Source organism: Chrysemys picta, chromosome 3 (assembly GCF_011386835.1).
Source record: "Chrysemys picta bellii isolate R12L10 chromosome 3, ASM1138683v2, whole genome shotgun sequence".
NCBI classification, from domain to species: domain Eukaryota; kingdom Metazoa; phylum Chordata; order Testudines; family Emydidae; genus Chrysemys; species Chrysemys picta.
The window spans coordinates 182,689,747-182,811,642 of record NC_088793.1 but is presented as its reverse complement, the minus strand read 5'-3'; the positions used below and the strand labels follow the sequence as shown (position 1 = coordinate 182,811,642).

The 121,896-nt window shown below is 44.9% G+C and overlaps 2 protein-coding genes across 19 annotated transcripts; both read left to right on the top strand.

The window, feature by feature from the left end:
- The first annotated feature begins 383 nt into the window (after nucleotides 1-383).
- PPP1R21 (protein phosphatase 1 regulatory subunit 21) lies at nucleotides 384-98,178 on the top strand. Of its 18 annotated transcripts, none has more exons than XR_010600241.1 (24): nucleotides 778-1,051; nucleotides 18,958-19,026; nucleotides 19,491-19,637; nucleotides 22,981-23,082; nucleotides 26,558-26,722; nucleotides 26,831-26,889; nucleotides 28,153-28,247; nucleotides 34,159-34,211; nucleotides 36,054-36,203; nucleotides 41,482-41,583; nucleotides 41,670-41,758; nucleotides 44,805-44,941; nucleotides 45,853-45,945; nucleotides 48,664-48,791; nucleotides 56,519-56,671; nucleotides 57,794-57,886; nucleotides 60,283-60,519; nucleotides 66,416-67,015; nucleotides 67,940-68,479; nucleotides 72,311-72,346; nucleotides 74,090-74,206; nucleotides 75,562-75,660; nucleotides 91,586-91,711; nucleotides 97,548-98,178. XR_010600241.1 is itself a non-coding variant. In XM_065590733.1 (22 exons), the coding sequence occupies exons 1-22, from the start codon at nucleotides 989-991 to the stop codon at nucleotides 97,575-97,577; spliced, it is 2,343 nt and encodes a 780-aa protein (XP_065446805.1). In that variant the 5' UTR covers nucleotides 384-988; the 3' UTR covers nucleotides 97,578-98,178. The 18 variants fall into 18 exon arrangements, 12 of the variants coding, with proteins under 12 accessions (XP_065446805.1, XP_065446809.1, XP_065446806.1 ...); XR_010600238.1 differs by lacking the exon at nucleotides 778-1,051 and adding an exon at nucleotides 11,305-11,935; XR_010600239.1 differs by lacking the exons at nucleotides 66,416-67,015; nucleotides 67,940-68,479 and adding an exon at nucleotides 90,280-90,526 and having other exon boundaries at nucleotides 764-1,290.
- On the top strand, nucleotides 49,541-51,823 carry LOC135982697 (uncharacterized). The gene is made up of 2 exons (XM_065590747.1): nucleotides 49,541-50,259; nucleotides 51,254-51,823. Exons 1-2 carry the CDS (start codon nucleotides 49,683-49,685, stop codon nucleotides 51,727-51,729), a joined length of 1,053 nt encoding a protein of 350 aa, XP_065446819.1. The 5' UTR covers nucleotides 49,541-49,682; the 3' UTR covers nucleotides 51,730-51,823.
- Nucleotides 98,179-121,896: the final 23,718 nt, after the last annotated feature.

Below are 121,896 nucleotides of genomic sequence, written 5' to 3'. Positions count from 1 at the left end.
AGATGAGATAAGGCAAGGCTGGCTCTCTGCAGGCCAGAAGCATAGACAGCTTTTAATGCTCCCTCCCCAGGCTAGGACACCTGGGGACAGCCAGGAGCCCTTGGCTCCAACCGTGGCCGTATGCCAGGTAAGAGAATGAGCCTCGCCTACCCACCCTGATTTTGGACGTTTTAAAGTAGTGTCTAGCTAGCAGGTCCCACGCTTCCAATTTCACCATGTGACAAACCTGCGGTCTTCTGAACTTGGTGCCCTGGTACAACTGCCCCCCTCCTCTCGTCAACCCGGTATATTTGCCCCCCTTCCTGCGGTGGCTGAGACAATGCTGCTGCCCAGGTCACGGGGACTGTGCACACGCACCTGAGGCGCTGCCTACAGGCCCGTTCATTAAGGGTTGGGGGCGGCGGGGCTCGACTACACCCAGCACCCGCCCCTCTCCGGTTTTATCAATGGGAGCGGGTCGTCTAGATACCAGTGAGAATTCCCCACAACCCTCTCAAGTCATGCTCGCAGGCTCGCTTCAGCTCAACGTTGGGAGGGAATGCGCGCCCCTAGAGCTCTGGGGTCCCGCAACTCCGTACTTCATTGGCCTTGGCCGGGCTCCGTAGCCCCGTTGCGCGTTACGCAGGGCCGCTCCTGGAGCGCTTGTGAGGCTGTTGCCATGGTAACAACAGCTCGCTCGCGCCTTCCCGTGTCACGTGACCGTACTCCGGCTTTTCACGTCTGTTGCGCCCAAGGTGCGGGTGGAGAGGGTAGCTTGTGACCCGCCTTCGATCTGCCATCTTGGATTTTGCGTCAAGATGATGGTGCCGAAGAGTGAAGTCAACCCACCTCGTAGACTAGCGTGAGATTCTGCGTTGACGTTAGCGCGTTCTCACGTCCGGAAGTGTGTCGGTAGGGACGGGGCGTGGTTGGATTGAGCCGCGGCGGCGGCCCTGGGCAGTGGGTTCTCCGACGTGGACAGCGGTAGCTACCGAGGAGCCGTGGGGCGATGGCGGCGGCTAGCGCGGAGCTGCAGGGGAAGTACCAGAAACTGGCTCAGGAGTATTCGAAGGTACCGGGACTGAGACGCCATGATGCCGATACTCTTCCTCTAGCGCGATACTTTCCAGTTACTAGCACCGATCCCGATCCTGGGACCGTAGTGCGAGAAACTGTTACCTGTAGGAATTTGCTACCTGTCGCAGTTATTCGTATGTAAGGGATTGTGGAAAAAAAAAAAACCCTGCTATCTGATGTAATTTTCTACTAGTAGCTGCTAATTGTTACCATTAGCAGTTACTGATACCTAAGGTGATTCTTATTTGCTGACTTATCCTAATTTGCTAAACCTTGACAGTAGAGTGGGATGGAAGCATAAAATCTTTGGCTTCCAAATGACCCTGCCTGGTGTACATATCAATTACCGCTTAATAGAGGATTGTAAAAAATAGTGAGGTCATTTAAACATAATTTATTTTGCAGCTTCATTTACTGTGCTGATAATGTAGCATTCGGACATTGATACTTGTGCCCAAGTGACCTGTGGGTTCTATTCATTTTAGTGGGATGTGGGACATGTGGTGGAGAATTTAAACTCTGAATTTCCTTGTGTTAATTATACTTCTATGCTGGTGTGATCTCTGACCATTACAGTTAATCAACTCAGCAGGCAGGCACAGGCAGCAATGCACTTGTCTTGTTGCCTTGACTGAGAGAGGTTTCTGATCAAATGGAGTGTAGATTCCAGGAAGCTCCTGGGGTAATATCTCGTTGGAGATGAAAGGGCTTGTTCAAAAGAGATAATAGAGTTTGTAGTGTAAAGATGAGCCAGATGGGTTTGTCTCCATTCTGGTATATTTAGTCTCTGGGGACTGGGTAGAAAGGAGAGAGAAGTATTTTGGATTTCCTGTTTCCCTTACTGAGGGCCATCTATACTCACCTGAAATTTTTCCTGGCAGAAGCAGTTCCTATCTATTTATTATAGGGTCAAAATATGGCTGCCATCACACAGAGGCATTACTGGTGGTGGAGATGAGAAGAGGGACAAGAAGTCCTTTCCCTTCCCCACCCACTCCCATGTATGTGGAAGCCATACTGTTGTTGCTGCCTAAATATCCTGATGGCAAATGGGTGGGGGGGCAGAAGGCACTGCCAGCTATACTGAGCACCTCAGAGGAGCCATGAACTGTGTGGAGTTGTGATGCTCTGTACCTCAGGTGGACACCCTACACCCCCATTTTCAACTTTATAAAATGATTGTATGGTATCCAGTGCAAAGTTTATCATGTTGGATGTCTTCGGAAGGCTCATGATGCACTGAGCATGGTTGTTACAGTGATTGTTATAGTAATATTATAAGTTATAATTTCATGTATATAGTTATGAGGCTGAAAATGTATCCTCATGGCTTAAAGCAAGCCCATGCAAAAATTCTCCAAGAACAGGGAGGCAGTTCACACCTTGTCAGGGCATGGATGGGACAAGCCCAGCACAGCCTCACAGGAGCAATGGACGCTGGCTTAGGCAGCAACAAAAGAATCTGTTAGGCCCTCGAAGGAGTCACCCCTTTCCTTTAGGCAGTTCAGGACTGTGATGAGGTAATGCTCACCTGACTCTGAGGGCAGGGGGGCAAAGCCAAGAGGAAAGAAAGGACAAGATAAAAGGGAGAGACATTTTGCCATGCTCTCTCTCTCTCCCACCTACATCTACAGACACCTCCACCACCAAGGGACTGAAATGCTGATCAAAGGGGAGAGCCTGACTAAAAAGCCTCTATGTTTTTAAGGACATTGAAAGTTTTAAGATCAGCTTAGAATGCGTTTCGCTTTTATTTCATTTGACCAAATCTGACTTGTTATGCTTTGACTTATAATCACATAAATCTATCTTTATAGTTAATAAATCTGTTTGTTTATTCTACGTGAAGCAGTGCATTTGGTTTGTGGTGTGTCAGAAACGCCCCTTGGGAGAACAACCCTGGTACATATCAATGTCTTGGTTAAATTGACAAACTTATATAAGCTTGCAGCGTCCAGCAGGCATAACTGGGCACTGCAAGACGGAGGTTCCCAGGGTTGTGTCTGGGACCGGAGATATTGGCTACAGTCATTTGCTTGCAAGTAGCTGGGAGCAGCTTACATGCCAGAGGCTGTGCGTGAACAGCTCAGGAGTGGGGGTTCTCTCAGCAGAGCACGGTAAGGCTGGCTCCCAGAGCCAAGGATTGGAGAGGTCTAGCAGATCACTGGTCTAGATAACACCAGAGGGGAATGTCACAGGAGTGTATTCATAGAAACATAGAATATCAGGGTTGGAAGGGACCTCAGGAGGTCATCTAGTCCAACCCCCTGCTCAAAGCAGGACCAATTCCCAACTAAATCATCCCAGCCAGGGCTTTGTCAAGCCTGAACTTAAAAACCTCTAAGGAAGGAGATTCCACCACCTCCCTAGGTAACCCATTCCAGTGCTTCACCACCCTCCTAGTGAAAAAGTTTTTCCTAATATCCAACCTAAACCTCCCCCACTGCAACTTGAGACCATTACTCCTTGTTCTGTCATCAGGGACCATTGAGAACAGTCTAGATCCATCCTCTTTGGAACCCTCTTTCAGGTAGTTGAAAGCAGCTATCAAATCCCCCCTCATTCTTCTCTTCTGCAGACTAAACAATCCCAGATCCCTCAGCTTCTCCTCAGAAGTCATGTGCTCCAGCCCCCTAATCATTTTTGTTGCCCTCCGCTGGACTCTTTCCAATTTTTCCACATACTTCTTGTGGGTCCCAAAACAGGACACAGTACTCCAGATGAGACCTCACCAATGTCGAATAGAGGGGAATGATCACGTCCCTCGATCTGCTGGCAATGCCTCTACTTATACAGCCCAAAATGCCATTAGACTTCTTGGCAACAAGGGCACACTGTCGACTCATATCCAGCTTCTTGTCCACTGTTACCCCTAGGTCCTTTTCTGCCGAACTGCTTCCTAGCCATTTGGTCCCTAGTCTGTAACAGTGCTTGGGATTCTTCCGTCCTAAGTACAGGACTCTGCACTTGTCCTTGTTGAACCTCATCAGGTTTCTTTTGACCCAATCCTCTAATTTGTCTAGGTCCCTCTGTATCCTATCCTTACCCTCCAGCGTATCTACCACTCCTCCCAGTTTAGTGTCATCTGCAAACTTGCTGAGAGTGCAGTTCACGCCATCCTCCAGATCATTAATGAAGATACTGAACAAAACCGGCCCTAGGACCGACCCTTGGGGCACTCCGCTTGAAACTGGCTGCCAACTAGACATGGAGCTGTTGATCACTACCTGTTGAACCCGACAATCTAACCAGCTTTCTATCCAACTTATAATCCATTCATCCAGCCCATACTTCTTTAACTTGCTGGCAAGAATACTGTGGGAGACTGTATCAAAAGCTTGCTAAAGTCAAGGAATAACACATCCACTGCTTTCCCCTCATCCACAGACCCAGTTATCTCCTCATAGAAGGCAATTAGGTTAGTCAGGCATGACTTGCCCTTGGTGAATCCATGCTGATTGTTCCTGATCACTTTCCTCTCCTCTAAGAGCTTCAGAATTGATTCCTTGAGGACCTGCTCCATGATTTTTCCAGGGACTGAGGTGAGGCTGACTGGCCTGTAGTTCCCCAGATCCTCCTCCGTCCCTTTTTCAAAGATGGGCACTACATTAGCCTTTTTCCATTCATCCGGGACCTCCCCCGATCACCATGAGTTTTCAGAGATAATGGCCAATGGTTCTGCAATCACATCCACCAACTCCTTTAGCACCCTCGGATGCAGCGCATCCAGCCTCATGGACTTGTGCACGTCCAGTTTTTCTAAATAGTCCCGAACCACTTCTTTTTCCACAGAGGGCTGGTCACCTTCTCCCCATATTGTGCTGCCCAGTGCAGCAGTCTGGGAGCTGACCTTGTTCGTGAAGACAGAGGCAAAAAAAGCTTCGAGTACATTAGCTTTTTCCACATCCTCGGTCACTAGGTTGCCTCCCTCATTCAGTAAGGGGCCCACGCTTTCCTTGACTTTCTTCTTGTTGCTAACATACCTGAAGAAACCTTTCTTGTTACTCTTAACATCTCTTGGTAGCTGCAACTCCAAGTGTGATTTGGCCTTCCTGATTTCACTCTTGCATGCCTGAGCAATATTTTTATACTCCTCCTTGGTCATTTGTTCAGTCTTCCACTTCTTGTAAGCTTCTTTTTGCGTCTAAGATCAGCAAGGATTTCACTGTTAAGCCAGGCTGCTCGCCTGCCATATTTACTGTTCTTTCTACACATCGGGATGTTTTTTTCCTGCAACCTCAATAAGGATTCTTTACAATACAGCCAGCTCTCCTAGACTCCTTTCCCCCTCATGTTATTCTCCCAGGGGATCCTGTACATCAGTTTCCTGAGGGAGTCAGTCTGCTTTTCTGAAGTCCAGGGTCCGTATTCTGCTGCTCTCCTTTCTTCCTTGTGTCAGGATCCTGAACTCGACCATCTCATGGTCAGTGCCTCCCAGGTTCCCATCCACTTTTGCTTCCCCTACTAATTCTTCACGGTTTGTGAGCAGCAGGTCTAGAAGAGCTCTGCCCCTAGTTGGTTCCTCCAGCACTTGCACTAGGAAATTGTCCCCTAGCACCAGGAAATTGTCCCCTACATTGTATTCTGCTACACCTATTCTGTACTAGTGAGGGAAGCCCTCATTCCCCAGTGCTCCTGGTGCCCCAGCGCTCAAGAAATCATAAATAACACTTTAGCTGTATGACAAATGCTTAGGCAACATCCTCACAGTACCTATTAGATAACACTCGATACCAAACAAATTTTGGGAGTAGAGAGAACCAAGCCCACATTTCTATCTTTACAGGACTGTTTTTAAAAAGCATTTTACAAGTTGAATTTTAGGGCTATAACATGAAAAACCCTTAATGAAAGTCTAAGCATTTAAAAATACATCTTTTAGTCCCTTTACACTGCATAGAAAGTCATACGGTCTACTAGTAAAGAACCATTGAATGCGCACACAACATTGAGTAGTGCAAAGCATTATAAATAGTATTTTAAATACTTATGAATTCCTTTTGAAAACAAACTCATAGGCAGAAAATCTACCATTGTGCTTTATACAGACTTCCACTTTTGTCACTGTTACATATATCAAGCAACAAGGTACCACCACAAAAATTACACCCAGAACTGTGGTACTCACGTCACCTTATTGTTCTCTGATTTAATTTTTGAGACATTTTCTTGAGCGTTTTCCCTCACTGTTAAAACTTAACTTGTTTTGTCTTGATAGCATTGTCACTTCTCAACAGCTCAATCACTCTTATTACTGCAAGGTGATTTAAAAAAAAACAACTTTTTTTTTTTTTTAAGCAGCATGGTGGATTTGATTTAAATCATGATTTAAATCACTAGTCAGGAAGACTCGATTTACAACTCAGAGATAGATGTAGGTTTCATTTTTAGACGGTACACACTATACATTTTTAAAGTGAGTTATGTTGATAACTTTTCAGATTAGTTTTACAGCTATATCAGGAAATGAATGATTGTTTGGTCATTTCATTTACCAAAGGTAAATGAAGTAGATATTTATGAAGTCACTGGGAGGTGAACTATCTCCAATTCAACAGGTTAATCATTAACATTTGGAGGATTTTCTTGCCATGCTGTATTAGGAGGAGAACATCGCCAGACAGACATTTAAATTGTTTTATTTAACTAAAACAACAATGTTCTGGATTTTTTTCTTCAACAGCAAACATAATATTTTAACAAAACAAGCATATGAATTTTTGAATTTAGTTAAACATTCAAGTTTTTTAAAATTAGGTTTGTTTTTGTTAAAATTGTTTTTAAGAGTTAAATGAAATATTTAAAAACAAAACAAAACAAAAATTAAATTGACTGTCAGTCAGGTCAACATGAGAAACATATTGGCTTTTGCAGCTAACTCAGTTGTCTTTACCTTCATTTTTCTGTTTGTTCATAATCTGGAAAAGAAAAACAAGCTTTCCTGCTTTTTCAGGTCCCAAACGATTTATCAATTTGGAATGAATTCGTCCAAAGGAAGAAAATATTCTTTCTACACCGGCAGAAGAAGTTATTGCTGTTAAGTGGTGATATCACTTCAACAGTCTCTGAATCCAAGTGCTTGAGTCACTTCCACCAGTTCACTGGTGTGCCTTTCTTTAAAACAACATCAGCAAACATATATTTCTTGAATGGTTCTTATTCCCAAACTGGGTCTCTTTTATGGCCTGCTGCCATTACAGGTTTTCTCTTCTAGTGAGAGAATGGTATGGTAGATCTCAAATCAATGAAGGCTACGCTCAGAGTATGCTGCTCAAACAGTTTCACTTCTGTTTCTACTCCCTGTCCCTACCTTTTCACGTTTATCTCCAGACTTCTTCTCCTTGTCCAGATCTATTCCGCCCCCAACAATCTTCTATTTATTGAACTTTTTGAATCTTTGCCCTTTTAGAGAGAGGTAAGGGATTGTCCCTCTGCAAATTTGTGTACACAGAGTCAATAGGGTTGAGGTCTGTTATTTCTCACCTCTATTTATTAGTTATTTTAAAACATTGTTGCTGTTAACAAGCATGTTATCTCTGGAGACACAAATCCACAGTTTGAGAACTGCAAAACTAAGCATCTCTGATGGTATCTTCTAGACTGAGCACTGAGTCCCATTGGGTAGATAGAAAGATTAACCTAAATAATCTATACAGAAGCCCCTGGAATCCCATAAAATTGGGTCCCTAATCCATGAACTATTGGAACTCATTTACAAAACTTTTCTTAAACATTGCATGAATATATTGTCTCATACTATAAAATTAGAATTTACAATCCCTATTCCATCATGAGATACATTATAGCTCAAGGATATCTTAGTTTGTTAGTCTTAAAGTTGCCACAGGACTCTGTGTTGCTTTTTACAGATCCAGACTAACACGGCTACCCCTCTGATACTTGATACCCTTGTAGTGTAGATATGGCCTTAGATATATGAAATGTTTGGGACAGATAACAGGAATTTCCTAAGTATGAGGGTAGACCAAGATTCATTCAGGTGTTTAGGCTCCAGCTTTTGTGGAACTGGCCTTATTGCACGCTAAAAGCTCAGGAACAAAGAGGCACATAAGAACAAAATATCATGTATTTATTAAAAAATTTTGATGTCAGGGTATATAACTCATGTTTTTAGAATTCTTGTGGTTGTCAAGCTATCTTGGGGTTGTAGACGTGTATTCATTATGTTTTGAAGGCCAAAATTATAAATGGGTTCAACAAAGAATTAGATCAGTTCCTTAGCTGAGATAATCAGGGATGCATCCCCATGCTCTGGGTGTCCCTAAACATCTGACTTCCAGGTGCTGGGAGTGGACAATGGGATAGTTCACTCAGTGAGTACCTGTTCTGTTCATTCCCTCTGAAGCACCTGGCACTGGCTGCTGTCAGAAGAGAGGATACTGAACTAGACAGACTATTGGTCTGTTCCACTACGGCAGTTCTAATGTATAGCAAAAATTACAATAGATTTTTGCCTTTGAGAAAGATGTTACATGAGATAGTATACTGCCTTTATTGAATATTTGAGAATCAAGTTCTACACACAAGCAATGGCATGTGGGAAAACGCTAACGGCTGGATTGAAAGGCAAAATAACAGTTACAAAAGGAAATCCTCATTGGTGGATTAAATGAAAACAAAGTTTTGAGACCAGGCCAGAAATTCAGTCAGACTGGAAGTCAGATGATCCAACAGAATAAACATCTCTAAAAATAAGAAGAAAAAGTTAGACTTAAAAATTCAAAATTTGAAATCACAGTAAAAAACATAGCAAGTACAATAATAGAAACACAGATGTCATTGCTAAAACTACTGCAAGTACTTACACATATTTTCAATAAGTATTTGTTGTTAAAATATAAATTGAATAGCCCAATGACATGCATCTGCACAATAACAAAGCTAAATGATGAAGTGCTAAGAGTAATTCAGGGAATCCCAGCAGCAGATAAGACAAATTTGTGAACTGCTATGATACTTTATGCAATCAGATACGCTGATATGGGATTCTTTGTTTCTGAGGGGGTATATGTAAAATGTTTCACTGAATTGAGTCTCCTGCAGCACTTCAGTAGGTTACATTAGACAGGGAGCAGCTGCAGTGACTAGGCATTGCCTGTGCCTTTAAGAAAAGCCATTTGGATGCCTGTGCCTGTAAGCATGGGCTTCCCAGGGCTGGGTTCTAAGAGGTCCTGTCTGTGGGTGGGGAAATAAAAAAGTCCCTCTGCGCCCCTTCCCCCCCGCCCTATTTTTTTTTGCAAACACTGATGTCTCAGTCCACCAGGGTAACTGTTACCGCCTGTGCCATGGTTTTGCCCTCTGGCAGCGCCTCACCCCTGTGCTTAACCCTGGCTCCTCTCCCCTCATCCCTGATTTTGCCCTTCAGCCCCTCTCCTAACTCTGCCTGTAGCTGCTTGACCCCCCCCCCCCCGACCAGTCAATTTCCACCCCCTGCTCAGATCCTGGCTACCCCTCTCCTCCGATTTGCCCCCTTTGCCCCTTTTTTAACTCCTTTAAAAAGCAGTCTGCAGAATCCTATGCCAAGTAAGAGTAGGGTGAAGGGCCAGTGGCTTCAGCAGATGTTACTGAGCATACTCAGTGCACCCTAAGTAGCAAATTCCTAAAGATAGCCATTTCTCACACTACACCATTGCTGTTGTAAAGTGCTGATCTGAAAGTGCCATGCGAGAGCTCCATATTAGATTGTCACATTTTCTAGTATTGATACTGTGGCTTGTGCTCCATCACTGGCGCACTCATCATCTTCCTGGCCCTTCCTGATGCCTTGGAGCATGAGGGAAAGTAACACTGCAGTCAAGGATTGAAAAATGTATTGCTGTGATATGGATGTTTCTCGTTTAGCATCTATGAGTTTGCCTTCCTTGAAGGAGAGGAAAAGCTTGAGAGGGCTGGGAAGACACTGTCCCTGTTTTCTCTCAATTTCTCAAAGGGCTGACCTGCTTTCTGGAGAGAGAAGCTAGGGAGACTTGCCTGCAGCAGAAGGGAATGGTAGAGCAAAGCCCAGGCTGCTGGTTATCAATGGCAATGAAACTGGTTGTAGCACTCCCTGCTTCTCCGTTCCCCACCAATTCACCTGTCATAGGTATCTATTTGATGGGGGTGTGCTTGTCTTCAATTCCTACCCCCCATACTTACCCCTGGTTGGATGGACTGAGGGTTTGCTTCCTTTCTGCTCAGGCTGGCAGTGGTGGGCATTCACCACTAGTGTTTGTTCTGCCCCACCTTTTCGCAGTACTTTGGAGGTAACTTTACTTGATCCCACCCCTACTCCAAGGTGGATATAAGGGTGCCCTTAGTGTTTTCTTCTGCCTTACAGCTGCCCAAGTAGCTACTCCCTGTTACCTCTTTTCACCTTCTCACTGCTGCTGCTAACCTGAGGGAACTCTAGGAAGCTCTTTTAGACATCCTAGGGGGGGGTATGGTACTCATTTTCTAAGTGCATGCAGATTCTCCAGTTAGATGAAAAATCCCATATTGGGTTAACAACACTGAGTGTCCATTCAGTTTAAGAAAGGACAATCGGTGGAAAGTGAATGCTGCAGATCACATGCAGGTTCTGGTAACATCTCTATAGGAAGAGGCAGTGCTCAGATATTGTGCTTCTTAGCAATAGAAGCATTTGGCAACATATTCTGACCAGGTTTGGCGGTTTGTCCCTAGATTCTGTTGCTACTGTCCTCCTGAAATTACACAGCTTTAGTGGCTGCTGTCAGCAACCATGAGCTGCAAAGAGTCTAAACCAGTCACAGACAATGTTCCCTCTAATTTTTTATGTCCTCATGCAGAATGAGTTTTGTTATGTGCACCAATATTGAGGTGATGTGTGGCAGGGGTGGGGATGAGGAGTTTGGGGTATGGGAGGGGGCTGGGGCAGAGGGTTGGGTGCAGGAGGTGAGGGCTCTGGCTAGGGGTGAAGGTTCTGGGGTGGGGCTGCGGATGAGGGATTCGGGGTGCAGGGGGAGCAGAGGGTTGTGGTGCATTGTCATTCATAGTGGCAATTCATAGTCATTTTAGTGTACTATTTAGGCCACTCACTTAGGATGTGGGAGACCCAAGTTCAAGTCTCTGGTCCAAAGACTATTTGGACCTTGTCTATATACAGAGTTTTGTTGACGCAAGCTACACTGATCAAAAACCGGTATAATCACATGGTTTGTGCATGTTCACACAACTCTTCTTCTGTCGGCGGAGCGCGTTCACAGTTGGTGCTCTAGCATTAACAGTGAGAACAGTGCACTGTGGGTAGCTATCCTACTCTGCTACTCGCCACCTTCTGCACCTAGGAGTTGTGAGAAGGCAAAATGGATTGCAGTGCATCATGGGTGTGGGTTCAACGTCCCATGATGCAGTTTTTTGTGTCCCATCATTCCACGGGCTTCCAACTGTGTTGCATGGTATTTTTCAACAGCCCCAGTTTACTCTGTACCTGACAACTCTGTCAGAAAGGATGGATCCTGTGCTGCTCTCTACTGTTGTTTTCATTGTTATGAATGCAACGCAGCTGGTTATGAAGTATATCATGAGCACCCACTCTCAACAGGAATTAGAGGTGCGTGACCTGCTGTGTGCCATGGGAAGAAACAACACCAGATTACTTTTGGCATTCATGGAGCAACTGCACACTGTGTACTGTCTCTTTTGGGCTTGGGAAGCAGCACTGAGTGGTGGGATCCCATTGTTATGCTGGTCTGGGATGACGAGTAGAGGCTGCAGAACTTTTGGATGCAGAAAGCCACTTTCCTGGAACTGTGCTCACCCCAGCACTGCAGCCCAAGGACACCAAAATGAGAGATGCCCTCTCGGTAGAGAAGCATGTGGCAATCGGTGTGTGGAAGCTGGCAACTCCAGACTGCTACTGGTGAGTTGCTGTCCCTAACTGCAGCAGGGCAATAGATGGCACATAATTCTCAATTTTGGCCCTGGACCAGCTTTCGACAGAGTACATCAATAAAAAGGGTTGCTTCTCTTTGGTAGTGCAGGCACTTATGGATCACAGTGGGCGTTTCACTGATATCAACGCAGGGTGGTCCGGAAAGATGCATGATGCACACATCTTCAGGAACGCTGGCCTGTACAGAATGCTGCAAGCAGTAACTCTCTTTCCAGAGCAGAAGATTCTAATGCGGGTGGGGGGGGGGGGGTGTTGAAAAGTCCATAGTGATCCTGGGAGACCTAGTGTACCCCTTACTCCCATGGCTCATGAAGCCTTATACGGGAAACCTGGACAGAAGCAAGGAGTGCTTCAACAATAGGCTGAGCAGGTGCAGGATGACTATAGAATGTGCCTTTGGCAGATTAAAAGCATGCTAGTTTTGCCTTTATGGCAGGTTAGACCTAAATGAGGAAAATATTCCCATGGTCATAGTCGCCTGCTGTGCGCGCCATAATATTTGAGAGGCTAAGGGTGATAAGTTTCCCCAGGAGTGGAGCATGGAGGCTGATTTTGAGCAGCCAGATACCAGGGCTATTAGAGAGGCACAATGGGGAGCTATTTGAATCAGGGAGGCTTTGAGGCACCATTTTGACAAATGAGCACTAGCAGTGTGTCGTTCTGTACAGCATTCTGCCATGCTTTGTTAACTTGTTGCCTTGCATGAAAATTTTGATGATTCCTGGCCGGGATTTGTAGTCAGCAAATGATCATATTCCCACTGTGTATTAATTCCACCAGCAACCACTGTGTGTAGGAGACAAAGATTGGGGTTTTCTTTCAGAGTGTTTTTATTAAATACCAATTAACACCACTCACAAAAGGCTTGATGGGAAGGGTGATAATAATGAAGGGCAGTGTAGGCTCTAATAGCTGTGTGCATCATTTTGGAAACTGTCCAAAGGGGTGGAGTGAACAGGATACCGAGATGGGCTGAGAAGTTTCAAGGAATGTGTGGGAGGAGTTTGGGGAGGACATGGAAAGCAGTTCTGCACAGGGGGCCGAACACAAATGTATTATGCCTGCTGCGTGATTAGGAACTTAAACATCTCCGTTTGCTCCTCTATCACTTTTATCATCTGCTCCTTGCCCATTAAAATTCAATTCTGGCTTTCCATTCTGTTCTGTCTATTTTATAATTTTCTTTTAAAGTCTCTCTCCCTGTTCTGCATTCTTGTTTTTTGGTCTCTGGGGATTGGAACACCTCCTCCTTTCTCCTCCTTGTTTGCTTCCTTATATGATGGAGGTGCTCCGCCAGTGTGTAGGGCGTTCCCCTCAAGGCCGCTTCTTCGGAAGCACAATAAACAGAAGCATGACTGTTATGCATGCACAGCATTGAATCATTATAGTAAGATGCACCTCTTTTTAAATATGAATAAGTTTCTCACTGTCCCTTGGCAAGCACACAGCTCAGTGAACATCCTAAACATGGTGAGTTTGGCCTGAGGGAGGGGGAAGGGCGCTCAAGATGAGGCAAAGGGTCTAAGTGTTTTTTTTTTTTTTTTTTTTTTTTAAGGGGATCAGTGCAGGTGACTAGGGAGAATACTGTAAATTCTGCCACCGTTTTCCACAGGTTGGGGTCATTGAAGCCGATATCTCACTTCTGAGAGATGCAAGGGTGCATCTTCTGCATACGTGTGGCTTCAGACCAGTTACCTATGCTTCTCACCTGTGTGCTGCTTTGGTCCCTGCACAAGTGATTGCAGATTGGCGCAGGAAACTTTCCTACAATGAGGGAAGGAACAAAGCATCTCTCGCCAACAAATCTTCAGCATAGGATTGGCGAGTACCTCCAGAAAAGTTTCCCAGAGATCTCTCTGGAGGATTCCTGTGAAATCTCGGTGTGCATTAACACACTGTTCCACAGGGCCCCCACTGTGTAGCTGTACATGAGAATGTGAATCATACCCAAACACAGCTAGTTTTGTACATGTCTATTCCGTCTGCAAGAATATACAAAAAAGATAGCTCTACCTCATATAATCAAGCAGCATGAACTAAAAAAGAACATTTACCAGAGCTCTCCTCTCCTGCATCATGCGTGCCAGAGACGGACTGCCGGATTTGGCTAGAACCCTCCAGAATGGAAAAGATGTCTTCACTCACCATGCCACCAGACGACCCTGCCGCATGCTCCACGTCGTCCTCCAACTCAATCTTCTCGTCCACCACTTTGTCCTCTGTGTTGAGACCACTGTCTCCAGCCCCACCAAAATATCTACGGGGCTCTTCGCAGTGAAAGTGGGGTCGCCATGGAGGATGGCATTCAGCTACTTATAGAAGTGGCAGGTCTTTGACGTAGCACCAGAGCGACGGTCTGACTCGCTTGCCTTCTGGTACACCTGCTTCAGTTCCTTTATCTTTGCACAGCACTGGTGTGTGTCCTGTTCATAGCCCTTACCCAACATGCCATGAGAAATCTGACCATAGATACTGAAGTTCCTATGGCTGGAGCGGAGCTGAAACTGCACAACCTCCTCTCCCCACAGTGCCAGCAGATCCAACAACTCAGGTGTGTTCCAAGCAGGAGAGTGTTTGCTGTGTGGAGCTACTGTGATCAGCTGGGAAGATGTGATACGAGCTGTCCACACGAAGCAAATAGGAAGTGGAATTTCAAAAATTCCCAGGCTTTTTAAGGGGGCAGGGTGGATGCCTATGTACCTGGATGCAAGGTAGTGGAGTTCAAACCACTGACCAGAGCGGTCAAGATGAGCATTGTGGGACACCTCCTAGAGGCCATTTACAGTGACCTAACTAAGCACCGTGTCTACGCTGATACTTTGTCAATACAACTTTTGCCGCAAAAAGCTCCACACCTCTTGTCAAGGTGGTTTTATTTAGTGGGCAAAGCAGGAGAGTGTTTTGTCTGTGGAAGGAGCTTTGTAGTTTGTACACCTCCACTGTTTTGTCAATGAAAGCAGACTTTTGTTGACAAAACTCTGCAGTGTAGACAAGGCCTTATTTATAAAAAGTGGAACACCATTAAGAGGAGTGATTGACGGCTTGTCTTCACTATGACTATGTAAATTACGCTGCTTCAGTTAAGTAAACTACGTAACTGAAGTTGACGTAACCTACATCGACTTACAGCAGTGTCAACACTGCTCTCCCATTGACATCGCTTCTGCCACGCATTGAGGTGGATTACAGAAGTTGATGGGAGAGCGCTCTCCTATCGACTTAGCATGTCTTAACCAGACTCGCTAAATTGATTCTGCTGCATTGATCGAAGCAGCACCAATTTAGCCTGTAATGAAGACAAGCTCCAGAATATCCCATAGATCAGTGGCTAGGGTATTGCTTGAAAATGTCCGAGACTCAAATTCAAATCCATTCTCCACATCAGGCAGAGGAGGGAATTGAATGCACAGTTCCCACATCCCAGGTGAGTGCCCTAATCACTGGGCTAAAGATTATAAAGAGACTACCGTCTACAGCTATTTTGTGACTCTAGTGACCTATTAAAAATGCTGGAGATAACATTTTGGGTAGAACATTTAAGCAGAAATGGATTTCTTCAATTCGCTAAATTTTTTTTGTAGCTTTCAGAATTGGTTCAACTCAAACCGAATATTTGCTGAGCACTGTGAGGGGACATAGGCTTTGGCTTTCTGGATTAATTCTACTCAAATAACTTTATGCTTGGGAAACCAATGGTCTGTTGCTTATCCTGATTTGAAACTTTAGGAAGAGAAATACAAGCTCTTGTCACTTGGGTATTTTCTAAACGAAGCACAAGCTTATTAGCGTAAAGCTAATCGATGAAATGAGCTTGATTTCTGGTGTCTATGAAATATGATTCTTGCTTCTTAGTTTGGTGTCTGTCTATTTTGACACTTCTGTATATTACTCCTGGGGCAATTTTGCGCTAATAACTTCAGAATGTGTAAAGCCAGAACGCTTCACTAGATCCTCTAATCTGGTCTCCAGTACATCATAGGCCCTTAAATTTCACCTGGTTACCCCTGTATTGAGCCCTATAACTTATATTTAACTAAAGCACAACTTCTATCAGCTGGCAACAGACCCTAGTGGATCATACGCCAATTAAGGATAGTAGACATGCTCCCTGTGCCAGTAGCTGTGAGGAGGGAGGCATAGGAACCTGTTATATTGGCCCTACCCCTGCTGGGACTCCCTATCCTTGGAAGTTCCCAGTAAGCAACTTGCAGGTGGCTTCCCCTCCTTTTTGGCCCCCTAAGCAATTCAAAGGGAGCATAATAGGCCCACAGTATTAATTGTTGTCTCTTGATCTTTTGAAATGTTCGGCTCTCAGACAAAATTTTAGACATCAGCATTGCTTTACGTGAATTCACCCCCTTTGTGCTTCGGCCAGTGGCATTCCCAAGTGCAGTGCAAACCATTTTAATTCATGACTGCAGCTGCTGGACTCAGCCATGTCAAATTAATACAAACTACTGGTGAAGAAACCTGAATCAGAGCCATTATCAAGGAATGGGAAGATGGAACGATCAATGCCTTTATTATTAATGCTTGAGAGGTGATACTCTGAAAAGTGAATAGAAAAATGTCATTGTGGAGCTCCATCTTTGTCTCAATGATTTCCAGCTCAAACTAGCCAAAATCATAGTAAAAAGATTGGTGTTTTTTTGGCAGTCTGCAAACTCATCCTGAGATGTTAAGTCAGGCTATGTTCTCTCTGGTTTGTGACACTGGTAACGAAGCATAAGTTTTGTAATCAGAATGTAGTTAACAATTCTGTGGAAACATGAGGTGGCACAGAATCCTGTTGACTCTGTTAGTTGTGTTGGTTCTGTAGTGTGAACAAAAATAAAAGGTATCAGAGGGGTAGCCGTGTTAGTCTGGATCTGTAAAAAGCAACAAAGAGTCCTGTGGCATCTTCTAGACTAACGACGAATTGGAGCATAAGCTTTCGTGGGTGAATACTCACTTCGTCAGATGCATGTGGTGGAAATTTCCCTATGTAAAAGATAAATGGACACAAGTCAGATATTAGGAATGGCAATATACAAAAACCTGTAGGAGAACACTTCAATCTCCCTGGACACACAATTTTAAGCAGATTTAACGGTAGCCATCCTGGAGCAAAGGAACTTCAGGATCAGACTTCAAAGAGAAACTGCTGAGCTTCAGTTCATTTGCAAATTTGACACCATCAGCTCAGGATTAAACAAAGACTGTGAATGGCTAGCCAACTACAAAAGCAGTTTCTCCTCCCTTGGTGTTCATGCCTCACCCTCCCTGATTGAATTAACCTCATTATCTCTAGACTGATTCTTGCCTGCATATTTGTACCTACCTCTGGAAATTTCCACTACATGCATCTGACAAAGTGAGTATTCACCCACAAAAGCTTATGCTCCAATATGTCTGTTAGTTTATAAGGCGCCACAGGACTCTTTGTCAAAAATAAAAAGGTTATTTAAAAAATTTTTGTCTGAAAAGGAGAAATATACACAGGGGGTAGGTTTCTTTAGTAAATAGGTGCCCTTTTTGTGTAGGTGCTCTTCAGACCATAACCACACTTTAAAATTGTCTTGTTACTAAGATGTACATGATGAGCTGGATCACAGAAACCCCCTTGGGAACTGCCATCTGATGTGCCAAGACTACTACTGCCCCTGCTTTCCCTGCCAGCCTGGGAGTCCAGCACCCTGTCTTGTTGAGCCAGACATGCCTGTCTGCTCCAACACAGACCCAGGGTCTGAACCACGTGCCCCAAAGTGCAGACTTAACTGAAAGCAACTTACAGAAGTGTTCCTGTCTTTAACACTAAGATGCCCAAGTCCCAGTGCGGTCTAAACCCCAAATAAATCTCATAAATTGTTAGCCCTCTATAACACTGATGGAGAGATGCACAGTTGTTTGCCCCCCCCCCCCCCCAGGTATTAATACATACTCTGGGTTAATAAGTAAAAAGTGATTTTATTAAATACAGAAAGTAGGATTTAAGTGGTTCCAAGTAATAACAGACAGAACAAAGTGAATTACCAAGTAAAATTAAAATAAAACACGCAAATCTAAGACTAATACAGTAATAAAACTGAATACAGATAAAATCTCACCCTCCAAGATGTTTCAATAAGTTTCTTTCACAGACTGGATGCCTACCTAGTCTGGGCACAATCCTTTCCCCTGGTACAGCCCTTGTTCCAGCTGAGGTGGTAGCTAGGGGATTTCTCATGATGGCTGCCCCTTTTTCTCTGTTCCACCCACTTTTATATCTTTTGCATAAGGCGGGAATCCTTTGTCCCTTTGGGTCATCCCTCCCCCCCAATGGAAAAGCACCAGGTTAAAGATGGATTCCAGTTCAGATGACATGATCACATGTCACTGTAAGACGTCATTACCCACTTGGCCGCAGACAAGTATACAGGAAGACTCACAAGTAAAACAGAGCTATCCACAGACAATTGTCCTGGTTAATGGGAGCCATCAAGATTCCAAACCACCGTTAATGGCCCACATTTTGCATAAATTACAATAGGCGCTCAGTTATATTTTATATTTCTAGTTTCAGATACAAAAGTCATAATTTATACAAATAGGATGACCACACTCAGTAGATTATAAGCTTTGTAATGATACCTTACAAGAGACCTTTTGCATGAAGCATATTCCAGTTACGTGTTATTCATACTCATCAGCATACTTTCATAAAATCATATAGAGTGCAACATCACAGTATATTTCTTGTTTAAGAACAATTTGTTTGAGAGTGAAGTTCATAGAAGGTAAAATGACTTGTTTTCCAAAATGTAAAACAATGGAATTGGGTTATGCTGGTCTTATACTTTTTTCAATATTATTACAACAGTATATCTGTAACAGAACTAATACGGCCTGATTTAAAATGCACATATTTTCTATTTTCCTAAACAAAGATGTGTACTCTTGCAGATTGTTAATGAACACTTTGTATGTTTGTTGAATCCTGGCTGGATTAATAATTTGCACCTCGTTTTCAGCTTCGAGCTCAGAATCAGGTGCTGAAAAAAGGTGTCATGGATGAGCAAGCAAATTCTGCTTCTCTAAAGGTACAAGTTAAAAAGTCTTCTATTTAATTGCACTCAGTCTTGTCAAACTGTGATCAGATGGTGAAGTTTTCCGGATCTGCTTTGTGGTTAAGTGGATGTAGCTAGTTGTAACCAAGGATTGATTCAGTAAGAATTTCCCATCTGCAACTATTCTGTTCCTGATACGGTGTGGTGGGCATTTACAAACAGTCACCAGGAAGTGTCCATCTGACTGTGTAAAAGGAAGAAGTATGCACTCACAGCATGCTTTGTGTAGACTTAAGGAAGCTAAATTCTTTTGCTAAAAACAATCCATATGTGCCTTTAGGTTGTCTACAAACGAACAAAGCAATGTGTGTTGAATTGTTTTAGATTTTGTATAATTACTATTATTCCTTTGTGATTTTTTTTTAAATATTAGTCACTTTTTTATAACGCTTGTGCTGAAATCATAGTGGATTGATGAAACTTTTATGCTAATTCAGGAACAACTGAAGATGAGGGACCAATCATTGAGAAAACTGCAACAAGAAATGGACAGTTTGACATTTCGAAATCAACAGCTTGCAAAGAGGGTGGAACTGCTTCAGGATGAACTTGCCTTAAGTGAAGCCAAGGGCAAGAAGAACAAGGTAGGTTTCAAATTAAAACAATTTACTTAAAGAAAAATGTCCTGGCTTTCCATCAATGGTCTTGTTTTTATCAGCATCCCAGTAAGAGACATAAAACAAAGTCCTTCACTTCTTTTCTACCTTTCTATCCCCATGTATATTTTTGTGCCAAACTTCATAGCAGTAACAAATTGGTAGAGCCAATTTCACCACTTGATAGTATCTAATAATAAAGAAATTTAATTTAAAATAAATGAACATACGTTCTAAAACAAGCAATAGAGAATGCTCTGCATTTAGTGCGTATACAATACAAACCTAATGTTTAACTATATAAACTTAGACTTTTGTCTATCAACTTGTACCACACACTTTGTGGTCCCTTCTAACCCTGTGATTCTATGCAAATCTGTAAACTGTGTGGACCATGGTTTCCCATGATTTGATGAGTAGGAATATAGGAATTTATACTGGATCAAACTGGAGTCCATCTGGTCCACTATCCTGTCTTTGACAGTGGCCAATACCAGATGCTTCAGAAGAAAGTGTAAAAGAACCCTGAAATAGATACATGGCGTGGGAATCGGCCCCCTCTGCAGGTTAAATCTCTGACTGATTTTTTAATAGATTTACTTAATCCCTGAAGCATGAGGTAAATATCCTTTCCAAAATTTTTATCATTAATTGATAATTCTGTATGGGTATCAAGAATATTCAAGTTGATATCTTGAGTTGATACAGTTTACTTAGAATTCTGTAAGGTGTATGAATATTTAATTTGTTCTCCTCTAGTGTGCATTAGTGTACATTTATCAACATTAAATTTCACTTACTTATTTCCTTTCCACATCTTTAATAAGTATATTAAACAACATGGAACCTAGTACAGAACCTTGAGTCACCCCACTCTGAACCTTTTGCATAACTGACCTTTTATTCCTATTTGTATCTTTCTATCTCCTAGCCAGTTTTTGATTGAAAACAGTAATTTGACTCTAACCCCATGACTATTTAGGTTCTTTGGTAGCCTCTTCTGCCAGGATGGATTGACTGAAATCATGTGTTTTGTATTTGTCCTTTTTTTAGTTTATTTTCTAAACAAAATTCTCATTAGTTGGTAACCATTAAAACATGTTGATTTGCACCTGAATATAGCCTTTTCACTAAACTTGGTGCTTCTTTTTACTAACCAGGATACACTATATTATGCAAATTTATTTAAGCAATTATATAGCTTAATTTACATTAATTCAGAGTGTTAACAGTTGCATTTTTTAAAATGGTGAATGATGCATTTCTTATTTACTAGATGATTCTTGTTTGAGTCGGGACTTGTGTCAAAGCCTGTTTGGATGAAAATTCAGATTCAATTACAAATGCACAAAACCAGCATTTTAATTTTTGTATTGAATAAAACTTCTTAAGTGCTGAAAACATAAGAATTTTTTTAAAACATGCTTTTTAAACAAAGGAAATATCAGTAGCTAATGAATTGAAGTGATTGTTTCTGGTCAACATGTTCTTCAAGATTTTACAAATCATAGAGCTCGCCCTCTCACAAGTAGTTTTATTCATAGATTGAAAGAGGAAAACAAGCTTTTCTGCTTTTTCAACTGATTTCTTAATGCTGACTGAACTAGTCATTTGAGCTGAACTAGTTAAATAAACTCAAATGAAGATATTTTCTCTGCACTTGTAAAACTTCCTGTAAAACTTCACAGCAAACATTGCTTAGTATTTTTTTTTAATTTACATAATCTTAATAGATTATAATAAATTTAGGCTTTAATTTATGCTGTCAGTTTCATCAAAGGCCTTTTAAAGTCTAAATGAACTACATCAGCTAGTTTTCCTTCATCTATTACTTTATAGACACTTTCAATGAAGTCTAAAAGTTTAGTGAGACACGATTTTCCTTTGCTAAAACCATATTGCTTAGACCTATCATACCATAATCTTCCAGATGTTCTGTTCTGCTTATAATTATAATTTCAACCAGTTGGACAAGTACAGATGTAAGGCTTTACTGGCCTCTAGTTCCTCAGATCTCTCCAAGAGCCTTTTAAAAATATAGGTACAACCTTTCCTATCCTCCAGTCCTCTGGAACAGTGGCTATTTTTTAATAGGAGCGTAGCCATTTCATCCTTAAGCACCTTTTTATCTTTTGGATGTATACAATCTGCCTGTTGGCTTATCACCTTTCAAATTATTATTTTGCTGCAGTACCACCTCTTCTGAAACCTGAATTTCTGAGAGTAGCTGATCTTCATTATCAGAAAAGAGCAGGTCTGGGGTAGGTGTTTTCTCAGTGGTGAAATCTGATACAGAGAAATCACTTAGCTTCTCATTAGTGTCCTTATCGTCCATAATTGCTCCATTTAGCTCCGGTGATTCAACAGACACACCAATTCTTTCACAAGTTTCATGCTTCTGATTTACTTAAATAATCTGTTTTTACATCTTTTGTTATTTGCTCCTCAAAATACATTTTGGCCCTTCTAATTTCCCTTTTACTTATTGCCAGGTGTGATTTATGGCTTCTGTCAGTTCAGACTTCCAAATTTTGAAGGATTGCAGTTTGGTTCTAATAGCCTCTCAGACCTTACCGTTTACGTTGCGTTCCAGGTTTCCTGTTGTTGAACAAAAAAGGGATGTATTATGACACTCCATTATTGTTTAGTTAAATATCATCCATACCACTTCTTAAGGTTTTTACTTCCCTTACTTTTAAAGCCATTTTGACTAACTACATTTTATTGAAATCTTCCTTTCTAAAGTTCAGTGTCACTGTCACTTTTTGGTAACCTGCCTGCCCCAGGATATAGCATGTAATTGTGTTGTAGTCACTCTTACTCAATAGCTGAGCTACAGTCACTATTTGGATTAACTTCTGTGTCAAGAGTAGCCTCGCCTTGTCTACTCTAGGTGTTCCAAGAAGCAATCATTTAGTGTTAAGAAACTATTATTCGGACAAAGTTTCAAGTATGCCATTTCACCAGATTAGGCCTATACAGGTTTACAAATATTGACTGAATTTTTTGAGTAATGACTAACTTGTTTTGTGTCTTCTAACCTGCACAAATAATATATTTAATGCAATTTGTGCATGCAGTTGTCATTGTCCAAGTTTAGAGATCTGGTGCTGTCTTTGAACTTGTGTTTTAATACAACCTACATATATCACTTGTAAGAAATATTTGGAATAACTGTATTTTAGAGATGTTAATCATAGCCTGTGCTTCTGTTACTGTGGAAATGTGACTAGACCCAATTTTAAGCTGTGTAAAGTATGCTTACATATTGGGAATGGGTGCCCTGTAAAACTGCATGCAATACATGGAAATACTTTTTAATTTTTATCAGAAAAGTGGAGAATCTTCATCTCAGTTGAGTCAAGAGCAGAAGAGTGTCTTTGATGAAGATCTTCAAAAGAAGATAGAGGAGAATGAACGATTACATATACAAGTGAGTAATTCTCAAAGAATTTCTCTTCTGAAGTTAGAAAGCTGGTTATATGTGAACTGCAATGAAGAAAATGAGTAGTAAAGCATCCAAAAACCACTCTGTGGTAGCTCAGATCTCAGAAGTGGCTTGTGAGAATAGTGGATTAAATTGATGTTTTTAATGATCCTTTGAAGCATCAGACCATACTAACTGGCACTGCTTTGCATGTGTTTAAATTCACTTTGAATTGCAAAATGTCAGAATAACCTAATTTCTGTGTCAGATTATTTTACTCCTGGGGTAATTCTGTGCCACTGTGCAATGCAGAATTTTACAGAAATTAATGTTTTTTGCACAGATTCCACCTCCCACCCACCCCTCCGAAATGGGCTGCAGTGCTGTTGGCCGCCACTAGGGGCCGCTGGACCTGGCAGGGCCCAGCTTGCACATAGAAGACACTGCTGGGGGCGAGGAGAGAGAAGAGTAGAGGGTTCTTAGCAGCTGCAGTTCGTCACATACTCTGACTAGGGTTACCATACATCCGGATTTCCCCCGGACATGTCCGGCTTTTTGGTACTCAAATCCCCGTCCAGGGGGAATTGCCAAGAAGTCAAACATGTCCAGGGAAATAGGGAGGCAGCATAAACCAGGGTCCACGCGGCCCCAGCACGACCTGCAGGGTCCGCAGCGCAGCCCAACCGCCCAGCTACATTGTAGCGAGCTTGGGCAGGGGAAGGGGGGGGCGCAGCCGCAGAAGGCTGCAAAGGGGCCACTGCTGCCCCCGGAGGCTGGGTGGATCGTGCGCCCCAGCTGAGCCCGAAGGACCACAGGGAGGCCGGGCCCAGCCAGCAGCTTGGGCTTCCCTCGCGGGCAGGGACTCCCCGGCCACTGGGGGACCCTTCCTGCAGCCCCATCACCCCGCACGGCAGGAAGGAGGCTGCATACAAACAGGAACTGGGTTGTCAATAGGGGTTTCTTTAACTTTCTACTCCTGGGGGAATTTTTGTTTCTCTGTATTGTCACAGACATACAATAACTCCTCGCTTAATGTTGTAGTTATGTTCCTGAAAAATGTGAATTTAAATTAATCCAATTTCCCCGTAAGAATTAATATAAATGGGGGGGAGGAGGGAGTAGGTTCCAGGGAAATTTTTTTCACCAGATAAGACACTATATTTTTTTATATATATTGTGACAAAGCTCTGTCCTTGTCTCAGTGGATCCTGCGCTTCCTGGTGGATTTCGCTAGCCTCAGAGGCTCATTGTGACCCCCCATGTAGCCCTTCACTCTCTAGAGGCAAGGGTCACAGCCTACTGAGCCATTTTCATCATAAGCCAGTAAGGGAGGTGAGGAGAAGCAACCTTCGCTCGCACAGTCTCTGTTGTCTCCCAGTCTTAGTGATTAATCTGGGAGGGGAGAGGGAGAGCCCGGCCTCGCCCTCTACTCCGGGCTCCAGCCCAGGGACCTTAATAGTAGCAGCTATGGTAGCTGACTCTTTTTGAAGTAGGACATGTACAATTCCCTGGGCCACTTCGCCACAGCAGTCTCCACTTCTTTAATATCTACTTCACTGTTCCCTCAGGACCTTCTTCCTTGCACCTGATATGGTTTGTACTGCTTAGTTTCTCCAACAGCGTGGCTTCCTCCTAAAGCTCCTGACGCGCGCTCAACTGACTAACTGGGAGGCTTTTAACTAGTTTCAGCCAGCCCCTATTTGGCTTCAGATGTCCCAATCAACCTAGCTATCTTTCCTGCCTTCCGGAAAGATCTTAATTAGCCCCAGGTGTCTTAATTGACCTGGAGCAGCTGCCATTTACTTATTCTGTTAACAGGGATTTGTTTAGCCTGGGGCTTTTTTTATATATACACAACACACACACACACACACAGTATAAGTTTTAAACAAACAATACTGTACACAGAAAAGGTGATTGTGAAGCTTGGTTGAGGTGGTGGAGTCAGAGGGTGAAATATTTCCCAGGGAATGCTGTAGTGCTGAATGTTGAACTAGCATTTGGCTGAGCCCTCAAGGGTTAACACGTTGTTAATGTAACCTCACACTCTACAAGGCAGCACAAATGGAAGGGGAGAAAGCATAGTAGACAGACACACACCCTGTGTGTGTGAGAGAGATGCGCATTGCCCCTTTAAGTACGCTGACCCCACTCTTCATTGCTTTTTTAAGTAGATCAGCAAGTTGAGACAGCAGCTGCTGCTAGCAAGCTCCCTCCGTCCTGAGCCCTGTCGTGTGTCCCCCCCCCCCCCTTGCTCTATGGAGATGGGGTAAGCAGGGGGCAGGGGGGAAGCCCTGACATTAACACCCCACCTCCCCCCAGCAAGCAGGAAGCTTCTGGGAGCAGCTCCAAGGCAGAGGGCAAAAGCAGCACATAGCAGTGAGGGGAGGGACAGCTGAACTGCCGGCAATTGATAGCCTGCTGGGTGGCTACCGCACAGGGAAATTAGGGGAGTGGGGAGTTGATAGGGGAGCTGCCGGTCCATGCTGGTTCCAAGCCCCCATCAGCCAGCTGCAACGGGCTGCTCTTTCTCCAAGAGGTGGACAAAGCAGGCGGCTGCCAAACAATGTTATAAGGGAGCATTGCGCAACTTTAAACAAGCATGTTCTCTAATTGATCAGCAATGTAACAACGAAACAACGTTAACCAAGACGACTTTAAGTGAGGAGTTACTGTATTTGCTGACATTTATTTTGAAATAAATTACTAAAATAATTGAAACTGGTGTGATTATGTAGTGTTCTACGCAAGAGGATAAATGGACACAAGTCAGATATCAGGAATGGCAATATACAAATACCTGTAGGAGAACACTTCAACTTCCCTGGCCACACAATAGCAGATGTAAAGGTAGCCATCTTACAGCAAAAAAACTTCAGGACCAGACTCCAAAGAGAAACTGCTGAGCTCCAGTTCATTTGAAAATTTGACACCATCAGATCAGGTTTAAACAAAGACTGTGAATGGCTATCCAACTACAGAAGCAGTTTCTCCTCCCTTGGTGTTCACACCTCAACTGCTAGCAGAGCACCTCACCCTCCCTGATTGAACTAACCTAGTTATCTCCATACTGATTTATACCTGCCTCTGGAAATTTCCATTACTTGCATCTGAAGAAGTGAGGTTCTTACCCACAAAAGCTTATGCTCCCAATACTTCTGTTAGTCTTAAAGGTGCCACAGGACCCTCTGTTGCTTTTTACAGATTCAGACTAACGCGGCTACCCCTCTGATACACTACAATATTGTGGACAATGCTCCTTTAGTGTTCCAAGATTTATACTCCTCATGAGGCAGTCTGATGATATGTTGTTGAGGGCCACATAAGTAACTACACTGAGTAAAGCAGCATAAGAACCTATAGCTTGTAAAAATCTGCCTTCACTAGTAAGAGTCTATGGTGTCCATATGAATTGACATAACGTACAGTATTGGATTAAAAGGAATATTTCAGATAAGTAAATTCCTTTTCTCATTTGTAGTTCTTTGAAGCAGATGAGCAGCACAAACGTTTGGAATCTGAGCTGAAAAATAGACTTGAGGTTTTGGAAACAGATGCTGCCCAGCATCAAGCAGTGGTGGATAGTTTAACCCGGAAATACATTGATACCATAGAAAAACTGCAGAATGATAAAACCAAATTAGAAGTAAGTTTTTACAATTGTACTTTACTAAAATGCCTAAAAAGTTTTGTAAAGAAAACATTTTTGCATATATTAGTACTTACATTGTGGGGTTCTGTTTTTTGCATAAAGATCAAGTCTCAGACACTAGAAAGAGAAGCTAAGGAATGTAGATTTCGAGCGGAAGAATGGTAAGTTCTTATGTTAAAAATAATTTTTTTCATTTTTCTTAAAGTAAACCAACCAGAGAAGTAATTCCTTTACATTCCTACAGCAATTGGATACCGCCATATACACTCATTCTGGTAAAACAGAGTTACTTAGTGCTCTGTTAGTTTCACGTCAACAAGTAACAGTAGTACATGGGTATCAAGGCCACTTTGATTTTATCTAGGAAAAGGAAATGAAATAAATTGATCTCATCTCTACATGTTGATCAGCTACTGTGTTCTCCTAGAGATCTCTCTATCCATCCTCCTTGATATCTGACAAGACAGCAGCTCTTGCACATGTTGTTAAAATCCTATTACGCAGAGCTCTTTAGTTCAGTGTTCTTTCTTCAGCAAGAATGCTAGGTAGTTGTGAAACTATAAAGCTTGTGAAAAATTGTGGAATTGTTGTTTTAGAGGGATGTTGTCATTGTAGAAGAGACACTTGTCTGAAATGTTATAACTTGTGTAGTTACAAGTAACACCTGTAAATAAGTTTACAGAAGTAAGTTATTGATGGTGTGTGTGTACAATGTCTGAGTAGAATCTTTTATTCTACAGTATGAGCAATGATCAATGTTTGTCTCATAGACTTGTGTCTTTATAAAATTCATAACTATTAGATTTCAGTTGAACAAAATACAGGTGAATAGAAATATGAATAATTATTTTTACAGAGCTCTTTGCTTTGCAGCATAGGCTACTAGGTTATCGGCACTAAATATAGGACTCTGAAATGCTTGTGGCACTTCTGTAACAAGTATGCAACAAATAAATATACTTGTAGCTACCTGAATTATTCCCCACTCACTCACTGTGGGGTGAAACAATGCAGGTTATTTTCTGACTTGGAGAAGTAAAAGGATCCTAAATGTGACATACTTTGGAACTGAATTAAGTTTTCATATAGTGTGTAATACAGTTTAGAAATAACGTAAAGGTTACTTTGACAGTAAATTGACTCTTGGAATGCAACATGGTTATTCAGCTGTCTGGCTTTCTGTGCACTTCTCATTGTATTGGGAGGGAGAAATGAAGAACTTGAAAATCCTGATCACATAAACGTCAGTCCTGCTGTGCCTATCCTGTGTCTCCTTACTCATATTGCGATCTCTTTCGCTCTTTTAAAAACTCTGGAAAAATGTGGATAGTATTTGAACTTGGGACCACAGCTTAAGGTATAACCTGAAATGTTATTGATTTACTTAAACAAGGTTTGTAATGTTATCCTGTTTTTCTACCCAGTCAGCAGCAGTTAAAGAACCTTCATGCAGATTTGGGTCGGCGATTGGATGACTCTTTATGCATAATCAATGAAAAAGTACCTTTCAATGACACAAGTAGGTATTTCATTGATTTCTCCCCCCCAACCCCCCAAATTCAGTCTTAATTTGGGCATTCCTGTGGGAAAAGTGACCACCTTGTGAATTAAACAGGTATTAGGCCCAAAAAATCCAGGAAGCTGAACTGTCTCCCATTACAGCGACTTGTAATGGTGCATTAATGATGCTCGATATATGTAATGTTTAGTTGGCACTTCTATTCTAACTTACTGGTCTTTAAAGCCATTAATTGTGTGGTAAATACAACTTAAAGCTCTATAGAGGGTGTCTTAAACTCTCCTATAACCTATCATCTGATCAACTTAAATTGGACAGAATATTATAAAAAGAGAGGGTAATTCTGTTAATTTACCAAGGCCCTCCCATGGATGGCTCTTTAGGCGGTTATATCCAAGAGGGTTCTGTCAGGCAAGCAGAGTACAGTTGTTAACATAGGTTATTGCTTAGATGGGAGGAGAGTACTACCTGGAAAAAAATCTCAATGTCAAGTGGCAGTTTCTCAAATGTATAATGGCCTTGCTTGAGGATCCCACAGAAAAGCTTGATGCTTGGTTAAAGCCCAGCAACAAAGGCAAATCTAAACTGAACTCTCCATATCCCAAGTAAGGTCCTAATTTCTCAGATTCTCTAGCATATCCAGCAGTGGGTTTCTTCCTTTTTCCTAGGAGTGTGGAGACAGGTAAGACGATTGAACCTGGACTGGGCAGGTTTAGGACTACATTTCTCTCTTGACGCTACCCACATTCTCTGCCTCCCGGTAGAGCATATAGCAGGAAGCAGCCCTCTGTTTTTACTTTTTAAGATGGCTTCACAACTGTACTTTTTATACCTCCATGTCCAGATATTCAGCCTAACTCGCTCTTTGCTGAAAAAATACTTTGGGATTTTGACATGGAATTTGACCTGAGTCGGTCTGCCCCTTCTTTTCCCTTCCCCCACCCCATCTGCTGCAAAGTGGCCAAAAAGAAAAAGGACAGGGTGAGGGTCGGAAAGTGCTCAGCTTCTGCATCTCTCCTGTAGCTTCATGTTAAGGGAGAGTTGGCATGCTTTGCCAGGCTCTCCAGCAGAAGGGACCGAGCCCAGGCAAGCAGAGAAGGGCAGAATTGTCCTAGAATGTTTTGAAGGATTCTCATCCCATTCTAGGCAACGTATGGTCTGGGTCACAGAGGGCTACTTGGGCAGGCAACAGGATACCCTCTGTTCCCCATAGAGCAGGACTTAGTGCCAGAAGAGCCTGAAGAGAGTGAGGAAAAGAAGCAGCAGCAGTAGTAACAGAATTGCATTGAAGGGCTTTTACCTGTCCTTTGAGCCATCATCCACAGTGGAACAAGTAATGGGCTTAGCAAAGTTAGCTTCCCAAACCTTGAAGTCAGGCTATACAAGATGCCAGGCTCTCTAGCTCCTTGGCAGCCTTGTGGGAAATTTGCTGAGGAACTGGTGACCTGGCTCCTCAACAGCTGTGTTTGTGGGCTGCCACAGGTTAGGAGATGGGAGCCCTTGCTTCCAGGATCCCCAGCAGCTTGTCTGGTGTGTTGCCATGAAGCCAGAGTTCCCAGGGAATTTATTTTGTTTTGGAAACACCAAAACATTCACTCCATGGGGACATTTTGGTGTTTCTGTAATGAAATTCATTTCCTGCAAACATTTTCAAGGGTTTTGGCCTTTTATCCTGATTTGGGGGACCCATTTTTTCCCCAAAAACCTTAGATTTTTTTCAGAGGAGAAATTCACTTTCCTGCCCAGTCTGTTGCTTATTCACCATCTCACTGCTCTTCGAAAACAGTTCTGGTCTTGCTCTCCCACGTCAGTGTTGCCTTAAGCTGAAATCAGTTGTTGCTCTCTTTAAAACTTGGACACAAGATATGTTTGCCATGTTTCTCTTCAACACCTACATGTTCTTCTTTCTGAGGTCTGAGAGATCTTAGCTGGTTGGGCTGCCTACAAGGGGAGCTTAGAGTTTTCCCTCATAATTTCTCTTTTCTTGTGAGATTAGGATTCAGTAATCTTGGATACAATTCTTGCTCTTCAGAACAAACAGCTGTGACTTACAATACTGTTCATGACAGTTCCTCACGTTTATCACTAGCAAAAAATAAACAAGTTTGTCAAATATAAATAATATAAAAAGGACAGTGCATAAGTTGCTTTGAAATACTTTGTTTCCTCTTCCTGTGCAAATTGACTTAAAATATGGATCTCTTCAATTAAACAAAAATATGAATGTGGATTTCAAATGCTAACAATTGGCCAAATAAGTCTCTGTAAAACTTAAGATGTTTTCTAGCTCTAAATACCCCTATCCCTGAAGAAGTGGACCCATGCCAAATTGATGAGCACTTTTAATTTAGTGATAGTTTTATGTCTAGAATAGCATGTACTATAATGAAAAATTGAAAATCTCAAAATAACTTTAACTGGTTTATGCCCTTTTATTTTTTCTCTTGAAGCACAAGAACAAATTACAAACTAACAAAAATAAAAAAGGTCAAATATGTAATCTTAAGGAATACATCGCTTTATGTGCCAAATCTGACGTTTTAATAAAAGGTCCTCTTGAGTTCTGAGAAAATGTTTTTTAAAAGTCTGAAAACTCCTTAATGGTAGAAAAGTATTCTTTCTACCCCACTTACTCTGACTCCACCAGTCACTGGATAAATGTTTTTTACTGTCTCTTGTAAGTTTTGGCCTTTAAATTTGGGTTTTTAGACTGTTAAAAACTAGGGCTGTCAAGTGATTAAAAAAATTAATCATGATTACCGTATATACTCGTTCGTTAGCCCGTTCGTTTATAAGCTGACCCCCCAAGATGGTTAGGTAAAAATAGCAAAAACTGTATGACCCTTTCATAAGCTGATCCTATATTTCAGGGATTGGCAAACTTTGGCTCCTGGCCAGTTAGAGTAAGCTGCTAGTGGACCTGGACGTTTTGTTTACCTGGAGCATTCACAGGCATGGAGCCCCTCGGCTCCCAGTGTCCGCGGTTTGCTGCTCCCAGCCAATGGGACCTGCGGGAAGTGGCGCACCACTTCCTGCAGCTCCCATTGGCTGGGAACAGCGAGCCGCAGCCACAGGGAGCCGAGGGGCTCCATGCCTTCAGACTCTCCAGGTAAACAAAATGGCAATGTATTAGATATTCAATTCAATTCTTCCATAGAGTTTAAAATCATCAAATTTTGGTGTAGACCCGCTTATAAGCCGATTCCCGCTCTTCGATGTGTCACTTTTTTACCAAAAATATTTGGCTTATGAACGAGTATATATGGTAATTGTGCGATTAATCGCACTGTTAATAATAGAATACCATTATTGAAATATTTTTGGATATTCTACATTTTCATATATATTGATTTCAATTACAACACAGAATACAAAGTATACAGTACTCACTTTATATTTATTTTTGATTACAAGTATTTGCACTGTAAAAAAACAAATAGTATTTTTCAATTCACCCAATACAAGTATTGTAGTGCAGTCTCTTTATCATGAAAGTTGAACTTACAATTGTAGAATTATATACAGAAAATAACTGCATTCAAAAATAAAACCATGTAAAACTTTAGAACCTGCAAGTCCACTCAGTCTTACTTCTTGTTCAGTCAGTCACTCAGACAAACAAGTTTGTTTAAATTTTCAGGAGATAATGCTGCCCACTTCTTGTTTACAATGTCACCTGAAAATGAGAACAGGCATTCTCATAGCACTGTTGTAGTTGGCGTCACAAGATATTTATGTGCCAGATGCGCTAAAGATTCATATGTCCCTTCATGCTTCAACCACCATTCCAGTGGACATACATCCATGCTGATGATGGGTTCTGATTGATAACAGTCCAAAGCAGTGCGGACTGATACATGTTCATTTTCATTATCTGAGTCCGTTGCCACCAGCAGAAGGTTGATTTTCTCTTTTGGTGGTTCAGGTTCTATAGGCACTTCAGATTCTTAAACCTTGGGTCGAGTACTGTAGCTATCTTTTGAAATCTCACATTGGTACCTTCTTTGCATTTTGTCAAATCTGCAGTGAAAGTGTTCTTAAAATGTGCTGGGTCATCATCCGAGACTGCTATAACATGAAATACATGGCAGAATGTGGGTAAAACAGAGCAGGGGACGTACAATTCTGCCCCAAGGAGTTCAATCACAAATTTAATTAACGCATTATTCTTTTAATGAGTGTCATCAGCATGGAAGCATGTCCTCTGGAATGGTAGCCGAAGCATGAAGGAGCATCTGAATGTTTAGCATATTTGGCACGTAAATTCCTTGCAATGCCGGCTACAAAAGTGCCATGCAAATGCCTCACTTTCTGGTGACGTAGATAAGAAGAGGGCAGCATTATCTCCTGTAAATGTAAACAACCTTGTTTGTCTTAGCGATTGGCTGAACAAGAAATAGGACTGAGTGGACTTGTAGGCTCTGAAGTTTTACATTCTTTTGGTTTTGAGTGCAGTTGTGTAACAAAAAAGTCTACATTTGTAAGTTGCACTTTCACAACACAGAGATTGCACCACAGTAATTGTATGAGGTGAATTGAAAAATACAATTTCTTTTGTTTCTTTCACAGTGCAAATATTTGTAATCAAGAACAATATACTGTATATACCCGTTCATAAGCAGAATTTTTTAGTAAAAAGGGGAAGCACCAGAGAAGGGGGCTTTATTAACGGGTATAAAGAGGGAGAGGTGGGACACAGCCCCTCCCCCCAGCAGAGGGAGCAAAGAGAGGCAGCAGAGCCAGGAGGGAAGAGGCAGGGCTAGAGTGTAGCGGCACAAACAGCAACCCTCCACTTTTGCAACTAGCTGCATTTTCTGACACACAAAAGTGAAGGTTACTGGGCATGCTCAGTTTGGGTGGGCATGCTCAGTTTGGGTGAGCATGCTCAGTGCACCCAAAGTAGGGAATTGGGAGAGGGAGCTTTTTGTGTCACACCGGCCCCCTGGAGCACGGTGCGGCCATGCCACCCGGCCCAACCCGCTGGAACATGCTGCGGCCGAGCTGCCCGGTCTGGCCTGCTGGAGCAGGCTGCGGCCAGGCCAGAGACATCCTCCCCAGATAAGGTGGGAAGGGATGAGATGGGGAGAGTGTGGGAGTCCCGGGCTAGGGGTGGGGGGTGGTCACAGGTTACTCCCCTGACCCCCAGCTTCCCCCCCCCCCCAACATTTTCCCACCAGTTGCTCTTCTGGCCCGTCAGGGTAAGCAGCTGGTGCGCCGGGACACTTTGTTTACTTAGGTTTACCTCTGTGCCTGTGGAGGCTCGAGGTAAACAAACCATCTCAGCCCACCAGTGGCTTATCCTGATGGCCTGGGAGCCAAAGTTTGCTGATCCCTGAATTATAGGGTCGGCTTATGAACAAGTCATAAAAAAATTCCATTTTTACTTATCCATCTTGGGGGGAAGGGTCGGCTTATAAACGAACTGGCTTATGATCGAGTATATACTTTGATTTGAATTTCAACACAGAATAAAATATATATATAAAAATGTAAAAGCATCCAAAATATTTAATACATTTCAGTTGGGATTCTATTGTTTAATTTTTTGGAGTTAATCGTATGAGTTAACTGCGATTAATCGACAGCCCTATTAAAAACCATAAAAATCCAGATTTAGAATGGAAGTGCCATTTCAGCCACAACTTGCTCACAGTAATGATGCTAATGTGGGGATATTCATTGTGACTATTTTGAAAATCAAATGATTTTTTTGTTCAGGTATATACTGTTTAGTATCAGCTACAATTTTTCTTTGCCAAATCTGTAAAATTTATTTTAAACTCAGTGACGTTGTGGTAATGCAGACTAAACATTAAATTTATCAGATTTCATTGTTAGACTGTCACAAGAATTTAATGTAAAAACAGGACTCCATTATTTGTATGTGTAACTGTCAATTTTTGGCTTGTAGGATCTAGTCAATATAATGCTCTTAATGTACCATTACACAATAGAAGATGTCAGGTAAGTAATAACCTTACATGGCTTAACCTGTAAAAGTCTATTGTTTTTTTACATAAATGAAATATGACTGTTTAAGACAAAAATGTAAATATCCTATTGAGCTTGACACTGAGCAATAAGCCAGCAGGCTATTTCGGCTGCACTGCTTTTATAATTACACTTCAGTGCAATTCCCTCCTCGAATCCTCTTTATTTTACAAAAGCACAGATCATTCAAGTTCCACTGCTGTGCTCTGGGCAGGCCCAGTGGAGGAGTGCTATGTTTCCCAGAGGCCCCACCTTCATGTATCATAAAGTTCCGGATCAGAGCAAGTCCACTTGCAGTTGGCTGGTGGTTATACTACTATTGTGTTTTGCTGGTGCTTTTGCTGATGATGTGGGCTGATGCTGCTTCCATGGCTCTGCTAGGGTCATGGAAGGGAAGAGGAACCACTGGATGTAGTATGAAGGTTCCTGATTACAGCATGCAGGGATTCCTTCAGAAAGATTGCTATGACTGCCCTCTGCTCTTCAGGAGCCTCTCTGAAGAGAATGGGCTCACTGTCTCAGTGGCCGTAGCCAAGCTGGGAGTGAATGGATGGCTGCCACTGGCCTGTTTTGTGATGGAGATAGTCTAACTCCAGGCAATTGCTGAGTGGTAGGGTCTGGCTGAACCAATACTTGAAGTGACCTCCCTTCTTGGGCTGTGGGAATATGGTGTCAGTCAATCTCTTACCCTGCCTCTGATACAGAAGCAGATCCATACTGGTTGGTCACTAATCTACAGTCTTGAAAATCTGTTTTCAGGGCAGATTTTTGCACTTGTAGTTTTATTGCATTAATGAGGTTCTACTGTAATTGCACCGATTGAAATACACAGGGGACACCAAAATAGGAGGAGGAGAGTGTTGTGTTTGGGGTAGGTTAGGGAAATAGACAATAAAAAGAAATGTGTGAGGTACTATATCTGGGGAGACTCAACAAACAGTGAAATTTTATAACATAGATTTTGTCTAGACAGGACAGAATAAGGGAAAAAAACCATGGGGCGATGGTAATAAGTTGTGAAGGTAGGGTCACAGGATACGTCTACAGTAAAGCACCACCAGAAAACTAGGTTACATGAAAAGGAATATACTGTCTTAAGTTAAAGACTTTCTTAAGCTATTCTTGGGATATTGTATGCAATTTTGTAGTAATAGGCATGATGGTTTGGTTTAAAAAGTTACTTTGGAACAGATTCACAAAGGTATTTTGGCATCTAAAGATTTAGATAGGTGCCTAGTGGCTTTTAGTAAAGCACCTAAGCAAGTTTCAATGGGAGTCAAGTGCCTAACGTGCATAGGTGACTTATTAAATCCCACTCAGTGCCTATCTACATCTTTAGGTGTTGAACTCCCATTGAAGCTTTTTTAAATACAGCTAGGCACCTAAATACCTTTGTAAATTTGGCTCCTTGTTATTGAGTTTCTAAGTATTGAAATACTTAAATTATAAAATGAAAGTAGTTTAGAAAATTGGTACAGCAAAATGCTGGTGCAATGCTGCATGATATAAAAGCATTCTGTATCTTTCATAGAGTGGCATTCTGCAATTCCAGATGCCTTTGTTGTCCCACCGCACAACATATTAAGACCCACATTTTAAAACATGGTAAACATTAAAACCATATACGCTGATCTCTGGACACAGTCCTGTCCTGTCCTTCAGGCAGAAAGACCTAAATCGCAATAGGGAGTCAAACTTGATAGGAGTTATAGATAATAAAAACTGTTCTTGTCCCATCTAATTATAAGCAGTGTTGTTTTAAATAAAGTGTATTTGTTGTAACTGAAATATACCAACTGTAACTGTTTGTTAAAGCTGAAGTTGCGGGACATTGCTGGTCAGGCTTTGGCTTTCGTTCAGGATCTTGTGACAGCACTTCTGAACTTTCACACTTACATGGAACAGAGAGTCCAGATTTTTCCCATTGATTCTGCCACTGATACTATATCACCATTAAATCAGAAGGTAAACTTATTTTTTTCAGTTAATATTGTACAGAAACTTGATTACCTTATACTTTGGCCTGTTCCTGATCTCCTCTGATCACTCTCATGGGAAACACCTTATCTTTCCCTTATTGGAGCAACATTAATAATTTCTGAAGGAGCAGTCTTTCTTCTTGAGGGTCACTGCTGTGACAGGAATCCTTTGGGTGCAGGAGAGGGGATGGTTGTAGAGAATCCTATTTTCCCCCCCTCCCTGTGCCTTCACTACATGAGCAGTACAATGGTCAAAATAAGGCTCTTCTAGAAGCATAGAAGCCAAACTAAATTGCATTTATGAAATGAGTCAGCAGATTACCTTCAAATATCTAAGTATTACATTACCTGAGAGCTGTCCTTTCTTTTTAATAGCTGCTGTAAGAATATTTTGAGATGGAGGAACATGAGGATGAGAAGAATGTGAGGAACAGAGAAAGGCCTAGCTAACTGTATACATTTACATCTCTGTAATAGGAAACTAAAAGGGAATATTAGAGGTGGAAGTGTTATGGTTCGCATACAATTAACTTTTGAACTCTGTTCCCAAGTTATTCATTGTCTTACTGTCTGATCTTGGGCTACCTGTCTGTTTAACCGTGCTTTTGTTCTAGAGGGATTATAAAGCTTTGTGTCCGTACAGTGCTTTGAGCTATTCTTAGGGCTTGTCTACACTGGGAATTTACAGCGCTGCAACTTTCTCGCACAGGAGTGTGAAAAAACACCCTACTGAGTGCAGCAAATTTCAGCGCTGTAAAGTGCCAGTGTAGACAGTGCCCCTCGTGGAGGTGGGTTTTTTTTGTTTTTTTGGGGGGTTTTTTGTTTGTTTTTTTGTTTGTTTTTTTAAGAGCGCTGGAAGAGCAGCGCTGCATCACGACCACACAAGCCACGTTAAAGCGCTGCCACGGCAGACTAGCCCTTAGATGGAAGTGGCTGTGGAAGGGGTTGTATAGAAAACATTAATACTACCTGCAATGAAATCTTTTCTTACAGCATAATATATTGTTCAGAGTTGTTGATCATATTCCATGTGATTGTCTGTTTCTTTCTATGGGACAAAGCTCAGAAAATAACTTTGTCTACCCACACTTTGCTGTAACCCAGAGCTGTCATTGCTCTGAGATGTTGGACCTGGACTTTCAGTGCCCAGAATAGCACTCAAATGGTTGGACAACCCAGTTTACTTTTGGCTACTGTAACTGTGGAAGACTTTTCCATTCTTTAGCCTTCTTATCTGATAGTTTGGACTTCTAATATATTCCAAATTATTTAGCTTGGGTACTAAGCTAAAAGTTATCAACTTCTCCATTCTCAAGGTCGCCAATACTGTTGCTAGTACTATTAATTAAATAGCTCTGCACTTCGATCTACAAGAATTAGCTTTTTAGTAATTTGGTTCTGTGGTAGATTTCAGGAGCAGAACAGAAAATAGATTAAAAAGTCAGACACTTTTAACATCCAATTTACTTGCATTCCTCTATGTATAGTGCAGTGTTAATTTAACTTCCAAAGTGCAGTTGTACTCTGAAAAGTGACTGTGCAGTAACAGCACAATCTTACATTTGTATGTTCAGTGCCATATCAACTGACTTAAATAACAAATTATTCCTTTTTACAAATCCTTATAGCACTGCAAAGGCAACACAGCTGAGTGTATAAGCTGTTCGTACTTGGTCTTCTACATCCCAAGAATTGTTGACATTCCAGTCACTTACACCTATGCAAACACATTGAAGACCAGGCCGCTATACCGGTATCTTTGGGGGCTTAGTGCCCCGCAGAACTTTCCGTGGTGGTGGTATGATGGCAGATCCGACCCAGCTTGACTCTGAGTCCATGGTGAATTTGCAGAGCTGGCTATCGGAAAATCTCATTTTTACTTGTGAATTGAACACATTTGATTGGAAAATCATTGAAACACAAAATAGCAATTCACAATAGCCCCTTGTCTAAAATTGCTGTGCAGAGCAGGTCTGCATAATTCAATTTAAGTGAATTTAGTAGTTGTGTAAGTATCCAGCTGGACAGTTATGAAGCCTGATATTATATTTTATCCACAGAACAGACATGGTGTGGGCAATGGCGATGTAAACTATCTCAAACTGTTCACAATTGGCACCTCTGGGTACTACTGCAATGCTGTGACTGGGGTCCTAGTGGGGAGCCAGCTGTGGTCACTCAATTAGGGTGTCAAGTATCAGAGGGGTAGCCATGTTATTCTGGATCTGTAAAAAGCAACAGAGAGTCCTGTGGCACCTTTAAGACTAACAGATGTAGGGTGAACTGCAAAGAATGAGGCAGACAATCCCCCAAAAGCTGGTGGATATTCCAATACTTAGATCAGGGGTAGGCAACCTTTCAGAAGTGGTGTGCCGAGTCTTCATTTATTCACTTTAATTTAAGGTTTCGCGTGCCGGTAATACATTTTAACGTTTTTTTAGAAGGGGTCTCTCTCTAATTGTATATTATATAACTAAACTATTGTTGTATGTAAAGTAAACAAGGTTTTCAAAATGTTTAAGAAGCTTAATTTAAAATTAAATTAAAATGCTGATCTTACGCCGCCAGCCTGCTCAGCTCGCTGGGTGGGGGGTTCAGGGCAGAGGGTTGGATGTTGGGGGGGACTCGAGGTCAGGGCAGAGGGCTGGGGTGTGTGGACGTGCAGGGCACAAGACTGGGTGTGGGGAGGGTTCAGGGCAGAGGGCTGGGTTGTGTGTGGAGGTGCAGGGCAGAAAGCTGGGTGTTGGGGGGGGACTCAAGGTCAGGGCAGAGGGCTGGAGGGTGTGGAGGTACAGGGCAGAGGGCTGGGGGGTGTGGAGGTGCAGGGGAGAAGGCTGGGTGTTGGCAACTCAAGGTCAGGGCAGGGGGGTGGGGGATGTGGGGGGTGCAGGGCAGAGGGATGGGTGTGTGTTGGGGTGGGGAGGTGCACGGCAGAAGGCTGGGGTGCTTGGCTTGTGGGGGTGTTCCTAGCCCCCTGCACTGAGCGGCTCATGGCAGGGGGCTGGGAGGGATATGACCTGTTCCACCCCCTTCCCCCAGGCCCGTCCCTACCTCTCTCTCGCTGCTCTACGGAGCAGCGAGCACGCTGCGCTCGGCTCTGCTCCTCTGGGAGGAGGAGGGGCCGGAATGCACCACATTGTGGGAAGAAACGGGGAGGGGGGAGGGGAGCGTGGCTGCCGCAGGACCAAGTTTCTGGCTCCTGCCCCCGCAGGGGAGAGCAGTGGGCGGGGGGGCTGAGTGGGGCAGGGGGCCGGGACCCTCTCCCCACCGCTCTCCCCTGCAGGGGCAGGAGGCAGAAGCTTGATCCTGCGGCAGCCAAGCTTCCCCCTCCCCCTTCTTCCCACAGTGTGGTGCATTCCGGCCCCTCCGTCCCTCCTCCTCCTCTCAGTGGGCAGCAGCGTGCCACTCAGAATCGGCTTGCATGTCATGTTTGGCACGTGTGCCGTAGGTTGCCGACCCCTGACTTAGATTCACCAAACCAGCACAAACAGCTTCTTTATTACTTTACTTGTTACTCAGAAGTCCAAACAACACAGTTCCCTTAAAGTGATCCAGCCTCAGGCTCCCATCCAGGTACCCACATCAAATATGGTGAAAATTTCTGTAAATCTTATTTCATCATATAAAATAACAGGTTCTACCAATCCCAAAGGATCGGACACATTACCTCCCAGGTTAATGAATGTTTCAGATCTTATCCAAATACACACTACAGCCAATTCTTATTAACTAAACTAAAATTTATTAAAAAACGAGAGAGAGAGTATGATTAAAAGATCAATATACATAGACATGAGTTCAATCTATTGAGCTTCAGATTCATAGCTGAGATGGTGAGCTTCATAGTTGCAAAGAGTTCCTTTAGAATTCAGTTAATCGGTTATAGTCCAATGTCCAAATCTCATATTCAGGCGTACCAGCATAACTGGGACCTCAGTCTTCCGACTCAAACTTCCTGAGACTCCAAATCACTGCTGCTATTTGATCCATCAGCTTCTAATAGTCTCTGATCCAGTAGTTTAGGTATTTTTTTTCTTCTTCTGTCCTCTGAGCCTTTTCTGTGACCTGGTCTTATTCTCACCCTTTCGTGGTCTAATTGTTGCAATACATTCTTGTTTCCAGTGCTTCCTCTGTGGCTCTCCAACAGTTGAGTATCTCATGTCAAAGCTTCTCCTGAAGCTTTCTTTTATTATCTATCTGCTTGACAAGTGTGATCTCAGTTTCTCCACTGAGTTGTCCAAAAATGTCCCCTCTCTGTGCTATGGAATTGTGGGTTAGCACACACTTACTGATGTATTTTCCCCCAACTCCAGGTTTTGTCTGACTCTTTCAAGCTATTCCTAAACTTTCAGAGTAGATGTGGATAGTTCTAGGTTCAAGTATTACTTTTTTCTTTGTGTATTCAGCATCAGACAAGATAGCTCCGAGTCCTGTCAATACAACTCGAGAACATTCTGCTTGTGGTACTTCAACATCCTTAGATTTACCAGTTGCCCTTTGTTTAATCCTTCTTTGTGCATGTCTGAATGTCAAGAGCTCTAAGCACCACTTTCCTCTTGTTAACATTAGACTACATTGCATCACACTTTTTTTATTTTTGTAGGGTCCTTACAATATATCTGGTAGGGGCTTCTAGATGCTAAAGCAATATAAATAATACCTGTGGGTAAATGAAGCCAAATCCTTTTATGGGGGAAATAAAATAAAAAAAAGTTTACTTTGAATTATTATGGCTTCAGTCAGGATTTGTAGAATAAATTGCTTAAAAATTCTGTGGTGTCAGTACAGTTGAAAGCCAGTGTTATTCTTATGCATCTTCATGGGTTCATAACCTAATAAGAATGCACATCTTAAAAGCACTATTGTTCTAAAGTAGACCTCTTTGGAAGAGAAAGTTGTCATAACACTTTTTTTTAAAGGGTTCTTAATGAAGCTTTACTTTTAAGGCAGCTCATTAGTTTTCTGTAAGTGAGCTTTAGGGAGATAGAGGTTCTGACTACTGTGCATAGCCATAAAAAAATTCCATCTTCCTTTTCTGAGGTATTTGCTCCAGTATCCCTGACCAGAATTTGCTTTCAGTGTCTTTTCCTTCCCAAAATAGTGCAGGGTATGGCTGCCCATCAGTAGGGGTGTATACCTTTTGTGAAGCACTTTGGGATCCTTCACAATGAAAAGTGCTATATTAATGTGAAATATTCATCTGTCAGCTTTGAGCAGTCTGTAATCTTTACTAGCAAGTGCCACTTAAACCTCTTTGTATTCAGTTCTCACAGTATCTTCATGAGAATGCATCCTATGTTCGTCCTCTGGAGGAAGGAATGCTTCACTTGTTTGAGAGTATTACAGAAGATACAGTGACTGTGCTGGTAATATTTTTGATCTTATTTTTTCCTGATGAAAAATAAATCTTTACTGTGCAAATAGCTCTTAAATCTGGTTATCTTTTCCTTAGGAAACAACTGTGAAATTGAAGGTCTTTTCTGAACATTTAACTTCCTACACATGTTTTCTCAGGAAGATTCTTCCTTATCAGTTAAAAAGGTATTTTCCTCTTGAAATCTGTTGAGTTCTAGCTTGTATTACCAACCTCAACTCCTCAAAAGTCATCAGCCCACCCCCAAAACACCATTCGATTGGCTTAAAAAACACGAGATTTAAAAAAAAATATTTTAGGGTTTTCTGGCTTTCTGGCTTTTGAGGCAGTAGGCAGCATTTGGGACACACTTGCCAGGTTTTGCCTGCAACCATGAGGCCTAGAGACTTACATTTGAAAAAAGAAAGCTGAAGTTCTCATGGTTGCAGTCGCTATGAGTTTGAGAAAAATAACAAATATTGTGAATCTTGTGATAAATCCATGAGATTTGACAACTGTGGAATTCACTTTAAGTGAGGTTGTTTACTGAAATCATTGATTTCCTGGGTCTGCCCCAGGCTTGGATATTTGTCATGGAATACTTATGGCATCTTCGAATTTGCACCTGTAAAACAAAGCCACATGCCTGTCCCCTTTGCAGGTTGTCTTCTTTCTCTCCTTATTCCTGTGCAGATCTTATTTCCTGCCCCATTGGGTGGGTTGGAAGGGAGGTGGATTGTGCCTTCAAAATAATACTCAAAATTGGGGTATGGGCTAGGAGGTGTGGAAGGAGAGAAAGGTCTTGTCCTACCCCCATCCCCTCCCCTGTCTCTATTTTGTTTGTACATTGCCTAGCTCAATGGGGTCCTGTTCCATGCCTGAGCTTACTAGATGCTAAGATACTACAAATAATAAATAAGTCATTAACAGGAAAGAAAATGAAGCACCAGTATGGTGGGTACTGGAAGTGGAAAAACATCTTTTTTTCCATTATTCATAGGTTATGAATAATCTAAAATTATCTAAAGTACTCCTAGTTGATCCATATGCTGCGGAAGATCAACACTGCCCTTGTAAAGTGAAATCATGCCTCATCAATCTATCAGGATTCTTTGAGGGTGTCAACAAGAATGTGGACAGGAATGATCCAGTTGATATGGTGTACTTGGACTTTCAGAAAGCTTTGATAAGGTCCCATACCAAAGGCTCTTGAACAAAGTACGCAGTCATGAGATAAGAGGAAAGGTCCTCTCAATGATCAGTGACTGTTAAAACATAAGAAACAAGGGGTAGAAATAAATGGTCAGTTTTCGCAATGGAGAGAGGTAAATAGCGGGTCTCCCCAAGGATCTGTACTGGGACCTGTGATATTCAACATATTCATAAAGATACCTGGATAAAGGGGTAAACAGAGAGGTGGCAAAATTTGAAGATGATAGTTAAGTCCAAAGCTAACTGTGAAGAGTTACAAAGGGATTTGACAAACTGGCAGATGAAATTCAGTGTTGATAAATGCAAAGTAATGCACGTTGGAAAACATTAATCCCAATGATGCATACAAAATAAGTGGTAACAACTAATTTAGACCCCATCAAGAAAGATCTTGGAGTCGTCGTGGAGACATCTGCTCAATATGCAGCAGCAATCAACCCCCCTTGCACACCCGCCCCCCCCCCCCCCGAAAAACTAACAATGTTAGGAACCATTAGGAACGCTATCAATAATAAGAAAATATAATGACACTATATAAATCCCTGTTTGCCCATGCCTTGAATACTGCATACAGTTCTGGTCAACCCATCACAAAAAGATATATTAGAATTGGAGAAGATTTAGAGAAGGGGAACAAAAATGATTAGGGTATGGAACAGATTCCATATGAAGAGAGGTTTAAAAAGACTTGGAATGGTTAGTTTAGAAAAGAAACAACTAAGAAGGGAATATGATGGAAGCTTTTATAAAATCATGAATGGTGTGGAGAAAGTGAACAGGCAAGTGTTGTTTACCTCTTTATGTAACACAAGAACTAGGAGGGTCACCCAATGAAATTAATAGGCAGCAGGGTTAAAACAAACACAAGGAAGTACTTCTTCACACAACACAGTCAACTGTGGAACTCGTTGCCAGAGAATGTTGTGAAGGCCAAAAGTATTAACTGGATTCAAAAAAAGAATTGGATAAGTTCGTGGAGGATAGATCCATCAATGTTTGGCCTTGGCTACACTTGCAAGTTACAGCGCTATAAAGCCTCCCCTAGCGCTGTAACTCACTCCCCATCCACACTGGCAGGGCACTTACAGCACTGTATCTCCCTGGGTACACCGCTGCAGGTACTTCACATCTCCGAGAGGAATAACAGCTGCAGCGGAGTGGCTACGACTCACGGGTGTGAGTGTAAAGGCTTGCAGCGCTGTACTAATCACCTTGTCAAGTGGCCAATCCTCTCCATTGTTGTGACCGGCTGCAGGAATGCAGAAGTGCCGGTTTCAAAGCTCGTACCACAGAGAAAAGCAAACAGTTTGCAGCTTGCTTTGAGTGAGTAAATGAATGAGCAGGGGGCTGGGAGTTCGGAACTTGCAAAATAGAGAGCTGACGTGCTCCAAAAAGCACTCTCGCTCCCGCCACACTCCCTGTCACAATCCACCCCACCTCCCCGTTTTGAAAAGTACGTTGCAGCCACATGAATGCTGGGATAGATGCCCATAATGCACCGCTCCCAACACAGCTGCAAATGTGGCAAGTGTGGCCACACCACTGCGCTGGCAGCTGTCAGTGTGGACAGACTGCAGCGCTTTTCCCTACTTAGCTGTACGAAGACAGGTTTACCTCAGAGCGCTGTACAGCTGCAAGTGTAGCCAAGGCCTTTGTTAGCCAAGGTGGTCAGGGATGCAATCCCAGGCTCTGGGTGTCCCTAAACCTCTGACTGCCAGAAGCTGGGACTGGATGAGAGGGGATGGATCACTTAAGTGTCCTATTCAGAGGAAATGAACAGAAGCACATGGCATTGGCCACTGTTGGAAGACAGGGTACTAGGCTGGATGGACCATTGATCTGACCCACTATGGCCCTTCTTATGTTCTTATAAAGAAATAAAATTCTCAGCCCCTTTCTTTCTTGTTACTTCTCTGACTCAGAATTTAAACAGCAGCAGAGACGTTTATCCTGTTGATTATGAAAATTTTGCATTTGTTTGGCAAGATATTCACTTTAAAAAATAAATTCATATATTCCTAGTTTGGAAGAAGAGTGTGAATCTTCTCTTTGCACAGCTGCTTTAAGAGCCAGGAATCTGGAGCTCCACAATGATATGAAGAAGATTACTGCAGTCTTTGAGAAGTTACACGTATACGTTAGTCTTATTGTCTTACCAAGTAAGTGTCCATTATGGCTCCAATCTGTTCGAATATGAAGGATGCTAATGCTTCCTGGTTTTGAACCAACCATATGCAAATATGAAACAAAAAAATAGGTCTTCACGGGACATAATAATGCACTCGCTAAGCTATAGGGGTTACACGTTAAATGCTGTTTTGTAGAAAAAAGATGAAATGGGCCATTAACTTTTGTAGTATAATCACTTGTTCCTTTATATCTTATACTGGCTTAAAAAGCCTACAGGAGAGCATTCGATCTTCAGTTATTAGGTCAGAACCTTCTAGCACTTCCTCATCACCACCAAAACAGCCAGCTTCCCCCCGCCCCTCACACAAACAAAATACAACCCAAACAAATGTATAAGGTATCTTTCTAACTATAGTAGTATGTAAGTGAAACACAAAAAAAATCACGTAAACATCAGTTTAATGCTGTAAAATAAACATTGAAATATATAGTGGCAAAGTAAAAGAAGCAGCAAATGAGGTGTAACTGATCACTGGATTGACCCTAATTGACCCTTTATAGAGGGGGAAAAAAGGGCTCCTGGTAAAAATAACCATTATCTTGGATAGTAAAAGATATTGCAACAACTGTGTAGATTTCATACTACATAGTGAATTGATTTTCCAAACCAAAATACTCTGGTGTAATTGCAATGTCTGAGCAAAATCTAAAGTTTAGAAGACTGACTTGCTTATGTTAGCAAAATTCAATTTTTTTTTTTAAAAAGATTTCATTAATAATTATGGGTCAAGTTCAGTTAACAAGTCTTGCTTCCTCAGTGCTAAAGATATAACCTGCAAATATTTCCACCATTCGGAAACCAGATAACTTTCAGGGTTTGATATATTTTTTAAATTGATCATTGAATATAGACTTGTCAACTTTCTTGCATGGTTTTTAGGTATAAAACCAGAAGGGCTGCTTCGGACAAATTACAGTTCAGTATTCATACACATTGCTGCAGGTCTTCATGGATTTCATAATGTTATGAAAGGTGAGAATAAACGAGGGGTAAGCAATTTAAAATGGGCTATATCTTAATTATTGAATGCCTGGTTTTGAAAGTTAGGCTAAGTATATCTACATCCAGTAATTTAGCTTGTAAAGGTTTATGTTAAAGGTTGAAAGACGTAAAATTAGACCACCGAACATAATTTTAGTTTGCAGGTTTGTGTATGCGTATTGTGGTGCCTCCACTGTTCTGGCTGTTGCATTCATTCTTGTGAGTAGGCTGGGTATTAAAATAGACAATAATACTGCTCTGGGTGCTTCAGAGAGCAGGATTCTTCTGGTTTCAGTGCTCTGCTCACTCTAATGAAACTGACATGTAGAGTGGAAGGACAATGAAATGTACATTCTATAATCATAGGACTGGAAAGGACCCTGAGAGGTCATCTAGTCCCCTGCATTCATGCCAGGACTTATCTAGACTATCCCTGACAGGTGTTTGTCTAACCTGCTCTTAAAAATCTCCAATGATGGAGATTCCACAACCTCCCTAGGCAATGTATTCCAGTGCTTAACCACCCTGACAGGAAGTTTTCCTAATGTCCAACTTAAACCTCCCCTGCTGCAATTTAAGCCCATTGCTTCTTGTCCTATCCTCAGAGGTTAAGAACAATTCTTCTCCCTCCTCCTTGTAACAACTTTTTATGTACTTGAACCTGTTATCATGTCCTTTCTTAGTCTTCTCTGTTCCAGACTAAAGAAACCCATTTTTTTCAGTCTTCCCTCATAGGTCATGTTTTCTAGATCTTTAATCACTTTTGTTGCTCTTCTACTACCTCCCAGCAGGGCCGGCTCCAGGCACCAGCTTCTCAAGCAGGTGCTTGGGGCGGCAGCTCCGGAGAGGGGCGGCAGGTCCAGGTATTCGGCGGCAATTCGGCGGACAGTCCCTCACTCCGCCTGGGAGTGAAGGACCTCACGCCGAATTGCTGCCGCAGATCACGATCGCGGCTTTTTTTTGTTTTGTTTTGGCTGCTTGGGGCGGCCAAAACCCTGGAGCTGGCCCTGCTTCCCAGAATGATGTTCGGTTTTTTTGCAACAGTGTTACACTGTTGACTCATATTTAGTTTGTGGTCCGCTATGACCCCCAGATCCCTTTCCGCAGTACTCCTTCCTAGGCAATCATTTCCCATTTTGTATGTGTGCAGTTGATTGATTGTTCCTTCCTAAATGGAGTACTTTGCATTTGTCATTATTGAATTTCATCCTATTTACTTCAGACCATTTCTCCAGTTTGTCCAGATCATTTTGAATTTTAATCCTATCCTCCAAAGCACTTGCAACCCCTCCCAGCTTGGTATCGTCCACAAACTTTATAAGTGTACTCTCTATGCCATTATCTAAATCATTGATGAAGATATTGATCAGAACCGGACCCACAACTGATCCCTGTGGGACCCCACTCATTATGCCCATCCAGCATGACACTGAACCACTGATAACTACTCTCTGTGAACAGTTTTCCACCCAGTTTTGCATCCACCTTATAGTAGCTCCATCTAGGTTGCATTTCCCTAGTTTGTTTATGAGAGAGTCATGCGCGACCGTATGAAAAGCTTTACTAAAGTCAAGATATGCCACGTCTACAGCTCCCCCCGCCCCCATCTACCCGCCTATGAAATGTATGTGCATGACCACCGTCATAAACATCACAGCTGATGGAGAGTCTCCACCATCTGATACTGGAATTTTCCTAACAGTTTTCTCCATGGAGGGGATGGGGCTGAGGATTTTCTCTGAACTAGAATATGTATACTAAATGAGAAACTTGAGAGCTGCTCAGCTCTGCTGACTTTTTCACAGAAGGTATAATTTAATGATGTATAGAAGACATCGCTATATTGTGCAAACAAACTGTATTGTATTTGACTTTTTTTATTAGTGCTAGTTGGTTACTAATTTTGGCAGGAGGATTAATTCAAATTATTTTAAAATGCCTTTACAAAATGCTAAATGTTGTTAGAACTCTTTCTAGAACCAAGACTATTGAGATTTTTGGCCCTAAAGGAAAGAAGGGTAAATTTAGTTGACTTATTTTTATACTGTAACTTTAGTCAGCTGCATAAATATTAACATTCTGTAATTGTCAATGAGATATTTCCATTGTTCAGTCTGTTAGCAATATTACTGCAGTTTATTACTACATACTACGGTTCATGTTTTTAAAAGGTGGTTGTACTGGAGATCATTAGTTCAATCTTAATTTTATTTTTGTTTTCAATACACCCTTACAAAATGGACAAATTATCATTAAAGCAATAACAGACACAATAGGTTTACTGGGAACCAGAGGATATGTTGTTGAAAGAGACTAACGAAGATTCCTTGCTGAACAAAAATAACCAGAAAGAGGAGGAGAAATTGTTGCACCATTAGGATGGTGAAAAGCTGCTGAGAAGTTTTGGGTTTCTTCTACTTTCCATATCATAGTTCATAATATGTTCATAATATGTTCATAGTAGCCAGATGTCTAAGTCGGAAGAGTCTTTTCTAGCATGTATTTTTTTTCATAGCACAGACTTGTCACAACAATCCCTCTTTCTAGTGCTCGTGAGCTGCTGCAACCTTGAGCAATTCATTTAGGGTCATATTTTCAGAAGTGCCCAGCATCCACTAGCTCTTAATTGACAGCAATTAAGGGTGGGGTATAGGAAAGAATATAATGTAGTATGTAGACAATTAACACAATGTAATTGTTTTCATTTAGAAATTTCCAAGCACTACAGCCAGAAAGCTGCCTTAGAACACGAGCTTCCAACAGCCACACAGAAACTTATAACAACAAATGACTGCATCTTGTCCTCGGTAGTGGCTTTAACAAATGGAGCAGGCAAGGTAATTTGTTTCCTAGCCAAAATCTAATGGTGTCAGCCTAGATTTAGAGTTTAAAATCTCTCACTTTTCTGAAAGATTTAACTCATGTATAAAGATCTCAGGATACCACAAAGTATGTAAAGATTAAGGCTGTCGATTAATCGCAGTTAAAAAAATTAATCGCAGTTTTAATCGCACTGTTAAAACAATAGACTATAGAAATTTATTAAATATTTTGGATGTTTTTCTGCATTTTCATAGATATTGTATTCTGTACTGTAATTGAAATCAAAGTCTATATTTTTGATTACAAATATTTTCACTGCAAAACGACAAAAGAAATGGTATTTTTCAATTCACCTCATACAAATACTGTAGTGCACTTTCACAACAAAGATTGCAACTTACAAGTGTAGATTTTTGTTGTTGTTACATAACTGCACTCAAAAATAAAAGAATGTAAAACTTCAGAGCCTACTTCCACTCAGTCCTACTTCTTGTTCAGCCAATCACTAAGGCCTGGTCTACACTAGGCGTTTATGTCGAAGTTAGCGCCGTTAAATCGAATTAACCCTGCACCCGTCCACACTGCGATGCTATTTAGTTCGACATAGAGGTCTCTTTAATTCGACTTCTGTACTCCTCCCCGACGAGGGGAGTAGCGCTAAATTCGACATGGCCATGTCGAATTAGGCTAGGTGTGGATGGAAATCGACGCTAATAGCTCCGGGAGCTATCCCACAGTGCACCACTCTGTTGACGCTCTGGACAGCAGTGCGAGCTCGGATGCTCTGACCAGCCACACAGGAAAAGCCCCGGGAAAATTTGAATTTGAATTCCTTTTCCTGTCTGGCCAGTTTGAATCTCATTTCCTGTCTGGACATCGTGGCGAGCACAGCAGCACTGGCAACGATGCAGAGCTCTCCAGCAGTGATGGCCGTGCAGTCTGGGAATAGAAAGAGAGCCCCAGCATGGACTGATCGTGAAGTCTTGGATCTCATCGCTGTGTGGGGCGATGAGTCCGTGCTTTCCGAGCTGCGATCCAAAAGAAGGAATGCAAAGATCTACGAGAAGATCTCTAAAGACATGGCAGAGAGAGGATACAGCCGGGATGCAACGCAGTGCCGCGTGAAAATCAAGGAGCTGAGACAAGGCTACCAGAAGACCAAAGAGGCAAACGGACGCTCCGGATCCCATCCCCAGACATCCCGTTTCTACGAGGCACTGCATTCCATCCTCGGTGCTGCCGCCACCACTACCCCACCAGTGACCGTGGACTCTGAGGATGGGATACTGTCCACGGCCGGTTCCTCAGACATGTTAGGGGACGGGGAAGATGAGGAAGGAGATGAGGAGGGCGAGGCAGTTGGCAGCTCTCACAACGCTGATTTCCCCGACAGCCAGGATCTCTTCATCACCCTTACAGAGATCCCCTACGAAGCGTCCCCAGCCATTACCCCGGACACAGAATCTGGTGAAGGATCAGCCAGTAAGTGTTGTAAACATCTAAACATTTATTTTTAACAAAACAGGAATATTAACAATTAAAAGAATGGGTTGTTCATGATTAGTGTGCCCTAGGCGCTTAACGGTTTAGTAAGGGGCAGTGCAAGTTTTGAAAAGAAATCTAGCAATGTCCGGTTTTCAGTGATTGTCCTGCACAAGCCGCTCTACTGTGTATTCCCTGCTACTGCAGCTACAGTAAAATGCGGTCTATATGTGCGGGGATAGAGCAGTAATCCTCCTGGGACATCTCGATGAAGCTCTCCTGGAGGTAACTTGAAAGCCGTTGCATGAGGTTCTTGGGGAGAGCGGCCTTATTGGGTCCTCCGAAGTACGACACGTTGCCGCGCCACGAGATTATCAGGTACTCGGGGATCATTGCTCTGCACAGCAGGGCGGCATACGGCCCTGGTCTTTGGAGGCTTTCCCGGAGCATTCTCTCTTTGTCGCTCTCGGAGATCCTCATCAGGGTGATGTCGGCCATGGTGACCTGCTTTTAATTAGGTAGGGGAATGTTAGTGTTGGGACTGCTTTCCCGTTCCTTTACAGAACTGTCACCGCTGGTTTGCAGCCACGCGGTGGAGGCGGGAGAGGGGCAGCCGAAAGGGATCATTCCCGGGGACAGCCGCGAGGGGGTGGGACAGGGGCAGAGTTCCCGCTTGCCGGATTGCTGGCAGCAGGGACTGACATTGATTTAAATGTGAAATGAGGCCAGTGGTAATATAAAAGTTTTAAACTGCCACAAGTGTACGGCTTACCATGTCTGCCTGCAACAGAAATTCCGTTGTGCTGCCTCGCTTCTCAAATGTGCTGTTCAAGACCCCAGGCACAGAATGCGAAGGCCGAGAATTCGACCTTGTGCTGAGTGCGCATGTGAAAGGTGCTGTGCATGGTCTTGTTCACAGAGAAAGACTATGTTCTTTGTTCACAACTACATTTATCTTTCAGAGGAATTCACTCCCTTTTTCCCATTTCCACAGCCCCGTCTGCGACTGTCTCACAACCTAGCCTGGAATCACACTCCCAGAGGCTAGCGCGGATTAGGCGTAGGAAGAAGAGGACACGGGAGGACATGTTCTCTGAGCTTATGGCCTCTTCCCAAGCCCAGGCAGCACAGCAGACCCAGTGGCGGGAGAACTTGACCCGAATGCACCAAGCCAACATGGATCGGGAGGAGAGGTGGCGGCAGGAAGACCAGCAGGCGACTCAAACGCTGCTTGGACTACTGAGGGAGCAAACGGACACGCTCCGGCGCCTTGTGGATGTTCTGCAGGAACGGAGGCAGGAGGACAGAGCCCCGCTGCAGTCCATCTCTAACCGCCCTCCCCCGCCACCAAGTCCCATACCCACCTCACCCAAAGTGCAAAGAAGGAGAGGCGGCAGAGTCCCTGCTAACTCTCACTCCACCCCTGCAGAGAGCTCTAGTAGCAGAAGGCTCTCATTTCCCAAAATTTGAAAAGTTCTTTCCTTCCCGCCTGACACAAGCCCACGTCCAAGTTTCACCTCCCAATGCCATGTGTAGTTGATAATAAAAAATTCGTTTCTGTTAACTACTGTTTCAATCATGTTCTTTTGGAGGAGGAGGGGAAAGGGGGTTGGAAATTGGACAGGACAGTCTCCTTTGGCAGGGTACATAGTCGGGGGCAGGCACAGCAGCAGGGCACATACACAGTGCAGTGATGCAGTGACTAGTTGCCCCGGTTAGTCTGGGAGGTTGTTTTGATGTAATGTTGGGGGGGGTGGGTTGCTCTGTGACTTTGTGGCGGGGGAGGGCAGTTACAGATCTTAAGCGCCGGTCCTTAGACAGGATCACAGAGCCACACAGCATGGGATCTGTAACCGTCCTCCCCCTGCCACAAAGTCAAATAGACCTCCCATACACACAGTCCCGATCAGGAGGGTTGACAGGCTCCGTTGAAACAAGCATCCCACCGCAGCGGAGCCTGTCAATCCTTGAGTTTAGAAGCTGCATTCGCATCACAACACTAGACCCGCCCCGCACCACAGTCTGCGTCCCAGTTTTAAAAAATTCCCGCTAAAACAGTATTAAAGAAAACGGTGTGCTTTAACAAAGTAGAACTATTTTTATTTCGACACGTGTGTTGGAGGGGGGGTGAAGGGGGTATGTAACTGGATAGGATAGTCAACATTACCTGGGTAAAGAAACGGGGGCAGGTTTAGCTTCTCAGTACACAAACTATAAAATCACAGGTTACCCTGCTCACTCAGGAACTTTGCTTTCAAAGCCTCCCGGATGCACAGCGCTTCCCGCTGGTCTCTTCTAATCGCCCGGCTGTCTGGCTGTGAGTAATCACCAGCCAGGCTATTTTCGTCAACCTCCCACCCCGCCATAAAGGTCTCCCCCTTGCTCTCACAGAGATTGTGGAGCACACAGCAAGCTGCTATAACAATGGGGATATTGGTTTCGCTGAGATCACAGCGAGTCAGTAAGCTTCTCCATCTCCCCTTGAGACGGCCAAAAGCACACTCCACCACCATTCTGCACTTGCTCAGCCGGTAGTTGAAGAGTTCTTTTTCAGTGTCCAGGGCGCCAGTATAGGGCTTCATGAGCCAGGGCATTAGCGGGTAGGCTGGGTCCCCGAGGATGACTATAGGCATCTCCACATCCCCAACAGTTATTTTGTGGTCCGGGAAGTAAATACCTTGTTGCAGCCGTCTAAACAGACCAGAGTTCCTGAAAACACGAGCGTCATGAACCTTGCCCGGCCATCCCACGTAGATGTTGGTAAAACGTCCCCTGTGGTCCACCAGTGCTTGCAGCACCATGGAAAAGTATCCCTTTCGGTTAATGTACTGGGTGGCCTGGTGGTCCGGTGCCAGGATAGGGATGTGAGTTCCATCTATGGCCCCACCGCAGTTTGGGAATCCCATCGCTGCGAAGCCATCTATGATCGCCTCCACGTTTCCCAGGGTCACTACCTTTGGCAGCAGTACATCAACGATTGCCTTCGCTACTTGCATCACAACAACCCCCACGGTAGATTTGCCCACCCCAAACTGGTTCGCGACTGACCGGTAGCTGTCTGGCGTTGCAAGCTTCCACAGGGCTATGGCCACTCGCTTCTGTACACTCAGTGCAGCTCGCAACCGGGTGTCACTGCGCTTCAGGGCAGGGGACAGCAACTCACAAAGTTCCAGGAAAGTTCCCTTCCGCATGCGAAAGTTTCGCAGCCACTGGGATTCATCCCAGACCTGCAGCACTATGCGGTCCCACCACTCAGTGCTTGTCTCCCGTGCCCAGAATCGCCGTTCCACGGCATCAACATGACCCATTGCCACTGTGATGTCCTCGGCGCTGGGTCGCCTGCTTTCTGACAGGTCTGTGCTACTCTCAGACTTCAGGACATCACCGCGGTGCCGTAGCCTCCTTGCCTGACTTTTCTGCATCTGCCTCAGGGAAACCTTTATGATAAGCTGCGAGACGTTGAGAGCGGCCACAACTGCAGCGATGGTCGCAGCGGGCTCCATGCTCGGAGTACAGTGGCGTCCGCGCTGTCAATGACTGGAAAAGCGCGCGAACTGTTTTCCCGCCGGCGCTTTCAGGGAGGGAGGGCGGGAGTGATGGACGGATGACGACAGTTTCCCAAAAGCACCCTCGACTCATTTTGTTACCCAGAAGGCATTGCCGGCTACACCCAGAATTCCAATGGGCAGAGGGGACTGCGGGAACTGTGGGATAGCTGACCACAGTGCACCGCTTCGAATGTCGACGCTATCACCGTTAGTGTGGACGCACAAAGTCGAATTACTGTCCTTAGTGTGGACACACACGTTCGACTTTGCAATATCGATTACAAAAATTCGATGCAAGTAAAATCGAACTACTCTCGTAGTGTAGACAAGGCCTAAGACAAGCAACTTTGTTTACATTTACAAGAGATAATGCCCTCTTCTTATTTACAATGTCACCAGAAAGTGAGAACAGGCATTTGCTTAGCACTTTTGTATCTGGCATTGCAAGGTATTTACGTGCCAGATATGCTAAACATTTGTATGCCCCTTCATGTTCTGGCCACCATTCCAGAGGACATGCTTCAATGCTTTAAAAAAAAAAAAAAAAAAAAAAGCATTAATTGAATTGGTGGCTGAACTCCTTGGGGCAGAATTGTATGTCCCCTGCTCTGTTTTACCCGCATTCTGCCATATATTTCATGTTATAGCAGTCTTGGATGATGATCCAATACGTGTTGTTCATTTTAAGAACACTTTCACTACAAATTTGACAAAACGCAAAGAAGGTACCGATGTGAGATTTCGAAAGATAGCTACAGCACTTGACTTAAAGTTTAAGAATCTGAAATGCCTTCCAAAATCTGAGAGGGACGAGGTGTGGAGCATGCTTTCAGAATTCTTAAAAGAGAAAAATTCCGATGCAGAAACTACAGAACCTGAACCACCAAAAAAGCAAATCAACCTTCTGCTGGTGGCATCTGACTCAAATAATGAAAATGAACACGTCGGTCCACATTACTTTTGTCAAGGCTGCTTCCCAACTCTGAACTTCAGGGTACAAATGTGGGGGCCTGCATGAAAACTTCTAAGCTTAACTACCAGCTTAGATCTGGTCTGCTGCCACCACTCCCAAATGTGCTAATTCCCTTCCCTAGGTAGCCTTGAGAGACTCTTCACCAATTCCCTGGTGAATACAGATCCAAACCCCTTGGATCTTAAAATAAGGAGAAATTAACCATCCTCCCTCCTACCTCCCACCAACTCCTGGTGGATCAAGATCCAACCCCCTTGGATCTAAAAACAAGGAAAAATCATTCAGGTTCTTAAAAAGAACGCTTTTAATTAAAGAAAAAGGTAAAAATCATCTCTGTAAAATCAGGATGGAAACTAACTTTACAGGGTAATCAAACTTAAAGAGCCCAGAGGAATCCCCTCTAGCCTTAGGTTCAAAGTTACAGCAAACAGAGATAAACAGTCTAGCAAAAAGGTACATTTACAAGTTGAGAAAACAAAGATGAAAAACTAACACGCCTTGCCTGGTTGTTTGTTTACAAGTTGGAAATATGAGAGACTTGTTCAGAAAGATTTGGAGAGCCTGGATTGATGTCTGGTCCCTCTCAGTCCCAAGAGCGAACAACCCCCAAAACAAAGAGCACAAACAAAAGCCTTCCCCCCCCCCCCCCCCAACCAAGATTTGAAAGTATCTTGTCCCCTTATTGGTCCTTTGGGTCAGATGTCAGCCAGGTTACCTGAGCTTCTTAACCCTTTACAGGTAAAAGGATTTTGGAGTCTCTGGCCAGGAGGGATTTTATAGTACTGTACACAGGAGGGCTTTTTATAGTACTGTACACAGGAGGGCTGTTTATAGTTATGACAACTTTGGATTGTTATCAAGTAGAATCCATCATCAGCATGTCCTGTGGACTGGTGGTTGAAGATGAAGAGACACATGAATATGTAGTGCATCTGGCACATAAATATCTTGCGACGCCGGCTACAACAGTGCAATGAGAACGCCTGTTCTCACTTTCAGATGACATTGTAAACAAGAAGCGGGCAACATTATCTCCGGCAAATGTAAACAAACTTGTTTGTCTGAGCAGTTGGCTGAACAATAAGTAGGACTGAGTGAACTTGCAGGCTTTAAAATTTTACATTGTTTTATTTTTGAATGCAGTTTTTTGTACATAATTCTACATTTGTAAGTTCAACTTTCATGATAGAGATTGCATTACAGTACTTGTATTAGGTGAATTGAAAAATACTATTTCTTTTTGTTTTTTAAGGTGCAAATACTTGTAATCAAAAATAAATATAAAGTGAGTGCTGTACACTTTGTATTCTGTGTTGTAATTTGAAATCAATATATTTGAAAATGTAGAAAACATCCAAAAATATTTAAATAAATCGTATTCTATTTAATGGTGCGATTAATCGCGATTAATTTTTTTAATTGCTTGACAGCCCTAGTAAAGATCTGTTATATTCTAAGATTTCCAGATCCATTTTTAAAAAGCTATTTGCAAATTAGTTTGCTACTGTTGTGATACATCGCAGTACTGCGAAAGATACATGCTTAATAGGGGAGCAGGCATGATTGCGAATGATCTTTGTTTAGTTCATGCCTGTGCAATATGTGAGTTTTGTAAAGCCCCTAATAAATTTGTATTTGCAATTTTGCTATGAACTTCAGTTCCATGACTATTCTTTCTCTTTTGTTATTTCTGACACTTTTTTCTATTTAAAGTAAAAATCTTTCTTGACCTGTCTAGATTGCCTCATTCTTTAGCAACAACTTAGACCACTTCACGGCTTCATTGAGCTGTGGGCCTAAGGGAGGGACAGAGTTCATCAGCCCTCTATCAGCTGAATGTATGCTCCAGTACAAGAAGAAAGCAGTTGCCTACATGAAATCTTTAAAGAAGGTGTGTGTTCAGCTAACATTTACATTCAAGTAGAGAAGGCAAAGGATTGTATCTAATTCAGTTACCTTAGACAATAGAATCCTCTTAATCAGGATGCCATATTGAATGGACTTTCCTCCCCCATGAAACAAGAATTATTGGTTATCAGAACCATTTTAATAGTACAGTAGAACCTCAGAGTTGTAAACTCCAGTGTTACGGACTGACCAACCACACACCTCATTTGGAACCGGAAGTACACAATCGAGCAGCATCAGAGACCAAAAATAATAAAAAAGCAAATACAGTATACTACTGTGTTAAACGTAAACTGCTAAAAAAATAAAATAAAGGGAAAGCATTTTTCTTCTGCATAGTAGAGTGTCAGAGCTGTATTAAGTCAATATTCGGTTGTAAACTTTTGAAAGAACCACCATAGTGTTTTGTTCAGTTATGAACATTTCAGAGTTACGAACAACCTCCATTCCCAAGGTGTTCGTAACTCTGAGGTTCTACTGTAAGGCTGTTGTCTGAGGGGTGGGGGTGTCAGAGCACCGTGGGTTGAGAGCAAGCTCTGATCTTACTGTTTGCCCAGTTTCGCCAGTAGGATCAGCTGCAAGGCTGCTAGAAAGGTAGCCCACCTGTATATGTAGTTTGTTCTTTCCATATGAATAGCCAGGAACATACATGTGGAATGTTAAATTTACTGTATTTCTTTGAAGGGACTGGCAACGGTTAGTGAGGCAAATTGACAAAAACAACATAAAGTGGAAACACAAAATTTGTATATAAGGATGAAAAAGTACTTTGCAAATAATGAACCCTGCTAAACTGAAAGATTCAAGCACCACTAAATCTCCCCAAAAAGCTTACATTGATTCCTTGGGGGATGTCCCAGTTAAGCAGACTTCAAACATGTCCTAAGTGGCATGTATACTGTACTAATCATTTTGCCTTGCTTGGAGACCCAACTGGCTTGTATTACTAGATAGGGAAGCGAAATGAAAGAAATTTTAAACATGCAAAGCAGAACTCTTCACATTGCTTTAGTAAGGACAGTGGGGAGGAGGAGATCAAGAAAAGAACATGGAAAATATATAATTTGATTTACTGTGAAAGCCTTTGCTGTTTCTTTGGTTATAGCCCTATTCAGATTCAGTGCCTTATGAAGAGGCTTTGGCCAATCGCAGAGTTCTTCTGAGTTCCACAGAAAGTAGAGAAGGTCTTGCACAACAGGTATTCTTGTATATATTTTGACAAATATGTGTTAACACTTTTTTCTAATAAAAACAGTTTGCTATGTCTAAAGGTCACATTTATTAATTTGAGTTAGTCTGTTACAAAATTGAAATTACAGATGTATTTATATCTGTAAACTCTGACATACTTGCTTTACAATTTCTATAATTAGTTGCAAGCTGATCTATAATGTCTGTTAGTCTGTTCTTATTAGGGAGAACTTGTCTTGAGCCTTCTTCATTTTAATGTCTAGTTCACATTTCTGTATTAGGAAGAGAGTCATAATCTTTTAGTAAAAAGAATTCTGGAATTATAGATGTAGGATGGAGAAGGGAATTTGATTTGGTTTGAGCCTAGCACAAACTACAAAGATGAAAATTTCTGTCCAGTCACAAAACTGATGTTTGCGTGCACTTTTGAGAAGGAAGAACTGATATAACAACCTAATTATCACCCATCTGAAGTTACATTTTTAATTAGAATGTTACCATTGCACCACCAAAAACTGAAACCCGTTTGACAAAGCAAATAAAGGGCTGTACAATACTTTGATTCAGGATGAGTATCTTATTCCTCATAAAGATATGTTGCACTGTTACACAAGAAATTATCAGAGGGGTTGTTACTTTATAAAACAAATGGCCCTCCTCAATTTGAGACTTCAGATTAGATTGTAGATTTCCCATTTGTTCAGTTTACAGTGAACAGTAGCTTTCTGTATTACGGCCAAACAAAAGTATCCAGAAACAGTGGAGTTTTGCTTTCCCATAACATAATACTTTAGAATAGGTCACCTCAACAGCAGCATTATGCTAATTTTCCACTGAAAACATGAGATCAGATTATTTTTTACAGAATACTTAATTTGGCAAGAAATGCAAAATATATGCAGTTTAGTCTAGTATCCATTATTTAGCATTTCCTGTTCGATTTGGTCATTTCTTGCTCTGTTTTTTTAAAGAAATGATCTCTTGGACTTTGTACTATGTCTCATAACTTTACTTTCCAGTCAACTGTGTCCTCCTTCAGTTAACAAATGTGTGTTTAGATTTTATTCTCAGATATATGGTATGTTTGATCTGGCATTACCATTCTTATTGTATTCCTGCACTCAGGAGGTAAGATTATGTAGAAGTATATTTATCTGAAGGGATTTTAAATTAAAAATCCCATCTATTTGATTACTTGGAATTTAAAATATGCATTCTATTAATCTTAAATGGTCACTGGCAGAAAAAAATGAATTACGAAGTGTCATAGAGGGTCTGTAAGCTTTGGAGTTGCTCTCTGGAAGCTCTGGGGCAAGAGGAAGCTAAACAAAGTTTAATTTGTTCTCTTGAGAATCTATATGCTGAGTATATGTCAAACTTTAGGGATTAGGTAGTAGCTAGTTTGGATAGACTGGGGCCAAGCTAAAGCAGAGGCTAACTGCTCTAGATCAGCGGTTCTCAAACTGTGGGTTGGGACCCCAAAGTGGGTCGCAACCCAATTTTAATGGGGTCGCCACGGCTGGTGTTACACTTGCTGGGGCCGGGGCTGAAGCCTAAGACTGAGCCCCACTGCCAGGTGGCAGGGCTCAGGCTTTGGTTTCAGCCCTGGGGGGCAGGGCTCAGGTTACAGTCCCCCTTCCCCAAGGCTGAACCCCATGGGGTTCAGCTTTGGCCCCTCCCTACCCCCCGCCTGGTTCGGCGGGGCTCCGGCTTCAGTCCCCCTCCTGGGGTCTTGTAGTAATTTTTGTTGTCCGAAGCGGGTCGCAGTGCAGTGAAGTTTGAGAACACTTGTTCTGGATATTAACTACCTGATCAGTGCAAAGAAATCAGTGGGTTGTTAATGAGCTTTTAATAAATGGAAAATATCTTGTTTAGAGTGTACTAAGGAAGAGGAGTTTAAATGAAATGTATGTGGAATTTTCCAAGATTAAATATTTTTCTATGGCTCTTGAGGAATTGCAGCCCATAAATTTAATTTGTATTGTGTTTATTCCTTTATTTTTGCAACATGTTTGTTATCAGCTAGCAAATCTTAAAGCTGTGAAGTGGCTGGCTGGAGCCAGGCATACTGCTGTTCAAATTTCCACACACAGTTCTTCTAATCCTGACCTACAACTACTCTGATATTCTAGCCCTGTATCCCCCTTAATGGAAGATTGCCAATTGTGCTGACTGTTGTGATGTGCAGATAAGCAGTAGGGACCAATTGAAACCATTAAACACATTCTACTTGTGACCTAAGCATATTAAACCTAGAACTGTGGGCCTTTAGGCATTAACCTGTTGTACCATCTAATCTCATTCACTTACTTAGACTATATGTCTTCGGGTAATTCTTAATTTAATTCCCAACACTTCACATTCTTTCTACAATTCAAACACAGTTAACTTTTCCTTCTTAAGGTCCAGCAAAGTTTGGAGAAGATTGCAAAACTGGAGCAGGAAAAGGAACATTGGATGCTTGAGGCCCAGCTAGCCAAAATTAAGTTAGAGAAAGAAAACCAGAAGCTAAAGAGCTCACTTAGTGGACAGTTGATTGAGCCTATGCCAGAAAATTCTGTTCTGCTGAATGCAGCCGAACGAGAGAAAGAAGAAGCCATAAAAAAGACTTCAAGGGAGCCTGTTAAAAGAATGAGTCTGGTAAGTGATTTTTTCCTCAGATCCTTTTATTTCTCAGTGTGCTGGAGGAAAGATCTTTTACACTTGGAAACAGCAACTTTTCGGTAATATTGTTTGATCAATGGAACAATATCATTTGAGGTTTTAATTATGACATCATCCACATTAAATTTAAAGCAGTTTTGAGTCTAAATCAAGTTGACAGCTGATGTCTCCCAGAATGCAGGCCTTAGTGATTGTTTTTTGTATTTTTGGTTTTTTTAGAGACACCTGTCTTGTTCTGCAACTTCATTAATATTACTTATAGGTCCACAAAAGTCACATTGGTAGGAGATGTAAAGAACTGACTTTAAAAATGAGAATCAAAAGTATACAGAGAGCTGGTATCCTGCAAGAAGTAACTTACTTAGAGTTGGCCTAAAATATTTACATTTCTCTTATAGACAATATTTTTAGACTACTTAAGCATCGTTGGAAGATACAAATGCTGCTTACCTGTAATGTATCAAATTCATGATCTGCTAATAAATTGTAACTAGGATAGCTTCCTTGAACTGATAGTGTATATTTGTTATAAAAAATAATGTGGACCTGTGATTACTTATAAGTTATAGCTTATAACAGAATTAACCTTCTTTGCCTTTGTCGTGTCCTGTTGTTCGGTGTTGGTGACTCATGTTCTTTGTCTCCAAGCATTCTTGTCAAGTGTGTCTTCCAAGCTGAAACTAAGCTTCCTCAGGTTAAAAGAATGAGGAGTACTTGTAGCACCTTTGAGACTAACAAATTTATTTGGGCATAAGCTTTCGTGGGCTAAAACCCACTTCATCGGATGTATGCAGTGGAAAATACAGTAGGAAGATATATAATATCTCTCACACACACACACACACACACACACACACTGTGAAAAAATGGGTGTTGCCATACCAACTATAACGAGACTAATCAATTAAGGTGGGCTATTATCAGAAGGAGGCAAACAAACTTTTGTAGTGATAATCAGGATGGCCCATTTCCAAAAGTTGACAAGAAGGTGTGGTAACAGTAGGGGGAAAAATAAACATGGGGAAATAGTTTTACTTTGTGTAATGACCCATCCACTCCAGTCTTTATTCAAGCCTAATTTAATGGTGTCCAGTTTGCAAATTAATTCCAATTCAACAGTTTCTCATTGGAGTCTGTTTTTGAAGTGTTTTTTGTTGGAGTATTGAGACGTTTAGGTCTGTAATTGAGTGTCCAGGGAGATTGAAGTGTTCTCCGACTGGTTTTGAATGTTATAATTCTTGACATCTGATTTGTGTCCATTTATTCTTTTGCATAGAGACTGTCCTGCCATGTACATTGGCCAAACCGAGGGGCATTGCTGGCACATGATGGCATATATCACATTGGTAGATGTGTAGGTGAATGAGTCTCTGATTGTGTGGCTGATGTGATTAGGTCTTATGATGATGTCCCTTGAATAGCTATGTGGACAGAGTTGGCAATGGGTTTTGTTGCAAGGATAGGTTCCTTAGTTAGTGTTTTGTTGTGTGGTTGCTAATTTCCCCCCCCCTACTGTTACTGTTTTTTTCTCCTGATAATAGCCTACCTTAATTGATTAGTCTCGTTATAGTTGGTATGGCAACACCCATTTTTTCATGTTCTCTGTGTGTGTGTGTGTGTGTGTGTGTGTGTATATCTATCTATCTATCTATCTATCTATCTTCCTACTGTATTTTCCACTACATGCATCCGATGAAGTGGATTTTAACCCACGAAAGCTTATGCCCAAATAAATTTGTTGGTCTCTAAGGTGCCACAGGTACTCCTCGTATTTTTTGCTGATACAGACTAACATGGCTACCACTCTGAAACCTTCCTCATGTTGTTCTTCAGTGTCTTAAGCCACCTTTTTCTAAGTCTCTTCCTTGTGGTCTTTGTCCCATGACTACTAGCTCTTGTACTCTCTGGCAAACATCTCACATGATGCAGCTATCTCAGTCAATATTCCCTCACCTTTTCCACAATGGAGGCTATCTGAATCACTGCTTGTACCATTTTATTGCGTACACTATCAGCTCTTGTCTTACTCTTCGTCCATCTGAGTATTCTCATTTTGGCAGTGTAAAGTAGTTTTTCTCTTCTTCATTGGCCAGCATTCTGACCTTGACTTCAGGGCTGGCCTAATCATAATCTTATACACTTTGGTCTTTAATTTACTTACACAATTCCTACTGCAGAGAATTCCTGTCAACTTGGTCCATTTATACCGAGCACTCTTCGTGTGGCTTCCAACATCTCCATCCACATTCCCATCATGGCCCAACACTGAACTGCGGTATTTAAATTGTTGCACAGACTTTAACTCTGCACCATCGAGTTTTACTGGCTTCTCGTTGTCCCTCTCAAGGAAGCATTGCACGAGTTCCATTTTGTATCGGCTGATTTGTAAGACATTTTCTTTTAATGTGACCTTCAATAGTTCTAGGTCTCTTTTCAGTTAATATTTATCTTCAGATCGTGACATAATGTCATCAGCAAAAAGTACACTGCATGGAGCCTCTCCCCTAATCTCCTGCGTTAAGGTGTCCATTACAATCACACATAGGGTAGGTCTACACTTACCTCCAGGTCCGGCGGTAAGCAATCGATCTTCTGGGATCGATTTATCGCGTCTTGTCTAGACGCGATAAATAGATCCCGGATCGATCCCGGAAGTGCTCGCCATCGACGCCAGTACTCCAGCTTGGCGAGAGGAGTACGCGGCATCAACGGGGGAGCCTGCCTGCCGCGTCTGGACCCGCGATAAGTTCGAATTAGGGTACTTCGAATTCAGCTACGTTATTAACGTAGCTGAATTTGTGTACCTTAGTTCAAAGTGGGGGGTTAGTGTGGACCAGGCCATAGGAATGGGTTTAAGGCTGATACTTGATTTAGACCTACCGTCCCAGTGAATGACTTGCTGTAGCCACAGCAGCTTCTTGCTACTATTGTGCTATCCTAGTATATGTCTATGATAGTCTGAACATGTATCTCTGGCAGAATATGCAATTGCAGGCAACGCCATAACAGTTATATAGGAACTCTGTCATAAGCAGTCTCTAAATCAGGGGTCGGCAACCTTTCAGAGATGGTGTGCCAAGTCTTCATTTATTCACTCTAATTTAAGGTTTTGCGTGCCAGTAATACATTTTAACATTTTTAGATGGTCTCTTTCTATAAGTCTATAATATATAACTAAACTGTTGTATGTAAAGTAAATAAGGTTTTTAAAATGTTTAAGAAGCTTCATTTAAAATTAAATTAAAATGCAGAGGTCCCCGGACCAGTGGCCAGGACCCGGGTAGTGTGAGTGCCACTGAAAATCAGCTCACGTGCCACCTTCGGCACACGTGCCATAGGTTGCCTACCCCTGCTCTAAATCCACAAGCATTAAGTGCAATTCCTTGCTTTTCTTCCTCTATAGCTCCTGCAATATTTGGGCTGCAAACACTGCATCCATCATTTACCTTCCTGGCATAAACCCAAATTGGTTGTCACTTTATGCTCCAGTCCCTCCCAATAATTCTTTCCAGCCATTTAATCATGTGACTCATTATCTTGGTGGGTCAGTAATTACTACATTCTTGCATATCTCCCTTAGGCTTGAAGACAGGGAACAATGTGCTCTTCCTCTACTGATCAGGTATTTTTCCAGTATGGAGAATTAAGTTGAAAAAGTTCATCACCACAACTCCCTCACGACCAAATGCTTTAAGTGCTTCAGTGGATACACTATCCAGTCCCACTGCCTTCCCATATTTCATTGTCGCGATGTCTGAGTCTCCACCATGGTAATAGGTCTTGAGAGGTTGTTGCTTGCTCATACTTCCCTCAACAGGTTTTTTGTATTCTTTTCATTGAGTAGTTTCACATAAAACCGCTGTCACCTCCTAACTATTTCACCATCTTCCACCAGTACTCTGATTTTATTTTTGACTTGCTTCATGGCTCCCAAGTCCTATGTTTAAGACCTTTGCTTAATCTTGGCTAATCCTTTTTCCACTTCCTTTGTTAGTAGTTCTGTGTATAAGGCTTTCGATGCCTGACCTTTAACTTCTGCATCCACTGTTTTTGATGTTTTCTTTACCAGCTTGTAAAGCTTGATCACTTAATCTTTTTTTTTTTTTTTATTTTAGATTTTTTCCTCTGGTCAGGAAGTGATTGATCTGATATTTGTTGGCACCGCTTTTGTATGTAATTAAGTCTCCCCCTCTCTTGACAATCAGGCCATGGATTCTGGCTAAATCTAAGGTATCCTCACCTCGTTTGTGGTTCCAAAGCCTTGTCCTCTGTGACAGTTGTCATACCCTTCTCTATGTTCTCCCTCATGTCTGTTGAGATCTGCTCCGATAATCAAGTACTTAGCTTGTGGTATTTCACTTATTTGGTCCAGCTTGATCTGGAATTCCTCCTTCTCCTCAATCGTAAAACCAACCTGTGGCGCATATCCACGTATAACATTAAATATTTATTCTAACTTTTATTAGCTGGTCACTCTTCCTTTCGACCCTCTCCATTTTGTCTTTTGGATACAAGCAATGTGCACTCTCCTTCTTTTCAGTGTCTCAGCTTCTTCTCTTGATTTCACAGCTCCTTCTTCCCTCATCCAAAGAAGCCATATATAAATCTTGGACTCGCTTCTTTAGCTGCAGGAGCCCAGAATGCAGTAGCCGTTTCCCATTTTCCACAGCTGTTGGGCAAAGTGGGTGCATGCTGCTTCCGGGGGACGCCCTACCATTTTACTGATATATTACTTGAAGATGAAGACCCATAAAGCATGTGTGATAAGTAGGTTTGGCAGAATTCAGGGTTTTTTTTTAATATAATTTATAAAATCAGTTTTTTTTTTTTTTAACTTTTTAATTTTTATCAATTTAAATTTTCGCAGTGGGAAATTGAGGGGTGTCATGATGGGATGGAAAATAATTATTTAAAAACGGAGTTTGAGGTTCAAAGTTAAAACTTGATGACCTTTAAAACACACATTGTCAACATCACATGTCAAAATAAGTAAATGTGTATATATTCCAGGCACAGTTTTGTTTGGCCTGTAGCTTCTGGGAACATTTCTGTTAGCCTTCTAGAGCCAATTACACACCTTTAAAGAAACTAGAAGTCCCATCTTTATCTTTGCCAGAAAGAACCTTTCCTACATAGCTGGGCTAGCCTGGGTTAAAGAAGATGTTTAAAAGCAGAAAGTAACAATTAGGAACATCCTCTGGAATCTGACATGGAGGCCTGGTGCATCTTTGTTGGGACAGAACTATGGGGAAAGCCAAAAGAGCACAACCTCCAAGATGCTAGGGCTCTGCAAAATAGAAGAGGACAAACAAGTAGGCTTAAAAGTTACTCTAAAAAAAGTTAGGCAGATGCATGCTCTGTGTTGTGCCCAAATGGGAAAAAGCTCTGCATTACCTTTCCATAGCTGACTCCAAATTTCACTGATTTTCCGTGTCCTTCAGCCTCATCTGTGTAAAGTATGTTCCTAAATTGCATTTGCACCCTAGAATAAGCTTATAAAGATTTGTGCTCATGCCAGCTTTTGAACACTTAGCTCAGGCCTGGTCTACACTACGAGTTTAGGTCGAATTTAGCAGCGTTAAATCGAATTAAGCCTGGGCATGTCCACACGACGAAGCCCTTTTTTTCGACTTAAAGGACCCTTTAAACCGGTTTCTTTACTCCACCTCCGACGAGGGGATTAGCGCTAAAATCGGCCTTTGTGGGTCGGATTTGGGGTAGTGTGGATGGAATTCGACGTTATTGGCCTCCGGGAGCTATGCCACAGTGCTTCATTGTGAACGCTCTGGACAGCACTCTCAACTCAGATGCACTGACCAGGTAGACAGGAAAAGCCCCGCGAACTTTTGAATTTCATTTCCTGTTTGCCCAGCGTGGAGAGCACAGGTGACCACGCAGAGCTCATCAGCACAGGTAACCATGATGGAGTCCCAGGATCGCAAAAGAGCTCCAGCGTGGACAGAACGGGAGGTACGGGATCTGCTCGCCATATGGGGAGATGAATCAGTGCTAGCTGAACTCCGTAGCAGTAAAAGAAATGGCAAAGTATTAGAAAAGGTCTCCAAGGCCATGAAGGACAGAGGCCATAACAGGGACGCACAGCAGTGCCGCATGAAAATTAAGGAGCTAAGGCAAGCCTACCACAAAGCCAGAGAGGCAAACGGAAGGTCCGGGGCAGAGCCACAAACATGCCGCTTCTACACAGAGCTGCATGCCATGCTAGGGGAAGCAGCCACCACTACCCCAACCGTGTGCTTTGACTCCATCAATGGAGAATCACGCAACAGGGAAGCGGGTTCGGGGTACGAGGAAGATGATGATGAAGACAGTGAAGATAGCTCACAGCAAGGAAGTGGAGAAACCGGTTTCCCCAACAGCCAGGATATGTTTATCACCCTGGACCTGGAACCGGTAATACCCGAACTCACCCAAGGCGTGCTCCCAGACCCTGAGGGCACACAAGGGACCTCTGGTGAGTGTACCTTTGTAAATATTACACATGGTTTAAAAGCAAGCGTGTTTATTGATTAATTTGCCCTGGCAATCGCGGCCAGTACAGCCACTGGAAAAGTCTGTTAACGTGTATGGGGATGGAGCGAAATCCTCCAGGGACATCTCCAGAAAGCTCTCCTTCATGTACTCCCAAAGCCTTTGCAAAAGGTTTCTGGGGAGGGCTGCCTTATCCTGTCCGCCATGGTGGGACACTTTACCACGCCAGGCCAGTAGCACGTAGTCTGGAATCCTTGCATAACAAAGCATGGTAGCGTATGGTCCCGGTGTTTGCTGGCATGCAGACAACATCCATTCCTTATCTCCCTTTGTTATCCGCAGGAGAGTGATATCATTCACGGTCACCTGGTTGAAATGGGGTGATTTTATTAAGGGGACATTCAGAGGTGCCCATTCCTGCTCAGCTGAACAGAAATGCTCCCTGCTGTTAGCCACGCGGTGGGGGGAGGGGTGAAGTGATCATCCCAGAGAATTGGGTGTGAGGGGTGGGGGGGAGCATAATTGGGTTTGTGCTGCATGTTAGCCCGGAAACCGCAGCCCCTCCTTTTACATTGCAAACCCATTTTAAATGGCCAACCCAACGGGTGCTTGGTATGGGAAAGGAGGGTGCTACTGTTTGAAACCATTCCCACATGTTAAGAAGGTTAAAAAAGCCAAAAGACTGTGGCTTACCATGGCTGCCTGCAAGCCGAAATCTGTTGCCTGGCACTGCGTGAGTGATCTCTCACACCAAACCGGCAGGCCCTCAATATAAGAGGAAAAATGCGACCTTGTAACGAAAGCACATGTGCTGTGTAACGTGAACAGCATTTAACGTGAAAGAGTGGTATCCATTGTTCTCTAAATTGTGTCTTTTTTTAACCACCTCTCCCTTCTCCTCCACCAGCTGCAAATGTTTCTCCTTCACAGAGGCTAGTGAAGATTAGAAGGAGAAAATGGTGGACTCAGGATAATATGTTCTCGGAGCTCCAGATGTTCTCCCACACTGACAGAGCACAGCAGAATGCGTGGAGGCAGTCAATGTCAGAGTGCAAAAAAGCACAATATGAACGAGAGGAGAGGTGGTGGGCTGAAGAGAGCAAGTGGCGGGCTGAAGAGGATAGGTGGTGTCAGCTTGCTGTCAGAAGGAAAGAGTCGATGCTCCGGCTGCTGGAGCATCAAACTGATATGCTCCGGCTGCTGGAGCATCAAACTGATATGCTCCGGCTGCTGGAGCATCAAACTGATATGCTCCGGCGTATGGTTGAGCTGCAGGAAAAGCAGCAGGAGCAGAGACCGCCGCTACAGCCCCTGTGTAACCAACAGCCCTCCTCCCCAAGTTCCATAGCCTCCTCACCCAGACGCCCAAGAATGCGGTGGGGGGGCCTCCAGCCACCCAGTCACTCCACCCCAGATGATTGCCTGAGCATCAGAAGGCTGGCCTTCAGTAAGTGTTAAAGTTTTTTAAAGTTTTAAACTGCAGTGTGTCCTTTTCCTTCCCTCCTCCCCCCACCCCTCCTGGGCTACTTTGGCAGTTATCCCCCTAGTTGTGTGATGAATTAATAAAGAATGCATGAATGTGAAGTAACAATGACTTTATTACCTCTGCAAGCAGTGCTCGAAGGGGGGAGGGGAGGGTGGTTAGTTTACAGGGAAGTAGAGTGAACGGGGGCGGGAGGAGAGGGTTCATCAAAGAGAAACAAACAGAAGTTTCACACCGTAGCCTGGCCAGTCACAAAACTAGTTTTCAAAGCTTCTTTGATGCGCACTGCACCCTGCTGTACTCTTCTAACCGCCCTGGTGTCTGGCTGCGCGTAATCAGCGGCCAGGCGATTTGCCTCAACCTCCCACCCTGCCATAAATGTTTCCCCCTTACTCTCACAGATATTGTGGAGCGCACAGCAAGCAGCAATAACAATTGGAATATTGGCTTCGCTGAGGTCTATCTGAGTCAGTAACCTGCGCCAGTGCGCTTTTAAACGTCCAAATGCACATTCCGCCACCACTGGGCACTTGCTCAGTCTATAGTTGAACAGGTCCTGACTCCTGTCCAGGCTGCCTGTGTACGGCTTCATGAGCCATGGCATTAAGGGTTAGGCTGGGTCCCCAAGGATAACGATAGGCATTTCAACATTCCCAACGGTTATTTTCTGGTCTGGGAAGAAAGTCCTTTCCTCCATCTTTTGAAACAGACCAGAGTTCCTGAAGACGTGAGCATCATGTACCTTTCCTGGCCATCCCACATTGATGTTAGTGAAACATCCCTTGTGATCCACCAGGGCTTGCAGCAGCATTGAAAAGTACCCCTTTCAGTTTATGTACTCGGTGGCTTGGTGCTCCGGTGCCAAGATAGGGATATGGATTCCGTCTATCACCCCACCACAGTTTGGGAATCCCATTGCAGCAAAGCCATCCACTATGACCTGCACGTTTCCAAGAGTCCCTACCCTTGATACCAGCAGGTCTTTGATTGCGTTGGCTACTTGGATCACAGCAGCCCCCACAGTAGATTTGCCCACTCCAAATTGATTCCCGACTGACCAGTAGCTGTCTGGCGTTGCAAGCTTCCACAGGGCTATCGCCACTCACTTCTCAACTGTGAGGGCTGCTCTCATCCTGGTATTCTGGCGCTTCAGGGCAGGGGAAAGCAAGTCACAAAGTTCCATGAAAGTGCCGTTACGCATGCGAAAGTTTCGCAGCCACTGGGAATCGTCCCACATCTGCAACACGATGTGGTCCCACCAGTCTGTGCTTGTTTCCCAGGCCCAGAATCGGCGTTCCACGGCATGAACCTGCCCCAGTAACACCATGATTTGCACATTGCTGGGGCCTGTACTTTGTGAGAGGTCTATGTCCATGTCAATTTCCTCATCACTCTCGTCGCCGCGCTGCAATCGCCTCCTCGCCTGGTTTTGCTTTGGCATGTTCTGGCTCTGCATATTCTCCAGGACAATGCGCGTGGTGTTCATAGTGCTCATAATTGCCGCGGTGATCTGAGCGGGCTCCATGATCCCTATGCTATGGCATCTGGGCTGAAAAAAGGCGCAAAACTATTGTCTGACGGAGGGAGGGAGGGGCGAGTGACGACATGGCTTACAGGGAATTAAAATCAACAAAGGTGGCTGTGCATCAGGGAGAAACACAACCAACTGTCACACAGAGTGGCCCCCCCGAAAGATTGAACTCAAAACCCTGGGTTTAGCAGGCCGTTGATTTCACGGAGGGAGAGGGAAGCAAATGAATACAGAACAAATCTGGTCCATCTATTTTTTACATCTTAAGCTGGCAGCAGACGGTGCAGCATGACTGATAGCCATCGGCATCTTCTGGGTGCTTGGCAGAAGATGCTGTACTACGACTGCTAGCCATTATCGTCAAGACGGTTCAGTAGGACTGCCGACAGGACTGAGTCTCCAGGAGACAAAACATGTCTGCCCAGGTGCCTCTGATCGAACTCACTGAGGAATATGACGATGACGGATATCAATCGTAATACACCATCTACTGCCAAAAGGCAAGGAGCTGCTGCTGTATAGCAATGCAGCCCCACGTCTGCCAGTACCCAGATAGCCGATGACGACTACCAGTCATACTGCACCGTCTACTGCCAAAAGGCAATTAGCTGTTGCTGTGTAGCAATGCAGTACCACATCTGCCGACACCCAGATGACATATGGTGACGCTGAGCTGAGCGGGCTCCAGGCTTGCCGTGGTATATTGTCTGCACAGGTAACCCAGGTAAAAAGGCGCGAATCGATTGTCTGCTGTTGCTCCGACGGAGGTGGAGGGGCCTGACGACATTTACCCAGAACCGCCCGCGACACTGTTTTTGCATCATCAGGCATTGGGATCTCAACCCAGAATTCCAATGGGTGGCGGAGACTGCAGGAACTGTGGGATAGCTACCCACAGTGCAACGCTCCGGAAGTCGACGCTAGCCTTGGTACTGTGGACACGGTCCGCCGACCTAATGCACTTAGAGCATTTTATGTGGGGACACACACAATCAACTGTATAAAACCGATTTCTATAAAACCGGCTTCTATAAATTCGTCCTAATTTCGTAGTGTAGACATACCCTCAGTGAGCAAAGGGGAACAGTTTAGAAATATAATTTGTAATGTTTAACTCTGATCACTAGGAAACAGTAGCTGATAATTGAAATAATTGATAATGGATAGTTTGTTGGAAAATATTCATCAATGTACTTTATTTCATTTTTACCACCTACCCTACCACAGCAGTCTCATCCAGCGTGTCAGCCTTGTTAACAGCAAAATATATCTGTCCAAACTGTGACAGTATGTTTAACAAATTTCCACTTCAGAAATTTGTCTGTGGACAGACTCAGTCATGGATACAACACAGAAGCAGACTGAAGTGAAAAAGGAAACCTAGAACTTTGGGCGCTGCAGAGGGAAACCTGGTTTAATGTTTGTTTAAAAATAGTTGTATATGGAGTACTTAGTGACTAGGAAGAAGAGAAACTACTTCCAAGGTGAAGTAATTATGAAACGAGATGTTGGTCCAATAAAAGATGTTACTTCACCCACCTTGTCTCTCTAATATCCTGGTTCCGACACAGTTACAGCTACACCGCATACAACAAATTGCATTGGCAGTTTGTTTGAATGAGAGAGATCACAGAGAAAAAGATTTTAATAGGAGTTCTAAGAAATTCAAGATGGACTTCATTGGTACCAAAAGAAGGTGCTAAGGAAGTATCTTAGTATAGTGGAACTTAATTTGTCTATTTCTTGCAATACATTGAGAGAGATACTATAATCAGTCTGACTAGTAAGTATTGGCTAATGTTAGGTGGGATCATTCTTTGCATGATCCCTTGGTCTGTGTAAAGGAAAATTAAAAAAAAAATCATTAGTTCCTTGGCTAGTCAGCAGCTAGCTTCATAACTTTGCACAAGGTTTCCATAAGTATTTGGTTTAGCCTTTATCTATACTGAAAGGGAAAAATCCTTAAGTATCCTGGATACTGTAACTATTTGTAAAATCTCACTGTGAAATATTAGTAAACACTGTGCCTCTAGTACTCTGGTCTAATTTAATTAGAAAATTTTACTTATTAAAAAGTTACAGTTTAGTGTTGCACCCTCACTAATAGCTCATGTATGAGCAAAGCCTCATAACTTGTAACTGTCTGAGATTTTTAATTTAAAAAAGTTAATCACCTTATTGCTTTTTGTTATAAGTAGGTGTCAAAGTGACCTGTTGGAGTGGAGTCTTGTTTTACAGTTCTGAGTTTTTCTCCCTTGTTCTAGATTGGAATGTTGACCATGACCACTGACAACGAAGAGGTACTTTATGACTATTTGATACATATCATTATATGTAATAAATATTTATACTATGTATAATTCAGAAAGTGCTAAAACTTGTGCATGACTAAGTTACTCTGTCAGTTACTTGGAGACCCCTGGAGTAATTTAGTACAATGTGGTAAGAATGAATTCTTGCGCAATAACTTTTCCCTAAGAATATCTGAAACTCCTCATTTCCTGTTGGTAAGGCTAAGATTTAGTGATGGGTATTTTTACTAAAAAGTCATGGACAATAAACAAAAATTCACGCTGGTGGTGGGGGATGGCAGCCCGGGACCACTGCTGTTACTGGGGGGGCCCCGAGCTGCTCAGGCAGCCCTGCGGTCATGCACAGCAGCAAGCTGCAGAAGTCATGGAGTTCCCAGAAAATCACGGAATCTGTGACCTTTGTGACAGTCTCACAGCCTTACCTATTGGTGGTAATCCATACTTCATTCTCCAATTTAATCTAACTCTGACAATAGCTTATAGTACTGGTTCGCATATTTTTTTCAACAGACGTGTTCAGATAAGGAATTTAACAAGATTTAAGAGCTGCGCGCTCTTAAATTATCAAGTTCTCTGTAGCTTTAGAAAGTGTAGCTCTATATTTGTACTTCAGTGACATGAGCTGGATTCCAAACCTCAGATTGATTAATAATCAAAGGAGGGTTGAAGCATCAAAAAACACATATTTATAGGCCTTTCCTATCTCCTTTGTCTTTCAGTTCCAACTTATGGGGAATTTGCCTGGATAACCTCTTCCTTACTATTCTAGTATGCATTTTAAGTGCCCTAAAAATATACTATTCTTTATTTAAACAGGTGATTAGAATAAATAAAACATGGCTGGCAGTCACACCAAATGTTATGTTTTAGTGATACTAAAGAAGTAAAGTTAGCATTTCTTATCACAGCATGAACATTGGGCTAAGATGCAATGTTTTCCTCTCTCTGTGATCCTGCAGAGAGCAGTTCTGTTGACATGAATGGTAAGGTTATTCTAAAAGCTGTTGGAAGATGAGATGGGGTTTAAGTGCACTGAGTGCTTCTTTATAAAAGACATGTTAAGCCATGTGACTTAGCTGTATAAGAATTCTTTAAAATAAAAGTCTGTCTTGTGTGAACCTCAAAACTTAAATTTAAGAGGGTGCAAATGTATTATGAAAGTTGCCCCAAGTTGGTAATTCATTGTCGTCTACAGAAAAGTGTGTGGCATTTCTGCAAAAATTTAAAGTCAGATTTCTTTAATCAATCTTCTGAAAATGCACATGCAGTTTTGAAGTGTGGCTCCTAATGTTCTGGCCATCTTTGAGAATTCCATCTTTGCTGGAGAATCCAAGGTAACAATTGTGTCGTGAGAAGGGGACAGTAGGTCGTTCTCAAGGATTTGTATCCTCACCAGAAATCCTTTAATGTAAATTGTGACTCTTTTTATATTCTACTACTTACTCAAGTCTCTACATAAAATATAACCTTGAGTTTTATCATTGTTTTTCAGAAGACTCAAGTTAGTAGTGTTGCATAATATCTGATAAGATTGCTTTTATTTTATAAATGTGTCTGCTCTAAGAAGTGCCCAGCTCAATCAAATTTTACATGCTATATAAATAGTCCATCCCATTTGGACAACTTGCCACTTAAAAACTTTTTCCTGTATAAAGACCTAGGTTATGGTTTTAGTTCTCGTAAAGATAAAGGCTTTTTAATTGTTTGATCACATGAGCTCTCACTCTTCAGGCTCCAGAGGCTAAGTCCCGTGAAGACTTGATAAAAAATCACTATATGGCAAGGATAGTAGAACTTACGTCTCTTCTACAGCTGGCTGACAGCAAGTCAGTACATTTTCATGCTGAGGTGAGCATCCAGTCAATCTCCTGTACTGAAAACAGTAACTCCTTTCTGAACTTTCTATAGATCAATGTTATGAACAACAGGCTCCTACCAAAACACCATGGACAATCTATCCGATAATTTGTTCCTGCAGTTTATTCCTTGGTTTTGGGGTAGTATTCATAAAAGGCTGTACTTGCTGTGTGTTGCATCAATTTCTTAATTTTGAATAATTGCATATTCAACCTCCCTCGTTAATCAGTTGCATTTGGTAATAAGAAAGCCAGTTGCATTGGTTTTAAGTGGCCTGGATATAGGTTATTCTTATACACCTATTTTATTGCTGGCTTTAGCTACCGAACTATATAGAATTGAATGTAGGTCCTTGGCTTAATGCAGGGTGGGGCAGGGGGAGATACTGAGACTTGGGCAGGAGGGGAGAGAAGCTGGCTCCAGGCTGGAAAGGAGGTTCCTACCTGGGCCTCATCCCGCCCCCCTGTGTCCCACTCCTCAACCCAATCCCTGCACTGCAGCAGCTGCTCCCCAGTCCAATCCTGGGCCTCACAGTTTTAGTCCCTCTGGTTCCTGCTTTGACACACCCTCCTCCTTGGCATATCTGAGTTAACACAATATTTCTATTGCAGGGGTGCTAGCCTCCATGCTGTTCCACTGCCCTGGCTTAATGTGACAAACTACAGTAATTTCAAAGAATTTAGCAATTTGATAATGAAGAACTAGAACTTACCTCTCACCTAGAAATTGGAGAATGTTGTACAATTTGGCTTGCTTGACTTCTTTGCAAGCTGAGAACTGTTTTCAAGTATTTGTTGTGTTGAATTTTAGAATCAGATAAATGCTCCTCAGTAGGATGAGCAATTTTGCCAGAAACACATGCAGAACATGCGCCATATTTGGTTAGATTTGCTTTGTCAGCTTTAATGTACACAACTGTTATTGGTATGGCAGATAATGAGATAATGTGAAAGAACCATCCTTCCGCACTGACATTTAAGCAATATGTGCATGTGCCTGGCATCTTGAGATCTCATTTGTTTTTCTTTTTATATTTTCTTTAAACAAAATTAATAGATCCTTCTGATCGCAGATATTATTTTCTAGCAATAGTGTCTAAAATGTAAGGTGCTCTTCTATAAAATAAATCCTGAAAGTTTAGTGTTTTATAATGTTAAATCACTGTTTAGCTTGTGAAGTTCTGTATAAAAGCTTTATTTCTGTAACCCACTTTCTGTAAACCAAAAACTTTGCATTTTGAAAGGCCCAAACATTGATTAAAAAAAAAAACTCTGCCTCAAATAATTTGCTATGTACAATACTCTGCTGGCACTAACTGATTTTTTGTTTGTTTGTTTGTTTGATAGTGCCGAGCGCTTGCCAAAAGATTATCATTAGCTGAGAAGTCTAAGGAATCACTAGTGGAGGAGATGAAATTAGCTAGTCAAAGCATCAGTAGATTACAGGCAAGTGAAATGTTAGCTAAGCAATTTGATGGACACACTCCATGGGATAGTTGTGGGTGGAAAAACATAAAACCCAGTGTACGTCCCATGCTAAGTCTGAAAACTGTCATGGCATGTGAGTAGAATTGCAGACCAAACCCACTAATGCACATGTTTAAAATTATCGAAGATTGAGTATTGAATGGGATATGTCTTATTTTAAAAAATTGAGAAAATACTTACAGTAACGGAGATACCATTTTGATGTAAACATATATCTTGTGAAAATATTGTCCCTTTTACCCTTTATTATCCCTGTTTGTTTTTTGCTTCCAAAGCTATGATTAAATCCCAGCCGCTTAGCTGCGTGCAAAACATTATAATGTATATGCATCTAATGTCCCTTCTCTCCTCTTGCCACACTTCATTTTAATAGGCTGACTGAAGAGGAGAAATTGACAAGGTTCTTGCTCAATGAGCACTTTCAAATAGAAAAGTCAACTTCACTTCATACAAGAACTTAGCAAGCAGAGAGACTGAGACGCACTTACATATTCACTTTCCCAGTAAAACCCAGAATCATAAATGTACATTGTGGCATCCTCCCTGGCCTCTGGGATTTTTAAGACTATTTCAGCCTCTGCTTTTTTTTCCCCCCTGGAAGGCTGATGGTGCTTTATTATAAAAACCACATGGCAACTTAATAAAATAAGTAATTTTTAACTGTAGTTATCAAACTGTGGACATGTCAGTTTTAGTTCCTTGAAAAACTGCTCTGCAAAAATGCACAGCACACCATTTGCACTTAAAATCCAGAGAACTGAGCCAAGATAATTAAGTATCAGAGGGGTAGCCATGTTAGTCTGGATCTGTAAAAAGCAACAGAGTCCTGTGGCACCTTTAAGACTAACAGATGTATTGGAGCATAAGCTTTCATGGGTGAATACCCACTTCGTCATGCGCTTAATGAAGTGGGTATTCACCCACAAAAGCTTATGCTCCAAGATAATTAAGAGAATGAGAAAAGAGAAAATTGTAAATACATAAGTACTCAGGAACTTAGAGAGGCTTAACTTTCTGACCCCCCTCTATATTCAGTTAGTTCAAACCAGTGCTAACTCTAATGAGCAGATGATTCTTCACTTTTTAAACAAACTAACATTTTTGGCTTGGAAATGTTTTAGAGGAAGGAAGCTATTTTTCCATATGAGTTATAGTTGCCAGAGTATAGTATTCCTTCTGGTTTTGAACCATCTCATGTAATCTCTCCTTCACATCATCATAGCCCTCTTTATCATTGGGTAAGGTGGGAGGCTTCTTAATTGAGAAGTGGAATGTAAAATGAATCCCGTAATTTCCTTTTTAGATACTTCATCAGTAAACTCACAACCTTACTAAAAAGCAGCTTTGAGATTGAGTCCATGTAGTAATACAGAACCATGAAAGGGGATGACAGTTTGTCAGGGTTGCCAGACACAGGAAGCACATACTCATGACTCAGAGATGGACGGGACCTATTCAGGAGTGCAATGTGAGGCCTTTGCATTGAACAATGTAACCACGTGGCCTGCTTTTCAATACAAGTATTAAAGATTAATTATCTATGAAACATTTTAATTCTTTACATCCATTGAATTTGTACTGAGGGCACAGTAAATAGCCATCACTTAAAACAGTGGTTCTTCTTCGAGTGCTTGCTTATATCCATTCCATTAGGTGTGTGCGCGCCGCGTGCACGATCGTCGGAAGATTTTTACCCTAGCAACACCGGCGGGTCGGCTGTGGAGCCCCCTAGAGTGGCGCCTTCATGGCGCTGAATATATACCCCAGCCGACCCAGCGCCCCCTCAGTTCCTTCTTACCGCCCCTGACGGTCGTTGGAACTGTGGAGCGCTGCTTAGCTGTTCTCCGCTCTCCCTAGCTTAGTTTGTTATTCGCAGTTATAGTTATAGTTATAGTCCTAGTGTTTATAGTTAAATAGTTCAATAGTTTTAAAAGTTGTTCTAGTTGTTATAATAGTTCAGGGGATTAAGGGGGTCGTCTCCCCCTTGCTCCCCCGGCCGCGGGGCCGGGCTCATGCCCAACGCTCCCGGCTTCAAGCTGTGCGCCTCCTGCGCTAAGCCTATGCCCACGAGCGACCCGCACGACTCCTGTCTGAAGTGCCTGGGAGAGTCCCATCAAACAGATAAGTGCAAGATCTGTAAGGCCTTCAGACCAAGGACCAAGAAGGAGCGGGACTTTCGGCTCCGGCAACTCCTGATGGAGGCGGCACTTAGTCCGGACGCTCCATCTACAAGTCAGGCCCCGGCACCTAGCGCATCGGTGCGCAGTGCCCCGGCGGCACCGGCCATGACGACCACGTGAATGGCGTCAGATAAGCCTCCCCGGCACCGGACCTCGTCGGCACCGCAAGCACAGCAAGTGCCTCGGCGCCGGTCATTATCCCCAGGGCATAAGAAAGCCCATAAGACGGGGACCTCCGTGCCGAAGACGCTGGCTCCCCCAGTGCCGGGGGTAGAGCCGCGTCCGCCGGTGGAGCACCGGAAACAGGTGCCTCCAGCACCGTCGACTCCGGCGCCGAGGCCGTTGAGTCCGGTGCAGATGGCGTCTCCACCGAGGCCGGCGGTGATACAGTGCCTCCCGTCGACGCCAGAGACCTTCGCGGCGGCGAGAGACTTAATAGCTCTCACGGAGCCGGCACCACCCCAACCACCGGCACCGACGGCACCGTTGACTCGCCCGGTCCAGTCGAGGGGGAAACTTGCCTTGATGCGCCCTCCATCGCAAGGGCTGGAACCTCGGCACCGATCCAGGTCCCGAAGCAGGTCCCCACGCCGCTCGCAGTCCCGGCACCGAATATCACCTCGGCACCGGTCGTACTCGCGGCCAAGATCTTCTTCGCGGCACCGCTCTACGTATCGGCACCGATCAACGTCGAGACGTAGTTCTTCTTCGAGAGATGTCCCTGTGGGTGCTCCACTACAGGTGCTGGTGCGTCCCTGCGCCTTCGCCCGGAGATTTTTACAGCAGTGCTCATAGCGGCCACGCATGCTCAGAATCTGCCCCCCCCGCTGTGACTCTAGGGTAATAGAACGCATGCGTGGCCGGTCTCCTCAGTTCCTTCTCAACCGTCCCCGGCCTGAGACGGAGCTCAGCAGACTCATTAGAGAATCCTTCACTATTCCCTTAATTATCCTTTAGAAACCATTTTTTCTGTCAGTTTTTTCTGGTTAAATAGTTACTTACCCAGTTTACCTTAAAAAAAAAAAAAAAAAAAAAAAAAAAAAAAAAAAAAAAAAATTTCCTGTCAGCCGCGGCTATGCCGGGCTCCACCGGTTTCAAGCGCTGTGCTACTTGTAAGGAAGCTATCCCGTCATCGGACGGGCACTCAAAATGTATAAAATGTTTGGGGGAAGGTCACATTCCCCAAAAATGTGCCCACTGCTCTAAACTCAGCTCCAGGGCACGCAAAGACAGAGAGCTTAAACTAAAACTGCTCCTGCTTCAAAAATCTATCGGGTCAGTTTCAGACCCAGGCATTGAAGCCGGCTCCGCTACCCGACACAGCCCCCCCCCCCTCAAAAAAGATCAAGAAGTCTACGAAGAAGGGGCACTTTTCCTCACCGGGCAAGGCTAGGAGGCATACAATTTCTCCAGGCAGATCAACGATCTCTCTGCCTGTGATCCCTCGCCTCAGCACTTTTCATGAGGCAGGCTCCTCCGGAACAGCGCAAAAGCCGCCGGAGGCTTCAGCGCCGCCGAGAAGCTCCGGTGCCGAGGCATCAGGCTTCCAGTTGCCTGCCTCAGTGACGGCACCGTTTGGCACCGCGAATGAGACGGTGCCGACATTCCTCGGCACACCGCACCCGGGGCAGCCCGACTTTTCTCGCCCGGCACCGACCGCGGCACCGACGCCTGCGGGGCATTCTGACACTCAGATCACAGCCAGAAGCCCCGATCGCAGGAATGCTCTTGTGCAGCAGCCTCTATCGGCTCAGCTTTCATCTCCTGCAGGAGCTGCTTTCACACATTTTACCCAGACAGCTGATCTTCTAGTGTCACCTACCTTGCAGTCTCCGCTCATGAACGCATATTCTGTTGCAATGCCTGAGTCAGGATCTGAGCAGTTTTCCTCCAGTGAGGAGGAAGCAGATCCACAGGGAGTTTTTTCCCCATATCATGACTCCCAGCCCCGGACCCAGAGCATTAAGGGCTATGGAAATACTACCTCATCCCACTCTCAGGACCATGCCCCTTGGGGGATGAACCCCTGGATGGCACCATCAATGCCCTACCCACCACCATGGCAATACTGGACACCATGGGCATCATACCCTCGGGAACACATGCCCCGTGGCCATTCGACCAGGCGCAACACTGATCCAGTGCCGTCTCCTAATACATACGCTAGTGACACGAGACGCCTGGCAACACAGCCACGCTCCCAGGATAAACCTAGCCCTTCTCCCGGTCCAACAGACCCGGAGTTAGCACCGGAGGAAGCGTTACTTCCCCTTCCTCCCACTCCCTCTGATGAATATACAAAATTCCAGGACCTCTTTAAGAGAGTTGCTAGTGCCCTGAACATTAACCTGGAAGTGGTTCCCGAACAACAGCATGAGCTAACGAACATCCTACAGCCCCCTTCTTCCTCCAGAGTGGCACTTCCAATTAACGCAGCCCTTTTAGAACCTGCTAAGTCCATCTGGCAGACTCCAGCGACAAGCCTACCTACCTGCAAGCAAGCGGATAAGAAGTATTTTATTTCTCCAAAGGACTCTGAATTCCTTTTTACTCACCCAGCACCAAACTCATTGGTAGTAGACGCTGCGAACCAGAGGGCTAGACAACAGTATTCTCGTTCTGCCCCACCTAACAAGGATAGCAAACGACTGGACCTGTTTGGTCGCAAGGTCTATGCATCCTCCACCCTCCAATTTCGCATAGCTAATTATACCGCAGTCCTGGCAAAATACGACCATAAAAACTATAATAATTTAATGGACTTTATTGATGACATTCCAGAACAAAGAAAACAACAGTTCAGAGCTATAGTTTCTGAGGGCCAAGCCATTTCACGCACCGCTCTCCAAGCAGCCCTCGATGTAGCCAACACAGCGGCAAGATCTACCGCTACAGCGATAGTCATGCGACGGGGCTCATGGCTCTCCTCTTCCTTTTTTCCTCGAAGTTCAGAACACGATTGAAGATCTTCCCTTCGACGGTGACAAACTTTTTGCTTCTAACACAAATGAAGTGCTTCATTCAATGAAAGACTCCAGAACAACCCTCCGGTCTTTAGGTCTCCAGACACCTACGGCAAGGAGACGACAATATCGATACCAACCATACCACCGGCCACGTTATCCCGCATTTACACAACCTTCCCATAGACCGCAGGAACAGCAACAGCCGCAACGTCCACGACCAAGATTCCAGCGACGTCGCCCAAACTCTACAGGGGCGCCTCAACCCCCATCAGCTAATAGGCAGATTTGAAAACTTGGTCGAGGGTTTAGAAAGCAATGCCCTCACTTCAGCCGACACACCAATCTTTGGACACCGCCTACGACCTTTTTTCCAACAATGGAGGAAGATTACCTCCGACAAGTGGGTCTTAGAGGTAGTTACAATTGGATACGTCATCCCGTTCCTCTCCTTACCTCCCACCCACCCACCCTCCCCGTCCCTCTTCAGGGACCCTTCTCACGAGCAGCTACTCCTCCAAGAAGTGCAACATCTCCTTCATCTGGGAGCAGTAGAAGTCGTGCCAGAGCAACACAGAGGGAAGGGTTTTTACTCCCATTATTTCTTAACGGAGAAGAAAAATGGGGGATGGCGACCAATCCTCGATCTCAGGCGGCTCAACAGATTCATCAAAAAGCAAAAGTTCAAGATGGTGACCCTCAATACCATAATCCCAGCGCTGGAGCAGGGCGACTGGTTTTCTGCCCTCGACCTACAAGATGCCTATTTCCACGTCACTATACATCCGGCCCACAGACGTTTCCTCCGGTTTACCCTTGGTTCCACACATTTCCAATACAGGGTACTCCCCTTCGGACTATCTACAGCCCCCCGTGCTTTTTCCAAACTTCTAGCTGTAGTCACTGCTCACCTCAGGAGACAAGGGGTAATAATATTTCCGTACCTCGACGATTGCCTCCTCAAAGCTTCAACATTCGACGAGGCGCTCCGGTTCACACGACTCAGTCGAGTGTTTTCTTTCTCTCGGCCTACAAATAAACAGAGACAAATCCACATTACGCCCCACCCAGCACCTTCAGTTCATAGGCGCAGACCTCGACTCTCGGACCGGGCTGGCATCGCTCCCACCCGATCGCTACAATTCCATAAAACAACTGACCACAACTATTCGCAACAGCCCTCAGGTAACTGCCCGAGACTGCCTACAACTACTAGGTCACATGGCCTCGTGCACTTTTGTCGTCCAGAATGCACGCCTGCACATGAGGTGCTTCCAAGCGTGGTTGGCAACGGTTTACAAACCGAATATGCATTCTTTAAACAAGACTCTCTCCCTGCCTACTCCAGTCAAAGGCTCGCTACGTTGGTGGACCGTCCACTCCAACCTTTGTTCTGGAGTCCCGTTTCTTCAACAGGCTCCATCACGCATTCTGACCACCGATGCATCTATGACAGGGTGGGGTGCACATATGTCTCATCACACAGTACAGGGACTATGGTCACCAACCGAGACCTCCCTGCACATAAATGTACTAGAACTTCGAGCCATTCGCAACGCGTGCCGTCACTTCCTGCCACTAATCAAACATCATCACGTACGCATAATGACGGACAACATTGCTTGCATGTTTTACGTAAACAGGCAGGGCGGAGCTCGTTCCCATTCGCTGTGCACAGAGGCGATGAAGCTCTGGAATTGGTGCATTCTGAACAACATCCGGGTATCAGCTGCTTATCTTCCCGGGATCATGAACACCACAGCGGACGAACTGAGCAGACGCTTCCCATGGGACCACGAGTGGGAGATAGACGACAAAACCATTCACGAGGTATTCAGCATCTGGGGCTACCCAACAATAGACCTCTTTGCAACTGCAAAGAACAAGAAATGTCTCAATTTCTGCTCCAGAGCAGGACTGGGCAAACGTTCCCTGGGGGACGCATTCATGATCTCATGGCACCGAAACCTATTCTATGCGTTTCCCCCGATACCAGTTCTCAACAGGGTCCTGATAAAAATACGAACGGATCGAGCCAAGGTGATCCTCATTGCCCCATCGTGGCCCAGACAACCATGGTTTCCCTTCCTCACCAGAATGTCAATCCAACCACCAGTCTCCCTGCCGCTTATTCCGAACCTTCTATCTCAACAGCACGGTCGTTTTCTCCACCCCAACCTGTCCATGCTTCACCTCAAGGCCTGGTTCCTACGTGGTTCTCCCAACGCGAATTAGATTGCTCCGAACAAGTTCAGGAGGTGCTCCTACATAGCAGAACGCAATCTACTCGCAAGACCTATCTTCAAAAGTGGAAACGATTCACACATTGGTGTTCTGCCAAACATCTTTCTCCTACCTCGGTACCTCTTCCGCTTATATTGGACTATCTCTTGGGCCTTAAGCGAGCCGGCCTCTCTTTCAGCTCCATCAGGGTCCATTTAGCTGCTATTACGACTTTCCACGACAGAATTGATGATATGTCTGTCTTTGCTCACGCTACTACGAAGCGTTTCCTCAAGGGCCTACAAACCTTATATCCAGACATTAAACAACCGACCACCCCCTGGGACCTTCATCTGGTACTGTCTGCCCTAACTCAACAACCCTTCGAACCCCTAGCCACGTGCTCCCTTTTACACCTCTCCATGAAAACTGCATTTCTAGTGGCAATTACTTCTGCCAGACGGGCAGGAGAAATGGCAGCTCTCATGGCTCATCCACCATATACGATATTTTTTTAAAGACAAGGTTACCCTCAGATTGCATCCCAAATTTCTTCCGAAGGTACACTCATCATTCCATATTAATGAACCCATACACCTCCCGACTTTTTTCCCGAAACCACATGCAAACTCCTTTGAAGCCTCAATGCATACACTAGATGTTCGTAGAGCCTTGTCATTCTATTTGGATAGAACCAAACCCTTTAGAAACTCCTCTAGACTTTTTGTTTCTGTTGCAGAGCGCTCCAAGGGCATGCCTATTTCTACCCAGAGACTCTCGAACTGGATCTCCCAGTGCATCCGACTGTGCTATCAGATGAAAGGGGTTGCACCTCCAGATGGCATTAGAACACACTCCACTAGATCTCTGGCTGCCTCCATCGCGTTCTTACGCAAAGTCCCCTTGGCTGACATTTGTAAAGCAGCCACTTGGTCATCTGACCATACTTTTGCTAAACACTATGCCCTTATTCAAGGCCCTTTATCTGACATACGCTTGGGCAGGGCGGTACTCTCGACGGCGTTCCTACCAGATCCGAAGTCCCTACCTCCTTAAGATACACTGCTTTTAAGTCACCTGTAGTGGAGCACCCACAGGGACATCTCTCGAAGAAGAAGAGGAGGTTACTCACCCTGTGCAGTAACTGACGTTCTTCGAGATGAGTGTCCCTGTGGGTGCTCCACTACCCACCCTCCTCCCCTCTACTTCGGAGTTGGGGGGCCTCCGTGGTAGAGAAGGAACTGAGGAGACCGGCCACGCATGCGTTCTATTACCCTAGAGTCACAGCGGGGGGGGCAGATTCTGAGCATGCGTGGCCGCTATGAGCACTGCTGTAAAAATCTCCGGGCGAAGGCGCAGGGACGCACCAGCACCTCTAGTGGAGCACCCACAGGGACACTCATCTCGAAGAACGTCAGTTACTGCACAGGGTGAGTAACCTCCTCTTCTCGGCACCGCTACGGTCGACGCTCGACGTCGAGAGGCCGCTCCCGGTACCGGGCATACTCCAGATCCTCGTCGAGGTCCAGATCCGACTCCCGGCACCGACGAGGTCATCGGCACCGGTCGCGGTCCCGGCACCGATCGCCGGCACCGCGTGGAGATAGATCATCTCCGGACCGGCACCGTGCGGCACCGCAGCCCACGGGAATCGTCTCGACGCTCTCGGCACCGCCATGGCCATCGAGATCGGTGTCTCGCTCCTCGGAGGACCTCTCGAGATCGGCATACCCCCCTCAAGGGCAAGCCGAGGAACAGGACTTGGGCCATTGGCAGAACATAACAGAGGACCATTCTCATGGCCCATCTCACTGGTCGTTTTGGACCCCGTGGGCGTACCATCAGGCGCAAGGGGCTCCAGTTGCTTCGACCTCTCGCTCCGGTCACTCTGTTAGAAGGGCCCCGGAGTCCACCATCTCTCGGCCTCCGCCAGGGGGCATGGAGGTTCCGTGTCCGCACCACCTGACGCCCTGGACTCAAGCGCAGGTGATGCTCCGGCCCAGGAGCAGGGAGACCAGGACCCTCCCTTGGATCCTGTTCCACCGGAGGCATCTTCCTCTTCCTCTCCGGATGAGGCAGTGGCGGGCACATCGTGCACAGGTCCACCTCCAATAGATCTTCGGGCTCACCAGGATCTTCTGCGTAGGATGGCCCGTAATATGGACCTGCAGGCGGAGGAGATAGTGGAGGTGCACGACCCCATCGTGAATATCCTCGGAGCGGATGCCCCATCGAGGGTGGCGTTACCCCTGATCCGCACGATACAAGCCAATGTATCTACGATATGGCAGACTCCTGCCTCTATCCCACCCACAGCGAGAGGGGTGGAAAGGAAATACTTTGTCCCGTCTAAAGACTACGGGTACTTGTATACCCACCCCCAGCCGTGTTCACTGGTGGTGGCATCAGTGAACGCAAGGGAGCGCCACGGTCAGCAGGCCGCAGCGCCCAAATCAAAGGAGGCTAAGCGCCTCGATTTATTCGGCCGTAAAGTTTACTCAGCCGGAGGGCTGCAACTTAGAGCGGCTAATCAACAGGCGCTCTTGAGCCGCTATAGCTTTAACTCCTGGAACTCTATGGGGAAGTTCAAGGAGTTGGTTCCCCAAGAGTCCAGGGAGGAGTTTGGAGCCCTGGTGGAGGAGGGTAAGAAGGTGGCTCGGACCTCCTTACAGGCCTCCTTAGACATAGCGGACTCTGCTGCGAGAACCCTGGCCTCAGGTATCGCTATGCAGAGGATCTCCTGGCTCCAGGTTTCGGGTCTGCCTCAGGAACTGCAGCAAATCCTGCAGGATCTGCCCTTTGAAGGACAAGGGTTGTTTTCAGAAAAGACGGACTCTCGCCTGCAGAGCCTCAAGGACTCCAGGACAATCATGCGTTCCTTGGGGATGCATGTTGTGGGCACTCAGCGCAGGCCATTTAGGCCGCAGCCTCAGCGCTTCTACCCCCCCCCCCCCCCCCCGCCTCGTCAGAGACAGGACTCGGCCCGGAGGCGAGGGCGAGGTGGTAGACGAAGGTGGACCGGCCCTCAACCTGGTCAGAACCAGGGGCCACCTAGACCACCTTCAGGCCCCAGGCAGAACTTTTGAAGGTGCGGTCGAGGACGGCGCCCCAGTCATCCCCCAGGATCCAGCCCCCTCCTTTCGGGATCGCCTTTCCCATTTCCACCGTGCCTGGTCCCTTATAACTTCGGACCGTTGGGTCCTTCGCACGGTGGACAGGGGATATGCTATCCAGTTTTCTTCAATCCCTCCCTCCTCCCCCCCTTCCCCGTCCCTCTTCAGGGACCCTTCTCACGAGCAACTTCTTATACAGGAAGTTTCCACGCTCCTTGCTATGGGGGCCATAGAGGAGGTTCCAGTGGAGTTAAGGGGCAGGGGATTCTATTCCCGTTACTTCCTCATTCCCAAGTCCAAAGGAGGTCTGCGACCCATCTTGGACTTGCGCGGACTCAACAAATTCGTAGTAAAGTTGAAGTTCCGCATGGTCTCTTTGGGGACCATTATCCCTTCCCTCGATCCTGGAGACTGGTTCGCCGCCCTCGACATGAAAGATGCTTACTTTCACATCGCAATTTACCCGCCTCACAGACGCTTCCTGCGGTTCGTGGTAAGCAAGGTGCACTACCAATTTGCAGTCCTTCCCTTCGGCCTATCCTCGGCCCCAAGGGTGTTCACGAAATGTATGGCTGTCGTGGCAGCGTACCTTCGTCGGCAAGGGATACAGGTGTTCCCGTACCTAGACCACTGGCTGGTACGCGGTCGCACCAAAGAGCAAGTTCGAGCTCACGTCCACATAATAGTGCACACATTCAACAAGTTGGGCATCCTACTCAACAAGGACAAATCCACTCTAGAACCTACCCAGAGAATAGAATTCATCGGCGCAGTTCTAGACTCCAGACGCGCACAAGCCATCCTGCCAGACAACCGCTTTTGCACCATCACGAGCCTCATTCAAGGACTCAAGGCCTTCCCAACCACCACGGTGAGGTCGTGCCTTACCCTGCTGGGTCACATGGCTTCCTGCACGTACGTAACCAGGCATGCCAGACTTCGGCTTCGCCCACTCCAAACCTGGGTGTCATCAATATACCGCCCACATCGGGACAGCCTGAACATGGTGGTCACGGTCCCGAACTCGGTCCTGACCTCCCTCACCTGGTGGCTAGATCACAGTGTGGTTTGCGAGGGGATGCCATTTCACGCCCCACAACCCTCTCTGCACCTGGTCACAGACGCTTCGTCTCTGGGTTGGGGCGCCCATCTCAACGAGCACCATACCCAGGGCCTGTGGACTGCACCCCAGCTAGCCCTGCACATCAATGTTTGGGAATTGATGGCGGTGCGCCTGGCGTGCCAGGCATTTCTCAATCTCCTACGTGGCCGCTGTGTGTTAGTTCTCATCGACAACACCACGGCCATGTTTTACATCAACAAGCAGGGAGGAGCACGTTCGTCAATTCTATGCCAAGAGGCCGTTCGCCTGTGGGACTTCTGCATCGCCCACTCAATCCTTCTCACGGCATCGTTCCTCCCTGGAGTCCAGAACACTTTAGCGGACCGACTCAGCAGGTCCTTTCAAACACACGAGTGGTCTATCCGTCCGGACATCATACATTCCGTTTTCCAGAAGTGGGGGTTTCCCCAGATAGACCTGTTTGCATCTCGAGACAACAGGAAGTGCCACGTGTTCTGCTCCCTGCAAGGTCGAGCTCCGGGCTCCCTCTCGGATGCGTTTCTCCTTCCCTGGAAGGGCCACCTGTTTTATGCCTTCCCTCCGTTTCCTCTGGTCCACAAGGTACTGCTCAAATTGCGCAGAGACCAGGCACAGGTGATTCTGATCGCCCCAGCGTGGCCGAGACAACATTGGTACACCACGCTGTTGGAACTCTCGGTTCGGACACCGATCCCGCTTCCATTATGCCCGGATCTCATCTCTCAGGACCACGGTCGCCTGCGTCACCCCGACCTGCAATCACTCCACCTCACGGCGTGGCTGCTCCATGGTTCACCCAGGCAGAGCAGCAGTGCTCGCACTCTGTCCAACAGATTCTGCTGAGCAGTATGAAGCCCTCAACACGGACCACATACTTGGCCAAGTGGAAGCGGTTCTCCTGTTGGTGCGAACAACGAGCCACGTCCCCGTTGCACGCACCCATTCCTCTCATTTTGGAATATCTCCTCTCCCTAAAACAGCAGGGGTTGGCGATATCTTCAATTAGAGTTCACCTGGCCGCTATATCAGCCTTTCACCCAGGGGAACTCGCGTCTTCGGTATTCTCTAACCCGATGGTCGTTAGATTCCTCAAGGGCTTAGACCGGATGTACCCACAGCAACGTCAGCCCGTTCCGACGTGGGACCTCAACCTGGTTCTTTCCAAGCTCACAGGTCATCCATTCGAGCCACTGGCCACCTGTTCACTTCTGTACCTATCCTGGAAGACAGCCTTCCTCGTAGCCATCACCTCAGCAAGGCGCGTTTCTGAACTCAGGGCGCTTACATCCGAGCCCCCTTACACAGTTTTTCATAAGGATAAAGTGCAGCTCCGCCCACATCCTGCCTTTCTCCCTAAGGTGGTTTCTCCATTTCATATCAATCAGGATATATTTCTCCCGGTCTTTCACCCTAAACCACATGCTACTCGCCAGGATCAACGTTTGCATTCTCTGGACGTACGCAGGGCCCTGGCCTTCTATATTGACCGCACAAGGCACTTTAGAAAGACGACGCAACTCTTCGTTGCAGTGGCCGACCGAATGAAAGGCTCACCGGTCTCATCACAACGCCTATCCTCCTGGATTACGTCTTGCATCCGGACTTGCTACGACCTGGCAGGTGTCTCAGCACCACACCTCACCGCTCACTCCACGAGGGCCCAAGCTTCCTCGACGGCTTTCCTGGCGCAAGTTCCGATCCAGGACATTTGTAGAGCTGCGGTTTGGTCGTCAGTCCACACGTTTACAGAACACTATGCACTAGTGCAGCAGTCCAGGGACGATGCTGCCTTCGGATCAGCGGTTTTGCACACAGCAATGTCTCACTCCGACCCCACCACCTAAGTTGGGCTTGGGAGTCACCTAATGGAATGGATATGAGCAAGCACTCGAAGAAGAAAAGACGGTTACTCACCGTTGTAACTGTTGTTCTTCGAGATGTGTTGCTCATATCCATTCCAAACCCGCCCCCCGTCCCCACTGTCGGAGTAGCCGGCAAGAAGGAACTGAGGGGGCGCCGGGTCGGCTGGGGTATATATTCAGCGCCATGAAGGCGCCACTCTAGGGGGCTCCACAGCCGACCCGCCGGTGTTGCTAGGGTAAAAATCTTCCGACGATCGTGCACGCGGCGCGCACACACCTAATGGAATGGATATGAGCAACACATCTCGAAGAACAACAGTTACAACGGTGAGTAACCGTCTTTTCTCAACCAGGAGTATGCGTACCCCTGAGGGTATGCAGAGGTCTTCCAAGAACTATATCATCTCATCTAGATATTTGCCTAGTTTTACAACGTGCTACATAAAAATCACTAGCAAAGTCAGTACAAACTAACGTTTCATACAGACAATGACTTGTTTATACTGCTCTGTATGCTATACACTGAGCTGTAAGTACACTATTTATATTCCAATTTATTTATTTTGTAATTACATATTAAAAAATGAGAAAGTAAGCAATTTTTCAATGTGTTCTGTGACACTTTTTTGTATTTTTGTCTGATTTTTTGTAAGCAAGTAGTTTTTAAGTGGGGTGTAACTTGGGGATCCACAAGACAACTCAGAGACTCCTGAAAGGGGTTCAGTAGTTTGGAAAGATTGAGAGCAACTGATTTAAAATACTAATAAGCACAATGTGGCTATTTATGAGGCTTTCAGTTAATGATGACAGTACTGGAAATTGCTGAGTTAGAGAGTCTATTCTTCTACTCAGACATTTGTGGTTACCCTGGGAAATACTTCTTGCCACCTTGTTCCTAGTCCTAATATTGACATTCCTAAAGTCATATTGCTATGGCCTAATTTTTTTTTTAATGCACCTTGTTCTATAGGTAATGCACATTTTATTTTCTCAAACTTGCAAAGGTGACTTTGCACAAGTTTTATGATAGTGACGCCCATGAAAAAATACCTTCCTTTAGCTTTTTGAATAATGTCACTTTATATGCCTCTGCTATCACATCTGAAATATAAAAATATCTTTCGTGTATTTCAGATTGATGTCAAACTGATGATGTACATCTGAAACGGCCTTACATTGATCTTTGGCATTCACTGCAACAAGATAAGATTTTTAAATAAAATTCTGTTTGACTTAGTGCAGTCACTACTGCTTGAAGATCACATCACACATAAAAGGAGAACAATATGGTGATATTGTCAACTAGCTGCCCATTTAGTGTTCTTTGACTTATGGCTAGTGGACTGCCATTTTGCCATCCCTTGGAGTAATGATTACAATGGTAGACTTTTATTAGTAGCTCTTAAAGTACTTGACTTCTGATGCAAAAATTTTTTAAATTGCTAGTACTATGCCTAACCTTCATAAACAAGACCAGCATGATCGAAATTATCCACAAATTCTCCAGTGACTTAATGAATCCCTGTATGATTTCAAGGTATTAATGATGTGACATGATTGTGCAGCCCAGACTCCCATACAAATAGTTCCCTTGAAGTCAGTGAGCATACTAAGCATGAGAAAGGATCTGATCCTGCAGCCCTTAATCTTTAGCTGTTACTTTTCTTAAGTATTCAGATACCACACTGAAGACTTTGTATATACAGATATTTAATAGTACTGTCCTTTTGGGCCCAGTTCTGTCTACCCATGTTCTTAATGGAGGTTTTGGATCACCTATTTGAGTTTAAGACCAGGATTTATGTAGTGTTTTTCTGAACTCTTTTAATTGTGAAGTGCTTGTATGATGAAATTTGACAATTTCTCTGGTGGCAAATAGGCATAATTATAAAATTGAATTCCTTCTAAAACAGTGCACCCTCTTTATATATCTGTAAAGATCCATATATCTCCCCAAAAAACCTCTCTCAAACTATTCATCCAAAATTATATAACAAATTGTTTTCTTTCCTTTTTTTAAAAAAAAGCATACTGGCTGGAACACTTATTTTTAAACACATAGTCCTGAATGTTAAACAGAACTTAATAAATAAAAACAATTGCATCTGGGCTGAAAACTGGGTTTTAGCCTCAGTGATTTTTGTCGCGTGTTGTTAAACCCTTAGTTAGATGATGATTTATAAAATAGTGTAATAAAATAAGTTTTGGGAGGTGATAGTGAGGGAAAGGGGGGGATGAAGTTTTAAAGATAAATAAGAAAACTACCGAGACTTTTTTTCATTTAAATTTTTGCATAGTTGCTTTTCTCCATAATGAAATTACTTAAGTGCACACGTTTGGTCAACCTAGCAGCTTTGTTGGACAACTTGAATGTCTGCATGAACAATGTACTACTGTAATATTAGGCAAAGCTGAAAGCTACTGTTCATTCACTCCTTAGGATGAGTTGACAACCACTAAAAGAAGCTATGAAGATCAGCTAAGTATGATGAGTGACCATCTGTGCAGCATGAATGAAACCTTATCTAAACAAAGGGAAGAAATTGATACACTGAAAATGAGTAAGGTAGGTTACCAAGTGTTGTATTTACTTTGCGCATGGTCTGTAGCCTGGGTTAGCAAGTAGAGTGTGAAGTTACTAGCTTGTTTTAATTCTCAGCCACTTGGCATGAAAATCTGAAGCCCTATCCCTACTGATCCAAGTGAATGAGAGTTTTAGGACCTAACTTGGAATCTGAAAATGACTGGTGGTCATAAACTATGTCTTTCCCTGCACTCTTAACTGTAGAGAGCTTATTACATCCTCCCCACACCAGATTAGGCTTTAAAGGGGGACTTCTTACTCTTATAAGTACCATTTTTCAGATACCTTAAAATAAAACATACTGTTAAAAATGCACATGGAAGGATGATCAGGAAGGTGGAGCATTCATTCATGGATATTCTTTATGGTCACTCCTTCATAGTTACAATATATTGTGTTCAAAGCTGCTATTCTTTCTGTCATCCCAATGATCCAGTTGAAAAGTTAGCTGCTCTTATTTCTCGTTTTCACACATAGAATCATAGAAGATTAGGGTTGGAAGAGACCTCAGGAGGTCATCTAGTCCAACCCCCTGCTCAAAGCAGGACCAACCCCAACTAAATCATCCCAGCCAGGGCTTTATCAAGCTGGGCCTTAAAAACCTCTAAGGATGGAGATTCCACCTCCCTAGGTAACCCATTCCAGTGCTTCACCACCCCCCTAGTGAAATAGTTTTCCCTAATATCCATCTTAGACATCTCCCAGTGCAACTTGAGACCATTGCTTCTTGTTCTGTCATCTGCCACCACTGAGAAGCAGCCTAGCTCCATCCTCCTTGGAACCCCCCTTCAAGTAGTTGAAGGCTGCTATCAAATACCCCCTCACTTTTCTCTTCAGCAGACTAAGTAAACCCAGTTCCCTCAGCCTCTCCTTGTAAGTCATGTGCTTCAGCCCCCTAATAATTTTTGTTGCCCTCCGCTGGACTCTCTCCAATTTGTCCATATCCTTTCTGTAGTGTGGGGCCCAAAACTGGACACAGTACTCCAGATGTGGCCTCACCAGTGCCGAATAGAGGGGAAAAATCAGTTCCCCTCGATCTGCTGGCAGTGCTCCTACTAATGCAACCCAATATGTGGATAGCCATCTTGGCAACAAGGGCACGGTGTTGACTCATATCCAGCTTCTCGTTCAATGTAATCCCCAGGTCCTTTTCTGCAGAACTGCTGCTTAGCCAGTCGGTCCACAGCCTGTAGCAGTGCATGGGATTCTTCCGTCCTAAGTGCAGGACTCTGCATTTGTCCTTGTTGAACCTCATCAGATTTCTTTTGGCCCAATCCTCCAATTTGTCTAGGTCACTCTGGACCCTATCCCTACCCTCCAACATATCTACCTCTCCCCTCCATCTTAATGTCATCTGCAAACTTGCTGAGGGTGCAATTCATCCTATCATCCAGATCACGCTGCTCTACAGCCAAAATGCTTCTGAAATAAATGTAGTCAAACTTTTCTAATTCTGGGTCACTGAGAACGAAAATGATGCTTAAAATTGTTGGTTGGCTCTAGTTTTCAAGATATGCTATTGGGTCAGTATATACGACCCTGGACTTGGGAATGGTGGAGGATAAGTGAGTTATAAAGGGAAGGGATCTCAATTTAAACTAGAAATGACTAAAATACATCTTTGACTGGATCTATGAATAAATCTATGATTGGGTTTGGATAGTACTTGCTTTTTAGGCAAAATAATGAATGATGCAATCTGAAGCTGGTATTGCGTCATACATGATATGAATTGCATCATGTTATTCCTAGAAGTCATGGATGATGCAATCATAACGAAGCTTACATCACTCTGCTGAACAAATTGTCCTATATCAGCTCTAGAAATCATACAGTGTCATGCTCTCTTATTTGTCAGTGTTTGATTTTGCAAAGGGACACATTTCTGTTTGGCCAAAGTGAGCAGAGATGCCTCGTACTTGTGTGAACAATGCAGATAACTTCTGCTATGTTTGTGGTGAAGTGACTTTTGCATCACAAAAGCGCAGTATAACCACTATGGTTAAGAAAGCCTATCACCTTTATTTTGGCTGCAAAATTGGAGATCAGGACAAGAGGTGGGCCCCACACATATGCTACAACACTTGTGCAACAAATCTTCCCCAGTGGTTGAACAGGAAAAGGAAATCTATGCCTTTTGCAGTGCCAATGATTTGGAGAGAGCCAACAGATCATACCAGCAATTGTTACTTCTGCATGGTGCCTCCAGTTGGGAAAGGTGTGTGTCAAAGAAGAAAAAGTGGACTGTGCATTATCCAAACATTCCATCAGCTATACGCCCAGTACCCCACGGAGAAGGACTGCCGGTTCCTGATGCACCAGAATCATTCTCACTTGAGTCAGACGAGGAAGAGGATGAAACTTCTGGTCCTGAACCATCAATGTCACAGGACTCTCACATTTTCTCCCATCCTCCTCCTCTGAACCACAGCTCATAACGCAAGGTGAACTGAATGACCTTGTCAGGGATTTGGAACTACCCAAGATTAAGGCAGAGCTGTTGGGCTCCAGACTACAGCAGTGGAATCTCCTGGCAGGTGATGTTAGGGTTTCTATGTTCCGTGACTGTCAAAAAGATCTTGTCCCATTCTTCTTCCTGGAAGGTGATCTTGTAGCCTGCAACAACATCGATGGTGTGATGGCAGCCCTCAACATCATTCACAATCCAGATGAGTGGAGACTGTTCATTGATTCATCGAAGACGAGTCTTAAAGCTGTTTTACTGCATAATGGCAATGTTTTGCCATCAATTCCAGTTGGTCATGCAGTCCATATGAAGGAAACCTATGACAACATGAAACAACTTTACATCAGGGGCAGCTTTGTGGCGATTTGAAGGTTGCTGCTCTCTTGCTTGGTCTGCAGACTGGATACACAAAGTACTGCTGTTTTCTCTGCGAATGGGATAGTCGTGCAAGAGATTCCCACTACATCAAGAAAGATTGGCCACTCCGACAGTCATTGGAGCCTGGGAGGAAAAGTATTCAGCATCCATCACTTGTTGAATCAAGGAAGATTTTGTTACCACCCTTACACATCAAGCTGGGTCTGATGAAGAACTTTGTCAAGGCCATTGACAAAACACAAGCAGCTTTCAAGTACCTCCGTGGAAAATTTCCAAGGTTAAGTCAAGCTAAGATAAAGGAAGGTGTCTTTGTTGGTCCTCAGATTCGTGAACTTCTTCAAGGTGATGCATTTGACCATGCACTGTGTGGCAAGGAAAAGACGGCATGGAAAGCCTTCTAGTTAGTGGCAATACGTTTTCTCGGAAACAACAAGGCAGACAACTACAGGTTGTTGGTGGAAAAACCTCCTCAAGGCATACAAAAGCCTTGGTTGCAACATGTCACTAAAGATACATTTTTTGCACTCTCATCTAGATTTTTTTCCACCGAACTGCGGAGCAGTGAGCGACGAGCACGGCGAGCGATTTCACCAGGACATTGCAACAATGGAGAAACGCTATCAGGGCAAATGGAGCCCATCAATACTTGTAGACTATTGCTGGACAGTGACAAGAGATGCTCCATTTAATGAATACAAGAGACAAGCCAAGAAGCGCTGAGTAGACACTGAATAGGACTAAACTATGTACATAATCATTTTTTGCCTTTTGTTTCATAATAAATTTTATTTAGATAACCCTTTTGCTGATTTTTAAAGTGTTACATAAACAGGACAGGTGAAATATGATTATCATGTAAAGCTACCATAAACACATGGAAAGACCTAGGTTGTACAATTTATGATTAAAACTCTCTCTACACAATATACATTGACTACTGTTTCTAAGATATTTAAGTTACATTTTATGTCTATCAGTTGTTTTAATTGTCATATTTGAATTCAGCACATCAAAATACATAATAAATAGCACATTTTATCTCTGAAGCAGACAACTTCTCAAAAATTGTAGACCAGTGTCATTAATGACTATGTTGAACAAAACCGGCCCTAGGACCGACCCCTGGGGTACTCCTCATGATACTGGCTGGCAAGTAGACATCGAGCCATTGATCACTGCCCATAGAGCCCGATGAGCTAGCCAACTTTCGATCCACCTTATAGTCCATTCATCCAATCCATACTACTTTAACTTGCTGGCAAGAATACTGTGGGAGACTTATCAAAAGCTTTGCTAAAGTCAAGGTATAGCTTGTCCACTGCTTTCCCCATATTCACAGAGCCAGTTATCATAGGAGAAAATCAGGTTGGTCAGGCATGACTTGCCCTTGGTGAATCCATGTAGACTGTTTCTGATTACCTTCCTCTCCGCCAAGTGCTTCAAAATGGATTCCTTGGGGACCTGCTCCATGATTTTTCCAGGGACTGAGGTGAGGCTGACCGGTCTGTAGTCTAAATACCAGAAAGTGAAATTTAATTAGTTTCAATCTAAAACAAAAACAAAATTAACTAGTCTGCTGAGCAAAAAGTACAAAACAGATCTAAAATGGACTTAAGCTATTTTAATTTATCCAAGATCTCACTATTAATACAGGTAAATCTGTTATAAATATAAATTGTAACCAGGGCCGGCTCTAGGCACCAGCCCAGCAAGCAGGTGCTTGGGGCAGCCAACGGAGAGAGGCGGCACGTCCGGCTCTTCGGTGGCAATTCGGTGGTGGGTCCCTCTTAGAGCGAAGGACCTGCCGCCGAATTGCCGCCAAAGACTGAAGCGGCAGCGGTAGAGCTGATCGCAATTGTGGCTTTTTTTTTTTTTTTTTTTTTTTTTTGCGCTGCTTGGGGTGGCAAAAACCCTGGAGCTGGCCCTGATTGTAACAATAGTGTCCCTTTAACAATGTTACTTTATCAGGATCTGAAATCATAATACCATCATAATACTGAATCGCAAGGATGCCCTTTTGGTCGTCTCTCCTGTGGTGGAGACTATTTGTGCCATATTATAATGTTAAAAAATCCCTCTGGAAAATAATCACTGCACAAATGGTGTAAGTTGCTTATCAAAATAACAATGTCTGAAACATGTGAAAAGTAAAGAAAACCCTCCCTCTCCCCCCATAACCTTAGGTACTCAAGCAGTAACTTCACAATTTCACTTAAAATGAGGCCCTTTTAAATATGGAAGCATGACAAAGTGAAAGTTTCAAATTTGGGGAGGGTTTTGTTTCCAAGTCAAAACAGCAAGAAATAACAAAGCATCAAACACTGCCAAAATTTAACCAGTTCTGCTTAAAACAATTGAACGATGAACTCCTGCAAATAGACATGCATTTTTGAATTACTGACATCCTATTAATGGAAAATGATAAATTTAGAACTCTTCTCCAGACTGTGCTGTTAATATCCTGTTTAAAACAAGCTAAAATATGATACAGTCACTGTTTTCTTAAGAAAAATTGATGCAAAATAATTCCCAGTATTTATTCCTTTGGGCAATTATCCTGTAAGGGTTTTATTAGAAACAAGTACCATTTACTGATAAAATCTCACTTGCCTTCATAGCATTTGAATGATGGTGTAATCCTGAGAACGTGGACAGAATTCCAGTGCCTTTCTTCTAGATTTTAATTAGAATAAAATATTTGTGGTTTTGATGACTATGAAAGCTGTAATCCTTTCTTCCCTCAGTTATAACAAGTGTAATGGGAATTTATAGAGTAGACACAAGATTTTAAATACAGAAGCTTTCTTTTCTTCTTTCTTACTTGGAAATTTAATGACTTTTTTTCTCCTACGCTGCATTTTCTTTTGTAATGTTTTCTCTGTATAGACATCAGATTTGTTCCTGTTTGTGGTTCGTACAAGTTATTTTCATATGAATTATGTTCTTCCGTGCATTGTTTATTTTTCACTACAGGGAAATTCCAGAAAGAACAAAAGTCGATAGTTTACGGCCAATCAACTGTCTTTCAGATGTTGCTACGGCTACACAGAATTGCAGATGCTGAAAATTCAATGTCACCCTCTTGGCTAGTTCTTAAAAGGAAACAGAGGTGGGTTTGGCCTAGTAATAAGTCATTTGGTGCTGTATATGAATTTGATACATTTAGAACTTGTAATCAGTAAAACAGACAGAATTTAATGTTGGCAGTTAAAACAAAGAATTTTCACTCATGGTTAACTTGCATCGGAATTCCCTTAGGTTGTTTTTACTGTACACTTTTTGAAATTAGATTTTAATGTAATCTAATTAAGATTATGTATATTTTCAAATTCAAGTATGGGTTAAACTTGGTATCCGTGCGATAGTGTGTTTCTGGATAAAATGTTTAAACTGTCAACATTCATACATTCCATTCTTTGCTGTTCTTTAAAAAAAAAAAAAAAAAAAAGTGTCTCCAGATTCATTTGAAAATGTAACGTTTTTGGCCATGCAAGCTGTGCATTTTTGTGTACATTTATTGTTTCCTCCTGCTCTCAGATCTTCTGAATTAGTTGGGATGGTTGTTTAGGGAACCTGATGTCAATAAATTCAAACTTAAAGTGAACTGGCTCAGTCTTGTTTGGGGTATATGCAATATTGGAAACGTCAGTTTCTCGTACGTGGGGGCTTTGGTTTTGAACTCAAGAGGACAAGTAGCTCAATCAAGAAATGCTCATGAAATTGCATTAAAGACTTGTTGGGGAATTTTGTTTGTATTTTAAAATGTGCTGGTATAAAAATTTGCTCATAAAATCTAGAGCAAAAAGTGAGCATAAAATGTTGAAAAGGAACAAAGATATTTTTTGTAAAGTCCTGTGTCTCAGCAGTGTAACAGCACACAGGGTAGGCTGATCTACTACTCTCTAGAAGTTATGAATTCATAGATGACTTAAACACTGAATTTTTAAAGCAGTTAAAACATTTTATGGTATTATGAAGAAGTTTCCCTAATGGACTGACTTTTTAAAAAAATCTGTTTTTTATTGTTTACTCATAATTATAATTTATTTAGGAAGCCTGTAAATCTCTCTCTCATAAGATTTTCAGCACAGTCTAATACTACAGATAGAGGTGGGCATGAAACTATTTTCCCATCCCTTAACTGTTTTCGTGAGTTAGCATTGAGACGAAGCTGAGATCTTTTGATAAATGAGAGGCCAGCCACACCCTAGAACAACCCGGTTGTTAGTGCATTCATGTGAGCAGGGGAAGACCTGGGTTCAAGTTTCTGCTCCAAATCAGGCACAGCAAGGATTTGGACCTGGGTCTCCCACATCCCAGATGAGTTCCCAACCCACCAGGCAGTTGGCTATTTTAGAATGTGGTTGATCTCTCTCCTGTTGGAGCTTTTCCACTTTGAATAAACATTGGGCCAGAGAAAGTGACACTGACTCTCTAGCTCAGTGATTATGGCTCCCACTTGGCAAGTGGGAGAATCAGGTTCAAGTACCTGCTCTAATGAATATTTATTTATGCCAAGTGGAACAGGAAAGATTGAGACCTCAAAACCCAGAATAGCAATGAACTGTTTGGATGAATTGGCATTTCCCAGTGAAAAAACATTGTCAAATTCCCGACCAGCTCTAACCATAGGTTTCCACAGCATAGTGTCTGACAAAATGTTTTACATTGAACTTCTATTCCATAATGGATAATATGGCACTTATCTGTCCTAAATGCAAGATTTACTCTGTAATGTTAGCCAAGTCAATGTGTATTGAGTCCATAATAAAAAAAAATCCAAGTCACAAATTTAATATTGCTGAGGTGCCTTTTTTGAGTGTACCTGTCTAGACTGTGTACTGCCTCTTACCAGCAGCTGTTTTAAGTATAGCAAAGTCCTCAGGGACAAGCACATAGGAAGAGCTATGTTCCATCAAGATTACTTCTAAAAATACAATGTTGTCTTGGCTCTGAATTGTTCCTCCTTTTATGTTGTAAATAGAGTAGAACTGTGAGTCAACTTATGCTTCTCTTCTCCTCCCTTGAAGTGACCTGTGCAGGAGGCTTCTGTCTTGCAGTGAGACACACCTTAGTTCCCCTGTTTTGCATCTCCAAATCAAATTATTAAATTTGTTTTATAGTGTTTACTATCACTTACGTGTTTAACGGAGGTTGCACACGTAGTCGCACTCAAACATCCTTTCTACTTTCTTAAAACTTTGTGAAAAGATCCTTTGAACTTTCCTAAGCTTAATCTCTGCCAGAAGGTGATGTTTTTGGAAAGTTTAATCAAAAGGTGCATTGAAAATTAAGGTTAATAAAAAACTGCGTAAAAGCCACCCAAACTTTTTATTTGTGATCTAATAATCTGAGTGACAAAGGCATATTTTTGTCACCTCTATTTAATTGCTGTAATACACTCTCTGGGGTGACAACTTTGAAACTGGAGTTAATGCTGGAGGTGACAGCCAGTGCAATAAGCAGAGTTTCATGCCAGGAGCATGTCCATTCTTCTTTGAGTGCTTGCTCGTGTCCATTGCATTATAGATGTGTGTGCTTGCCACGTGCATCGGTGCTGGAAGTTTTTCCGCCGGCTCTTCCCTCCCTTAGTTCCTTCTTACTGCCAGTGATGGTGCTGGAATGTCTCCTTGCCTTGGCAACCTTTCCTTCTCAACTGTCTAGTTGTGATTCTCTGTATGTTGTTCTTAGAAAGTTTTGTATAGTTTATTAGTTCCCTTAGTGCATAAGTTAGAAATACTTAGTCCCCTATGGGACTTAGCCTAGGGATGGGGCATGCCCCAATCCCTGGGCTTCAAGCCTTGTGACGCTGCAAAAAACGTATGCCAGTCAGTGATCCCTATCAAAGCTGTCTGAAGTGTTTGAGGGAGACCCATGTGACCAATAAATCTCACATTTGTAAAAGTTTCAAGCCACAAACCATAAAGGAGCGGGGCATTCAACTTAGAGCGTTCCTTGTGGAGTTGGCCCTCACGCTGGCCTCAGAGCTGGCTAGATCAGACTCTGCTCCAAGCACCGAGGCATCAGTGCTCTGCACGCTGCCGGCACTGGCCTCTGACTGGCACCGATCCCCATCCCTGGTACCGGCTAAAAACCAAAGAAAGGCCGGAAGAGGGCATTATCCTATGTCCCGTAAAGAGAAGGAGAGAGCCAGAGGAGAGCAAAGACCCACATGGGGCAGCTCCTCCCCTCCGGATAGAGGCCAGGCTCCAGCACCCGTTGAGCTGTCGAGCCCCCTTCAACATCCGCCCAGGAAGTGGCAGAGGCACGTGGCACCTAGCGGTGCAATCCACACCAGAGGCCTTTCAGGCTGCTAAGGACATATTGTCCCTTGTGTTGCCCCCCATGCTGGCTAGCGAGGTGCCCCATTCGAGGGGTAATCCTGCCCTGGGACCTTTCCAGCAGTCTCCATCGGTGAAGCACCACTCCCCGACGCAGGGGATGTCCTACCACCACTCGCCTGAGCAGTGCCGCCAGATCCCAGATACAGGTTGGCTTACCTATCAGAGTGCCTGGCGTTGTTCTCCACATTCTAGGCAGCGTTCCCCGGAATCCCAGTGCCGATTGCCAGCTGTCTGGTGCAGACCTGTGGAGGCGCATCACCAGTCCCCGGAGCGTTCGAGTCTATCTCCAAATTTGGGGTACCACTCTAGAGGGTAAAGATGCCGGTTTCCAGTTTGCCCCTATGGATCCCCATGGGCATGTTGATGTTCTCCTGAGCTAAGACTTCGATTCTCTCGCTCCTGGTCCACAGAGCGGCACCACTCTCAAACCATGTGGCGTCGATTGCTAGGATACCGCCGCCGATCCACTGAACACTGCTGTCGGTCCCGGGAGGTGCGGCACTGAGAGCAGTCTTCTGTCACAGGTGTACAGGTCACAGGTGGAGACCCCTGGAGAAAAAGGGGTGATGGGAACGGGGTAGATAGGCAGCTTTGGTACCAGCCTGGTCCCCCAGACGAGTCTCTCCCTCCTCCGGCTCAGAGAGTGAGGAGGAAGATCTGCCTGCAGGCCAAGGCCATCCACCAGAGGCATTGACATTCCCATCGGGACTACCAGTGGTTGCATGGTACCAGGGCCAATGGTTGCGTCTCTGGCAGCTATGGAGTCCCGGGGGTTTCCCCAACCGTCGCAGGGGCACCGATCACTCTCAGGGGCATCTGAGAAACAATCAGCAATAGTCTCCCGCCTGCCCCCGGTCTCGGAAGCGGAGTCAGAGCAAGGCCCCTAGGGTCAGCCAGCCTCAGCTGAGGCTCCCCTGGCGGAGGCTATGAAGTTGGCAGATGCGCCGTTTCTCGCTTCCTCATCCTCTTCACCTGATGAGGCAATAGCGGGACCATCCCACACAGTTCCCCAGGACAATGTAAAGGCTCACCAGGAGCTTCTAAAGAGGGTGGCATCTAACCTGCAGTTGGTGGCTGAGGAGTTAGCAGAACCCTCACACTCCATGGTTGATGTTTTAAGCAGAACAGCCCCCTCCAAGGTGGCATTGCCAGTCCACGAGGGAGTGTAAAGCTGATCAATGCCTTGTGGCAAACTCCCTCCCCCCCATCTCCAAGTGGGCGGAGAGGAAGTATTTTGTCCCTGCTAACGGATTTGAATACCTATATACACCCCTGCTCCAAGCTCATTGGTGGTATCAGCGGCCAATTTGCACAATAGACAGGGCCAGCAGGGATTGACCCCTAAGAATAAGGAGACGAAGAGGCTCGATCTTTGTCAGAAAAATGTATTCTATGGCAAGCCTCCAGTTAAGAGTGGCCAACCATCAGGCCCTACTTGGCTGTTATGACTTTAACATTTGACAGTCCATGGTCAAGATTGCAGACTCACTACCAGAGGAGCCCAGGAAGGAGTTCCTGGCTATTCTGGATGAGGGCAGAGCTATGGCAGGGGCAGCCCTCCAAGGAGCAGATGTGGCAGACTCCGTAGCCTGGACCATAGCCTCGGCCATTTCTATGAGGCACCTGGTTGCAGTTGTCTGGCCTGTCAGTGGAGGTTCAGCAGTCTATCCAGGACCTCTCCTTTGACGGCCTGGCACTGTTGACAGAAAGCAAGTTACAGGCCTGAAAGACTCTAGGGCTACCTTGCGCTTGCTGGGCCTTTACACGCCAGCGCCCATGAGAAAGCGGTTCAAGCCGCAGCAGTCCCACAGGTTTGGGGGCCATTCCCGAACAGAGCCCTTCCACAGAAAGTGCAAGGGCTCAAGCACCGATAAGGCCAACAGCTGGTCCCCCCAGCTCACTCGAGCTCTACACACAACCAACCGGGTAATAAGCAGGCATTTTGAGGGTGTGCCTGAGGGTGACCTTCCAACCTATGTCTTGGATCAAGCACCCCTGCTTATTTCCAATTGCTTGTCTCCCTTCTTCCCTCCCTGCCTGGGCCTCTATAACATCGGACCAGTGGGTCCTCAGCACAGTAGCAGAGGGGTATACCCTCCAGTTTATTTCTGTCCCCTCTCCCTCCCCATCTCTTTTCAGGGACCCTTCTCATGAGCATCTGCTCGCTCAGGAGGTGCAGGGCCTTCTGTGGATAGGAGCCATGGAGGAAGTTCCTCTGCACTTGAAGGGGAAAGGGTTTTACTCCCGCTATTTTTTTTATCTATGCCCCATCCTCGACCTGCTGAGCCTCAATAAGTATCTCTAGAAATTGAAGTTCCACATTGTCTTTCTGGCCCCCATCATTCCTTCCCTGGATCCGGGAGGCTCGTACACTGCTTGCAACCTGAAAGATGCTTACTTTTACATATCAATATTTCATGGACACAGACATTTCCTACGTTTCGTAGTTGGGACTGCCCACTACCAATTCACAGTGCTTCCTTTTGGCCTAGCGATGGTGCCAAGGGTGTTTACGAAGTGCATGTCGCTGGTGGCGGGGTATCCAGATCTACCCGTACCTCAACGACTGGCTCACCAAAGGCTGCTCCAGGTCCAGCGCAGCATCTTGCATGCCACTTGTCAAGTTCTGGGCCTGTTGATAAATGAACAAAAATCAATGTTTATCCCGGTCCAAAGGATAGAGTTTATCAGAGTGGTACTCGACTCTACCTGAGACAGAGCATTCCTGCCAGACGCCAGGTTCAGGGCAATGTCAGATCTGATTGCCAGCATCACTGCCCATCCGCTCACCACTGCCCAGATCTTTCTCAGACTATTGGGGCACATGGCAGCATGCACATATGTTGTCTGACATGTGAGACTCAGGCTGCGTCCCCTCCAGATGTAGCTGGCGTCAGTCTACTCCCCGGCCAGACATCACCTAGGCAAGGTCATCATGATCCCACCGTGGGTACTTGCTTCTTTACAGTGGTGGTCCCCCAACCCGATTCTGGTGTTGGAAGGTGTGCCATTTGCGAGCCCGCAACCTCCCTGATTTCAGATGTGGTCCGACCTCAGTTGGGGAGTGCATCTCGATACGCTGTGGACTCAGGGGTTATGGTCTTGAGAGGAGCTCACGTTACATATAAACATCAGGGAGCTCAGAGTCATCTATCTGACTTGCGGTGTCTTCCTTCCCCAACTGTCCAGTTGGGTGGTGCAGGTGTTGACGGACAACACGGCCTCCATGTTCAACAGGCGGGAGTAGCTCTTTCGTTGGCTCTGTGAAAGGAGGCCTTCCGTCTATGGGGCTTCTGCATTCAGCATGCAATCCACCTGGAAGCCTCACACCTCCCCAGTGTCTGGAACACACTGGCGGATCGCCTGAGCAGGTCCTTCTTCTCTCACCACGTGTGGTCCCTTCACTTGGAGGTTGTCAGAATGCTCTTCCAAAAGTGGGGTGCTCTCTGAGTGGATCTGTTCTCCACCAGACAAAACAGGAAGTGTCATCAGTTCTGCTCTCTGTAAGACCTCAACAGAGGCTCACTTTCCAGTGCATTTCTCCTGTCGTGGTCAAGAGACCTGATGTATGCCTTCCTGCCAATTCCACTCATCAGCAAAGTCCTCTCAAAAATCAAGAGGGACAAGGCACAGCTCATTATGATCACCCCAGCATGGCCTTGCCAGCATTGGTTTGGCATGCTCATGGACCTGGCCATAGCAGCACTGTGGTCACTTCCCAGCTGGGCGTCAGAGTGGAGTATCTCCCTGACCCAGTTGTCTCTGCAGTCCATCCTGGATTACCTGCTTCACTTAAAGCTCCAGGGCCTCGCCTTCTCTTCGATCAAGGTGCACCTGGCAGCCATATCGGCCTTCTATCCTCGCATCCAGGGTAGATCGGTATCCTTGCATGAGATGATGATCAGGTTCCTGAAAGTCCTTGAAAGCCTCTTTCCAGTGATCCGGGACCCGGTTCCCCAATGGGAGCTCAACCTGGTCCGCTCCAGGCTCACAGGTCTGCCCTTTGAGCCTATGGCTTCTTGTTCCATTTCCCACCTGTCATGGAAGGTTGCATTCCTTGTAGCTATTACCTCACAAGACACTTCTCTGAGATTAAAGCCCTCACTTCAGAGCCCCCGTACACAGTATTCTACAAGGACAAGGTCCAGCGGCGGCCCCATCAGGCCTTCCTGTCAAAGGTGGTGTCACCCTTCCATGACAGCTAGGATATCTTCCTCACGGTGTTCTGTCCAAAGCCTCACATGACCAATGAAGAGAGGTGGCTGCACACTCTAGATGTCAGGTGTGCCCTGGCTTTCTACCTGGAGCGCACCAAGCCCTTTTGCAGATCGGCCCAGCTCTTTGTAACAATAGCTGACAGGATGAAGGGCCTTCCGTTGTCCTCAGAGGATTTCGAATTGGATAACCACCTGCATCCGTACTTGTTATGAGTTTGCACATGATGTGCCTCCGCCTATAGCGAAGGCCCACTCGACTAGGGCTCAGGCATCTTTGGCTGCCTTCCTGGAGCATGTCCCTATCCAGGACATCTGCAGGGCTGCAACGTGGTAGACACTTTCTTGACGCATTATGCCATCACCCAGCAAGCCAGAGACGATGCTGGCTTTGGCAGAGCTGAGTTGCAATCGACACATCAATGAACTCTCACCCGCCTCCAGTGGTACTGCTTGGGAGACATCTACAATGGAATGGACATGAGCAAGCACTTGAAGAAGAAGAAGAAAAGATGGTTACCTTTCATAACTAATTGTTCTTCAAGATGTGTTGCTCATGTCCATTCCATGACCCACCCTCCTTCCCCTCTGTCGGAGTTCTGGCAAGAAGGAACTGAGGGAGGGGGGAGCCGGCACATATGCGCACCACTCCAGAGGGCACCAAAGCTGGTTCCCTACGGATACCACTGAGGGAAAAATTTCTGGCACCAGTGCATGTGGTGAACACACACACACACACCTACAATCAGAGGTGAAAGTAAGCCGGTATGCTGTGCCGGACTGGACCGGCTTATCTGGTGGTGGTGGTTTAAAGGGCCCAGGGCTCCAGCCGCTGCGGGGAGCCCTGGGCCCTTTAAAACACCGCTGGAGCTCCGGCAGTGGGGCTCGGGCAGCACTTTAAAGGGCTCGGGGCTCCCTGCAGGGGCTGGAGCCCTAGGCCCTTTAAATCCCCACCCGAGCCTTGCTGCCCCAGGGTAGTGGTGGCAGGGCTTCCGTGGTGATTTAAAGGGCCCAGAGCTCTGCGGTGGCTGGAGCCCCGGGCCCTTTAATTCGCCCCTGATCCTCTGCAGCTGGTAGCTCTGGGGTGATTTTAAAGGCCCTGGGGCTCCCAGCCACAGCTCTTCCAATTGAGGCCATGCCCCCGCTCAGGACTCCAGCGTACCAGTAAGTCCTTTAAGTTACTTTCACCCCTGCCTACAATGGAATGGAAATGAGCAACACATCTCAAAGAACAACAGTTACAAAAGGTAAGTCTTTTATCTGTCCGGGATTTTTGCTGTCTTCCAGTGGTTTGGGACCTAGTTACCTGAGAGCCAGCCTTCTGTGCCATAGTGTATTAGCTGTCTCTTGAGGTGCTTGGACTGAAATTGCCTCTCTCTCTCTCAATAGGAGGGAGCTGCTGGCATGATCTTTCTACCACGGTTCCTTAACATTGGAACGCTGCTCCTGTCAATCTGTCAGAGCTTGGATTTATTATCCTGCCAGATATGCTACAAGCTCATCCCATGGTGTGGGGAAGGGATAAGGGGTTGGGTGGGTATTTAATGTGTGTATTCATGCTGGTGAACATTTAACTGCAAGAAGAGCTGGGGAGAGATGAAGTGTCTTTAAAAAATCATCTCCTTCTGAAAAGATTTCAATGACGTTTTGACTCCTATTCTGTTGGAAAGGAGTCTTCAGTCTGTTCATTTTCATAAAGCAAGGAGTTGGGGGAGGTAATAATTTTGGTGCATGATTTTTTTACTTTTTTGGAAAGAAATCCATACCATTGCTGATACTGTTCAAGTAGGAGCTTACACAGCAGTTATATTTCATTAGTAATGGGCCTAAGCTGCAAAAATCAGCTCTGTATTTTGAACATCTCAAGCTGTGGCAGTGTTGAGATATGAGATTGGGGGTTTGGATCATCTCTGCTCCATAAATTTTAGGCTTGTATGCAGTAACACTCCATTATACAAGCTGAAATGGTATGGTTACCTGGTTAGTTATGTTCTGGAAGATGTTTTTCTGAGAAGCAATAGAGCTGCATCATATATCCCATTCCCTCAAACCCTTAAAATCATGGCAAAGCTAAGATACAAGTCTCCCCACATACCAGGTGATGTCTGGACTTTGCTTATAGGAAGCCCTGACGCTGCCTCTTAAGAAAACTATTGTCTTTATTCTATCGGGCTGCCTCCAACTCTATTAATATGCAGCCTGGCAAAGGAATTTGGTTGAGTGAATTAAATGCTAAGCATACAATCAAAACCAGGAGTGGTCTGAGTATTGCACAAAGGAATAACTAGATAGTAGAATGGAACTATGAATGAGATTGTAGCACTTAAGCTTCAGTGCAGACAAACTCTAAGAAGGAAAATAACCTTCTGAAGAAATTTTTTAAGATGGGCAGGCAAATTCTGAGCACTCAAGCCTTGCATATTTTCAGGAAAATATTCTACGTGATTCCCAGACTGCCATAAACTGGCAACAGAGTCATGAGTGAGCTAGGCTCCACAATATAAGAATAGCAAAAACGTTCTGGGAAGTGGTATTCCAAGGACCAGGTTCAGGGCTGGGATTTGATATGATAAAGAGGTTATGTAAGCCAGATGTAAAGTTCTGGGAGGTGTAATAGAGCCATAAAGCAGAGCAAGGAGTACTGTGTTTGAGAATTGATTACAATAAAGCAGGAAATGCTAGCAGTTGTCTCAATGATGTTTTGAAATGTACTGTGTACCTTTTCTGGTGACTACATGGAGACAAAGCCAAGTATTGATTGAATTTGGGATTGAGAAGCTGTGGGTAACCAGTGGAGATAGCTGCACAGAATAAAAGATCCGAACTATACTAACACATGCAGCCGTATTTACCAGCCCTCACTCACCATTTGAACATCTCAAACAGCGGACTTCAAAAAGTAAAATAACTGTCTAACTTGTATTTCCACAGTGCTATGCTAATACATGGTTGAAGGAAATCTCCGTCTTTGAAACAGACTTGCAGCAGAGGGTTTAAAATCCTGGTATACTTCTGGAAAATTATTGGGCGAACATAAAGCACAGTCAGTCTGTGCATAGTATTGGGAAAGAAATTATTAGGGAACAGAAATAGTTTTCATGTTAATTTATTTCAGAGCAGTGGTCCCATCGCATGCCCCTTAACTGTAATGGAATCTGTCCTGTCCCACCCCACCCCCGAGAACAGTGGTCAGGAGCAGGGCTAGCGCCGGGAGCACAGCCACGGTGGGAAGTGGGGGCTGAGGCCAGGCCCGGGCTGGAGTGGAGTGGAGCTAGGGGCAGAGTGGGGCTGGGTGGCGTGCCCCACAGTTTGGGGACCACTGTTTTCGAGCCATTATTAATGTTCAGAAAAGGTGAATGCAGTTCCCAACTATTCAAAGTTAAATAAAATCTATTGCCAGACTATCAATTTACAATCAGTAAGATAAGTCCTGGGAGCACTTTATAGTTTAAGACAGGCTTTTAAAAAAATCCTTCTTCCCTAATACTCATTTAGTACCAATAGAAAATGTTTTTGGTTCCATCAGTACTAAATGTTCTATTGTGTGATATACTGTACTTATTCAGATTTAGGATATTGCCTGATTTGAATGGATTGTGATTCATAGTGTCCTCAGAGCCTCCTAATATGCATTACACAGTGTATTACATACAAGTAAGGCTGCGAGTTTGTCATAGAAGACACTGCTTCTGTGACTTTCTGGGACCTCCGTGACTTCTGCAGTGGTCAGTGCAGCTGGCTCAGGGACCGCCCCAGCAGCTTGGGCAACCCCTGTACCAGCTGCTCCTGGGGCAGTCTCTGGCCACCGTGTCCCACCCCGGAGCAGCAGAAGTCTTGGGTGGCCATGCCCCTCTGCCCTCTGCAACAGCAGCGGCAGTCTCGGGCTGCCACCACACCCCCTCTCCCCAGCAGCAGTGAGGGTCCCGGGCTGTGTGAGCCCCCCAGCAGCAGTGGGAGTCCCAGACCATGTGCAGCCCCCAGCAGCATGGGGCTCCTGGGCTGTGTCGCCGTCCCCCCAGACACTTGCGGTGCCTCTGGGCAGGCCACCTCCCAGAGCACCCGCAGTGCCCCAGGCCGCCTCCTGCCCCAAAGTACCCAAGATTTAGTTAGGGGTATACAATACAAGTCCTGCCTTACATATAAGTGTGTTTATAGTTAATTGAAATCACAGAAATCTAAAACTGGCCATGTCAGGTCTTGACAGATGTGCATTTAACATAATGGTATGTTGCAAGAGACTGGTTTTGTGCTTTAAAAGTACTGCAAGTTTGCAAGAGATTGTTTTTGTGTTAAGAGCACTGTTCTAGTATTTTGGGACAGTTCTGAAATGCTTCATGTACTTGCATTTAGAAAACAGCAGATACAGTCACTATTTCATGCTTTCAATGCAAATATTTTCCAGTTGAGTGGCTATAGTCCAGCATTTACTTTAAAAAAAATTAGGATATTATCTTTTAAGAAATTACTCCCTCATGATTTTTTTTTAATTACCTGAGTGAAGTTTGTATCATTAAAGTTCCAAATAATGATTAAATAGCTTGGCTATTTTAAAACAGTTTAAAAACTTAGAGCACAGTAGACTCAGAGAGGATTACCTGCCTGCAAGATTAAATTTTAAGCTTTTTTTTGAGGCAGAGACTGTCTTAAATCATCAGACACTATGGTGAGGTATGTTCACCAGTCCTCAAATAAAATAATTGCATGCCATCTGACTACTTGATTTAAATCAAAGTATAAACCTTAAACCTATTACCTAACTTGAGTTTATAATATATTTTTTTGCTAGGGCTGTCTCGTGATTAAAAATAACCTAGTCGCACGATTTAAAAAAAATCTAATCGCATAACATTTATTTAAATGTTTTGGATGTTTTCTACATTTTCAAATATTTTGATTTCAATTACAACACAGTAAAAAGTGTACAGTACTCACTTTATCATGAAAGTTGAACTTTCAAATATAGAATTATGTACAAAAGAACTGCATTAAAAACTTAAACAATGTGGAATTTTAGAGTCTGCAAGTCCACTCAGTCCTACTTCTTGTTTACAAGGTCACCTGAAAGTGAGAACAGGCATTCTCGTAGCACTGTTGTAGCCGGCCTCGCAAAATATTTACGTGCCAGTAGCGCTAAAGATTCATATGTCCCTTTGTGCTTCAATCACCATGCCAGGGGACATGCGTCCATGCTGATGACGGGTTCTGCTCGATAACAATCCAAAGCCGTACAGACCGACGCATGTTCATTTTCATCATCTGAGTCAGATGCCACCAGCAGAAGGTTGATTTTCTTTTTTTGGTGGTTTGGGTTCTGTAGTTTCTGCATTGGAGTGTTGCTCTTTTAAGAGTTCTGAAAGCATGCTCCACACCTCGTCCCTCTCAGATTTTGGAATGCACTTCAGATTCTTAAACGTGAGGTTGAGTACTGTAGCTGTCTTTAAAAATCTCACATTGGTACTTTTCTTTGCGTTTTGTGAAATCTGCAGTGAAAGTGTTCTTAAAAGGAACATGTGCTGGTCATCATCCAAGACTGCTATAACATGAAATAAAAGCATGAAGGGGCATACAAATGTTTAGCATATCTGGTACATAAATACTTGGCAGTTCTGGCTACAAATGTGCCATGCAAATGCCAGTTCTAACTTTCTGGTGACATTGTAGATAATGCTGCTCTCTTCTTATCTCCTGTAAATGTACACACACTTGTTTCTTAGCGGTTGGCTGAACAAGAAGTAGGACTGAGTGGACTTGTAGGCTCTAAAGTTTTTCATTGTTTTGTTTTTGAGTGCAGTTATGTAACAAAAAAAAAATCTCCATTTGTAAATTGCACTTTCACGACAAACCGATTGCACTACAGTACTTGTATGAGGTGAATTGAAAAATACTATTTCTTTTGTTTATCGTTTTTGCAGTGCAAATATTTGTCGTCAAAAATACTATACACTTTGGTTTCAGTTACACCACTATACAATATATAAAAATGTAGAAAAACATTCAAAATATTTAATAAATTTCAATTGGTATTCTATTGTTTAACAGTCTGATTAAAACTGATTAATTATGATTAACTTTGTTTAGTAAATGAGGTGAGTTAACTGCGATTAATAGACTGCCCTCATTTTTGCTAATTCCTCAAAATCTTTCATAATTCCAATGGCTCCAAATTGAGACAGCACTGTAGCTGGTAATGGGGCTGCTGTTAAAACATCTAGTACAGCAGAACTCAACCAGAGATAATCTGTACTAAGTCTGAAGTATTTATCTGTAACCTGATTAAATGTATTGGTTTATATAGAAAAGGGAATGGAAAAATGTTCAGTAAAATAGTGAAGAGTTTCTACCTTTTCTATAGTAGTGAACTTCATAGCTGTAATGCATTAGTGCTGGAAACTATAGGGTAGCCAGGGCGCAGGTGTTTTTACAGCCACATTGTCTAGTTTATTTCAGTAGCAATAAGAGGCCCTATTGTATAAGGCACTGTACAAACACATAGTAAGGGAAAGTACCTACCTTGCAGTGCTTACAGTCTCAACAGACACAGTATGGGAGGAGAAGGTGAGGAGCAGAGAAGTGAAGTGATTTACCCAAGGTCCTACAGCACGTCAGTGGCAGACGCAAATAGAACCTAGGCCTCTTACTTTTCAGCCCAGTGCCCTATCTGCTCTCTCATGCTGCTTACGACCTTGGTACAGGAGTACGTGCATAATTTTCTCATATAATTTAAACTATATATGAACTACATAAAACCACCCACTGCAGGCTCTGGGCAAACTTGACAAACTCTAATACAATTCATACATAACAGACTCTACAGCTGACCCACTGAGCGCACTATCCCAGCACCCATGGATATAACAAAAATTAATTATAACTCCTGCCAGCACAACCATGACCAGAATTCCAATCTCTCGCTGCTAGAGATAGATGCTGGGCCCTGTCTGTACTACAGCTTCCCCTTTTGCTACCACTGGTGCTGCTGCACAGCAGTGAATTAAGATTACAAAATTCTCTAGGGGAGATCTGCATCCATCCATAAAATAAATTAGTTTTTGTGTCAGGAATTGGCACAAAATTAAAAATAAGTTTGAAGTAAAAATATTCCAGCAGAATCTCTTCCTTTAAATCAAAGATGGGACTGAAGAAGGTTTTTGGAACATTGTAAACTAAAGTCAAATAGGGACTAGGGAATCTACCAAATGGAAATTTGCTCAAGGCAGTTCTCATTATTTGTACTGTACTGTGTGCATAGGGCAGATTTATGTCAATACTAATTCAGAATCCCTTCTCCCTTAAGCTTTAAATACAAACTCTTGCATCACTGTAATGCTGAAGTTACAATTTTAAGAACTGGAAGTATGCAATCAGACAGCAGCAGAGACAACCCCCCCCCCCCCACACACACACACACACAAAAAAAAAACCTCAAATACATTACAGTACCAACCTCTGTGGTCGAGGTCTTGTTATAGACAGGATGTCCTGCCCTGGTATGGGTACCCATAGATGGCCCTACCCATGCCGTTTCCTACACAATGGCCCTACTGGGACCCTTGGGACTCTTACAGAAGGCATTATAGCAGGCCCCCCAGTCACTGTAGGAAGGGAATTAGATCGTCTCCACCACCATTGGTGACTGTAACGTCAGAACCCCATGAGGGAACTGTCGAGGACCAGGAGAAGAGTACAGAGTAGGACACCACACCAAACACCAACAACTCCTCTTCCCCGGACGAGGCCGTAATGCCTCTGCCACCAATAGCCACCAGTGACTTTAAAGAATTTCAAGAACTGGTTAAAGGTGTGGCTGATGGACTAACGATACCTCTTGAAAAGATACCAGAGGCCTAATGTGAACTGCTGGGTATACCACAAACAGCAGCAATTTCCAAAGTAGTGCTCTCAATTAAGGATGTGCTAATGGAATCAGCTAAGACAACCCCAGCCACCATACCATCCACCTGTAAGAGAGCTGACAAAAAATATTATGTCCCCTTAAAAGGTACAGAATTTCTTTTCTCACATCTGACACCAAATTCACTTCTTGTCAATGCTGCCAACCAGAGAGGCACGGGGCGGCGAGTTATATGGGCCCATGGTGCCCGGGCTCCAGCAATATTTAGGGCCCAGTGGCCCAGCTCCACCAATGTTTGGGGCCGGGTCTCTCCCCTGGCCCCGCCTGCCACCCCTGTCCCCCGGTCCCCACTTGCTTCCCCACTGCACCTCCCCTGGGCCCCGGAACGTCTGCTGGCTCCCGGCATCCAAAGCGCCCCCCCATCCACTAGTGCCAGGGCAGGCTGACCCTGCCTTTCCGCCTCGGACCCTTCCCTTTTCCGGTGGGACCCTTCACCAGCACAGCCCTTCCACACACCCCACCCCACCCCCCGCAGTCATCGTTCCTGCCCCACGCTGGGCAAGGGGCAGTCCAATCCCCTACCCCCAGTGAAGCTAGGGTGAGGGGCAGCAGCAGGGGAGGAGGCACACATGTGATGGAAACACCCCCCCACACACACACCCACCACAGGGGATGCGAGGGGGCTTCCAGGATCTAAGAGGGGCCCTAGGAGCATGTGCAGTGACAGTGGTGCGAGGTAAGTGTGCTGCTGGGGGGGGAGGTGCTTTCTAAGTGGGCCCTAGAAATTATACTCATGGCCTACTCTTTACTTAAATCTGGTATTCTGAGGCCTCACCAGGACCATCATGGCCTTTACACGTGAGAAAGCGGTTCAAACCGCAGCAGTCTCACAGGTTTTTGGGCCATTCCCGAACAGCAGCACACTTATCCTCCATCTCACTCTCCTCTATCTCACTCTCCTCTTGGGGCTTGACCCCATGACATTACTCGACCTCCTGGCACTGGTCATGGGCCAGTCACAGGGCAGGAGCAGATCACCACTGCGGCGCCACTCTCCACCGTGGCACCGCTACCTAGCACCGATGAGTACTGCACCTCCATGGTTACCCAGTAGTGGGTCCTCGGGCTCCGTATCGCTGGCAGATTAATTTACCTCATGGAGTAGCAGGCATCAGGCGGATATTAGGTGTCCTGTACCTCTGACTCAAGGGCTAGTCCAGCCAGCATGGCCTCCAGCCCAATGGCAGATGCCACTCCAGTGGCCAATGTGGACTCCTTGGGAGGTGCTACCGTTCCAAGGCTCCCACATAGGGTGATCCCACTCGCCACCCTCAGAGGCAAGAGCGCCTCCAGTTGCGGGGGTGGAAGTTGAGGAGGCTAAAGATACCCCCAAGAGGGAACCACCAGCAACGGAGGATGAGCAGGGCCCAGTGCCAGTCCAAGCCTCCTCGTCCTCTTGTCCTGATAAGGCAGAGGCGGGTATGGCCATACTGCCCATGCAGGACAATTACAAGGCTCATCAGGAGCTCTTGGCATTGGGTGGCACAGAATCTGGGCATCCAAGTGGAAGAGATAGTGGAGTCAGCCCTGGCGGACATATTGAGACCCTTAGGACTGGCAAGGGTGGCCCTACCATTGAATGAGGCCATATAACAGTCCATTAGGACCTTGTGCCAAACCCCTGCATCCCTCCACCCTACGGCAAAGCAGGTGGAGAGGAAGTACTTTGTGCCCCTGAAGGGGTATGAGAATTTGTACACCCACCCCCTGCCAGGATCCCTGGTCATGGCAGCTGTGAACGACCGGGAAAGACAAGGGCAGCAAGGACCCTTACATAAGGTGAAAGAGGCTGGGAAACTGGACATGTTGGGGAGGAAAGTATACTCCAGGGGAAGCCTCCAGTTGAGGAGGCACTTCTAAGGTGGTACGACTTTAATTCCTGGTCCACCATGCTAAAATTCATGGAATTCTTGCTATCAGAGACCAGATACGAGTTTGCGGCCCTAGCAAAAGAGGGCAAGGCTGTAGCCAAGGCATCTCTCCAGGGGGCCTTGGATGCTGCAGATACAGCAGTCCATGCCATGGCCACAGCTGTAGTGATGAGATGGAGGTTTTGCCTCCAGTCTGTCCCATGAGGTCCAGCAAACAATACAGGACGTGCCATTTGAGGGAAATTCCCTCCTCTTGGACCTGATGGATACCTGGCTTCATAGCCTAAAAGATTCCAGGAGCACTCTAAAGTCATTGGGCTTTCACACTCCGGCGCACAACCATTAAAAGCCACAGCCTATGGGCTAGTTTTACTCATTGCAACACCAGCAAAGATAGGACTTTGGCCGACGAAGGAACAAGGGCTTTAGGAGGCAGCATACACCTCATCGACCTCTACGTCTGTGCCCGTAAAACATCCAATGGGTTCTAAACAGACATTTTGTGAGTAGGGCCAACGACAGCACACCAGATGAGAACCTGGATCTTGCCCCTACGTTTGTGGACCATTTGTCCCAGTTTTACCGGGCCTGGATCAACACCACTTTGGATCGCTGGGTGCTCCACATGGTAGAAGTGGGATATACCCTACAGTTAATTTCTTTCCCTCCTTCCCAGTCCCCCTTCAGGGACCCTTCTCACAAGAGACTTCTGGCCTAGGAGGTGCAGTTGCTCCTAAAGGTGGGAGCTGTGGAGGAGGTTCCTATGGAGTTAAGAGGCAAAGGGTTTTACTCACGCTACTTCCTGATCCCAAAGGCCAACAGGCCTCTCAGACTAATCCTAGACCTGTGGAACCTCAACAAGGTCATGACGAAGCTGAAGTTCTGCGTGGTCTCCCTAGCCTCACTTATCCCTTCCCTAGATCCAGGGGCCGGTATGCCGCCCTCAACTTGAAGGACGTGTACTTTCATATAGCCATTTTCCGAGAGCACAAGAAATACCTTTGGTTCGTAGTAGGCCATGAACATTATCAGTTCATGGTGCTACCCTTAAGCCTGTCGGCAGCTCCATGAGTCTTCACAAAATGCATGGCAGTGGTGGTGGCCTTCCTTAGGAGGCAAAGAGTGCAGATTTACCTGTACCTGGATGACTGGCTGATCAAGGTTCAGTCCAGAGACGTGGTGGAGGGGCACATGAATCTTGTACAGTCCACTTTCTGGAGCTTGGGGCTCCTGATAAACGAACAAAAGTCAACTTTATCACCAATTCAGAGGATAGAATTCATAGCAGCGGTCCCCGACTCAAACCATGCCAGGGCCTCCCTTCCAGAAAGCCATTTCAGGGCCATTGAAGTGATCATAAATGACCTGAGAGAATTCCCCATCACCACAGCAAGGAGCTGCTTGAAGCTCCTGGGGCACGTGACCACTTGTACCTATGTGGTGCAGCATGCGCAGTGCAGACTGCGGCCTTTTCAGTCCTGGGTGGTGTCGGTATATATTCCAGGACGTCACCCACTGGACAAGGTGGTAACACTTCCACCAGTAGTGATTTTTGCTCTCCAGTGGTGGCTGGACCAAGACACAATGTGCACTGGCGTTCCCTTTGCAAGGCCGCCTCTTCGATGATGCTGGTCACCGACACTTTGGACATGGGATGGGGAGCTCACGTGGGACCCATCAGAATGCAGGGACCATGGGCACCAGAGTTAACACCAGAGGAGTTAACCCTACATATCGATATCAGAGAACACAGAGCGGTGCATCTAGCCTGCCAAGAATTTCAATCCACCCTACAGGGCAAGTGCGTATCACTACTTACGGACAGTACAACAATAAGGGGAGCTCATTCCTCCCTTGTGCCAGGAAGTGTTGAGATTATGGGATTACTGTACAGCCCACTCCATTCACTTGGAGGCCTTCCATCTACCAAGCTCTCAGAACAAGCTGGCAGATCACCTAAGCAGATCCTTCACAAATCACCACAAGTGGTCCATTCAACTGGACATCTTGAATGCTGTTTTCTGGAAGTGGGGACCTGTTTGCAACCAGGCTGAACAGGAAATGCCCCTGTTTTGCTTGTACCTGGGGTACAGCCAGGGCTCACTCTCGGACGCCTTCCTCCTTCCCTGGGGAAGAAGACTTCTTTATGCCTTTCCTCCCATGCCTCTTATACACAAGGTATTGCTCAAGATCAGGAGGGACAAGGCACGGATGATCCTTATAGCTCCGGCGTGGCCGCACCAATATTGGTTCACAACCTTGATGGACCTTTCAATAGATATGTCAATCAGCCTTCCTCTGGTACTGGACTTTATCTCCCAGGAACACGGCCGCATGCTGTACCCAAACCTCAAGTTCCTCCACTTGATGGCTTGGAAGCTCTGTGGCTGAGCAAGGTGGAATGGGACTGCTCTGCACCGGTGCAAGCTGTCCTTATGGACAGCAGAAAGCTGTCAACTAGCACTGCCTATTTGGTGAAGTGGAAAAGGTTTGCACGATGGTCAATATAGAAAGGGGTCTCACCTTTGGAAGCTCCACTGCCCCCTTATCCTAGATTATCTGCTTTACTTGAAGAAGAAAGGTTTTGCGGTATCATCCATTAGAGTTCACATAGCCTCAATCTCTGCTTTCCACCCACGGGTGAATGGCTGGTTGGCATTCTCAAGCCCAATTTGCGCCCAGTCCTTGAAGGGCTTAGAGCATCTCTACCCATAGGTGCATCAACCTCTATCCCCGTAGGACTTTATCCTTGACAAAACCAAGTTGACAGGACCCCCGTTCAAACCAATGGTAATGTGTCCCTTGCTCTGTCTGTCCTGGAAGACAGTCTTCCTGGTAGCTATTACTTCAGCCAAAAGAGATCCAGACCCTCACCTCTGAACTGCCATATATGGCCTTCTTCAAGGACAAGGTACGACTTTGACCACATTCATCCTTCTTTCTTAAGGTGGTCTCACATTTTCTTCTATCCAAAGCCTCATGCTAATAAGCAGGAGCAGAGACTCCACTCTCTGGACATTAGACAGGCACTGGCTTTCTACATCAAAAGGACCAAGCCATTTCAGAAGACAACTCAACTCTTTGTCGCTATCATGGACAGGATGAAAGGAAACCCTGTCTTGGCCCAGAGGATCTCTTCTTGGATCACATCCTGCATCTGCTATGACCTGGCAAAGGTCTCAGCTCCTTGCTTGACAGTGCACTCCACGAGACCAGAAGCCTCATCAGTGGAGTTCATGGCTCAAGTCCCAATCCTGGACATCTGCAGGGTGGTGACCTGGTCATTTATCCACACAGTCACCACACACTATGCCATCACACAATGAGCCAGAAGTGATGCAACCTTCGGTAGAGTGGTCCTCCAGTCTATGTCTCAGCAAAACTCCGATCCCACCACCTGGCTGATTGCTTGGGAATCACCAACATTGGAATGGACATGAGCAAGCAGGGGCAGCGAGTTACATGGGCCCATGGTGCCCATGCGCCACCAATATTCAGGGCCCGGGGGCCCGGCTCCACCAATGTTCGGGGCCTGGTCTCTCCCCCGGCCCTGCCTGCCACCCCTGCATTCCTCCCTCGAGCATCCCTACCTGCGTCCTGGGCAGCAGGCGGCTGCCCCCTGCAGCTCTGCGCTGCGCTCCACTCTGCTGGCTCCTGGCATCAACTGCTGCTGCAGGGTCCTAGCACCCCCCCAACCACTAGTGCCAGGGCATGGTGCCCCAGGCTGCCGCTGCCCCTGCCCCTGCCTCGGATGGATGGATGGACCCTTCCCTTTTCTGGCAGGACCCCCTGCCCACGGTCACCGCTCCTGCCCCATGCTGGGCAAGGGGCAGCCCCATCCCCCACCCCAAGTGAGGCTACAGTGAGGGGCAGCAACAGGGGAGGAGGTGTACATGTGATGGCAGACCCCCCTCCAGCACCCACCATAGGGAGGTGAGGGGGCTTCCTGGACCTGAGAGGGACCGTAGGAGCATGTGCAGTGACAGTGGTGCGAGGTGAGTGTGCTGCCGGGGGACAGTAGGGGAGGCCAGCAGGGAGAGGGCTGGGAGGAGTCCTCCTCTCTGGCCCCAGTTGGGGGCAGCCTTCCTGCACCCCAAACTCCTCATCCCCGGCCCTGCCTCACCCCAGAGCTCACACCCCTACCCAGAGCCCTCATCCCCCCACACCCCAACTCTCTACCTGAGCCCCCTCCTGCACCATGAACCCCTCATCCCCAGCCCCACCCTGCAGGCCTCATCCCCGCACCCCAACCCTCTGTGCGAGCCCCTCCCAGACCCCCAAACCCCTCATCTCCAAAGCCCTCATATTTTTACATTATTTAAAAATATATAGGCTTACAAGGCAGGGGTGGGGGTGGGGACTTGGACCCGTCCTGGGCACCACTAAAAATTATACAAACCTGCCACCCCTGTGAGCAAGCACTTGAAGAAAAAAACAGTTACTAAACTTTCAGTAACTGTTGTTCTTAGAGATGTGTTGCTCATGTCTGTTTCAAAACCCGCCTGCCTACCCCTTTATGGGAGTTTCTGGCAAGAAGGAACTGAGGGGGCAGCAGGACACCAGGTGTCTATATACCGCGCCATGAGGGCACCACTCCAGGGGGCACCGCAGTCGATCCAATGGATACCACTAGGGGAAAAACTTCCAGGAACGGTGTACACGATACCTGCACATCTACATTGGAATGCACATGAGCAACACAATAGACTGACTTCCACAGGCGCACGTGGGCACACGTGACCCCACCACTTTGGACTTATCCTCCCCTCCCCAGCTGCATTTGGCTGGTGGGGCCCCCCACTTTGCTGTGCCTCCTAGCCTCCCTGTGGTACTTTGCCCCTTGCAGGCCATTTGTCCCCGCCCCTGCCATTTTCACCTTGATCTCCTGGGCATGTTTCTTTCCATTAGTTTGCCTGCCCTGCCCCTGCCCTTCAGTGTTTGCTACCTCACCTGCCCCACCCCAAACTCTGGGTTTTGGTTTGGTTGCTTGCCCCACTCTCACACTTGCAGTTCTCTCCTGTGATTTGCCTGCCCCGCCCCTGCCCATTCCCAGCCTGCTCCCCTTTTCCCCCTACCTTGCCTTGCCCTCTCTAGCTCAGCCCATCTCACCTGTGTGTCCACGCTCCCTCCCTAAACACTTGTGCCCCTTTTCAGTTGTCCCCACATTGTTCACAGCCCTCCCGATAATGCTGTAGTTCCTCCCCTTCCCAGTGCTGCCAGAGGAGCCGTTATCCCCACCCCACGCCAGTACTCACGCCCCCCCCTTCCCTTCTTCACTCAGCCCCCCTCTTGCCCCCACCCCATTGGCGCCCTCCTCCCCTTCCTGCAGCCTAAGAGAGAGGAGTGGTTGGCCTTTTCCTTTCCCCCCGGCGCTTCCATTGACACCTCCTCCCCTGCTCGCAGCCTAGTGGGGAGGAGTGGTAGGCCTTTGCCTCCCTTCCCCCTCTTCCTCTGGTGTTGTCTCCCACCCATTGCTATGATGGTGGGGGAAACTGGGTGGAGCCCCTCCCGCCGACTCTGGGACCCCCCCCTCCGCCAACTCCCCCCGTCTCTCCCAGTGGCCAACCTCTCGACCACCGGTCCAGACTCCGCCACTGCCATTGCCACTACCCCCTCCGCTTCAGGGGAGAGCCCCCTCAGCTGGGAAAAAGGGCCAGGGGAATAAAAAGGGCAAGGGCCCTGCCTGGAAGACACAACCCACTGCGGTTGGGGCCGTCCACCCCTCCATGACCCCGTCATCGGCCACGGCTCCTCCTGTTCCCTCCACCAGCTCTGTGAGCGTTCCACCTTTGGCCCCCAAAGGGTACACAGCAGCCCCTATGGATGCTGCCACATCATCTGCCTCGACCGCCACCTCCAGCTCCATCCCTGGCATCTGGGGTTCCTTTGCCACCTGACCAGGAAGCATGGCATCCGTTGCTTCCTGGTGCCTGCCTTGCCTCACATGGATGTTGGTGTGGGTGGTGGGACCCATGGCCATGGTGGCGGCCTCTAAGATGTACAGGAAGGTCATCTTCTTCCTAGCATCAGAAGCCGCCACCCAGGAGGCAGTGGAGAAGGGCCTGGTGTACCTATTGAGCCTCTTGAGGTCCTGGGCATACGGGTGGTTTTTACCTCCGTCCCACCCTTCCTGCCCAACCCTGCCCTTTTACCCTTCCTCTCCACCCAGGGGAAGCCCATTTCTGTCATCAGCCCTCTCCCACTTGGCTGCAAGGACCCCACCCTCCATCATGTCCTGTCCATGTGGAGGGGGGAGAGGCCCACCTGTCCACCGCCGGCAGGTCCAGCTCCAACTGCCGCCGGTGGTGCATGATGGGGTGGTGCGCGAGGGGGTCCTTTTTGGTGCCCTACCAGGGGGCCCACTACCAGGTGCACTACTTCTTGGGGGAGGCCTGGTGTTACCTCTACTGGACGATGGGGCACGTCCAGAGGGGCGCCTGGGACCCCTGAGACTCGGGAGGGTGCCAGCCATGCCATCACCGGTGACCCTTGTGACCCAGCTCCCATAGTCGCCCCTTCTCCTTCTGCTATTGCTTGAGCCCTGGGGGTAGCCCCCCACCCCGATGTGCCCAGATCAGCGGGTGGGCCCCACCTCAATCATGGGCAGACCGGCAGGGCCCAATAAGGAGAGGGCGGCAGAGCCATTGCCGGGCATGGGAGAGGGCCCACCCCAGGGGGAGGTTTCCCTTCCTCCTGCTGTGCCACCCTGACCCATGACATCATCGCCTTTGTCCCCTGGCCCTGCCCCTGCTGGCCGATCCTCTGCGTCCACCTTGGAGGGCTGGGTGCTCATGCAGGGGAAGTGCAGCAAAAGGAAGGCTCAGGCTCAGAACCTACCCCTTGATGCAGATGGGGGAGAGGCCCACCGCAAGACCATGGGGAGGCTGCCGCTGCTGAGCCTTCTGCCATGCCCCCTGATAGAGCCCAGCAGGTGGAGCCGGCCGGGAATGCCATGGTAGCAGAGCAGGGTGGGACCGCGCC

Coding starts and splice junctions, on each gene's coding strand:
- PPP1R21 (XM_065590727.1), top strand. CDS start 11,396: ATGGGTGTGGGTTCAACGTCCCATGATGCAGTTTTTTGTGTCCCATCA. Junction 44,942..45,852: donor TAGTCTTATTGTCTTACCAA/GTAAGTGTCCAT, acceptor CATGGTTTTTAG/GTATAAAACCAGAAGGGCTG. Junction 91,712..97,547: donor ATACACTGAAAATGAGTAAG/GTAGGTTACCAA, acceptor TTTTCACTACAG/GGAAATTCCAGAAAGAACAA.
- LOC135982697 (XM_065590747.1), top strand. CDS start 49,683: ATGCAGAGCTCTCCAGCAGTGATGGCCGTGCAGTCTGGGAATAGAAAG. Junction 50,260..51,253: donor ATCTGGTGAAGGATCAGCCA/GTAAGTGTTGTA, acceptor CCATTTCCACAG/CCCCGTCTGCGACTGTCTCA.